The sequence below is a fragment of the Sylvia atricapilla genome, chromosome 21 (assembly GCF_009819655.1).
Source record: "Sylvia atricapilla isolate bSylAtr1 chromosome 21, bSylAtr1.pri, whole genome shotgun sequence".
Taxonomy (NCBI): Eukaryota; Metazoa; Chordata; class Aves; order Passeriformes; family Sylviidae; genus Sylvia; species Sylvia atricapilla.
Window position 1 is genome coordinate 9,087,661 of NC_089160.1, and position 144,179 is coordinate 9,231,839.

Consider the following 144,179-nt stretch of genomic DNA (forward strand, 5'->3'; position numbering starts at 1 on the left):
AGAGGAGAGCTTTGGCAGGCAGCTGATGGAAGCTGGGGGCTGATGCTGCTGCTGACCCACCACAGCTCCTCCCAGCAGAAATGGGCATTCTGCAATCATGCCAGCTAACAAACTCCTTGTCTCCCTTTCCCTGCCAGTGCTGGGAGAGGAGCAGCTCAGCAGTGACCTCACACCCCCTACCAGCCCCTGAAGTGTTCCAGGGGCTGAAAAATGCCGGGTATGTGACTGCAGACATTCTGTGGAATGCCGGGTGGGCAGAGCCAGAGCAGCTTTTGCCTCTCCTGTGGTGTAAGTGCAGCGATCAGGCTTCAAAGGCTGCTCTGTGTCAGCCTCAGCTGCATCAGGGGAGGCACCCTTAGTGCTGGGCGTGGGTGTCCTGCTGCAGCCAGCCCCCAAGGGTGCTGCAGGAAAGGTCTGCAGCAGGCTGGGCTCTGAGGAGGGCACAGAGACAGCCACCAGAAAGTGAAATCCCCTCCTCTCACCCAGCCAGTGCTGACAGACACAGTGATGGCATCACCTCCTGTTTGTTCTGTGCTGGAGGATCTTACACCTGGGCACTGCACAGGGGAAACACTGAGAGCCTTGCACATGGGCTTCTGCTGTGGGAAGTGACTTTGTGGCCCACACTTGAATTGCACAGCGTTTTCTGTGCCCCTTTGGTGAAAGCCAGAAATCCACTTTTACTTTTTTTGTAAAAGCCAGAAAGAAATCAAAGGGAGAATAACTCAAAAGAGAAGTTCTTTGGAGCTTTTTAATGAAATTCAGTAGATGCCTGTTTATTTCTAAAGAGATTTGACAGATTTGAAAGTTTTATGTAATCTTGTTGGGTGCAATAAGCGTGTGTTTAAAACATGCTGTACGTATGTTGTAGGGGAAAAAGCTCTGTAGGCATTTTGTATACACTAGGTAAAAGTATCACAGAAAATGAGGAGGTTGGGGAGGGCTCTGTGTCTGCTAAATAAACATCATTCCCTGGAGGTAACTGTGAAAAAGGCATCTCTAGGAATCGTTTGTGGTCTGCTTAGTCCAAGAGTGACTCCTGGATCTGGAGGTAATTCCACAACAGCCCTAATTGATGTAAGGAAAACTGGGATGATTTGAAGCTTGCAGGGTGGCTGGGTTTCTGCAGTTAGGAGCCGTTCAGATGAGCCCAGGAGCTGTTATTTCATATACATGTGCCCTTCTGAGGAGCCCTGAGCCGTGCCCATGGCTCAGCACAGGCTGGTGTCACCTCCCAGGGACGAGACATCCGACCTGGCAGAGCTGCTCCCTGCAGCACGGGGCTCTTCCAGGAGGAAGCTGACTGTCAAACACACTTACAGGGAGGGCTGCAGCCTGCCAGGCCTTGGCACCAGCTAGAAAAACAACAGCACTTCCCCAGGCTGAGGGCAGACAAAGGCAGGACAGGGCTGAGGTTGGTGCAGCGGGTGGTGGCATGCACAGGGTGCAGTATTGCACAGGCATGCAGCAGGGGAGAGGTGCAGCACTCCTGCAGCCCTGCCTTTGTCATCTGCAAATGCTGTCCTAGGAGATGAATAATAACAATGGGAAGAGTGGAAGAAAGCAACTCTATTATATCCAGGATTCCATGACCACTAAAAGCCTATTATTGATGTGTGCAGTTGGGTTTTGCCTCTAGTGATCTGTTTCAAGTGCTTATAGAATTCTTTGCATTAGTATAAATGAAATGTGCATTCATTAACTCTCAGTCTCATTGAACTGTGTTCCCTTTTGTTGTTAATAACTCTTTAAATAATAATAACGTGCAGAAGCTCAAGCCAGGAGCAAGAGCACTTACTCTGGAGATGTCAAGGCTGCTTTTTGTTGTACCTGGCAATGATCTGTCCCACGTTAAGAATTTCAAACTCAGACCTTAACTCCGTGTGATCTGACTGCAGGACCCTTTTCAAAGTATTATCATGGTCCCTTGATGATTTCAAGACCATGGAATGTGAAGCAATCCAAGCTTGAGATCTCACACTGACACCAGAAAGCTTAAAAGTCCACTCCTGATCCCTCTTCTGCGGAGTGGGTCTGTGCTGCCCAGTCCCCAGAGCCCAGATGTGAGGGTGAGTCAGTGCTCTGAGATGCAGTAAACCCTCACAAATACTGTCACCTCTCTGGCTCAGTAGTAATGCTCTCATTTGCGTGATTTGGATCATGTATCTGTAGCTGGGTGACCCTGGAGTGCACAGATCTGGAATTAATGACTGTAGATTGGCAGCTTTGCATTCTTGTGGTGGTTTTCCCAAGCCCTTGACAGGAATCCATACAAGGCCTGGGATTTCGCTGCATTTTTTAATTTGACTTTTCAGCATGCAAAGGAGACCTGTGACCAAACACAAGGGAGATGGACTCCAAGTTTCCTGCTTGTATTGAGATATTTTCCTTGAAGGATGTACAAGTGCAGAATAAAACCATGTTCTTTCTTAATGCAAGACCCTTTCTAGATCACACTCACTTCTCCTGGGAGTCTCTGAGGTTCCTGCATGGTTCAGGAAGAGCAAATATATTGCATTTTAAGCTCCCACTGTGGGCAGATCCTGCTCAGTGCAGATTGCTGCACGTGGCTCAAGAGCTGCTGCTGGGGCTCTGCTCTTTATGTGACAATCTCAGCTCCTCAGTGGGGCTCATCCTCAGAACCCAGATTTTAGTGGGTCCTCAGTGTCCCTGCTGAGTCACTTCCACGCTAAGGCAACCCTTCCTTGGAATAATTTGCCCTTCTCAGTAAGACCTGGGCAATGGTCTGGACTAACTGCAGGACTCACCTTACACTAAAATAAGATCCTCTGTTGCTTTCTTTCTCCTACCATCCTTCAGGGCCTCAGACCAGAAACAAAGAAGGGAAAGCAGAAAACACAAATGGCTCTGCAGGAGTGGAGCAGGCAGCCCCTGTGTATGGCAATAAAGATGGTTTATGACTGCTTAAAAGGATTATTTAGTGGTTTTCCTTGTACATACATCAATAACAGCTGTATTTCTGTTCATTTGTGCTGTAAAATAATTGCATGTGTTTTAGATGTAGAGCCAGCTTTTTATCTGCAGTGCAGTTCTAGATGAAATCTGGAGTCAATGTTTTTGCTAATGTTTAACCTGAAAAAAGGGCTTTAGAGTGCAGTGGGCACAGTTTCACTTCAGACTGGATTGGAAAGGTGAGAAGTTTTAGTTGGTGTCATTGCCTTTGTCAAGAAATTCTGAGATCTTTGACAGTCAAGACTGAGGGACAACACTGACAGAGCATTAGAATGTGTCACACAATATTGAATTTATTCAACTGTTACCCCTTTAGTTGCAAATAATTCCACTAATTGCTGCAGAAATTCATCACCCTGACCTGGCTGAGCTCCAGAAGAAAGTGTGGAAACTAATTAAACATTGAGTTTTAAGGTAAAAATGGTAAATGCTCGTTAGCCCCCTTGAAATTCTGATTTATTACCAACAGAATAAAGTAGCACTTGACTTTGCAGAAAGTGGGTCATGGCATTCTTTCACAGTCTCACCGAAGGTGCTGTAGTTGAGACATCAGTTAATTGGTTTTCATTTTTTTGCAGCAGTACACTTGTTTGGTTTAACCTGGCAACTGCAGCCTGTGGAAGGGCAGCTCTATGAAAATGGAGTTAGCAAAGGAAACAAAGGAGCAGAATCCATGGACACTACTTACTCACCAATTGGAGGAAAAGCTTCGGACAAAACAGAAAAAAAAGGTATGTGGGACTGAGAAACCAGCCAGAAGTGATGGAAAGGAGCACCTGGAAGCAGGCAGCTCCTTTCCCTGCAGCAGGACACCACAGAAAGGTGATGCTTTCCCTGTAAACCTGAAGCCTCTGATGTAATTTCACAACTGCTCTCAGGTACTGTGACCTCTCGTTCTCCCAACTCACTGCAGCAGCACAGAATATTTCCCCAGACTTCGCAGGCATATATTTTAAACTAATCTTTTAATGAAAATCCGGTTTATAAACCAGCAAGTCAGATTTCTTCATGGCTTCTGACCCACAGCTATGAGCTAACATTTCAATATGTAGTAATGTGATTAAAAAGTCAGCTATCCTATTGATGCTGGCATTTACCAGGGGAGTACAAGGAAATTGATTGTTTCGAGATCAGTAATAATAAGCATATGGGTATATTTTTGTGGAGGTAATTGGCACCACGCTGTTCAGAGTTTTGCTTTCTTGTAGCCAGGAGAAACCTGTGATTAGGAATCTATCTTCTGTTTTAGACTTCTGAGGAAACTGTACTTAGAAAGCATAGGAGAGAATTAATACCCTAGTTGGCAAGATTGGGAGCTGTATAAGGAATTGAATATAGATAATTAAATGACACTTTGTCGTAAAAGTTATTTTCTTTTACAACCAGAGCAGAACTGTATTGCAGCACTGTAATTTTAAAAGCTTATTTTGGACTTTTTCAAGAAAGAGTAAGGAAGTTCACAGGGACAGTCCGTGAGAAATGTGATTTCAGGTGCCTTTTTTGTACAGCCAAATACCTGCTCAGTTCAACTACACACAGAAACAAAGGTAAACTTTTTCTGTAAAGAGAGTGGCTTAGTGAATATGAAAAGGTGTTTCAGACGTGACTCCAGCATTTCCATGCTCTGTGCTTGTCTGAAAAATCAGCATTTGAAAGGCAGAGATTCTGTGGCTGCATCCTATCAGCAGGGCTGGGTGGGATGTGTGCTCTCCTGTTGGCACTGTGAACAGCAGCCTGCACTTCTTTCCCAAGGGAGGAGATGGATGTCCATCTAAGTGCATCTGGGTTCTCTTAAGCTTTTATTAATTTATTGCTAAAGCAAAGGGGTTTTTAGCCAAATGGGGGAAAACTCCCGCAGGTTACGTCACAACACTAATGTGATATTCAGCATAATTTCATAATATCAATTAGTGAGAATTCACCCAGATTGAAGACATAACACTTTTCAACAAGGAAGCAGACCTTCTCACTACAAAATGCAAGTTGAAAGACCTTCAACACTGACCAATAATGCCTTTAACTCCAAAAATGATACTGTAGCCTTGACTTTTTACTTAGTGCTCTCGTGTCTTGTAATTGACTCATATTAATTACCATGTGTCAATATCATGGAAAAGCACCATAGTGTTTTACTTAACCCAGAGTAATTGCTTGCAAAGAATCATTAAGATTTAATATCTCTAGAGCATTGGAAATAGAGGGAGACGCTTTTAAATTTACATCAGCCAAGTAGGATCTTTTATGGCTTGGGGTGGAAAGGGATCCACTTTCATTGTACAACAGAGAAAGTTGAATTCTCTTTTCAAAACTCTATATTCAAGATTTTTTTTCCATGAAACAAATTGGGCAGAAGTAGTCTCACCTTGAACGTTGTTAAAGTAGCAATTTGGAAATTTTTTAACTCACAGACTAAGTAAGTGGTGTATTTTTAGGGTAGTAGATTACAAATTTCTACTCTAAAAATAGATGTATTTATGTGGTGAGGAATTATAAGTTAGCCCCTCGTTCTTGCTGTGGGTTTGGTGACACAAAGCAGCTGTAAAGCTGGAAGATCTGGTACCCTGAGAATTGCTCCTGCCTTGTAAATTAAATCTCTATTCATTAAGAATGCTAAGTACTTCCTGGGCTGGTTAAAGCCCGTGTAAGGTCCCACTGAGGGTCTTTGTCATTAACACACTCAGGCAAAAGCTGGGCCTGGCTTTGCTGCTGCTGTTTGCACTTCCAGGGGTGGTTTGTAAAATTTTACTACATGATGTTGGATTAGATATTTATATGTATTTATTGTAAAAGATGGGACTCCAGTCTCTTTGCTGCTCATTATTTTTCATTCTGGTTCTGGAATGAAATGGAACATAAATGGTATGGCTGCTGGATTCCGTCTTCTCTGGACTCATCCTCTGATGCCACACAGTGTCCTGTTTTCACTCCAGTTCAGAGTATGGAAATGTCAATATTGAGTTTTCCAAACCTTTCAGTGGATTTAGCTGTTAGCAGGACTGGGGCTGTGATTTGCAGCATGTCACAGTGCTGATCAGACAGGCAGCAAAAAACATAAAGGTGGTGATACAAGCCAGCAGAGCAAGCCAGCTCCAGTTTGGTTTGGCCAAGTCTCCCTCATTCATCCCAGTTCCCTTTCTGTTTCAGTGCTCTCACACCCACGTGTGAGGTCACATACTGTAGATGTCTGCACATTTATTGTTTGGCATTCTGAAATTGTGCCAGTTCTGCCTTCAGAGGGCCTCTCCCTGTCCTCATGCCCCTGTTACACTTCCATGAGGAAAGACCAAGCCAGAACAGATGTTCTTTATTTCTCCAGGACTAGATTAACACCACCATAACAAAACCATTAGCAATGGTGATTAATGGAAATCCAGGCTTTGCACAGGGGCTCTGAACTGGCAGGTTTGATGGATTTGCTGTCCTCACTGGGGTCCATTTGTGTGGCTTCTGCAATGCCCCTTCAGCAGCAGAATGAAATACGTGCCAGAGGAAGGATTTCCCTCCGTCCTCCCTCTGTATTCACAGTGAATGTGTTTTGTTTGCAGAGTTGATGGGCAGAGACCATGGTTTACACAGCAGCACTTCCACCTTTTCATAATCAGCAAAGTGTTATAAGATTTCCAGCAAAAATCATGACAAAATACCCCGTGACGCCTGTTGTTGGGAATGCTGCTCATGGTCGTTTGTGCTTTCCAACTTGTTGAATGAAGAATGCAGTTATCAGTGTTAGAAGTTGAATATTGAATATTTTGAATATTCCAATCTATCTAAGGCACGTTTATACCCTGTAATGAAGTTTATACCTTGTAACCTTTCTCTCTTCACCCACTGTAAACACTCAAGTGACTTTGTTTCTTTCTGGAAAACCAGTGTTCCAGAAGGGCCGGGCCATAGACACGGGGGAAGTGGAGATTGGAGCCCAGGTGATGCAAACCATCCCCCCTGGGTTATTCTGGCGCTTCCAGATCACCATCCACCACCCTGTGTACCTGAAATTCAACATTTCCCTGGCAAAGGACTCTCTGCTGGGCATTTATGGCAGAAGAAACATCCCACCCACTCACACTCAGGTAACTGGAAATGATCCTGATTCTATCACATTTGAATATATATATATGCCACATTTCTGACCTACAGTAATGCTTTTTTTATGTAAATTGAAGCTAAATTGGCTAGGTTATGCAATTGCTGTCCACTCTGTGAAAACTTAGGCAATTCCTCTGAAGATTTCAGCTGTTTATTCATGTTTAGAGGAGACATGCAGAATAGATTTATGAATATTTGCTAGGCGGTTAATTTTTGCTCATTACTGTTTCAGTTTGATTTTGTAAAGCTGATGGATGGAAAGCAGTTAATTAAACAGGAACCAAAAAGCTCAGAGGAGCCTCAGCAAGCCCCCAGGAACCTGATCTTGACTTCCCTGCAAGAGACAGGTTTCATTGAGTACATGGACCAAGGAGCCTGGCACATGGCATTCTACAACGATGGAAAGAAAGTGGAGCAGGTGTTTGTACTGACTACAGCTATTGGTAAGAGCAATCACAATCTAATCGTCACTCTGATTACTTTACAAAGATGTTTTTGATGTTTTCCTGCTCCTCTTAAGTATTCTCTGAAATGTGTTTTATTTCAGCTTGGTTTAATTAACCTCAGTGGAGCAACATTGTGTTTAAGCCAATATTAGACAAAGAGCAACATTTGTGTATTAAAAATGGATGCTCTCAGATAAATTAAGTGCAAAGTTTTCATGTGTTAAGATTTTTATATGATGGTTCAAATGCTTGAATGATTTCTGGTGTTATCTTTTTCCAAGTAAAAGAGATTATATCTGCCTCTCTCCTTACATGGGCCATAAATCCTACAGAAATTATCCAGGCTTTAAGTTTGTTATTTCCAGTATTTTAGTCAGTTGAAAGTTGGAAAATCTTTTGTAGATTTGTTTGTGAGTGTTGTTTGATGGGTGGATGCTGTTGTTTTATGCAGTTATTCAAATGCACTGGGTTTTTTGGAACCCAGAGGACATATAAAAACACAAAAACAAATACAGGAGGAAATGTCCTGGTGGCACAAGACACCTCCTGCCTTTTTAACACCTCTAGGTGGGCAGGTGTTTGCAGATGTGGGTGTTGGGAGTGAGCAGTGCTCACACACAGGGCTTTTTTGGAATTTCAGTGGAGGTAAATGTTGTACTTGTGACAGTCTGGGTTTGCTGCAGGACTTGAGCCACTGCACCCTTTAGTTAACCTGCTCTGCCATATGTTCAGCAAGATGTCTTTACTAGTAATGGAGGTGCCATCTGCTCCTCAGAGCAAGTGGATGCTATTTTTGCTTTGTGGTAAACACCTTGCAGAGCAGGGCAGTATGACTCAAATATCAGGATTCTGAAGGACTTGCATGAAAGGAAAAAATCAGAAATTGAGACAGTGTTGTGGGGTCTGGTTCTGGTGTAAAATTTCATATTTGCTCTGTTCAGATAAGTTGAAGTTCTGCAAGAAAACATTCCATTATTCAATTCCATCTGAGGAAATAAGATTTAAGCAATTTATGAAGCATCTTTGCAGATCCTCTACACAGACCATAAAACCTGGCCAAACTCCAGCCCAGCCCAGTATCCAAATTCCTGATCCCTTGTTTATTTTTATTGTAAAACCGCAGGGTTTATACAGGAGGGTTTAAATAATATTTTATTTAGTAGCTTCTACTGAATTATTTATTTCAGAACTTCTACTTCCCCCTTCCCTCCCAACCCCCACAATACAAAATGAAATTAATTGCCAGAGTTTAATTCACGTTACATGTGATAAAAAAGTTGCTCTCTGTCCCTTCAGTGCCAACAAGCAGAAGAGGGAAGTGTGTGAGCCCCAGTGCAGGCAGGATCTCTTGGGCTTCATCTTCAGAATGGCTGCAAAAAGATATTTTTGGGGAAAAGTCTCTTTACTCTGCTCCAAGAATATGAAAATCCTGCCAGCTGTGGTGTTTTTCGTAACCTGTGTATCTTCTTCTCGTGGTTTTCTGTGCATCATAATTTGATTGTTTCTGTGGGGATTTCCACAAAAAAAAAAAAATTAAGAAAAAGATTTTTAAAAAAATCCTTGAGGCATTCTTCTTGTTTACCCAGACTGGTCTTAGAGTCATATTTGACATCTCTGCCAGCAAAGGAATCAGCCAGAAACCCTGAGAGCAGAGCAAGAGCTTGGCTGCCTCTCTGCCAAACGCTCCTGTGAACCAGCCATGCCCCTCATCAGCATCTGTTAGATTGTATTTTGAGATGCTCCACGTTGGTTGTGTACAAAACTGATTTCTCTGACTCTCTACTGAAATTCTGAGCAGACTTTGCCGAGGAGGGTGAATTGCATGCAAAACGTCACTTCTCAAACCATCATTTCAGGTCAGCCTAGGGCTCATTGGACATGTGATTCTTGGAGAACAGAGAAGTCAGGCAGGTGCACACACAGAGCAAGAGAAGAGGTGATCATGAACAGTAAAACATTTCAGTGAAAAAAAACTTCCTCCTAAAAAGGAGCTGGTTTTCACCTTGGAAACAGACATCTGTGCACAGGTTGTGGGTACCTGATGGGCAGGTGACATCCAATGTCTGTTCTTTAGTATGAACTGCTGGCCTGAAAAGAACGTATTCAAATAACCACTGGAGTTTTCAAGAGGAACCAATCCTTACCTAAGTACCCATCATTAACATCAAATTACATGTATGTCAGTTACTTTTATTAATTGTAGGATCTACGTTTTGTTGTTGTTGTTCAATTATTTTGTGGGGAAGGTGTCAAGTTTCCCATTTTCCTGTAGCCAGAGGTGTTTCCCCATCTGTGAGTGGCCATGGACAGTCCCAGTTCCCTCTCCCCATCCAGCACTGCAGAGCCCTGGGGCTGCATGACACTGAACTGCTCCACACAGCATCATCTGAGCTGGAATTTACTTCATATTCTTTGTGGAAAACCCATGTAAAGCAGTGAATGCACTGCATTCCTCTAGGAAATCCTTGTGTAAATTGGAACCAGCTAATCCAGGTGCAGATAGGAGCCTGTCCTCAGATGTGTGAGGTTAAGTGGCTTAATATCCAAAGCTGTGTGATAAAACATGGGCAAGTTTAAGATCACAACTGAAGGTGGGAGGTTTTTTTCCCTTCAAATCTAGTTCTTTATCTCATCGAATTTCGTCAGTATACAAAAGATTATTTTTTTTGTTTATCTGATTGTATAGGAGTGGAAATCCTGCCCTTCTCTGAGGGATTCAATTCACACAGTTCAAATGAACATCATAGAAGGCAATTTACTCTATAAACAGGTTTCAAACAAATTACTTCAGCAAGAAAAGAAAGTGTTTAAGGTGGACATTTTTTCAGCAAATACTCAGGTTCCTGCAGAGCTTTTAATGGTGGTAAATTTTACATGAACACTTACTTTAAAAGCTTTTTGGTGTAATATAAATGATGCACCTGTTATCTCAAAGCTGTCAAGAAAAAAATCTAATAAATATTTGTAAGCTGCTTGAAGAGGGATTTTGTTTTATGCTCCCTATGAATGAAAATGGGCTTTTTACTGCTGCTGTATGTTGAGATGTGTCCTGCAGAGTAAGGTGAAGATGCCATTCATTTTGAATTCAACCAATTTATGTTTTTCTTTGTGCACAATTGCCTGAATAAACAGAAATCCTGGATGACTGCTCTACTAATTGCAATGGGAATGGAGAATGTATCTCAGGCCACTGCCACTGCTTCCCAGGATTCCTTGGTCCTGATTGTGCAAAAGGTAATCTCATATTAACTGACCCATGGTGCATGACAGGGATCATGGTTATGCTGTGTGACTGCTGGGCTTGCAAAGATTCAAAGTGATTAAAGGAGATTAAATTCCTTTTTCCACACAGATGGCAGATACAAGTCCAAGCCCACATGTGGAAAGTTTCTTTATGTTGTACTTGAGTTAACACAGATCAAGCACCTCTCCCTCCTTGACTTTCAGATTTAATGGGTTCCTCCATCCACCTTTGCATCCTGTCTGTGATGATAAAATCCATTTTTAATAGATGGGTTAGCATAGCATTATGTTTTCTGTTATTTAAAAGTGACACACAGTTTCACTTTGGAGAAAACGTAAGTTAATCAAATGCTTCTGTGGTCTTAACTTGAGCAGGGTGTAGATAAGGAACCTAAAGCAGCTTAGAGATGGTTTTCCAGCATCAAGGCAGAACAACCATGTTAAGTGAGCTGACTTTTTTCAGGTGTTTCTGTCAGTATTATCCCTCATCCATGACAATGGATAATGTGATAATAATTCTGCCTGTGATGTCCAGAAGTTCTCACGATTTCCCAATGTCTCCTCAAATGTAGGGTTTATTATTTTAAGACTCAGTTGGCTCGGTCATTGATACTGGATAGTAAAAGTAAGCTTCCACATTGCTGGTTTACATGTAGATCAGTAATGGCTACAATTTCAATGATATTATGTCTTCTTAGAAGAAAAAAGAAAAAGGCAGGATCTTTCTTCAGTTCACAGGAAAGAAATATTAATCTTGCTGAAATTCAGGATTCTGTGCAAGTTTTCTGCAGAGGCCAGTCAAGGGGAGAGTTGTTTTTATCTTTTAAGATATCCCATTTGTGGTCAGAATTAAGGTATATGAGGAGACAAGGCCACTGTATTACTGCTGCACTGCCTGGCTCAAAGATCTCAGTCTGTTACAACCCTCAAACCAGATGAGGAATTGAGGAGCTGGAGTGGAGAAGCGATTTTAGAGGAGGATAAAGGTTAATCCGTGGCAGTATGTAAATACACTAAAAGGTCCATCTGCCCTGTCCAGATTCCTGCCCAGTGCTGTGCAGTGGGAACGGGGAGTACGAGAAGGGTCACTGTGTGTGCCGGGGAGGCTGGAAGGGAGCGGAGTGTGACGTCCCGGAGGAGCAGTGCACCGACCCCACCTGCTCCGGCCACGGCACCTGCATCCTGGGCGTCTGCATCTGCGTGCCAGGCTACAAGGGGGACATCTGTGAGCAAGGTGGGTCGGCTTCCCTTCTCTCTGCTCCCCGGGCTGGCTTCTTGTCTTCAATTTCTGCTTGTTTCAAGTAGTTAAAAGCTCACAGAGACGTGATCACCTGTCTTTGATACGGTGCTGTTTTCCTCAGAACGACCTTTGCTGTCTCACAGAAAGTAATGTTAAGAGAGAAGATTTTCAAAGGTATTCAGGTGGCACTGTTAGGGACACGAAAGAACAAAGCAGGCAGTAGAAAGGTCAGTGGGAAAACTCTCCACTTCATTTTTCTGACTCCATCTTACATACGCTTTGACAGGCAGGCCAAAGATTGGCTGCACAGGTTGCCACCTCTTCAGCCTCGTTGGTGAACATCACCATCAGTCACCTTTCTCCTCCCAGAGGAGAAATATGGTGATAAAATAGACGAATTTTAAAATATACATCATTTTCTTGAAGCTGCCTGAGAACAAAATGCAAACAGTGAAAAGCAGGCAAACCTGGGGTGACATTCAGGTCTTGGTGACAGGTCACAAAAATTCACATTATTAGAAAAGATAAAATTATTCATTTTTGTTTGGCCAAAAGCTCAGGGTGGGGCAGCCAGAACACCATTTAACCAAAACATGATATGGTACCTCTCCAAAGCAATCAGACCATTGTAATCAGCTTTTCTCTTTTTCATTCTGTTACGTCTTAGGTTTTTCTGACAATATAAAGCTAAAGGTTACTTTACCAGAGCATATTGTTTAATTCTGTTTTCATATGTCATTTTTACTGGGAGCCTTTGCTCACAACGCTAAATTGGCAACCTTTAAGGCTAAACTGGCATCCTTTAAGGTTTAACAAAAAGTGGGAAATTCTGAGAGAAGCAGCTATTGTGTTTTTGCTGGTCATGGTGCTGATGTGTCTCTGCCCTCATCTATAAAGAGAAGCAGTTGTTTCCCTCATCAGCTTTGACTTCCTTCCCTTGTGCATAGCCCCAGAAAGCAGAGCTCTTCCTCGTGCCTTGCCTGATTTGATGATTTTTCACCAGTCCCCTTAGCCTGGAGCTACTGACAGCAGACTTTGTGCTTCCTGCTGTCGAGATTTTCAGTGATTCTTTGGAGTAGCACACACAGGAGGCTTTTTATGTTGCTTGAATTCTCTAGTCAGAAAAATGTCCAGGATGGATTTGATAGATTTGACATACCTGGGATTTTTTTTTAAAGGGAGGATCAAGAGAAAGCTTCTGACACAGTCAATTGTTGGTAGTTTGAGAAACCAAGAAAACCCAAATGGGAAAAAGCAAGTGCTGCACAGATTTCCTCAGTGAGGCCATGATGCTGAACAAGGCTGGAGATGGGGAGAGGCTGACTGCTGTTTGTAGCTGCTTTGTTTCTTGCCATAATGAGATCCTGCAAAATGATTGGGGAAAAAAATGACATTAGAAAAAATGACATAAATGTACTCAGCTATCGAAACCAAGAGTGGGAAAACATTTGATTTTTATAGTGAGAAACTTAATTAATATTTTTTTAAATGGCGAAGTTATGTAGAAATACAGAAAGTGGTGCATGGAACAAACCTGTGTAACCAAGTATGGTGGGTTTTTATTGTAACAGTGTGTCCTTGACGTGACTGCTCAGTTTGTACTGTAAAACATAACTTGTGTAGCAGTTAGGGAATTGTGTCAGGAATTAAGATTATTTTATTGTATGTAAACAGGATTTGGTTTTATAGCAGTGCTGTTAACAGTCATACCAGCAGATGTACTGTCTTGGGAGCACCAGTAACTGCATGAATTCATTGTTAGGGGGGCCCTTGAATTTGTCCTGCCAGATTATCATTCCTAAAATGCAGTCACTCTCTTAATTTTAAAATATCAGCAAAATAAAGAGCTGTCTCAGGATGAGAGGAAATTGCTGTGTATTTTTGTCCTCTGCTTAGCAAGATGTGCATTGTCCAGAAACACTGATTCCCTCTCTCAGAACTGCCCTGTGCTGTGCAGAAGCCTGGGAGGCTGAAAAAGATACAAAATAAATCCTGAAATAAGATGTCGAATTGGTGGCAAAGCAGTTCAAAAGATAAAGCTTTACTTCTTTATTTTTAGGTTGAAAGGTCCTATAAACTGGAGGCCATTAATTCCTGTGTCTGAAATATTTAGCCTTCCTTTCCTGAAGCAGAAAACATCTCTTCATTCGCACAGCACAGGCTACTGTTTGTTAAGTTTACAGTTTAATTATTAACACAGTGCTTGTGCTGATACTTGATAAACACACAGCAGGACTTCCACAGTGCCTCTTGAACATCATGATAAATTGTTCAAGCCATGGATGAGCTGCTGGCTCATTGTTTCCCATCCTCACCCCACAGATCCTTCAGTCCTCCTGCAGCCTCCAAGGAAGGCTGGCTGCTTCTGCTTAAAACCTGTCTTGTTAAAGCAGTGCAAGAATGTGCTGCTCATACAGCACTAACCAGCTGATTTAAATTCCTCTTCTGAGCTCCTGAATTTTTCACTAGCAATAGTTTAATCCAAATTGAGAAGAAATTTTGTTCTTTGTTTGCAAATTGTTCATCAGTACATTATGACTTTTATGAAGCTGTTCATTACCTGCAATTGCCCAGCACATATTTTTTTATGTGTATGGGATTTTTTTTTTTTTTTTTTTTTTACAGCAAGCATTAAGTCAGAGATTCACTGCTCAATCTTAGTGGACAACCTTTTTTTTTCATAGAAGATTTTCAGCTATAGAGAGAGCTTTTCACAGGAAGGTTAAAGAATAAATCTTTCTTTTCTCAGATGTAGACAAAACACAGAGCACAAATACCCAAATGGAAATGCAAAGCACAATTACAGAAGTAACAATTATTTGCTCCATCTGTTTCCCAGCCCTACTACTGAAGCACAGAGTTGGACCAAGAGATCTGTCCTGGGAATCTGTGTTTTAAAAATAAGACAGAATCCCTGACAAGAGATTCATATGGCCTCTAACAGTCTTTTTGGTTTGTTTTCGACTTATCCTTTTGCACAGAATTTAGGAGCCTGTTTTTCCCTTGTGTTTGCTAACATTGTTTCAGTTGGGTATTCACCTAAAAAAATGCATCAAATGAACCTGAATTTCACGGGGAAGGAGTGGGTCTGTGCCCTGAGCTGTGTGTTCTGCCTTGCAGAGGACTGCCTGGACCCCACGTGCTCCGGCCACGGCGTGTGCGTGCAGGGGGAATGTCACTGCTCCCCGGGCTGGGGAGGGCTGGGCTGTGACACTGCCCTGCCCCTGTGCCAGGAGCAGTGCTCAGGACACGGCTCCTTCCTGCTGGACACGGGGCTCTGCAGCTGTGAGCCGCACTGGACTGGCCCGGACTGCTCCACAGGTAGGATGGACACTCCCTTTACCAGCGCTGCCCACGTACCAAAGGCTCCAGAATGGATTTGAGTGTATTGTTCCAGGTATATTCCAGGTACACACACAGTATTGCCCAGCCTGGAAACCACCTCTGTGATCCCTTCCCCTACCTGCCCTTCTCTAGCTCTGCAAATGATATAAACTAACGTTTTGAAGTGCAAGGGTGTCGTTGTAGGACACAGAAAGAAAGATGAGAGACTACAAATATTTCAGAAGGCAAAGAGCACAGAAAAAAGCCTTTATTGTCTAATTCTCACTGCCTTTGATAAGGTGTTCCCACACAGACTGAACATGGGTGTGAATAGGAACGACACCTCTCTGATCCCTTTGGTTAAACCAGAGAAACAGCAAAACCCCACCTGGAGAAAGGTTGGTTGGAGAAAGGAGAGTTGTTTGCCAGGATTGTTTTGAGAAGGAGATTTCTTGAGAAATTTTTCCTTGGGAAAAAGTGAGCAGGTGCCAGCAGGCTGAAATCCCTCAGATCCAGAAATATCAGGCCCACAGCAGGGTGGGGAAAGACAAGAATTGGTATGGGAGGAAGAAGAGAGATGAAGGGTGACTGTGTCCTGTGCATATCCTTAGGAATTGCCAATGTTTGAGGCCCAGCCTGAGCTCTGGAATCATTCATGGATTTTTTTGAGGCTGGAAAAGACTGTGTTGTTCATGTTATTTGATTTTCTGTGGAACATAACCAAAAAATAACAATCATTCTTCAGGTTTTGCTTGACGCTTGTAGTTTCTGTTTGGTTTTTTGAAAGTGAAGCTTCACACAGAGGCTGAAAATGAAGGGTAGTCTTCCATTTCCTAGATAAATTGTTTCAATTATGTCTGGTCCTCTCTGCTAAAAGCCTGCTCCTTCCACTCCTGGTTTGAATAGGTGCAAAGTCTTGCAATCATGTTTTTTCCTCTGAGGTGAAAGATTGGCAAATTATTTGAAGTCCTTTGCAGTGTCCAGCCTAATCCCTGCTCTGACCCCTGGACTGGCACAACCCAATATCACTGCAGCACCTCCAGATACTCCTTCTATTCCCAAAGTTATTGCTGGACAATTGCCATCCCTTCAGGGCCAGAAAATCCTCCTGCAGAGCCCCAGAGCAGCTGTCAGGATATGTTTTCATTGTGTTTAAATTGGTTCTCAATAAAAGCAGCTCAATATGGCTTGAAAGTTGTTCAGCCACTCAGTATTGCTAATCCTATACCACTTGTAGGACACAACTTAGGCTGCCTTTTGTTCAGCTCTGTTCAGATCCATCCTTTCAATATCCTTAGCTGGATATCTGTTTCAGATATATTTGGCCTCTTTCTACCCTACAATATTGAACTTCCATGAAAAGTCCCTTTCCTTTGTTAGCTCAGATTTCAATTTACCTCTCCCAGAGATGACATGGTTTTCCTTTAAGCTTTGCCTCACTGCTTATGAGCATCTTTGTAAAGGCTCTTCCTATCAGCCAACTACAAACACACAGAGATAATAATACCCCTCTGATTCTTCTGCCTCCTTTAGGCAGCATCAGCTGAATTTCATCCTGGGAAGTCTCTGGCAGATTTTTAGCTACACCAATCAAAACAACATTGTTATGTCTTTTCTACAGCCATATGTGATCAGGAGAAGAAATTTAAAATGTACTTTTTATCTAACTTCAGTTTCTTATATGGACAAGATCAAGGTGCTGTAACTGTTCTGTGTGGTTACAGACTGACACGTATTTACCATGAGGGAGACGGATTAGCCTGGGAACTCATTGCTATCTTGTTCATCACTTTGCCCATTTAATTTTATTTTTTTCCCACTTTGGTCATCCGTTGGCAAGTCCCACCAAGGTGCTCAAAGACATTTAGCCATTACCAGTTTATCCATCTGACAGGAGATGTGCCCAAGAGAACTGCACAAGGCCCCTGAGTTGCATTTCTCGTTCAGTCTTCTCCTGCCCCTAGGAGATGTGGAGAACAGAAGTTTCATGCTTTGTTCCAAGTCAGACTGACTATTTAATATGTTTTTTGAAAACCACCTGTACTGCAAAAGGTCATCCCTGGAGTATTTCAGAGTCTCAGCATCTTTACACCGTGCTGAACCCTGTTATGGCAATATGTGAAATCCATTATCAGCCTGACCTTCAGCACAGATCTCAGCTGACCTGTGCAGCAGGGGTGTGATCTACAGGATGTGGCACAGTCAGGAGGATGGGAGACTGATGACACACTATTTGAATGTCACCAGGACTTCAGTATAATCATCTTTCTGCTCACTGTCTGTGGGTCTTTGTTGCTTTATTTATATGCTGTCACCCAAAATGCCTTGATGTTAATGAGTCATCTCCCCTTGAGGTGTCTGGGCTGTGCTTTTCAGAAAGAGAAAATCAAACTCCTGACTGCTCCTGTCAGGTAGAAGGGAAGCTCTGCCTAATTGAAGGTGCAGCATCAGCTGAACAAAAGAACTCGTTTTCTGTTCTCAGATTGACACCTTTAACGTGGAGCCTTGAGATTAAGGGAGAGAAATATCAAGAGAAAATGGACACAGAGTTATTCAGGGGGACAGAGCTTTGCATGAATTAGTGTGACTGCAGTGATACCAGCAGTGCAGTCCCAGTGTGGTTCAGGTGAGAATCCAGCCCTGAGTCACTAATTAATTGCAGCAGTGTGCCTAAAATATTACAGACTGAGAGATCTGTGACAGAGCTGATGGCTCTGACATCCTGTCCTGCATTCAGTTCTTTAGACTCTGTTCAGACAAAGTAGGCCAGTCTCTGTCCCCTTACTCCAGGACATTTGTCATAATTCCACTGAATCCATTTATATCACTGAAGCAACCTAATTATGATTGGGAAAAGAATACTGGCAGTTCTTAGTCACAAAAAACATTCATCCTAAAATGATTATATGGAGATGGTATATATTTAGCATATCTATTTTTGGTGAAGCTCTCCTAGCAAGATTGGTGGTAATTTAACAAAGGGCAAAAATGAATCAGCAGCCTCTTCCTTCGATATCTTGGTGAAGCAAAAAACCTCTTTAAAACTGAAGTGCTTTGAAAAATGCAAAATGTTGTAATTGTTGTAAATTGATATGTGCAGAGTGGAGTAATTTAAAAATCATTAGAAGTCTGCATTTTTTACAGTAAAGTACTTCAAAAAGAAATGAAGGCATAATGCAGTATATTAATACAGTTCAAGACATCTCAAATAGGTTTCAAAATTAAACATCAAAAACTGCAGCTTGAAAAAATAATTAGGTGAACCCATTTCCTGGTAATCAGAAACTCTTCAGGTTTAGGGAATTGCAGTGTAGGGGTGTCAGTCACTCTCATTTGCCAAGGACAAGGATGTTCACTACAAAGAGCTTGCAGTGGTGAAAATAGCCTTGAAATTTCCTCAGTACATGATGGAACGTCGTGCATTTTCTGTGGATTGCTCAGCTGGTGCTTCCACCCTGCTCCCTATTTTAGACAAACCTCAAGAACTTTTTAATTACACGAGAAACGTCCTTCGCTGTTTTGTTCTTTAGAAATGATGGAATTGCTTAATTTCATCTGACTGTCCTCTTTCTGTAATTTGTGAGGAGCTTTGCCTATTGCTGCTCTGCTAATTAAAAGGATGATTGAAGTTCCCCTGCTGTACATTGTCTGGCATTGTAGAAAGGCTCTTCCCTACTACTGTATATTTCATTGGAAAGAAAAAAAAACACCAATGTGTGAGTAGTTTGATTTTTGTATCTCCTGTAGAGTTGCAGGAGTTTGCAAAAATGTATCTGGTGAGTAAGGTTTCCATTAAAAACGTACTACTTAAAGATTGGAACACTTAATATGTGCTGCTGCAGAATTTAAAACAGGAGAAATTTAAGGCAGTGAAGAAGCACGCCAATAAAAAATAATTATCCTACATGTTTAAATCAGTCCACAGGGAACCAAAAATACCTGATGTAGTAATGTATTGATTTAAGAAATGGGGTAAGTCAAGGCTATGAGATATACAGTGAGGAAACATGGGGTGTTTTTCAACTGATTGCTGCTTATTTTGCAGATATGCCAAAAATAATGGCCCTTTCCTTTCCTTTTTCTTCCTGAAAATTAAGATTCTTAATCTATTGCTGTCTGCACCTCGTTCAGCAATTAATGGAAATATTCCTCATTCCAGCAAAAATGCAATTTAGTTAAGTCAGCTTTTGTAAATCCTGGTCTAACCCAGAGCAAGGTGTTCCTTTTTCCACAGGGTGGAATCCTGGTTTTGGAGCTTCTATCTCAGCAACTCTTGGCTTGCCCAGGAGGGAAATACCTAAATTGTTCTGATTGCCCTGGGCAGCTGAGAGAGCCTTTCCTGTCTCATGGCATGGTGCCTCTGCAGGGTTCCCATCCTGCAGGGATGTTCCCTCCTGTCCTGGGTGTGCCCAAGGTCCTGCAGGCTGAAACACCACAGCTCTTCAGATAAAGCTGCTGGCATTATCCTGTAGCAAACCCTGGTGAGTAAGTGGGGTTTTAGTAGCACCTCAGGTGCCAGAGGGGTTCAAGGATCTTTGAGTCAGGTAAGCAAAGGCTTTGAGGGTGAATATTTGTAGTGAAATGCCTCTTTTACAAGCACACAGGAGTCAGTGTGCTGGGCAGGGATTAAGATCCATGCTCAAACAAGGACAGGATCAAGGATGGAAAGGTCTGTGAGGAATCCAGGAGGAGAGGAACAGTCTGTGTTCAAGGAAATGCCAGGAGGGAATTGTGACTGTGGAAGGCTTTTACTCCACAATCACCCTTTGTAGAAGAGGGCTCTGAAGTCCAGAGGCTCTGGGAAGGTTCTGCTGGTGGGTGCTGCAGGGGAGGGGGAAAAGCAGCCTGGATGAGCACCAGAGCAGGAATGACAGGAAATCTTCCACTTTCCATTTGCTAAGCTGAATCTAGAGAGGAAACTCTGACAAATTATCCATAGCACTGTCTTTTAAAGGAGGGTTCTGTATTAGAGTGAGCTTCTGTTTCTTCCCAGCTGGGAAAGCACAATTGGTGTTGCTAGAGCAAGGGTACACTAGAACAACTAGAGGTTTTGTCCTTCAGTGATTTTCAGAACATCTGTTGTGTAAAATGTGCTGCATCATTCCCTAAAAAGCAGGTATTTATAATATTTGTTGTTGTCATGGTAAGTGTTGCCCAAAAATAGCCATCATTTCAACATATTTATGCAGCAGAGTCTGTGAATTTTAACTTCATCTGAAAATAGGCAATTGCTGTTGGTAAAAGTCAAACCCATGAGAACTTCTCTCCATACTGCATTTCTAAGGGTTTTGGATGTGTGTATTGTTGCCAGGGTAATAATCTCTGTAGACATGGAAGGATTTCCCAGTCTCTGCCCTCCTTAAGGACATTTGCTTAAATGTTTTGGCTCGAGTAATACGTTTTAAATAAAACTAAATTTACAATAATTATCCAAGGTATTTTAATGGCGATGAGGCAATGACTCCTCGTGTCTGTCTGCATTTGGGGGTGTCACTCTTCAGTCCAGGGAGCCTTGGCCATTTTATAAACAGATTGGTAAAACAGTGTCTGTCACCTGGGCTCCAGGATCATTTTGTGAGGGAGTGCAGGAGCTGATTGTTCCCATGACTCGTGCTTGTTGCCCTGTCCTGTGCTGAGTTCAGAAGTGCCCTGAGGAGGGCTGGCAGCCTGCTGGTGCCCTGCCAGCTCCCAGGACTCATCCCAGGCTCCCCATGGGAGCAATGCAAGGCACGATTTGCACCTTTGCCCTGGCAGCAGCTGCCTGCTGCTATTTCTGGTGATGCTGCTGACACAGAGGAAGGTCTGCTCTGTTTCCTGGGAGCTGTTGGTGCCTGCTCTCCCCTGCCCAGCCGAGAGCACAGGGACGTTCTCTCCCTGCCTGTGGATGGGCACAGAGCTCCCAGGCAGGTGCTGGGCGCGGTGGAATTTGTGTTCATTGAGGCTGCATTCCTTGGTTTTGTGCAAGAGCTGCTTCTGCCCCACTGCTGAGCTTGTCCAAGGAGCTGTTGATTTGTGCTAGAACAGGAGGGAGCAAGGCCAGCTTCTTCACCTGCTTTGGCTTTTGCCCGGGAACCTGAGATGTTACTTAGAAGCTGGTGATGACTTTTGATTCCTCACAATAGTTTTTCCTGTAATACAGATGGATTGTTGGGAACACACAGAGCAAAGCCTTGTTTTAGTTGATTCACTCTTTCATTGAATCACAGAATGATTTGGATTTAAGGGCACCCTCCAACTTCCCTGCTGGGAACAGGAACATCTTCCACTAGGTCAGGTTGCTCAGAGCCTCTTCCAGCCTGGCTTGAACACACCCACACTTCTCTGGACAGCCTGTGTCTGTGACTGAGCACCCTCAGAGCTAAGAATTACTTCTTAATACCTGATCTAAACCCACCCACTTTCAGTTTAAAGCCATTTCCCTGTCTCCTGTCACTGCATGTCCACTGTTCCTTCCTTGCTCCCTTCATTTCCTGGGAGGCCACAGTTAGGTCACCCTGCAGCTTCTCTTCTCCAGGTGTAACAGATTTCCCTCTGTCCGTGTAGAGTGGCTCCTCAGTGAAAAAAATAAGGTAAAAATCAGATTCTTTTAAAAGCATCCAGTCCCAGGGCATAGATGTACATTTTTTCCCCTTCCCTTCTGAGTGCCAGCTCGGTGTCTGATTTGGGCACCAAGGGCATCTCTGGCACTTGTGGGCTGCCACTGCTTTTACTCAGATGAATCTGAAGAGCTGTTCTGTGCACCACAGAAGATTTCGTGCCTATAGGGACATATCCTGTTCCCCTCAGACATCCTGGTGAAGTTTTGCTGAAAAGGGGTGTCTCAAAACCGTTATTTTCTTTGGATGCTGAATTAGTTCAGGCTGTACCTGAGAGTCAGCTGCACTGAATGAACCTGCTGAGCCATCTCTTTGCCTAGTTGCCTTTTCCCCACAAAGCCAGGGTTGTTCTCTGTGCTTCTCATCGTTAGCACCTCAAGCCTTCCCTGATTCTTGTGGTCAGAAGGTTTCCCATTTCTCCTGCACAAGTGGCTTTTCAGTCCAAGGAGTGTGAATTGCATTTTCCCCTCTGAGGGAGCACAAAGGCTTTGCTTTCATCTCACTCGTTAGGGCTCACAGCAGATGGTGCAGGACTGCTTTCATTCCAGTCTCCTGCTCAAACAAAGGATCCAACAAGGATATTTTGCACAGCAAAAATTGCACAGCACTTCTATTTGTGGTTCTTGGGGTGCTGCAGAGGGTCTCAGAGCTTGTTAGTCAGGGTGTAATTCTCCAGTGATGGCTGACATCTCACTGCTTTGCTACAAGTACAACTTGAAATTAAACAGTGAAGACAAATTGTAGAACAGGACCAGATTTGACAGGGAAGCTCCACATTTAATTGGGCAACTATCACTCTGTTTTACACCACAACGACACAGACTCTGACTTCAGAAGGCTGAAAATGACGCCTCTATTTTTGGGATGTGTCTCCCTTTTATACTATTTCACACAGACCAATCTGAATGGTGACACAAAGACAAACCTCTTCACTCCCATTGGTCAGAGCACAGGGACATCAAGAAAAGTCCCTCCCAGGGAAAAAATGTGAACAGATTTGCAGTTACAAGAACGTGTCATTTGTTTACAGAAAGTTCCCTGAGAAAGGAATTTCAGAAACCAAAACATCTTAGGCATGAACCAGGGCTACACAATAATATTTAAAAAATATCCTGGTCGGATTTCTGTGTGCTTCTTCTTGCCCTTGTGTCAGTCCAGTGTTCCTTGCTGTTGGGTTACACTTCTGCTCATTTATTTTAAATGCTGCCCATCCTGGCCTTGTCCAAGCTGCCAACTGTATGATCTCTAAGGAAGACACAAGTTCTGCAGCTGAGTTGTATTCTCCTTTACACCAGTGCTATGGCTGGGTGAACAGAGATGTTCCCAGTGCCAAATGAGAGTTCCTTTCAGTGGTATCAGTTTTCAGTGCTTTGGCTGCCTGAAATGAAATATCTGTTAGCATGTTTACCATTACCAGTCCAGCTTCTTCGGGCTGTATTGATTAAATTTTTGTACTGTAAAAATACCATTTTAAACCACAGCAAAATCGATATAGAGTGAGGGGGTTTTATATATATAAATTGGATTTGGATCAGGAAGAAAATCTTCATCAGATGAAAAATAAAGCTGGGTGAAAAAAAGTGTGATAAAAGATCTCAGAAGGGGAAAAAGTTGCTCTGTCATTTCCCCAGCCTCTGTTGTATTTGCCCTCTAGACCTTTCTCTCTGTCCACTGATTACTTTTCTACACAAATAAATTTTCAAGCAAATTGAGGCCTCCAGTTCCGAAAAGATACTTGTAAATAGATGTAGCATTGTCAGAAACTGCCTTACAGGGCTTTTTATATGCAATTGCACTCATATATCTTGTGATACACAGTAGTGCTAGTGGCAACCTTCCTACTGGAGGCATTATATTAATAATATAAAATTAGGCACTGGAGTACCTAATGCATTAAGAATAAGTTCAATGGGATGATGGTAGGATTATTTCCAGAAAGCAATTAAAACCAGCACTGCATGGATAGTGAAACATTCTGAGTTTCAAAACAAACAGTGAGGATATGGCATTTTAGGTCCAGTGGGTTTATTTTATTTTATATGCTGTGGCCTGTGGTAAGAAGATAAGAAAGGTAGTTAAGTAACTGCAAGGCAAGACACCAGACAGGTTTTCTACATAGAGCTTACAGCACGAAGGTTTAAAATGAAGTCATGTTTGGGGAATGAAGACGTTTTGGGGAAGTTTTGCCTTTGGTAGATGTAGCCTATAGTTGTGCAGTAATTGTGTCTGAATTATCCCAAATAATGATCAGGGCTGGGTGTGGTTTAGATCCCCCCATTTATTTTCTGAGGTTACAGGCAACTCAGGAATTCTTTTCTGCAACTCTTGTCTCTCTGAGGAAGCCCAAACCTCCTGAAGTGCCTCTTTGCCTGCTGGTAGAACAGCTCCTGAGATGATACTGAGCAAAACATGGCCAGTCCTTTACTCAGACTTCAGTTGTCCCGGGTTTTTTTACATGCTAGCAAACCACACAGAAGCTTGTTTTCTGGAGTCACTTACTCATTTCGTAACAAAACCCAGAGGTCTACTGAAGAGGAAACAGAAACAGGTTATCAGTCATGTAATCATGCAGGAAAGGGGGTACTGAATATGAATTAAATATTAGAAGATATCAAGAAGACACATGAAAAAGGGGTATTTGAGGGGGCTAAGGCATGTCCATGTTTCTGTAATTCATGGAAAGCTGTAAATAGTTGGAATAAGTTATGAGCCTCTCTAACATCATTCAGAGCCAGAAATTAGGGCAGATACAATTTAAAGTTGAACTTACTTTCTCCTTAAGATTTTTTCCAAATAATTTTTCTTGGGCTTAACATAGCTTTATATGCATGCTACAGTCTTGCTTTGTGACAGTGTCAGAAAGGGTAATATCAATAGCTGAATAAATTTCAGCATTCTGGTCTGATGACAGACTGTAAAAGAAAAGTATTTCAGACAAATGTCTCAGTTCAGCTGAGATGAATCTCACTCTTTCAGTCTTTTGTTGGATGGGCTACCCTATTCCACTTTGGGCAAGGCCAGAATCTTTGGAAATGACCGTGAAAATTATTTTGGAGAGATATGTGATGGTAGTAAATGCAGTGCAATAGTTGTGCAGAAAGAGTTGCTTTGAATTTATTCACCCAACTATAGCTCATTGTTGTGGTGTTGTGAGGTGACCTTTAATATATTTCAGTGTCAGATATTGGCATGCCACGCATGAAGAGAAGGTTCAGGAATGTTGCAGCAACAGAAGTTTAGATTGAGATAATATTTGTCTGTGAAGATGGTCTGATAGGGGTATGAATTGCCTGTCACAGTGCAGTCCTGTTCTCTGTTGCTGGGAGCTTTTCAGGGATGCCAGGCATGATTTAATTTGAAACAATAATAGATGATCCTGGGAAGTCCTTTGCAGCTCTATTCTTTATAAATTTATGTTAAAACAGATCAGTCATTTGGTGACGATCTAGCACGTTGATTTATTTCTGACTGTAGTACATTCCACAGGAGGTTCTGTGGCAGGTTCCCATCCCAGGTTCCTCAGGGCTGTGGAGGGAACAGACAGGCAGTGCACCATTGCTGCCTCTCCACAGGAACCTGAGTTTTCCAAAGGGAACACGATCACAAAACCTGACAGAGAAGGAGTTCAGCATTAAAGCTTTGGGGACATTCGCAATTCCCTTTGATTCCATCTCAAGCCTGAGGAGCAGGTGGCACTGGTAGGACCCCTGGGGTCTTGCTTTGTTGCCCCAAAAAGAGCTGTCCCTTGCTTGGCCGTGGAGCACAGGATGGTTTGGGTTGGAAAGGGTCTTAAAAACCATCCTAAAGGCACCTTCTGCAGCAGCAGGAGGCTCCAAGCCCTGTCCAGCCTGGCCTTGGACTCTTCTGCATGAAACCTCTACAGTGCCCTCCTAGGTGACCTTCTTTAAGGGGAACAAGTTTCCATTAGATTTTACAGGAGGATAAAAAAATCTCAGGTGCTTTTGAAACTCCTAAAACTTTACATTTTTGATCTTTTTTGTGGTGTAAGAAATTACATTAATAAAGTCAGTTGCTGGAAATGAAAGCTAGAACAGTATTGTCTCCAGGACACAGCAGGAAGGTAATTTAAAAAGCTCAGGAACATTGTTGAAATTATCATGCAAACTTATTAAATGCAATGTATATTTAAATTGAGAAAACTTCTTTATTAGGTCTAGATAGGTGATTTTGCTGCCTCTGGCAGTTAAGGTTATTGGGTGAAAGTCAGGGTAGATTAATTTCTAATCTTTATGGAAAACCACTTATTAAAAAATGGATAGCAAAATTATTAATATAATGCTGAAAGTTTAGACTCTCTGTAGAACAAGACTCACCACTGAACAAAAGTATAATGAATGTTTCCTGGTATTTGGCCACTTTTGTTTACATATAGTTTTGTATTCTTAGCATGATTTTCCAGGAGTTATTTCTGACACATGTTGAATTAACATTAAAATCTTCCCTTATCATTACAAATTATAAAATATTTAGCTTTAATTTCCCTTTTCATAACACATAAGTAGGAACTTATTATAAAACACATTTGAAAGAACTCATTGTTGACTTAGGTAATTAAAATGAAGAGTGTGGAGTGCATTTTTAATGCATTTTAGATTAGCTCAGGAATGATCAACTATTTGTCTCCTTCTCAAGAATATGTACAAATAGTGGTTCACAGCTCACATTTGCCTTTTTCCAAGAAATTAATGAGCATTCGGAATTGAGGACGTGTCAGTAAAAATTCTAGACTGAGCTGAACATCTTTGAAGTCTCTTCTTCATTAACTGCTGTGAGTGTAAGGACTCAGAATCTGAGATTTGATGCAGGCTGTGTTTGATGAGGGTCTGGGGGAAGCTGCAGGGGTTGGCTGAGGTCAGCCCCGTGCTCACAGTGACTCTGCATGGCTGGCCTTTGTTCAAAAACAACATTCACTTTTAGCAAAATGAGCTGACACGGGCACGAATGACTGTGAATTTGGGTGGCTGGGTTCCCTGGGGGCCCTGTGAATTCCCACGTGCTGAGGAGCTGCCTCAGGTGTGCCCAGAGCTCAGGCAGGCAGCTCTGGATCCCTGGGGCACACAGGAGTGGCAGGGCAGAGGGGGCTTGGTGTAAACCCCCGAGCCTGAAATCCAGCGTGGTGAAGGAACTTCGGGAATTGTGAGACACTGTGAGAATGGGTGGCGGTAATGGCACAGCACAAGGAAAGGCTGGAGCTGGGACATCCCTGAGTCACCTAACCCAAACTGTGCCTCTTTGTCACCTGACAGAAGTCATCTCTCTGCTCCTGTCCTTTGCAGTCAGTGCTGGCACAGCTTGTGGCTCCTCAGCAGGACAGTCTCTGTCCAGGGGTTTGCATCTCCTCCCCTGTGCTGCCTGTGGGGCTGCTTTGATCTCTCCTTGGGCTGATGCAGCTCAGCTACTGTCAGGTATTAACCCAGGAAAAGAACCTGAATAATTGTCTGCCAGTTCCAGGACCTGAATCGTCTCAGCAGTTTCACGTGTAAGCACCAGGCAGGGACCAGAGAGCCAGGAGATCGATGGAGAGGAGGAGAGGAAAAGCTGTTTCAGTCAGAGGAGGCATTTTTGGCTGTCTCAGCTGCTGCACTGGCCCACAGCTCAAAGCCCTTCCCCACTGCTGGCTCTGCTGCACAGGTGCTCCTGTGTCCTGCGGTGCTGCTTTGGCAGGAGGAAGATGCTCCAGTGAACTGAGCAGTTGCATCACATCTGACTTGGTGTCCAGCTTCACTTCTGTGTGGATTTTGCCACATCACCTTTATCTGGCGCTGTTTACCCTGTGAAAGTCCCTGCAGGATCTGCCATTGCAGCTGCGCCCTGGGCACTCGCTGGGGTATCTCATCTGTCCAGTCTGGCACAAACCCTCAGTGCGAACACAAATGCTCCTGTGCCCTCTGCTACATGGAGGTTCCTGGGCTTGTTTATCTGCAGGAGGAGTTAGGAGATAGTTTTCCATTTGAAAACAGGATAACCTGAACTGATAATCCTGTTTTTGATCTTAGTTGTTTGAATTAGCCGTGGATTAAAGCTGCATGTTCTACCGCAGCATTAAAAGGATGATGTTAGGCTTGATTTCCCTTGCTTTGCATGAGAAGTCTGTGGAGAATCTTGGATTTGCTTGGCAGAAGAATACATTATCATGGTAAACAGCGTTTCTGAAGCCTTGTGAAATCACCAAAAGGAGTGTAAGTGTCTCAGGGTGGCCTCAGTGACAAGGACGAGTGAATTGGCTGAAGTGCGGGTCAGCTGGGGTAGCTGGGGAAGGGGCAGTGCCCCAGACTCAGCACAGTTTTTCATTGGAATATAACAGAGCAGGCTCTTTCCTTGTTTTGCGTATTGTTTTTCAGGAATATCATAGAATTGTATCATCAGATAATTATTTTAGTCTTGTACTCCAGTATAACACAACTCCCTGTCTGAGTAGTAAATTCTGTTATTTTTTTATCTAGCTGATTTTGACTTCCTAAGGACAGCACTTTGCTTTTTTTGAATTTTGTGTAATGTTCTTTACCATGCCTTCTGCTTCTGACTTGGAGTTGGACAAGGCTCCTGCAGTTTGTCACTCACTCTTCCTTTTGATTGTGCACTGTGCTGTCACCCTGGCTATTAACACAAAGAAGGGCTAAGCTCTCACTCCAGACAGAGCCCAGCACGTCTTTGATGTCACTGTGCTGTTCTAGTTCTGTGCTGCTTTTTAACTTTGTGTTAAAATGATTGGAAGATAAGATTTCAATTTAAACTTTAAAAACTTTTCTTGGTCTGTAAGTGACAGCATTTGTCACTACAAATGCTTTTAAGGGTGTTTATATACAATAGTTCCAAGATCTAAATGATCATTGTTTAAAATCTGTCAAGGGAAAAAATCCTGCCACAACTAAATATGTAGCACTGACATTTGAAATCAGAGCAGACATGAGTGTTTGGCTTATGCTTTAGTGCTATCAGCTGCTTTCCAAGAGGAAGAAGACGACATTTCTGTAGCAGGTTAATTGCAAGATAACAAGCAAATCCTGTGTCTTTACAATAATTACTCTAAATAAATTCAAACTGTATGGAACCTTTCTCTAATGAAACCATTCTTTTCATTTAGTACACATGGAACAACTGTAGTATACATGGAGGCAGAATTGCAATTAGCATATGGTGATGTACTGAAACAATTCCGGACTTTCCTGCCACTTGAGGATCAGGGCTCTTCTGCAGTGCCCAGGTAGAGAAACCCTTCTGAGGGCAGTGAAGGAGGAATTACTTGAGAGAGCTCTCCTGGTTTCTTAGCAGTTGGCTCATGTAGGTAAGGAAGGAAAAACAAAGTCTGAATCCTCGAAAGCCGTTTTAGAACCAGGGGGACGAGAATGGCCTGTACAGGTAATATTGCTGTCAGGGAGAGGGGCTTGCCTCGTCTCCTGCTGCCTTTCTGGTGCCTCTCTGTGCTGCAAGGGAAGGCCATTCTGTCAGCACTACAAACACTGGAATAGCTGAAAGGTTGGTTTGCTTATATGTATTTTATGTGCCACTCTGTCCTTCAATTCAGCTCACAGCATCTGAGTTTGTAAGAGAGTTTAGAATTGAGTCTCAGAAGAATTAGTGGAAAGATGTCCAATGTCATTGTCTGGTTTTGTTTTCATGTTGTTTTTCTGTTCAGACCTGTTACTGTGCCCTCCAAAGCCATCGTTTGCAGTCCCCTCCCCAAGTAAATAAAGAAAGGACCTTACAAGGGACTGCTAAAGAAGGAGGCAGCCAGATTGCAGAAGGTCCGTGCTGGCTGATAAAATCCCAGTTTGATCCAGTGATGAGAGATACTGGTGCAGAAGCGGGTCGGTGTGTCCGCAGCGTGTCCGCAGCGTGTCCGCAGTGTGCAGGGCTGTCCCACACGGTGTGTTTGTGTTCTCTTGTGTTACAGAGCTGTGCACCCTGGACTGTGGCAGCCACGGCGTGTGCTCCAGAGGGATCTGCCAGTGCCAGGAGGGCTGGGTGGGCCCCACCTGCGAGGAGAGGAGCTGCCACTCGCACTGCGCCCAGCACGGCCACTGCAAGGACGGCAGGTGTGAGTGCAGCCCCGGCTGGGAGGGGGACCACTGCACCATTGGTAAGGGCCTGCTGTACCCCAGGAGCTGTATGGAACAGTCCTAACCCTGTCCTGCCCTGATCACCATCATTCTGATTGGGGAAACACAGACACAGTGCAGACAGGTGTGAAAAAGGTGCCTCTGTTTGTCCCATGGAATTGCATTGGGGCAGATTTCTGTGTAGGGGAAATACAGATGCATTAATTAAAAAAAAAAAAAAAAAAAAAAAAAAAGAAAAACACAGAAAGGAAAGAGAGCTCAGTGCTAACATATCTCATATCTTTGGGATGTGTCCATATGTGAATTGTGTAGGCAGGAAGGAGAAAAATGTTTAAAAAATAGAAGGTGTGAGGAGACAAAGCTGTTATTTACTGTACTATAATTCTCCCATTAAATTTCTTTCCTTTCTGTCTGAGGATTTACATATTTTACTTACTGCTAATGGTGTTTTTCCTAGAGCTGATTTCTAACAATATTCCTAATAAGGTAAAGCTTTCAGATCTTTTTAGGAGTCATTAGTCTACTATAAAATTGTAATAGTTATATTTTTAATGAAATCCAATAGTTTTTTTTTTTTTAAATCTAAGAGAGTTTCTCCCTAAAATGTCCCAATGTGAGATTATTATCTAATTTTCAGAGATGAACAGCATAAGGTCTCACCTTTGTTTCTTGAAAAAAAAGTCTAGAATGTGTTAACTTTATCTTGGGCATTTTAAGATAATTCATTCCCTGGCTCTAGAATTCACTGGATCAGATTTGCTTAACCAAGAATTAGGTTTGTGATGGAGGAACAGCCTAATTTGCAGATTGTTTAGAGCAGATCCAGAGAAGGACCAAAATGCTTAAAAAGATCAAAAGAGCTGCTGTTCATGTTGCAGGCAGTGCCAGGGGTGGCCCCAGCACACTTGTCATCAAATGGAGAACGATCACAAACACAAAGTTCTGGTCACAGCAGCAGGAGCAGAGCTGCCTGCAGGAGGAGGGAGACATTTTAAATCTACCCCCCAGGTGGCAAGCCATAAATGTATTTTCATTTGGTACAGAAGTTTGATCCATCTCAGTTTTGTTCTTTTCTTTTTTAAGCTCACTACTTAGATGCTGTTCAAGGTAAGTTTTTCATATCAGCATTCCAAACAAAAAAAAATAACGAAAATATAAAAAAAATATTGGGAAAGGAGTGTTTTCTGTTACTCATTTTGTTTGAGCTCCTGTACTGCCAGGTTCCCAGAATAGATGACACTTTTGTTTGTGGAGATACATATAAATGTATGTGCACACACAGAGACAGAGATTTCCAGCAGAAAATGCAGTTTTTAATGAGTAAGGTGCCCGGCTCATTTGCAAAGTTGTAGCAATGTAAGCATGTTTTACAGGGCCAGCTGATGTGCTGTGTTAGGCAAATCCATTTTTTCCTCTTGTTTACCATCCAAAGTAATGCCAGAGCTGAGGACTTGCTAAAAAGCTTGTGTTGATACTGTCTCCCATGAGAAGTAAAAAGAAAAAAAAATTGCTTTGTCATTCATGCTTGAAGTAAGTTTCTTTTGGTAGAGAAGTGCTCTTGTTTTCTGAAGCTGTCTGTGCCAGATGTGATCCAGTTCTCTTCAAACCATTTGATACAAGAGCCGAGTTGGATGTGGCTTTGTGTGTGGTGCTGTTCCTTTGCTTGCTGTGCCTTGCTGCGGGTCCTGCTCATCCACGTCAGTGCCAGAACCTTCCCCCAGAGAGACAGTCCCTGTGCCTGTCCCGCAGTGAGCAGAGCAGGGGTGCACTGCCCCTCCCAAAAATGCTGCTCCCTGAAATACCAAACTAACCAGCAGTGCAGAAAGCTCTCAGGGCTTATTTTCTGTTTCTCATTTTATTTCTTGGGAATTAGATAATGATAAAAGCATGTAAGCATTCATTTTATTGCATTTATTGACTTAGAGGGTAACCACACACAGGAGCAAAATACAGTCATGTGCAAGAAATTAATTAACTCAGCGGGACAGTGGTTCAAAGTGGAGAAACATCCACATTACCCAAAAGAGCTCCCACGTCCTGCCCTTTCCCCAGCTCCCTGCAAGAGGCTTTTATAGTGCATTTGGTGGTTGTTTTGGAGGAGCATCTTCCAGAACTCAGTGTCAGAAAATGGGGCCACCCATCTCCAGGTTTTCTGAGCAGGAGTCCCAGACCCCGTGACCCCTGCGTTGGCAGATGTGATTGATGAACTGTGCTGGGGTGAGAAGGGAGATCCTGTGTCCCATGTGAAGTTACCAGAAATGTGGGGCTGTGAATCACAGCCTGACAGAGCCCATTCGGAGCCTCTTGGAGCTGTCAGGCTCTGATTTTTCTTTCCTCCCTAAAAAACCCCTCTCTCTGATAACACCTAGGTGTTGGTGATCAGTGGCAGGTGCACAGAAGCTTTCAGATGTCCATGCTGGCAAAAAGAAGTGATGCCACTCACACTGTCACACTTAGTGCCAAGCTTTACCCACTGTCCCTTGGCTCCATGGGTGACATGGTGAGGATGTGACAAATGTCTGAGCTGGCACTGCACTGTGCAAGCAGATGGACGTGAGTGTACACATTCCTCTCACTCTTACAGGCAAGAAATCGAGGTGTGAATGTCCAAATTCCTCTTGATTCAGAGACTGCAGGTACATAATTGAAGGGATGCTGCAGCCCTTGGTCCAGTTTAGATCTGGAAACCAGCACTACCCAAGGCAGGTGCTGGTCCTGTTGGAATCAGCTGTCAGGGAAGGAGGTGAACAGGCAGGCAGTGCTCCCTCAGTTCCCTTCTGTGGAAAGAGGGTGTTATAGCATAAATCAGACTGGCTTTTTCTCAGTCAGATGAGTATTTATGAACAGAATAAAAAGGTCAGTTCCACTCCCTGCAGTGTGTAGGATTATGCCCACAGGTGCCAGTTTGTCATTTAGACAATATTTTCCATGTGTGTCTTTGATATAAATCTTGATTATGTGTGTGATATTGTTAGTGAACCACGGTTTATTTTTCAATAGAGAAAGAGATGGACATGACTTTAGAACTTCATAGCATGATTTTACTCACTTTTTTTCCTATGCACAAAATATTAAATACTAAAAAAACTTCATTCCTCACTGAGAAACTACTTTTGGGCAAGCAAAGGGAAGGACCAAGTTGGGGATTTTTCCACATTCAGCTAGAAATATAAGTGGCTTCCAAGCTGTGATCATTTGAAGGCAGCAAGTGCTAGAAGTAGGAATGTTTATGAATAATTGCAACTGCAAAATAAGAGAAAATATCCCCTCATGAAGGCTTTTTTCCCCCACTCTCTATTTTAGATGGCTGCCCAGGCCTCTGCTATGGAAATGGGAGGTGCACTCTCGATCAGAATGGGTGGCACTGTGTTTGTCAGGTGGGCTGGAGTGGCTCGGGATGTAACGTTGTCATGGAGATGGTGTGTGCAGATAACCTGGACAATGATGGAGGTAGGATACATAATTCATGTCTCTGTTTGTCTGTCACATCCTTGCCTGCCATTTAAATCCACAGTTTCGGTGTGTGCTTTCCTTTTTATCAGCCTGTGTCAATGTCTGTTAGCTCGGGACAGTTGTTCCACTGACTTCACTGGGAGCAGCCCCTTGTGCTGGGTGCTGCTGAAGGCAAAAAGTGTCTGTGGCCATATCTACCATCCCATGCTTTTTTCTCATCAAAACCATACCAAACCAAAAGTGTAATGAGTAATTGCCTGTGTCTGCTTTCCACTCTTCCTCATGATTCTGTCAGTCTTCCAGAAAAAACAGCCAAGAGATACCCAAATGGAAAAAAACCCCTCTGTGCCTGTCAAAATGCATCCAGTTACTCTTCTATTATTATTAATTTAATATATTTGCAAGCATAAAGTGCACATTTACAGTTGCTTTTAGCATTAGTCTCTCTCTCTTAATATTCCTACTGAGACACAGCACAGTTCTTGCAATTTTCTGGACCTACTTTTGGAGGACTGGTGGAGGAAACTGGTGTAGGAGGTGTGCACAAGAGATTTGGGAGAGTACCTAACCAGAGCCCTGTTCTGAAAGGATCATTTGCTCCTTTCTAGCAGTTGAACAAGGGCATTTGGCACTAGGTGCTCCCCACCTCAGTCCTCTGATTTCATTCTAAGGCTGCATGAGGTTTAGGTTTGCTGGGGAAAACACAGTTCTTGCAGACACTGGCCTCTGCTTCCTTTCCAGTAGTTTATTCTAATACATGACTTGGGGGATTTTTTTTAAAGGAAAAAACATCCAGCTCTATTTCCAACTTGCCAGTGGGAGAGAAGCCACAGCATTCCTGACTGGTTGCTCTCAGAATTAATTCTTTTTCCTGTCTGTTTTAGGAATACTCGTTTACTGAACAGTCAAGGACTAGTGCTTTTCTCTCATTTATTGTGTGCTTGTCCCACCCTCTGGGCTGGGACATTCAGGGCCTGGATTCAAGGCCAGGTTGGATGAGGCTTTGAGGAACCTGTGCAAGATGTCCCTCCCCATGCTGGGGCTTGGACCAAGGTGATCTTTAAGGTCCCTTCCAACCCATGCAGTTCTGTGATTTTATGTTCAGCCCCAAACATGGTTAAAGGTTTTTTTCCTTAGATTGTACCCTGAGATACATTAAAATACACATTCTCCTCCTGTGTCACACCTAGAGCCTGTGTCAGTGTCCTGGAGGAGATCTTGTACTCCACTGTCGGGGCAAACCTTGCTGTGATGGTTGTCTCTTTCCTTCTAGGTCATTGATAAATTAAGCTTGATGTAGGTCCAAGAACTGAGGTCACTGTGGGACCTCAATAGAAACATTCTGACTCAGTGATGAGTCCTCATTTACAGATATATTTTGATACCTCCTGATTTTGCATCCTGTGGGCTCTAAGACCCTGCTGTCCTTTGGCAAAGGCTTCCTCATTTCTGAACCCTGTTCAAAACCACCTTATTCCTCTCACATCCTTCCTTTCCCACCTTATTCCAAGAGGCCCAAGAGCCCTGTCAGTGCCCTCCTGCTCTGTGTGTGTCCCTGTCACACGAGGTCCCACAGCTGCCCCCCCTGCCCCCTGTGCTGTCCCATCTGTGGCTGTGTCCCTGTTGTCCCTGCCCCTGGCTCAGCCCCCTGAGCTCCTAAACCTGCCCATAAACCCTGCTCAGCCTGGGGTGGATGGAAAACATGTTCTGATCCACCCTGGGAGCTGCCCCTGCATGGACCGCCCTGTGCTGGGAGCTGGGGTGCTTTATATTCTGCAATAGCAGTCAGTTACTGCAAGAGTTGGCACTTTTAACTCTAAATCTGCTTGAATTTGTCAGTTTAAGGCAGACACTTCACATCATTTCACTGCAGGTTTTAAAAGCAATTTTCTTTTCCCATTTTAATGGGAACATAACATGAACTAGGACAGCTCTGTTGACATTAAAATTAGAGATAAGTGCAGAGAGAAATATTTAATTATTCTGACTACTACAGATGGGCTAAATGTAATTAAGTTTTCTTCACAATCAATTTTGTATAAGAAAAGAAAATTATATCTACATATTATAACCACTTCTCTTTATAAGTATATATGAAGTTCATAGGACCTGATTTGGCAAAAGGATAAATTAGAAAAATTCCCCTGAAGTCACTGAAGTTGTACCAGTGTTAGATGAGTGTTTCAGGGTTTGTATACCAACACAACAGGAGAATCAGGAACTGGGAAGGAGGTGAGACATTACCTCTAAAGTCCTGTTTGCTGGGAGGTTGAGCCTGAGGCTATGGGAATATGATGGTGGCATGGCAAGTTTCCATCCAGCACATCTGGGTGGGTTTGGCAGGATGGGAGGTGTTGGCATTTCCACCTGAGCTCAGGTAAGAGCCTGCACTCAGCTTAAAGTTTAAGTTAAAGAAGCAGCTGACAGGTGGTGACTTCCTGAGGCCTTAGGGTGTGATCACAGTCAGTGACACAGCCCAAAAGAAAATGCAGTGCCCTTGCAGAGGCCAAATCATGGAATCCTCACCTAGAAAGGGTCTTAAACATTTATATCTCAGTCCTGTTGTGCTTCAAGTTCATGAGGAGGAGGTCACCACCAAAGAACAAAGCTGCAGTAAAGATGAGCAACTGTAATTTCAAACAAACTCTAATTTTAGGACTTAGACAAAGGGATAATTTTGTGTAGTTTTAAGGGTTTTTTTTATTTTTAGTTTGTCACATGGTAATTTCAGGGATGGAAAACCTGACATTTTTATCATTAAAACATTCAGAGACTCAGTAGATAATAATAAAAAAAAAGGTTAGTCCCAACCAAAAGGATTCAACAATGTCATTTAATTGGCACAGGGAGGTGTCAGTGTTGTTGTTTGCCCTGTATTAAAAGCACAAAAGCTCTGGGAGGGGGAAAGTTTTGAATCCATTTTTAAGGGCTGATATAATGATATAAAGACAAGCCATAAGCACATTCACAGATGTCCTGGTCCTGCAGCCACTGCAGCCCCACGATCTTTTCAGTGCTGGTGGTGGGATAAAATATGTGTGGAGCTGTTCTCAGGGGCAGGGAAATTACAATTTCCTTTGGAGCCCCATCAGGATTCTCTGCACTTTCCCCTGGCTGAACCAGAGCTGCCTTTCCCCTTCCAGCTCATAACTCTCTGTTAGCTTTCCCCTGCTCACAGACTTAAGGGCATATTTACCTGTTCAAATATCACTACAAATACCAGTGGAAAGGTCTCAGCCTTGGAACAGGTGCCCCATGGCATGGTTTGCTCCCAGGGAGTCCTCTGCAGTCTGTTAGCAGTGTGATGGCCATTAAAGAATGCCAGGAGTCAGGCGGGTGTCCTCTGCAGAGGGGCATTTCCCTCACTGTGATTCCCCAAGCTTTGTTCTCCTTTCACTGTCACATGATGGGATTTCTGTTTATGAAATGGCCATTAGCTCATCTGAATAAACATTTCCTCTTGCCCTGACGCTGATTTAGTCCCACTGGCAGCTCCAGGAGATGCCCAGGAAGCTCTGCTGAGCTCTCTGCAGGCAGAGTGCCCGTGCCTTGGGCAGAGGCAGAGCACACTGCTGGGCTGTGGGTCACTCGTGGGTCACACCCCACTCAGCTTAGCCAGGTTACACTTCTCCTGGGTTTTGGACATACATTTACCCAGCTGCTGCACAAACAGGTCTTTGTCTCAAGCTGAAAGTTGCAGCCTGTCACTCCCATTAGTTTCTTTGATACAGATCTCTTTTAAATTTGCCTGCATCTCCTTTTATCGTTTTCCTTTCATGAATCAATCTTGCCCGTTTGTTTTTAAGGAAAATGCTGTTTACTACAAGCTTTGAATCCTTTCCCAAATATGCCTTCAGTCACTCCAGACAGTTATTGTAGCTTTCTCCAGGCTTTTCCAAGCACCAGGAAATATATGACTCAGCATAGCCTTGGGTTGATAACCAGTGCTGCTTAAATATTGATGTATTTCTGACCCGTCCATTGGTGTTTTAATAACCTATCCATCACAGAGATATTGAGTCCATCTATAAGTAATATGCTGTTATTACCCAATATAAATAACACTGATGGGAATGGTTTTCATTGTTGCTGAGCAGCGAGGGCTCCCTGGGGATACTCAGAGGTTCTGAAAACCCTGATAAATATTTGTATTGTCCCGAGTGTGGAAGGCCAAACACTGCTGCTGCTCCCTGGGTAAAACACTCCCAGCTTTCCTCACAGAAGCACCAGTGCTCCCAGCTCACAGCCTCCTCTGTGCTGCGTGCCGTGTGTTAGGGATAAAATGTGGGCACTTGGAATTAATGCATATGAATGAGCATTAGAGACTCTCTGACAGTTGCTGCTGCTGCTTAGTCTCCTCTGAAGTTACTCTTTGATTCCTTTTGCTTGGATTCCTGGCAACACTAATTAGACTGAACTGGGCCTGTGGTGAATAAAGTCAGCACAGGCAATATTTAAGGAGACTCTTGAATCCCATTTTTTACTTTCTGTGAATGTGTTCTGGGTGTGATCTCCCAGCTCCATCCCTGGCTTGCCCTCCCTGAGGTCAGTAGAGGCAGAGCAGGAGGGCACTGACACCCTCACACACCTCTGGTGGCTCTGCAGCACTGAAATGAAAAGCATTGGTACGTAGAGAATTATAGAATAATTCTATATCCTGTCCTGAGCTGAACAGGAGTCACCAGAATCATCAAAGTGTGACTCCTGACCCTGCACAGAGCAGCCCCAGAAGTTACACCCTGTACCTGAGAGTGTTACCCAAACACTTCCTGGGCTCTGTCAGGTTTTGTACTGTGATGTTCCCATTTTTGTGCCCATGAATTGCAAGTACTACAAGGGTGGATGAGAATAGAGATGCTGAGATTTGAAAAGTAGCTGACACAGAGGTATTCATATCAGGCACAAAATATATGACTTGTCCAATGTTCCTGCCATTAACTTAGAGCTGACAATACCCCTTTTCCCTTCCAACTGTTATTTTATTTTACTTTATTTTATTTTATTTTCATGAGAACTTAACACTTTCTGCAGCACGTGGAAAGCTCAAATACAAGACACAGGGAATGCACTCACTGTGCAGCATTTTCCCAGACACAGAAAGAGAGATCTCTGTTTCTGGAAAGCAGCCAGTGCAGAGGCAGGTCCATGGCCACAGGTCCAGTGCCAATTTTGCTGGCTGCTGAAGGTGATCATGCCTGTAGAAGAGAGATTGCTGCCCCGTGTGTACATCACAAAATGTGCTGTACCAAGCACAACATGAGCCTTCTATGGCTGCAGCATAGCTGAGGAAGTAATTTCACAACACTTGTGACATCCCTTCCATCATATGGAATGTATATATAAATGTATAAGCAAGGAAATGTGTTTTGTTTGATGGAGAGCTTTGTGTGATTCCATTGACACACACTCCTGACCCAATAAATATTAATAGCCTTCCTTATAGAAGGCTTCCTGAAAAAATCCATTCCCCAGCAAAGGAGTGGGGAAATCTTGTCCCAGTTCTGTGATCTATTGCAATGCAGATAGGAGTGCTGTGACTGAGAACACAGCAACTTGTTTTGGCATGCTCTGCCTTCTCTTTGAGGTTGTTTAAATTATTGAAGAGTGCTATGAAGTGCTTTCTGTGCTGAGGTCGATCTTTGTGAATTCTGTTTTAGCAGTAGTATTAAACCATATTTTAATTTTCTAATTCCCTTTCAAAACAAAAATCCCAGCTCATCATTATCCTTGCATACAAAAGAAGGCACCTGGAGGATGGGAGGCTATAATCTCAGACTAATCAAAATGTAAATCACTTTATTAGATAATCTGCAGTGCACTGTGAATGTGCCTGACTGTCTTTCATATAAAATAAATTTTAAAATGTGAATAACAAACTAAAACCATTTACACATCTGTAATACATTTTAGTCTGCACCTAGGCTGTGATGCACTCTGGGGTAATTGACAGTAAAAACTCCAGTGTACAGGATCCCCTGCTGTAGGAATTACAGTGTTTGCTGTTTGTAGTAGTTTGTTCATGCTCCTGCCTGTTGTCTCCTGAGATTTAAAAGAAACCCCGTTGATTTGCTAACACAGGGAGCTTTTTAATAGTTGGTTCCTGATATGAAAACTTAACTAAAACTGTGACCACTGCTGGAGAACAGACTAATGTATTGGTAGAGTTTTCAAGTGAATGAATTTGACAATATAATTTATAAACAAGATTTATTTGGCTTTTTTTTTTTCTGAGTTATTCTCCTGGATTAAAAGTCTCAATTCAAATAGGATTGGTTTGTTGAAAATGTTATCCTCACATGCACTAACTCATATGATTTGCATTATCACAACCTGCCTCCATTTGTAGCTTGTGGTCCTGTACCAGCTTGGCTTATCTGGCATTTTGATGGATGTTGCGCTGAATTAGAGGAGTTTTCTTTTGAGGTCTTAGATTTCGACTTTCTTCCTTTTTTTTTCCTTTTAAATTGTTTAATTTAAAAACAATGTCTTGAATGAGCCTGAAGTGGAACAAAGATTTAATTTTGGCTTAAGTGTTTCCTTCTTGCCCCAGAACAGATGGGTTTTTTGATTTTACTTCTTCACAAAATGAGAGAAGTATTTTTCAGTTCTATGCAAGTCAGTTTCTCTTCTAAATTTTGCTTGATTGTTTGGGGAAAAGCTGGAAGTTGCATTATTCAGACAACTGTAGTTAATTATCCTAAATTAACACAGAATTCTGAGCCAAATACCTGATTTCAAGAGTCCACAGAGAAGCTGGTGCTCCTGCACCTCCTGCCTCATGCCCATGGAGCATCTTCTGTGAGCCTGACACGTGTCTCCTCGTTCATTCTGTGTGGCTGTGAGCGGAGATTGAAATAAATTCCCATCTGATCAATCAAACCATTTTTTAAATACAACACCATGAGAGAGAAAAGAGAACCCATGATAGTCTGTGACCTAGAGCACTGCTCCTTTGCATTAATTCTGATATTTTGGGCAGCAGTTTCTCTCTCTGATGGCTTTGTAGCCTTTGTTCCTGCTGGATGCAGCACATTTGTGGTGTTGTCAGGACTCAGAATGTTCACGTTTGCTCCTGGGACTTCACACCCTTCTGATGGGAAACCTCCCCCTTGTTCCCCCGGGAGGCTGAAGAGGAAAATGAAACCAGGTGCAAGTAATTCCAACCAAAATAACTCCATTAGCAGGACCTGGAAGAGTTTATAAGGCAGTCATGTAAGCTGCAAAGAAAAGAGGAAAATTGAGTGTGACTGGAAGATGGAAAATTGCTTTTCCTTTCCTTTCTGTGTACAGCCTGACTGTTCTGTGTTGGGCAGCAGGTATGGAAGCTCTTGACTGAAGCAGGGGAAAATGAGGACTCTATTAGAAAAAAGCAAAATAGCTAAGTGTTATTTTTGTAGCTCTTTATTTCCTAAGCAGATCTTCATATTCTAGTATTGCTGTGACCTTTCACTTTTATTTCTTCCATAAATGAGAGAATCAGGTCAGCTCAGTTCCCACATCTAATGGTTTGTTGACAAGGGAAAAATTAATCAGAATTTCTAGTGTGGAATAAATTACTCCAAAATAGCTTCCCCATGGATGCTGTTGTTCTGCAATGAGTGCTCCTTTTTTCTCATTAGCACATAATCTGCTGGACCGAGGTTTGTCAGGTTTCTCAGGTGGTGGTGAGCTTGTAGAAATTGATGTCTCCCAGAAAATCCCTTGACTCCTGGAACAAGACTTGTCCCTGGCAGAGCCCTCTGCAGCCACTGCCAGCATGAGCCCCACAGCAAGAGGTTGCAATGTCTTCATGACATTTTCAAACCTTTAATTCTTTAACGTTTGTAGTCTTGGGTGATCTGCTGAAAAGCCTCTTGATGCTTTTCAGTTCACTTAGGAAGGATATAGAGAGCTTCATTCCTTGGACAAAAAAGAGATGAAACAATTTTTTTTTTCCCTTGCAGTTCCAAGCATGCTCTTCAAGTTTCAACCCAAAACATTGTTTTTTTTATTTTTCAGATGAAAACTTTTTCAGATGAAAACTTTTTCAGATGATTTTTTTTTTCACACTGAAAACAGTGCTGGTTTGAGTTGTGAGCTCCTCCATCCCTTCCCATGTGCTTCTGTTTAGACTGGAGGCCCCTGATTGTTGGAGTTTCTGACTTCCCAGCAGATTTCTGTGGCTTCCTTGGCTTTCCTGAATAGAAAGTGACTGCAGCACTCAAAGCCAATAAACTCAACAGAGCCCTGTGAAGTTCTAATGCCACTGCTGGCAGATGCCTGTTGTCTCCAGGATCTGGGGAACGTGGGGAGGACTTTGAAGCCCACAGTGACCTGTGGCCATGGCAGCTCTGCTGGAGCCCAGGGTCCTGGGTGATTGTTGCCCTTGGCTCGCTGTCACAAACTTGCCTGCCCTCTCTCATTTCCCAGCTGCAGAGGAGAGATTTGTTGATATTTTTTGCTTAGCCAAGCAATTATCTTTGCTCAAGGTCAGGCGAGGATTTTCAGATGCCAGGAAAGCCCATTTCATTTTATGTGTTTGTTCTGTAGAAAGGCTTTTGCTTTCTTTTCAAGGGGAATGTTTCATGCTGCTGTTTACTGAGCATTCACACAGAGCTCTGCCTGGGGATTGGTCTGGCACCCATTAAAGTCAATGACAAAACTCCAGGAGCTCCCTGCTGGTGCAGTGGGCCCTGAGGAGCTGCACTTTGATAAACCTCAAAGTGTTGGTACAAACACAACATGGAAAGTCAAAAGCATGAAGTGAAAATATCTGACAGCGTGTTGATCCTACAGCATTCCAATTGAAACGCCGGGGAGATCCATGCAGTGATATGGTGACTCTGCATTTATTCAGACCAACCTGGCTAGAAATACAAGGAGGTGTCTTTGTTGAAGGATAAAACACCTTTATCTTACTTTAAATGCAAGTAACACAGCTGCTAAGCCATAAAGTGGATGTTGAAGAAGATTGTTGGATATTTTACTATCTCCTATTAAATCTGTTTCTGATTGAGTATGTAATTTAGGCAATTTGGACATCTAAGCTCCTGATAGAAGCAATTAAATGCCAATAGCCCAATTTTAAGTTTTATTTAGGTGCTTAATTTAGATGCACTTCACTGCTTCAATTTTCATCATAAGCTTTAGATTTTTAAGTAAATTAATTTCGTCCACAAATGTTGCTGCAAGTTTGTCCGTGAAGAAATGTAGATTTCCAAAAAAAAAAATCTATTATTTCTTCTATTTTTCATACTTGAAATGGACAGAGGAGTAATATATTCTTTTTTCACTTTCCAAATTTGCTTTTGTGGGGCAAACATTTATAGAGAAGACTGTAACTGGTCACTGGGACAGAGCCTGAATCAAGGTGTGTGTATTCATGTGGTGTAGTTATGATTATGCCCTTTCTGGATCATTCTGGTATTGCAATCAATGAATGAAAAGTAACTATCCTAAACCACTTGTAAACCTATTGTAGGGCTTAAAACAGAAGTCAGACAACTGTAACCGGTACATTATTGTACTACTGCAGTGGGGACACTTCGGAGAGCTGGGGAGATTTCAGACCTGATTTCTGGGGACTGCTCAGTGAGTGTGACTTACCTGGGGTGATGTGTCCCACCTGGGGTGATGTGTGTCACCTGTGTGAGTGTGTGACTTACCTGGGGTGATGTGTGTCACTTGAGGTGAGTGTGTGACTTACCTGGGGTGATGAGTGTCCGCTGGGGTGAGTGTGTGCCACCTGAGGGGTGTGTCGCCCGGGGTGAGCAGGCAGTGACAGCACAGGGCTCTCAGAGAGCAGCTGCACAGTGGGGATGGATCACGTTGCACTGACAAGTGAAGTGTAGTGACTTCCTTCTGCCTCTTCTGCAGGGAGCTCTGCTCTCCCCCGTTCCCTTGGTTTGTAGGTTCTGTTTTCTGAGGGAGACTTGGTGAGGTGATGCAGTGTTAATGACTGAGACAAATGCCCCTCCTGGACCAAGCGTGTACATTAATGCTGTATTGAATTAGACTGTGTCATAATCAGCATGCCTTCACATTGATTCCATCCCTCCTGTGCTCTCTGCTCATAAATGTGGTGCTTTATTCTCAGAACAGCTCAATTTCCTCAAGTTGCCATTCTTTCCATTTCAGATGGCCTGACAGACTGTGTAGACCCTGACTGCTGTCAGCAAAGCAATTGTTTCTCAAGTCCTCTGTGCCAGGGCTCGCCTGATCCCCTTGACCTCATTCAGCACAGCCAACCCCCCTTCTCTCAGCATCCTCCCAGGCTCTTCTATGACCGGATCAGGTTCCTCATTGGGAAGGAAAGCACTCATGTAATCCCAGGAGATGTCTCTTTTGAGAGCAGGTGAGTCTTCTTTTCGATGAAAGACTTCTCTGGGTACTGAGAACTGCAGTTAAATTATTTAACCAGGGAAAATAGGGATACCTGGAGAGCTGAGGGTTCTCCACCAGTACTCATAAAATGCTCAAGAGGATGGCAAACTTTAAAGTCCCAAGAGCTGAGGGTCTTGGTTATCAGGTTGTTGTTGTTGCCACCTGTCTGATTGGTGGAAATGTCCCAGCAGCAAACTGCTGCTGCTAACAACACTGACTGTTGTGGAAGATAAGTTGTCTCATACTTGTAAAATCAGCAGGGAAGTTCAGCCCTCCACGCTGTTCCTACATCATGGCAGGATGCAGAGGGATTCACATCTGCTGTCCTCAGTCACCATTCTGCCCAATACAGTTGGATTGGTATTTGCAGTGTAATAAATAAAATATGTGTCACTTACATATAATCTAGACATATAATTTAAAACCTTCCTTGGTTTTGCTGCACCTTGATAAAGCAGTGTGGAGTTTCCTGGTTTGTGCTGGAGGTCGTCATGCAAAGAGCAGAATGATCCCAAAGTCTGTGAGATTGGCTTTGCCCTTTAACAGGAAGGAACTGTGAAGTACAAAAAGGGCACTTACTTGCTCAGAAAACCTGGCAACACGTATTTTCTTGCACATTTGAAATAGAGAGGCACATAAGTTTTTATGCTGCAGTTCACTTGGGAAGCTATAACTTACATGCTGACAAAGAGATCCACAAATCATCCACATCACCTGACTATTACCCTGTCAACTTGGTCTGTGCATTAGATAAACCATGTTCCAGTAATAAGCACATAAGAATTTTTTTATTTTCACAGTACACAGCACTCAGATTACAACCTCAGCACAATCCTGCACACAAATTCAGTGCACTTTTTTTTCCTCCAGCATGAATTTTTGATGAAGTAAGTTTGTAAACAGTCATTATTGATCTGAAATACCTAAACGTTTAATCACTATTAATAATGTAGCAGGATGTTATAAATATGTAGAACAATTGGCCATGAAGATGAGCTCCATGGGAAGCACCTGCTGGGTCTCTTGTGAATGAGGCCACTGTAGTTGGGGCAGGCTCCTTGGCTGGCCCTGTGTGCAATTGAAACCAAAAGCCACCACTGAAAGATGTTCCTGGTCCAAATGGCTGGCAGGGAGGGGTTTGCAGGGAGGAGGTGAGTGAGTGCTCAAGGTGCCTGTACAGTGCTCTGTGACACTGCAAATGTTAGCAGCCAGATTGCACATAATCCCATCAGCGTGCTTTTATAGATAGAAGGAATTGATCTTTTAAAGCTATCATGGATGGGATTTAACTTGGATTTAAAAGCTTTTTCTGAGTATTTCGTTCCTTTACCCTGCTGCCTGCCATGCCTTTGAAGAGTGAAGGGTGTGGGAGCAGCAGCCCACGCTCACCATGGTTCCTGAAGTCCTTCCAGTGAGGAGCAGGGCTTTCCTGGCATTGTGGTGTCACTGACACCCCAGACAGCCTTGCCTCCCACTGCAGAATAGCTCCTAGTTAGGTTGGAGATAAGATCTCTGGGGTTCAGATGAGGGTGGCAGCATCTTTGGGGTCAGGGCAGTGCCTGGAGACTCGTGCCATGCTGTCCCCTGGGGTTTGTCAGCAGCAATCTGCACTCTGCTGGGCACCCCAAAGGCTTCCTCAGCCCACACTTTGCTTCATCCTCGAGTCTTCCAGGCTGTTCATCCAGAAGTCAAATATTATTAAAAACTGCCAGAATTTTATTCAAGGATGAGAGATAAGCAGGGTCTCTGAAGGAGGCAGCAGCTACACTGTGCTGCCTCTGTTCAGAAATCTTCCTCTGACAGTGCCAATCTGTCATCTTGTGTCGGTTCTTCTCCTGGGGATTAAGATTACTGAAAAAAATACAGAAAGACAACTGCTGCTACAGTAAAAAACATCAGAAATCTGTGATCCAGCCTATCTGGTAAAGACCAAAGAATGCTTAGGGGGTTTTAATCTCCTTTGGGCAATTGCTGAAAAGTTTCTGTCTAGGCAGATGATGTTAACTCGTGGCTGCCTGCACTGATTTTATAGCACTGGTGGTTCAGTGTGAAATGTCAGAAGGATTGGATGTAATAGTGGCATGCATTTATTTCAGAGCACTGCCATCCATTCCCACTGGTGCTCCAGTTTTGCAAAGCCCTATCTGTCTTTGGGTTTTTTTTTCATTTCCCTTTACAAGACATCACTGAGACCGTTAAGAGGATTAAGGAGGAGGCTTCTATCCAATGTTTTCAGTCTTCTGATTCAAATGACATTGTGCAGTGTTTTATTGTCCCACAGGTCAGTGGAACTCTAGTATGGATGATGCTGTTTGCATGAATCTCACTGGAGACAAAATGATGTTGATTAGATTTTGGAAAGCTATCAAAAATGGTGAAGATTATCTCTGTCCTTCAGACTGGAACTGTTTGGTCTCTGCCATATCCTGGAATTTTCCAAATAATCTGAAGTACTAAAGCTAGTTGTTCTGACAGCTGCTGAAATGCCTATCCCTCTGCATTTGCATCTTGGACTTCAGCTTAGGTCTAATATTTAAATAATTGGCTTACACAGTGCAGTCAGGATATTGCATGAGCCATGACTAAATACTACACCAAAAATAATGTTAAGGGGCTACATGTTTGCAAACCATTTTACTTTCTGTTGTGTCAAAGCCATGTTGTGTGCACTGGGCTTTTCCAAACTCCCACTTGGACTGTGCCATGCTGAAAGGCAGATTTGAGACATTGTGGATAAAGGGAAATGTGCTTGCTCACATCAGGCATGGATTTAACCTGCTGCATGTAGCAGGGTGCAGCAGATTAAAATGGTTTTGTCAACTCCTGTTCTCAGGAAGGGTTTTAACTTGTTTCTTTGCTGAGGTTTTTTTTTTTTTTTCCATGCATGCTGCTGGCAAGTTATTTGACTCACTGCAAATTGCCCAGGAAAAGGGTCCAGTGTATGGTACTGAATTAATTACCCTTCAAATGCTGCTTACAGCAACAGTGTCAGCAGGAAGAAACAAATGTACCTCACTAGCCTTCAGCTTAATTTCTCTCACTGAAGATTTTAATCAGAAATGTAATACAGTAAATGGCATCTTCTGGTAATGTGACACTTGCAAATTGACAAGCTGCTTGACAGAGTTCCGTATCTGAGGCTAATGTCTCAGCCTGAGGTGCTTATGGATTCTTAACATGCAAAACAAAAGCAAAGCAAGAGCAGGTGAGCAGCAGCAGAGCAAGGCAGGATGGAGGTAAAATAATAAAATGCTTTCCAAGTACTGAAAGAATACATCTAAAATTTAAACTTCTGTTCATATTTTAAATTAGAGATGTCAGACAAACTGCCTGACAGCAGAGACCTGAGATCCAGAGTGGTGAGTTCCTCAGTTACTCGTGGATTGATCCAGGAAGCATTGACAGAGGAATCCTACTTCTTTTAGGCCCCTGTAACCCCTGGGAATCTCAGCTTTCTCTCAAAAAGCCAACTGCTCCCTCTGGAGTTGCAGATTTAGCACAGCTTGCCAGGGGACTGGGAGCATTTTTTATGCATTTGAAAACACTAAGGCAGCTTATCAGGGGCATGTTGCTGCCCAGCATCACCAAATTAGAAAAGACATTTTTGCACTTAGTTTCGAGTTAAAACCACTCGGAAAGCCTTAGGTCTGGGATTACACAGTCACCACAGAGAGGTGTCCAGATTGTCCCCGTGAGGAGGCAGAGCAGAGTGGGGAATGGGTCTGGGAGGCAGAAAGTGCAGTGCACTGAGGAGACCTCAGCGTCCTCAGAGGCATCTCTGCCCAGATGAACAGGGGCAGGCAGTGGCAGCAGGGCCTGCAGCCCATCTGGGCAGGGATGGATGTGGAGGCAGAGGAGCTGCAGGGAACACGCTCTGAGAGTTCCAGGAGCTCTGCTGGGGGGAGCAATGGAGTGAGAAGTTCTCTGAGCTGCAGGGAACCCTCGTGCTGGGGACATGGGGCTGCTCTGTGAGCTGCCAGGGCTCTGAGAACAGGGCAGAGCAGACTGGGGCTCCTGGTTATCATCTCCTGGGGCTTCTGGTTACCTTCTGGGGCTTCTGGTTATCTCCTGAACCTTGGAGACTCGTGCTGGTCTTAAAGTAACTGAAAAATGTTTTCATAGCTGGAGTCAATGCCAGAATTAAAGCCAGTTCTGATCAAGTGCTTAGTCCAAGATTTAGTAGGTTCTGGTAATTCAAAAAGAGGCTGGAGAAGACTCTTCAGTTTGGAGTAGGTCATAAAGAGACATTAAATAATGAGGACAAATGTAGGAACACAGAGGCAGGCTTAGGGCATTTAAAATGTAAGAGATTACAGAGAAAATTCAGTGCAGATAAATGTAGAATAATGAGGTTTATGTGTCTTTATCGCATACCGTAAATATGTGTGGCTTGTAAAATATGATGAATAAAAAAGGGGAATGTTGAAAGATAAGTCTCTTAATATTATTTATGAATAATGGGAAGTGAGGTGAACGAACAAAGCATAGAAAGACCATGGATGAAATAATGGAGATTTTGATGAGCTGTTATCATACAAATCTGTGTGCTTGATAAAATACGAGGACAGAGTAGTGTCAGAAGACAGGTCTGTGTGGAATGAGTAAACAGGAGTGCAAGATTAATGCACTGAGTAATGATTACTCCCAGGGCTCTCACTCTCACACCAGTGTGTGTTGTAAATATACAGAGTGCACTCATAAAGGTATTAGAAAAGAAAATGCCCATCTGTTGATGTTAGAAATACGGGGAAATAATCAAAACAGGTATTTTCTGCTCTGACAAATCAAAGAGTATTTGGACCTGGCTGTTCTGTTGAGTGAGTCTTGTGAGTCTGTTGAGACAAACAGGAGCTCAGTTGCCTTCAGTAGAGCAGCCGATTTTTGGGCCACAAATAGGGCCACAACCAATTTACTTCATGTAGAAAATGAGGTGATAAATCAGAGCTCTTGCTTTGCACACTGGCAGTAGTGCAGCATCTCCCATTCCTCTGGGATTTATCAGCATCTTTCCATGGCCTGGGAGCATGGAATAGCAGCTGTGGTGAATGGTGAACTCACAAAGAAGTTCATTTTTTTATCAGTTGCATTTTCTCAGGTCGTAGTCAGACGGGTTTGATGATATCATGGTGATAAATCAGTGTCCTGTTAGTGGCTTGGGAGAATGGGATCTTAAGAAGCATATCAAAATTTTCAGAAATTTATGTTCTCCAATTTCTGCATATGATTTCATTGGATCATGGTCAATTAATCTCTCTAGGGATATTTTTTAAATTCATATGTAGACTCCTAAATAATTTCTGTCTGAGGAACTATTAAGTTATTTTCCTTTAGATCACATATTCACTGTGCAGTGGGTGTGTCTGTTGAGGTTTGCCACAAATTTTCCGATTGAGAAAGAAACATAACAATGCCTAAACTTATGCTTGTCATTTATACTGAGTAATTAATGCTAGTTCACTTTATAAGTATTCTATTGGTTTTGACCCAAAATGTCTTGATGTTGCCAGAAGACCTCTGCATCCATTGTTCCCTCCCTTACCTCAAACAGCCGTTCCAGGAAATGGGTGCAGCAGGATCAGGAGTTCCCAGGACCTGGGTCGGTTCAGCCTCTGGAGGTGTGGTGATGTGATGTAGCTGACAGCCCAGGGCAAAAATACTGGGAGGAACTTCAGAGGAATGTGTCTGTGTAAACCCTTAGAAAATCCCACTAGGTCCTAATCTGCACCATGAGGATATTTTATATCTTATTCCTCATCCTTTGGAGACCTGATTCCTTTATGTTTTGTTATTCAGATAGGTAAAAGGTTAAATCTAAGACAGAATAATGTCTTCACCATTTCTGTGACTGAGGTGAAAGCAGTGGTCTGAAAGGACAAAGGTGGAGGCTCCAACTGGACATAGGAAGAACTTGCCATGAGTAGAGCACTCTCACAGAGGCACTGGAATGGGTTACTGGGTGAGCTTATAGAGTTAGACAAGCATCTGTCTGGGCTGATGGAGGCATGGGTGATGTAACCCGAGGCAAAGGAATGGACAAGATAAAGTCTTGTATTTCCTTTCAGCTCTCATTTTCTATGACTCTGTGATCCTGTTAGCCTCTGATTAGACACACTTTGTAATGAGTTCACTTTCCTGCCCACTGACTCTGATGTGTTCTGCTGTGCTGCCACATCCCAGCCCCTGCGCTGGATGTGAGGGCAAAGTGGGTGCAAGTCCAGCACATCCCAGAGGGGATTTGGAAGGGCATCACGTGTGGTGGGAGATGGAGAGAAATGTATGTTACACTTGATTAGGCCCCCTGTGAGTTTAACTGTGTAACTTTCTGAAGTTGGGTGAAGCCCGTGGACCTCACTGCTGCCTTATCACATTAGTTCAGCTTTTTTCTAACAGACAGCAGTGCCCTATACCTAGCAGCAGGGAATGAGGTTCCATTCTCTCCTTTCACAAGCCATAACTCCCTGGAGCTGCAGCAAGCTAAATCACACCATCAGTGAAACCTCTGTAGTGCCATTCAGTGCCAGAACAAATAGTACCCCAAAATATGTCAGCAAATGAGAATATATCCTCCCAATCCCAACAGTTCGTGGGGGGGTCTGTGTTGCCCTTGTGACAGAATGCTTTTTCAAATCAGGCTTTGGGGCTTGTATGACTTTTCTTCCACAAATCAACAGTCACTGACTGCAGAGTCTGTCTGGGACCAAGGCACAGCCCAGTTTGTGACATCAAAAGATGTTTGTAGCTGTTGTTTGTAACTGTTTGTCCTGATGTTTGTCACTGTTGCCTTCTGCTGCTGTGTTGCAGACGGGCGTGTGTCATCCGGGGCCAGGTGGTGGCCGTCGATGGGACGCCCCTGGTTGGAGTGAACGTCAGCTTCCTGCACCACAGCGAGTATGGGTACACCATCAGCCGCCAGGATGGAAGGTCAGCCTTGCATGTGTGAGCCTCCTCTGGCTCAGGGCTGTGTAGGCAAGGCCTTCTGCAAGGTTTTGTACAGAACTGTCATAGACATCACAGCTCTCAGTGTGCCTGCAGGATGGCATCTGCCTCCCGCTCTGGGAGCACTGTTGGTTGGAGCTCTCTGTAGTGAAGGGGCCAAGGAAGAAAGAGAAGGAAAAAAAACCCTGAACTGCAACAAAATTATGGTGAAATTCAAATTCCTGGAGTCGAAATGTGCCAGGTCTGCTGTAACAGTGTCTTCTTGACATTGGAGTATTTTCACAAGTCAGGTTTTCCAGGAAATACCCTGTCTTCCCACATGTTGTTGTTGTTGAGTGTAAATCATCCAGATAGTTTATTGAGGTGCAGTCAAATTCTTTAGTTGATCACCTGAGACACACAGGGAAAAGTGGGAACAGACTCTTTCCGAAGACAGATGGTTTAATTGCTGTTCCATAAGCAGCCCTGCACCAGCCTCACAGGTCTGGGTTCATTTCTCAGAGAAGGTGAGGTTTTAATATGTTCTATATTGCACTCCAGGGCTGACCATCCATTTGCAATAGGGTCATGACTTGTTCCTGAACTTCAGTGAAGCTGTTAAGGGCAGTTTAAGCCTTCACCTCCCTTGGCTGGGTTGTGAATTACAAGAAATCTGAAGCTGTTTTCCAGCAGGGAAAAAATGCTGCCATTTGTCACTGTTTCCACAATTTTTTTTTTTTTTTGTTTGGCTTTGCCAATTTATAGAAGTAAGGAGCATGCATATTTATTTCACCTCAGTTTATTGACTTTCAAATGGCACCACTGAAAGTTAGTAATTAGCATCTCCTCCTTACGCTAGCCTGGATGAAGTTGTTGCATTAAAATATGCTACCTGTATTTTGCTGTGAATGTAATCGGTGTCATTTGGGAAATGTGATGAGATATGCATAATTAGGTCTGACTTCTTATCACAGTTTGTTACCATCAAAATCCTCCATAATAGATGCATTCAGTGATACAGAGAGTGAAGTAGCTATTTACATATTACCTTGTGTTGCCTGTGGGTGTCAGAAACTCTGGAAATGGAGACTGAGCCTGATGCCTTCTGTGCCCCACTGTTCTGCAGCCCAGATGTGCCAAAGGTCCTTCACAGCAGCTCCCAGAGGATCAGCCTCCTTGTGTTCAAGAGCTGACTCAGTTCTCAGTGCAATTAATCACCATCTTTCCCAAAAATTCCGTACCCTGTGCAGGGAGGTCATGTGCTCAGTGTACTCAACCTTTTCCTCCTGCTGCTTGTAGAAAAAGGGAAAGGCTTATGTTAATAGACCCAAGGCCTAACAGGCTTTAAACCTTCTTATTCTGCATGCTCTTCCTGCATAGATGATGAGTGGCATCCTTTTTCTGGGATGGGAATTTCTTTTCCTATGAACCAAAGCAATTGGGTTCACACTTGTGTTACAGGTGGCTCGTTAGTTTGATGTTAATTGATAAATAGAGGGGGCAGAGGGCAAGTAGCAGTGAAATTCTGTGCCTTGGTGTTGGTGCATGCAGGGAGAAAGCACACAGAGGGAAAGCTGCTTTGTGGATACCAAGGTGATGCGAGGAATGTACACTTGAATGATTTCTCATAATAAATTAAGAGCTGTAATAGCAAACACAAGGTTTTTCTTTGTGATGTGATGAAAGATGTGGTAATGTGATAAAAAAAAAAAAGAAAAAACTATTTGTTTTCTCTTTTCCAGTTTTGACCTTGTGGCTGTTGGAGGAATCTCTGTCACTCTGGTTTTTGACAGATCTCCTTTCATATCTGAAAAAAGAACACTTTGGTTGCCTTGGAATAGATTTGTCATTGTAGACAAAGTTGTAATGCAGAGAACAGAGTCAGAGAAACCATCTTGTGACATCAGTGGCTTTATCAGTCCAAATCCCATTGTACTCCCTTCTCCCTTGACAGCATTTGGAGGGTCCTGTCCTGAGAGAGGAACTGTTATTCCAGAGCTACAGGTAATCAAAAGACTTTTCAATTAACAGTTTGTTCTGTTAGAAGCAGGTTTAGACAGTCTTCAAAGACAGTGAGCAAATAACTGCTGTAATGTCATTCACTTGACACAGTAGCACCAAAGAATATCTATTTAGTGCTGATTAACAAAATTCTGTTGTCTTTATTCTTTCTTTACTTTTTAATATTTAAAGGTGCTTCATTTCTCACCTTCAAGCAGAGGAAGGTGGGGAATACTGACATGAATTATTATGGAAACCCTGGTTTGTTGGTAATGAGGCCCAAACCCATTCCTGGTTACAGATGAACAGTACAACTTCCCAAACATCAGTGTGAGGCATGATACCTTGAACATTCCTAGGGGTGTTTCATCCATTCACAGCTTTATGTCACATTCTTGGGGTTTATTACTTTCTTTCCAAGTCAGAGCAATTTTAACATGATCTTCAGGACTTCTTTTTTAATTTTTTTTTCTTGATACTCCCTTAAGTGTACTCCCTTAAGTGCTTAAAGTAATTTCTAATTAATCTAATAATTAACTGTTGTTTTGCTTGGGACTTAAAGGAGGTTTCTTATAATGTTGAATTTCATTGTATGGTTCTGGGAATTGAGCGAAAATTAACTGAGAATAATAGGAGACAGAGATATATTAGCATGTATTAATGCATGAATATTTCTTCCTGCTTTTCTGTTACAAAATGGAAAGGAATGTCAGATGTATGACAGAGAGGGCAGCTGGGATGTCAGCAGGAAAGAAGGGGAACACTGCAAATCAGGAACAATAAAGGGAGCAGGATTTCCCTGGCAACACCACATTTCATATGTCCAAAGGACAAGTGCTGGCAGGCCTCCAGCTGTACTGCAGCAATGCTGTGACAGTGATACTGTTGCAGTGTGTAAATAAAATTGGTTGAAAGTGAAGTAATCTATTGTTAAATAAGGGAATTTTAAAAAACTAGAAAACGTAAACGGAGCGGTTTGTCTTTTTCCAAGCATGATGAATTTAACATTGTGACGGGTTTTGATTCATCAGTAAAGGAAAGCACTAACATCATTAACCTTGTTAAACACAGTCTAGTTTTCAGGTGGCTTTTGAGTGACTGTGGTAGCACCCTCCAAGAAGCCATTCTCATCTCTTGCCTGCTCCTCCTCACAGTGTCCCAGAGCAGCTCTTTTCTCCAAGCTCAATCCCTTTTTGTAGCTCCAAGGCCCACATCATTCTAAAGGTCAAGGCAGGTTTCTTTGTGCCCTGACCAGCTCAGAGCCTTTGCAGGGCTGGTTGCTGGGGCCCCTCTCCATTGCAGTGGGAATTGATCCCACCCACAGTGGGCACATCCAAGCTTGCCTGGGGATGTAGCTGTGGGCCAGGTGCCTCTGCTGCTCAGTGTCATCCTCACTGCTCTGTGTCCCCACTCAGGTTCCTGCTGCTGCCCCTTCCTCTGCAGCTTGGCCTGACTGCACAGATGGTTTAGCAGGAAGGGTTTTTTTCTTCCTTGACACTCCCCAAGTTAAACTTACTGTCTCCAAAGCAGGATAGTATCTTAACATCACAATGCATATGATGTTAATGTTAGGTGTGTGTGTATTTAAAAATTTTAATTGTATTCCAGTTAAGTAAACGGAGTAATAAAGCCAAGATAAAGCTGCACAGCTTGTTTGTATGAGTATGTGCACGGCTGCAGTATTCATTCCCCAGCAGATAAGAGAAAAGCATCAGAGGAAGAGGCCCTTTATCAAACAGCCAGCCTGCCATCCAGTCAGTTGACAAACAGTGTCTGGTGCTGGACATTTTGTCATGTGCCTGACACTGCTGAAATAAACCCAGTTGTTTCAGTGGCGCTGTGTTCACATCACATTTGTGGAACCTAAAGTCATCACCTGCTCTCTTCCTGTTACAGTCCTGCGTTTCTCTTGGCTGCAGATACAACAATGTGTTTGTTTTTTCCAAGGTGGTCCAGGAGGAAATTGCAATTCCTTCGAGCTTTGTGAAGCTCAGTTACCTGAGCAGCCGGACCCCGGGATACAAGACTTTGCTGCGCATTATTCTGACGCACACCACCATCCCTCCTGGAATGGCCAAAGTCCACCTCATCGTGGCTGTGGAGGGTCGTCTGCTTCAGAAATGGTTTCCTGCTGCAGCCAATCTGGTGTACACGTTTGCCTGGAATAAGACAGATATCTATGGACAGAAGGTTTCTGGTCTGGCTGAGGCCATGGGTATGTAGAATCACCTTGGTGTAAGTAGAAGCACTCGCACGCATCAAGCCAGGAAAATATGGCAAATAAATTTTGTTGCTGCTCCCACATTCTTTTAAATCAAATGTCTCTTTGGCTGAAGTCACTGAAGTGACTTGTATGATTTCCCAAGAACATTTATTTTCTTGTTCTTCCAATGTCATCTTTCTAATTTAATCAATTTGAAAATTCCCTTTTCCCTCAGAGAATGGTTATGTACTAACGGCATTATATTCAGCTGTCTCTGGTTTTGAATGTTACTTTGAATATGACCTTTGGTGTGTCATTGTTTCTGTCATTTTTTGGCTGTGACATTTAAAATGTCATTTCCGCTTAGGGTTTGCAAAATTCTAACTTTTGGGCATCCTTTCTTACTACATTTCATGTCCCCAAGAGTTAAAACTAATGGATTTGTTGTTTAAAGATGTTTATCCAAAACCCATCATGTTTCATAGGCTCTGTTCAGCAAGCAGCACAGACTATTCTGAGAATTGCTACAGAAGTGCTGTCTGTGCAAACACATTTTATTTAGCCAGCATTTTTCTTTCATTAATTTCATGATTTGTTTTTTTAAAGGCTTTCTATTTTTTAATTTAATTTGATGTTATGTTGGTTAATGGGCTAATAGAGGCTTTGTATTAGAATTACTTACTTTACAAGCAAAGCTTAGTGCTGTGGATGGACCCCACTGGGCTCTGCAGCAGTTCTCTTTGCTCTGTATGACCAGGAGCACTGGCAGGTTGGGGTGACAAGGAATATTCCACACCTCATTCCATGTCTGCGTGTGCTGTTCTGAGGGGCAGGCAGGAGCTTCCCTTGAATCTGGGGTGAGCTCCCTGCAGGCAGAGTGCAGAAGGAGCCAGGCAGGCTCTGCAGTGTGACAGGGACTGTGTGCTGCCACTGCTGGGCTGTGGGGAGGCACTGGGGGGAAGAGCATTACAGCATTTTCCTTGTCATTAGAGCGTTTTCCTTGTCATTTATTGTCATTAGAGCATTTTCTTTGTCATTTCTTCTCTGGGAATGATGCATAGACAGACAGAGATGTCCATGATGGTCAAGAGACCAAACTGTGGAGTGTGATTCCATAATGCAGTAGGCAAATGAAAGGGTCAGCTGAAGGTTTTCCCAGAAAAGGGAAAAGCTTGTCCCACTGTCTCCCTGAGCACACACAGCATGGGCTGCTGCCTGCAGGGACATTCCCACCTTCTCTCCTTACCCATAGCCACCACTCACATTCACTGGATCATGAAATGAGCCAGATCAGGAACAAATTCAGCTGAAAACTGAAGCAACCAGAGAATAAGTGATACATTTTTGGCTTCATTAGTTTCCTGATCTGCTATGAATGCTCATGCAGAAGCTCAGGTCTTCTCATTCCAACTGTAGCTCACACATGGCATTGGCCTGGAGGAGTCCAGACTCCACCCTTGGGTGCCAGGTCTGCAGAACTGATGCATCATCTCCCCTATCAAGCTGATCCTGCACTCCTGGTTCACATCTGCACAGGGGGAGGGCAGCTTTGGGTCAGTCAGGTGCTGGCACTGCCAGCAAGGCTCTGAACTTCCCAGTGTGGTGTGAGGCAGGGAGCAGCAGGGACCTGTGTGCTGGTACCAGTCCCTGTTTGCCAGTGCCAGTCCTGTTTGCTGGTACCAGTTCTGTGTGCTGGTATCAGTTCTGTGTGCTGGTACCAGTTCTGTGTGCTGGTACCAGTCCCTGTGTGCTGGTACCAGTTCTGTGTGCTGGTACCAGTTCTGTGTGCTGGTACCAGTCCCTGTTTGCCAGTGCCAGTCCTGTTTGCTGGTACCAGTCCCTGTTTGTTGGTACCAATCCTGTTTGTTTTTGCAGAGAGGGAAGGTAACAGGTGAGCTGTAGCTGTTGGCACGTATTTGTGCAAATCCAGAAATCAGGAAGTATTCTACTGTTTCTAATATTCTGATATTTCTAATATAGAAAACATCTAATGACTGTGAAGTCTGGACTGACTTTAAAACATTTTAATTCAATTACACAGCATCTCATCAAATGGGATTGTAGTCAGCTTCCTAAATTAGGAGTAGATGAGCTTTGTGTGTTTAAATATAAATAAAGCTTATACAATAGTGCTGGATAGTAACTTTTAAATTATTTAATTGGTTCTTAATTTTGTTTCTTTTCCTTAAAGTTTAGGTTAATTATGCTTCTTTCCAAATAGGAGGAAAATCTTGGTATTTTATGTGCATTACTAGCATGCTTTGTTAGATTCCAATAAAGCTTTATTTAATTTGGCACACTGCAGTTACTCAGGGACCTTTATCTGCATCCATTATATGAATTTTTGTCAAAAATAATTTCTTCTGCTGGTATATTAGCAATATTTAATAATGCATTCTGTTTCAGTTTTCATTTTAATTAAATTAAATTGGAGCAGGTTGAAGTCCTGGAAGTCAGGATTATAACCATCTGCTTTTAGTTTTCTAAATATTATAAACATCTATATTTTTCTTGGGGGTTATTGACAGCAGTGATCACATAACCAGTTACAGAAAACAAGACTTTCTGAGCATATTTCCACATGAAAATGGTTCTGTTTAAACTCGTTGGAGAAATGTTTGCTGGCATCTTTCCAGTCTCCCAGCTCCTCACAAGAGGCCATTTTCTCACAGTCACAACTGAGATGACAAAGCAGCATTTTTTTGTTCTGAATAAATAAGCATCCTGTTAGAGCTGGTCAAAATATTTTGATCGTTTACCATAATGGAATTTAGGTGGTATTAAAATTATGTATGTTAAGTAAGATATACCTAATGCTGTTCCATAGAAAAAGTGAAAAGAAACAATTTTTAAAAACATTTTTATTTTGGAAAGGTTTGAAGTATTTCAGTATTTCCTGGGTAGAGCTATGGAATTTGGAGTCAAAAAATATTCTTGCCTTAAGAATGAGTTTCACTGAAATCCAGTAAAGTTAGAGATAAATAATTCTTTTTGAAAGGTTGGTGCATTACAGTTGTCAAAAATTATGAAGTTTTGTTTTTGTTTTATGGAAGTACTAAAGGAAAAGGGTTTTAATCAATTTGAGTTCCCAAGTCCCACCATCCTTGGGGAAATTCAAGATTTTTCATCAGGTATTTTGGGAATGTGCAAGGCTGTTAAGATAAATGTGTAATTCTAGAAATGTTCAGCTTGTCAATCCATTTCCACCTAACTATAATTTTTACAGTCAGCAAACAAATTAAAACCAATTTGCTCTAGCATGTATTCTTTTCTATTTAAGCTGTTATTCAGGTAATTAGCAGAAATGCAATAAACAATCAAGTCAGGAGTCATTGGAGGAGATTTGTAATCTTATGAAATCCATAACTGATACCACAGACAGTTTTCTGCTTTGAAGCAGCAGTGACTATAGCTGTAATAACATACTAATCTCTTTAAACCCTTTTTTCAAAAAATACCATACAACAATAGCAATCAGGCAGAGGGAAATTAGTGGCATCATTACTTGAGAGATGAATATCAAAACCTGGAATGAGAAACTGCCCAGCAGTTCACAGAGAGAAAGGTGGGCTGAGAGATCTTTAATTATTTGTTCGCAGTGTCGGTGGGATATGAATATGAAACATGTCCTGATTTCATTCTGTGGGAGAAGAGAACAGTAATCCTGCAAGGCTTTGAAATGGATGCTTCAAATCTGGGTGGCTGGTCTATAAACAAACACCATGTACTAAATCCACAAAGTGGTAAGTCCCTCCTTTATTAACTGCCCACGCAGAAGGAGAATACAAATTTTAAAGGAATTAATTGTTCAGATTTTAAGTGTTACACTTCCTAATGCATAATCCTCTCTGAATGCGCACCCTCATTTGTTGAGAGCTGAACTGCAAATGCCACGTGAAAGGATATTTTGACTGTTGTGGCTCCGAGGGTTTAGCCATTAATATCACTGACTCACTGACACGTTGTGGTCGTTCCCAGGGGAAAAGGGCAGAGTGATCTGGGTTCATTCTCACCCAGCTGCTACAAGTGCCACCTTTTGGGTCAGCCTGTGGTGTGGGATATTCCCAGTGAAGGGAATTCACCCTGTGGCTGCCCCAGTTTGTCCAGCCCCAGGCAGGCACAGCCTGTGTGCTCACAGCCCTCCAAACCCTCCCCGCCACTCCAGTGGGGTGCCCACTCTGGGGGCACAGGGACAGGCCATCCTACACCTCCTCAGGACAGGACAGGCCATCCTACACCTCCTCAGGCAATCCTACACGCTGCTGAGCATTACTCAAAAACCTGTCAATGCTTTTGGTGTCATGTCAGCCCTGCAGAGATATTCTCCAAGCATGGAGGCTTGAGTATTTTTCCCATTGCTTTTATTTTACACCTGGGGAGGTTTCTTTTCTTCCATGAACATCCCTGATGGGGAACTAGTGGGACTAAATTATTAAAACAGTCCTTGTAGATAAATTTTGGTAGCTATATATGGTTTTGCCAATAAACAGATATCTCATTGTCCGGGAGAAGAGAAGCTTGAGGTCAGATATTAGCACTTGTAAGTCAACAGAGTATTGGATTCAGTAAAGTTTTCTCAATTTGCTCCAGCTGAGAGTCAGTCCAATAAAATCTATTTCCATCTGCAAACTTCTGCTGATGAAGATTCATGCACAGATGTCTGGCTCTCAAGTTTTACAAGTTCTGTTGCTGAATGCACAGCCACAGTATAAATATTCCAAATACAAAAGGTCAGATTTAGTTTGTAAATTATCTGGAATTGTGTTTTGATTTAAAATAGTTTGACATTTTAAACAGCAGTTCTTTCATTCCCTGTCTTACTGGTTTGTATAGATTGTCTCTTCTAAATGCCAGCTATTGACATTTAACAAAGAGAAATCTGACCTCAGTCAGCTGAGCCCCCAACTGTGAGCCCCATAGTCGGCTCCTTGGTGCCAATTTACCACTTGCATAGTTTAATTTCAAGACTAAATTGCTGGCAGTAACTCCAATTTATATGACTGTCTGCTAACTGCAGTGGGTACTACTGCAGTTCCCCCGGAGGCACTCACATGTTCCGAGGTTTTGTAAAGCACACAGTCACAATCCGGGATTGCTCTCCTGAGCACGGGGTGACAATCCTGTCCCCATCCCGGCTGTGTGGCTGGGAATGCCAGAGGGCACTGCCCTGTCAGCCCCAGCCACCTCCTCTGGATAAACTGGGCTGTGCCCAGTGCCTGGGAGGGGATTGCAGCTCCTCACCTGTCCCTGCTCTGCTGGACACCACTGAGGCTGAACTCAGGGGAGGCTGCCAGACATCCCAGCCCATCACTTGCAGACACAGGAGGCAAGGAGAGGGCACAAGCACCGCTGCCGTGGGATGCAGGGTCTCTCCTGCCTGCAGTTTGCATTTCAGAGCATCCCCAGCGAGGGGACACGGGTCAGGGATTGTCACAGGTTCCTCAGGACTGTCACAGCCTCTGAGCACCCACTCCTGCCCCAGCCAGAAAAGCAGCCAAGGGCACAACAATTACTGCAACAGAGCCGGTGCACACCTACCAGAGCAGCCTGTGAGTTCATATTAAAGCAACAAAAAGGAGTAATGAACTGTGGTAACCAAAAGGATAAAAATAACAAGTGTGCTTCTGGTCTTACCCAGAAACAAGTGAACTGCACTTCCATTTCAGATATGTAAAATGGGCTTTAAATAAGGACTAGAATATGATTCAAACTAGAATTATGTATTTCAGGCTTATCTCCATGCCACCATGACTGATACGAAAAGCATTGAGTAGCCTTCTTGAGTATGAATACATTAAGATTTTTCACTTTTTAATTAAAGCATCTCCTCTGAATGTATGAAGAACTGCTCTTTTTAGAATGATGAAACTTTTATGATTTTGAAACACTGCCACTGGATTAACTACAGAAACATCATTGGAATATAATATTCTCTGCTGCAAATTGCAATTTTATTTTCAAACTCAGACTAGAAGCACTTTGCTTGATTTACTAGTCCTGAAGAGCTTATATCTGACTTCAGCCATTAAATGTGGTCGCCCTGCAGGGCTGCTACTGTGCCCAACATTCCTGCTCAGAGCCAGGGGAGATCTTCTTTCCCTCCCCATGAAGGCTGCTCATTTTAGAGAAGGTACAAATTCTTGAGTAACAAGAAATAGATGCAATTTTACAGGCTTGCAATTCATAGTAATGTGGGGGCGCATGTATTGACATGCAGAAACCTTAGCAAGTGAAAACTCTGTTCTACTGCCTGATTGGCTACTGTAAGGATTTACAAAAATAAATAAAAAATGATGCCTGATTCCAGCAGGACTCATGTGAAATAACAAATATTGTTCCAGTGTGGCTGTCACTGGAAACTGAGGTTTTTTAAGGATAGTTTTGCATCAGTCTGACTGGGGGGGTTAACAAAGGATCACATCCTGTTCTCAGTTACACTCCACTGCTCTTTTCCCACTTTTTTCCCTCACCAGTTTGATCACTTCTAATTTGTGACATGATTAGAGTTTTATGGGTTTTGGTACAAGGTTTTTTGTCAGTCTGGAAGATCATCAGGGCATTTCTCATAATCAAGAAGAGAACAGATACCATAAATATTAGTTCCTACACTGAGGTCCTTTAAAGACACCTGTATCTCATGAATACCAATGAATATGTTATTAACTGATTTTTCAGGGTGTTATTTGAATTATTTTTTTCTGATGGGCAAGTGCACTGATTCCATTTTTATTTATCTGGGGCAAGGAGGAGTAGTTTTAGAGGGACTTTATGCTTTAAGGTAATTTCAACCCCAGTGCAACAGAGCATTAATCAACTAAATTTAAAGCAGCAGCTCAAAGGCCTGATTTAAGCACACACTTACATTTATTGACAGCAAAAGATATTCTCCAGAGCCCTAATTATTTACTGGCATTTGTAAGAGGGTGTTGAAAGATTACCTTAACATTGTCATTTCAGACAAAGGGCAGCATCTTCATTTCATAGTGTTTTTATCCACTGCATAAGAGAGAATATTACCATTTATGTTACAGGCATATTTCCAGGATGCTTTTTTTAAAGCCATCATTCAAACAAATCTATGCATTCTGTCCTCTATTGTTCATAAATAATCTTTTAAAAATATAATTTCCCTCAAAATAGCTGTGGTAACATTTACTAATTTTCAAGGTGAATTTTATCTTCAGATTTACCTGAAAGTCACTAAAAATAGTTTAAACAAAAGTTGGTAGAGACAATACATAAATACATCTGCTGTAGTTTGGGAAAACTCAGACATGTCTCAACATGTGCTTTCTGCAGTGTCTAGAATATTCTCATTTCCCAGCATGAGTCTTCCAGAAAGTCAATTCCCTTGTGTTTGTTCCTATAATAGTGCCAGTTTTCTGATGAAGGACTGGGCCTTTCAAAGGAAATGAGAAATTTGGACTAGGATCTAAAAGAGTACCTATCTTCTGTTTGCAGTAGCCAAATTCTTGCAGTAAACCATCATTTCAAAGATACTTCTTAAATATATTACTGCATTGTTACTTAAAATACTTAAAAAATTAAATCTTTGTACTAGTGCTGGTATCATCAGCCTAGGGGAGGCTTTGAATAGTGTAAGAAGTGCTAGAATACACTGGTTTAGCCTTTGTGGCAGAAGGTGGGATATTATTGCTGGGGAGACACTCACTGGAGCCTCACAATTGCTCCTTGACTCTTAACTTGGCTTTGCTGCACTTGGCACCATTTTCATTTACCATGAAGGACTCACAGCTGAATCTGAATATTGATTTTGTACTGCCACTCGGTGCCCCTTTGTGAAAAATGCATAGTGGTCCTGCTATTAATCTCCTTTAATTAAATATTCAAGCTGCCTAAGAAATTCCTCTGCTACCTAATAAAAATTTATGAATAAAATGAATATTAAAGCAGTAATCCCCAAGAAATCAGATAGCACTGCAATTAGCAGTCAATTTGTTAGAGCATTAACCAACCATGAGTTCTCCTCCGGATGCTGGCTTTAGAATAGCCACTAGCCACTGCTGAACAAAATGGTGACAGTGGAGCTTGGGATGCACAAAACTGGGAAAGATTTGTGGAAGTCTTTAAAATAGCAGCTGTTTGTTGATAGATCTGGTTTTCTAGAGGGTGTTGTAATCCAGACCCACAGAGCAGTTTAAATGCCACATTTGGGTATTTCTGTCTCCGATTTCTCCCTGTAGGAATTGTACACAAAGGGAACGGGGAGAACATGTTCATTTCTCAGCAGCCTCCAGTGATCTCCACGGTGATGGGCACTGGGCACCAGAGGAGTGTCTCCTGCTCCAGCTGCAATGGGCTTGCCCTCAGCAGCAAACTGTTTGCCCCTGTGGCCCTGGCTGCTGGCCCTGATGGCAGTGTCTACATCGGGGACTTCAACTACGTGCGCCGCATCTTCCCCTCGGGAAATTCCATTGGCATCTTGGAGTTGAGGTAAAAACCATTGACTTTCTCGGGTATGCCTAATCCTGACTGTGACGTGCCTCTGAAAACCAGGGTGGGCTTTTATCCCTCGGGGCTTGATGCAGGAGCCACTTGTACTTGGTTTGTGGCCATGTGTGCCACCAGCTATCAAACGAGAAAACTTAACTTACTTCTAGTCATCAGTTAAATAGGATCTCTTAAGTGGCCTTTAGAACAGGTCTTGCATAATGAATTCCTGCAAATTGCAGGATTTATTTATTAATAAAGCTGATTTTTCTTCCTGTGAGGTTTTCCATACATTCTCTCCAGAATTGAAAACACACCATGATGCGTATTTTTGCAGAAAGCTGCATAATTGCACAGCAGATGTGCAGAGTATCATGTCAAGTCACAGCACTGGGCCTGTAGACTTGCCATGTAATTAGTTAATTAATTATTGCAGTTCCAGTGCTCCTCATGCAGCAGAGGCTGTGGCTCAGTTTGAGCAGACAGGAGCATTCCTGGCATCACAGAGTGCCAGGCTGAGCCTGGGCTGCCCTTAATGACCTCCCTGTAATTATCACCCCAGGTTCCCATTCCCTTTGAGGGACACAGGGGAAGGCAGGAACGATTTTGGACATTAATACATGAGATTTCTCTTATTTAGCATCTGCCTAGCTAACGTTGCTGGGAGTGATTCTGTGTGCTGATTGTTCAGAATTAATTGGCAATGAGTGGGCAGTGCAAGGGATACAGTTTGAGAGAAAGAAACACCAAGTAAGAGGATAAACAATGTTTTCTTAGTGGGATACAGGTCTGTGAGCAGTCAGGCAAAGAGCACAGTTCTGTCAAGGACTAACATTTCTTGTCTTTTTCTTTCCTTTTAAACCTGACCCAATCTGCCTTTCCAGGAACAGAGACACAAGACACAGGTAAGTAAAACGTAATAACTGGTATGTGAACCATGTTTGAGGAGACAGTCTTACAAAAGTCCTTTTAGAAGTCTGGGTATAGAGAAACACTCTGAATTTAATAAATATAAACGGCAATAAATACAAATGTTTATCAAATGCACTTTTGTTTATAGTACAAAAAGTTTGACTTGTTCCCATTGAAGAAGCAAACTCCCTCTAAAAATCAGTTTGCTGATCACCAAGAGGAGATGGAGTCTGAGAGTACATTTCATAGCTGTCATACCCATTTCACATGGTGTCTGACTGATCACAGATGCAGGATCCAGGGAAACAGGACTTCCAGCTACAAAAAAATAGTTCAAAAGACGACAGAACCCCACTGTACTTCAGTGAACTGTTCCAGCGTACCACGAGCTTTCAAACCTGCCAGGTACAGCGTGCAGAGCCCAGAGCTGAGGTGCTGTGTCAAAGCCCAGTTTGCTGCTCCAGCTACACACAGAGCAGTGGCTTTCCCCCTTTCCAGCTGGCGTTTCAGCACTGCAGTTTAGGGCTTTCTGCAGGGAGGGAACGTCGCACGTTCAGCTCCTGCGACAGACGGCGAGGGAAGGAGCTGGTCCAGCAGCAGCAGTGATGCTGCGTGCTAGAAAGGGACAGCAAGGCACTCTGTCTCCTTAGAAATAAACTCCTGAACCTTCCAGTGCTTAAATGAGATAAATAAACCAGCACTAGCACAATAGGAGACAGACTTCACGGCATGGTGGGGAGCAGAGTGTGGACTGGGCTGTGTTTACAGCACGAGAGGATTGGCTGGAACACTTCAGCCACAGGACTGCTGTTGAGCGCTAGAAATTATTTACCAGATTATGTCACATCTCATATATTTTACAGTCAAAACTTAAAAAGGAAGAATAATTCCTAAGTGCAAGGTTCTGTTGTTTAACTGAAGAGTTGTTTCCACTTCTTTCAAACTGACCACTAAATTTCTCTATAATGTATTCAAAACATAAATCAGCTTTTACATTTAGAGATTTCTTTCATAAAGTAGATTTTTTTTCTTTTTAATACCTGTTCACTAGTACTAGTTTCTTGAGATGAGCTTCAAGCTTAATTAATTATGGTAATATTCAAGTACCCCAGCCCTAATAATTGCAATAATAATGTCTCTGTCACTATTCTGTCCAAATGAGTTTTGTAGAAAATTGGAGGAAATCACTAAATGTAGTCTTTGGGGTGATAGGGGAGGACTGGACAGTCTCACTATGTGCCATTCTCTTGAGACTGTAAAGGTCACAGTCCTGGTGGAAATCTATGGAATGCTCAAGGAAACATGTGGAAGGAGCAGGTAAAAGATGGCTCCTGACAGTCCAGGCAGGAAAATCAAAATCCAGCTCCTCTACACAGCTTTTAGCCTCCAAAAGAGTTCTTTTTACCACCTAAAAAGACAATACTGTGTGAAAAGGGAGAGTTTGGCAACCAGGAAACAGGAAACGGCGCTGATTTTATTTCTGACTGTTTACAAACACCTTCTCCCATTTGTTTTTCTTGTCATCCTGTTTTTAAAAGCAATAGTAAAGCTGTTTAACTGGTAAAAATAGAAACTAAACTTGGAGAAAAATATATAGAAAAAATTTAGTACAGAATAGTACTGAAAAGATGAATTTTAAATCCTAGTCTATTTCATGTGGTTTTCTAAAGGCTAGTTGAAATCAACTCAGATTTATATCTGATTTCAATCATCTGCAAAAATAGCAAGTTTTTTAAATTGTGTTCCATTTTTTTTCCATACTCTTTCAGCATTTTAGTATGCAAGGCTTTAAGCATAAACATGAAGAGTTTTCTAACAGCTGGTCTATTAAATGTAACGACAAGGATGACAGAAAATGTGTCTACAAGGGGAATGTAGAGTGACCCCTGGTTCTCTGCACTTTCTGCATACTGAACAAGATGTTTGTTTAAAATCTAGAATTCTCTTTGCAACTTTCTTCATAGAAATGTTTTATTTCAAAGTCATCATTTGTCTGGCCAGTCACTCCTGACCTCCATCCCAAGAGCAAAAATGATTCTTGATATTTTCCACAAACAAATTTTATAGTGGTGATACTTTGGCATTAATTGCTTTTAGCTCATCCTCTTACTCATCCTCCATCAGATCTCTGCCCTCTCCTTCCCTGTGGCTCCTAGGACTGGGTTTCACGTCTGCTGCCAGCTCTGAGAATGTCACTGTCACTGTCAAACCCAGCACAAACAGAGCTGGCCCAGCTGAGAGGAGCAGCTCACTTCACAACTTTGCTGCAGCAATCTTAAGTGTTAGTTAATTGTACCAATGTTAATGAAATATCTCCTTAAAAAAAATAAAAAGAGAAGTGGGGGTGTTTTTACAGTCTTTTTAATCTAAGTGGGCATACAGAACCCAGCCTGTTGTCAGAAATCTCCTCCTCCCCCTTAGAGGAACATGGTAGTTGTTAAAATATTGTCTGAGCACCTAAACCCTCAGCCTGTGCCTCTCTCCCACCATTTCAGTAACCAACACTGCGACTGAAAGGATGTCTGTAGGCTCAGGACATTGAGCATGGTGTTCCATGTGCCTAAAAAATTTCTTCAGATTGGAAATTAACTTTGCACTGAAAAAGAACCTAAGAGTCTTACTGGATAATAAGATGCAGCCCAGTTTTCAGCTTAGAATTTATGATCCCCACCATTTAATTAACATATGTAAATATTTTTTAAATAACATTTTATAATCTCAATAAGGCAGTGACAGTGCATGAATTATGGTGCATTAATTCATGCCTAGTTGCACTGACAGTACTTGGCCTTCTGCCTTGCTCCTGACAATGGAGTCGGCATGAATTAAGGCACCATATTTCACACCTTCATATTTCCTAAGGTTTAGAAACAGATAAAAATAACCAGGAGTGGGTATTTGTGCCCATCCACAAGAGCCTGTGACTCACTTTGCTGCAACTCATAGATTTGTTTTGAGTGCCAGGAGTACTAGGAGGTATCACATACAGAAAAATGATCTTGCTTTTGATAGTAATGATTACAACTAATCTGAAGCCACTCCAGTTGGCTTTATCCTGAGTGGTTTGGTACTGGGGGGCAGACACCAGCTCCCTGACCCGTAACTCACTGGGCAGGCTCTGTAGCAGGACTCTGCTGGTGTTCTGAGCTGCTCTCACTTCTCTGTCCTCTTCAGATCACCGAGCTGACATCTGCAGATAGGTGGAGTACAATTGTCACGCTCTCACAGAGACAAAAAAGAAAAAAACAATTGACTTTGCTGCTCTTCTCTTCCATTTCAGTACAAGTCCTGCACATAAATATTACTTGGCTGTTGATCCTGTGTCAGAATCCCTATACTTATCAGACACCAACACCAGAAAAGTCTACAGAGCCAAGTCCCTCACGGAAACCAAGGATCTGGCCAAGAATGCAGAGGTGGTGGCAGGGACGGGAGATCAGTGCCTTCCTTTTGACCAGAGTCACTGTGGGGATGGAGGAAAAGCCTCTGAGGCCTCCCTCAACAGCCCAAGAGGTAAGGAAAGGCAAAATCTGGGTACTTGGAGTACAGAAATGTGTCTGTGGCCATGATTTAACCAACTGCTAAGGCAGATCTCCTCATGAGGCTCACTCCTGTCTGCAGTACAGCCAGTCCCTGATGGGCAGCAGGCTCCAGCCTGAATTCTCTGATTACCCTTCCCTGTGTGACAACACTCCTCTTTCATTACCTTCCAATTGCAAGGTGGCAACATTTAATTATAGATAACTCTGAAGCAAATTATATGGTTTCAAAGGCCATTTTTTCAGATTTTATGCGTCAGGTGAGCGTTGCAATGACAACAGAGCTTACTCATACACAGTAAATCAGAGCTGTTCAAATCAGCCAGCAAAATCGAGTGTATTCAGAACTCTAGTTTGTCCTTTCTCATTAACACACTTAGCAGAAGATGAGCATCTCCCCTGCTGCACGTGAAATGAGCATTTTACCGCAGCCTGAGTTCACCCAGTACTGGCCCAGGCAAAAGGCAGGTGAAGCCTGGAGTCCTCACCATCAATCCTGTGCACTGGAGCTGGGCTGAAGCTCAGGATGTGGGGCTGTGGAGCAGGTGCCCAGGCTGAGCTCCCAGGAAATCCCTGGGGCACAGGGAGCTGAGCCTGGGCTGTGCCGCCTCCCCAGGGAAGGGTTTGGTTCCCTCTCCCCAGCTAATAAGGGCAGGCTGCACATCAGCAGGAAATTAGAATCTATATCCAGGCCGAAATGCCTCTAAGACAAGCAAATGATCCTGGCTGAAGGTTTAGCAGGAGACACGTTGTAATTACAGAGCGACTTTAGCGGGTCTTTAATGATAGGCGGTAAGTGTGAGGTAAGTACAAAGAAATGCTGATCTTCAGGCAGCTAATTAATGTAATGAATCACGGCTAAAAATAGTAGAAAACAAAAGGTTTTCAGATCCTTTATCAGGAAAGTGTGGTTCTGTGAAAGTGATCGATGTTTTATTTCTCATTACAATTGATTATATCCAATTACAATACAATCAGCTGTTCCGTCTTATTTGCTTAGTGGGCAAATACGTTGATGAAAATGTTGTGATAAACTGTTTACTTTAAAGATTCTCATACTTACTTCTTTAGTAGAAGATTCCAGTCCTTAAGGAATGAGGAAGACTAAAAACCCCAGTCAGGAGTTCTCGGGCAGCCAGCAATTATTAAACAGAAATTGTCAGCACACAATGACTCTTGTATTGGCAAATTCAGGCGATGACTCCCAGGTGCTTTAGATTCATGCATCTCCTCTAAATAACATCAGCTTGAAAAGATGCACTTTATGAGGTTTTTTTATGCTAATCTCCAGGCAGTCTGGAGTGCCACGTGCCCTTTCTGTACAGGGCCTGACAAAATGCAGCATCAGCTGCTGGTCCCCAGCAGGGTGAGCATTAAGAAACAGAGAGATGTCTACCATACTTTAATACACTTTCAGAGATCCTTTTGGATCACTTTATTTTGTTTGTTCTTCAAATACTTGTCAAGTCAGAAGATGTCATATCTCTATTGAAATAACATTCAAACACTATAAAGAAAACTATTTTCTGTAGGCAGCAGGAAGTTTTGACAAAAACTTCTTAAGCACGATTAAAAATCCTTGGACACACAGACACACAGTGTTATATGGCATTTGACACAGAAATAAATGAATTGTTTCAATAATAATGATAATAATCATAATAATGATATAATAATTTCTATGATAAATGAATTATTTCATACCTCTGAGATTTTTACAGTGCAACAATAGCTCCCAGACAAAGAGTAATTGCCAAGTTATGATTAAATATAATCACTTGCATTATTCAGTGAACAATTTGTATTTTTTTAAGCTGATATAGGAATATTATTAGCTTTTTTACTTTGCTTGCCTATTTGTTTTTGTCCTGACCATTCCTTTTTCCCACTATAAATGGAAAGTAAACTTCCCCCTTACTTGATGGAAAGCTAGTGTGTGAAAAAGGATTCCATTTGTCTGATCTTGGTTAGTTCTTAAAAGTTGGACTCTTAATTTTGGCTGCTAGCTGCTTGTAACTGAATAAGGGCTTATCTAGAAGACTCTGTTTATCCATTTGCAAAATTGATAAGAAATACCTACTGTGTAACACGTGTGAAAGTTAATCCTGTTTGGTAAGGTCCTCAAAGCTGTGTGAATAGGTGGAAATTCAAATTCTCTTTCTTTCTTACTTTTCTGGATGAAAGTTGCTTTGAATAGTTGCTTTAACTTTTCTGAACTCACACCCATTTTTCTACTTCCTTGAACATGCAGGGAGGTTTGAGGAGAGTCCTACATTGTTATTTCATTAAGTCTTTCCTCAGTGTTCATTTCTCATTATCTTTATTTGCCTAGTGACTAGGAATTAAATGCCAGACAGGAAAATATCATGAAGTGACACTAATCAATCCTGATTTCATCTTTCCATAACTTTGAATTTACAGGTAGCAAACACATGTAGCTTTGTTGAGCCTGTTCCCAGCTCTCTGTGAAGGACTAGAGATGGGGCTCAGTGAATATTAATCTTGCACTATTGTATGTCGAGCTGACTTTGAAAGATGCTTTTAAACATGCATGGCTGATGTAGTTGAAATTTGAACTTCAATATATTATTTTTACTGCAACTTTCTTTAATTCTGTAGAGATCTCAGACTAATGAGTCATGTAATAGATGACCAAGTACTTAAGCAGAATGTGAAATGATACAAGGTGGGGACATAAAATAAGATCTGTGACAAGCTGAACACATTTATTACACGAGAAGATATTGAAAATGAAGAAGTAACTACACAAGATATTAATCATTGACCGAATTCCAATCACTTGAACTTTACCAAGTGACAGATTTTAATTTTGGGGTGGGAAATTCTGTTTGGTGGGTTTGGAGAAAATTTTTTTATGAAAATTATTTATGGCACATCTAGTTGCCAGCACTATCTTTTAAATAATCTGATTAGTATTTATAATAAGGTACTTGAGGATCATGTTCTGATTTTAACTAGATCAGACACTGAGTATTGGAGCAGCAAGAAGCACTAACATGAGTGGAAATACTTGGGACTTGTACTTAGCCCTGCAAAGCCAATGCTTGAATCAACACCATTAAACACTTACCTACCCTGCCCTGCTGAAATCCGGGGGCTTTAGACCTGTAAATAGCTTTGACTTTGCAGGCATAATTGACAGAGGCAGGGAGAGTTTGAGACAATCAAGTTACCAGAGTTTGCTGAGCTGCAGCGTCTCCCAGGCAGCAGGGAAAGAAAAGTGCCCAATTAACATCCAATTTCCATTAGCTGGTGTCTGTGAGCTCCCACAGGACAGCTCTGCTGGAACTGCAAGCGCTGTAATTTCTGTAGAACAGTAGGTGCCTCCAGTGATGCCACCCTAAACATTAGGATTTACACGTTCGGGAAGACTAGATGTAAAAATACAAACATTTAAGGTCCTGCAGTGTCTGCTTTTTGACTGCCGGGTCCAGACCAGCATCCAGGGCTGGATGCACACTCAGTCTGTGCAAGCCCTGTCAGTGCCTGGGGAAATCTGAGTGCACACAGAGTACGGAGTGCCTGGGTGGAGTGCACTGACCTCTGCACTCACCTCAGAGAAAGCTCCAGGGAAATGGAGAAGGTTGGAGGAAGTTCTAAACCCCCATGCACAAAAATTCCTTCTCCACAGCAGTAGCAAAGAACTTTTTCAGTCAGAACCGACGGCCATGAGATAGAAACACAAATGAAAGCATAATTTAAGAGTCAGTTCTGCAGTGCAGTTTTATCTATTTTGCTTGCAATTACTTTCCTGAGAAGATTTTACTTTAAAAGATCATGGGTTTGAAGGTGTGTTCATCCTAGTAGCTTGTGTCCTGAAATAATCAGTCTTGTTGCTCCTCATCCTCAGCAATACATTCTGAAGTGAATAAAGTTGTACCAGCTGCTCAGACTAAACCTTTACACTTGTTAAATGGCAGTAGCCCGTTCAGGACTGCTCCTGTTCAGCTGGAAGATTCCTTTTCCTTTCAGCAGGATCAACCAAATTCCTATTACAGCCTTTAGTGACAACAGACACACTTGGCAACGGTAAGGATAAATGCCATTTTTTCAGAATCTTTGCTATTCTATAAATTCCTAAGACTTTTCTAATCTTTCCAAAGAATTCAAAAAGGAAAGTAGAATGGGGTGAGATTTTTCACTAGCAATATATAAAGTTAGAAATAGGCAAGCCAAAGTAATTTACAGCCTCAAGTCATTATCAGATACACATCATAAAATCAGCAAAAAAAAAAAAATCCTGCCATTTTTCATTCATTTAAATTTACTCCTTTTTTTTCTCTTCAGTAGCCTTAGCTATGATTTCCAAAGTATGGGAACCTTGTAGAACACTGTAAACTTTCTGGATAGCAGGCTTTTCCTAACTTTCATCCAGCATTCATCGGAATTCATAAATCATTCACTTCTCTATTCACCCATGTCAGCAGGATGACCCCAGTGATCATGTCTCAGGCTGGAAGCTGAACATGTTCATTCCCAGTCAGGAGTTAAAAATGCTGTTTGCTCCAAGTCTACTGATGTGCCTCTAAAGAGAACAACACTCAAGTGCAGAGACTGAAGTCGTGCTCCAACTGACAAAGAACTCCTGAATATTTTGCAGCTAGTGCTGAGACAATGAGGAAGTGAAGATGACAAAGATCACAAGGCAGGAGACTGCAAATCACTTGAATCATATTTTGAGTGGTGTATTATGGTAACCTATAAATAACTAATTGCATAAAATTGCTTTAGTTCCTAGATGGCAGCTTTAATTAAAAGCACCAAAGACATTTAGAAGTTTAGAAATGGATGGCATGTAATTTGCCCTTTTAGCACCATAAAATGGTAATTAACCAATTTGATTCACTTCTTCCTATTAAAAGTTTTATGAGAATCACAAGTTCCTTCTAAATACAGTTGTTCTTTAGCAGAAGGTGGCATTCTCTTTTATCCATCCTCACCAGTAGTTGCAGATGTTGTTTTAAAAATTCTTCAGAAATTTAATTAGAAGTTTTCAATGTAGAATGCTCATTTGTAAGTTGTTAGGCATCAGTTGGGCATAGAATTTTGTGCTACAGTTCCTTAAAAAAAGAAAAACAGAATCAGACTGAGAGCCTAATACAAACTGGATCTCCTTCTCTAAAAAAAAAAAAATTGACCTTTCTTACTCACTGCTGGGGTGAGCAGTGCTCCCACTTGCACTCAAGTGCAATTCATTACCCTCAGCATGTGCCTGTTTCCTCCCCCAGTTCCTTGGTGATTAAAGCACAATTGCTGTGCTGTGTGTGATTTGATTTTGTATTACACTGTACGTCAGAAAAGGATTAAAAATAAGCTTTTGGAGTACAGATTATGTGTAGCATCATGTAAGATGTGACAGGAGCATTAATGAGTCCAGCTCTAATGAATAAATAGGGACAGTTCAGCCACAAATCTGTATTGTTTTCCAGTGGATGCTTTGTGTAGGGTATTTGTCAACAAGACTTCAATGCACAAGTAATTCTTTCAAGCAGGTAAAGTCATGTTGCTTTACTGTAGAGCCATAAGCTGTGGGAGCAGTAGGTGGGTGCTGAACATCCATACACTCAGTGGTACTTGAGGAAAGTGGCTTCTTAGGAAGTACCAGGAGCTCAGTGCAAATACTGAAGGCATGGGCTGATTTATGCCTTTGCAGTGGCACAGGTCCTTCCCTTGCAGACAGGTTGCTTTCCTGCAGTGGCTGGAGAGAAACATGAGCACTAGAAACATTAAAAGATCCTGGGTTTTCTTATCTAGTCAGTGTTTGAAATCCATTCAACAACACAGCCGAGTAGCTTCATTTCACTGCAGCATCATTTTTGATTTTTATATAATGGGTGGTTTGCAGCCAGCTCAGCCATCTGCTCTCGGGGAAATTGCGCAAAACAGAAGATGCACTTGCCCTGGTGACAGATCCTGGCCCGGTGCTGTGTGTGCTGTGGCTCTGCTCCAGCTGAGAGGCAAAGCTCCTCACCTCCCAGTGCCAGGCAGGCTCAGGCACAGCCCCTGCCCTGCCCACCCACAGCAGAGGCTCACTGCAGCTCTGAGCCACAATGGAACAAAAAGCAAAACCAGAGCAGGTCCCACCTGATACCCCTGCAGGACAGAGTGTCAGTGAGACAGAGCAAGGGACCATCCCTGCCCAAACCAGAGCACACACGTCACCCCAACACCAAAACAAACCTCTCCGCTTCTCAGACTCCCTCTTCACCTCAGCTCACCTTCAGCCTTTTGGCTTTGGGCTTCTCAGGAGCAGATGACAGCCAGGAGCTTGCCAGTCGTTCTGGAGTTTCCGAAGGCACTGTTACTTTCTAATTAAAGACTGAAGATCCTCTAAGGAAGCCAGGACTAGGCAGTCACGATTTATGAGCTCGCAGGCTGGCAGGGAGTCAGGCTCTGACACTGTCTGCTCCTCCTTTAGCCTTTTATAACCTCCTGGTTTTCCCCAGCTGACCCATCCAGCCCCCAGCAGATGACTTCAGTTCCCCAGGTGACATCTGTCCTGCAGAACCTTCAGCCATCTCCCACAGTGAGGAGATGGAGGACAGCCCTTGGGCTCTTAGCAGTCCATGGGCACTTCTGTCCTGGCTGGAGGAGGTGACAGGATGGTGAATGTGCTCCTGTGAGGGCAGATCACAGCCAGGTACAGGGTACATTGCACTGGCAATTGAAAGAATTAATTTCAACTCCCAGCACTGTGCTGATAACCTGGGAGCTGGATGCAGTAGGGAGTGTTGCACACTGAAGTTGACTGCTGTGGTTTTGGGATTTTCTATGTGATGATACCCTCAGACCTCTGCTGGGTGCCTGAGGATCACCTGTGGTGTGGAGGCACCTCAGCAGCAGTCCTGGGCAGTTTGTTTTGGGAGCCTGCCCCTGGCTGTTAACACTGCAGGAGAAAGCAGATTACCCTCAGCTATGTGTGCAACTCAAACTCAATCTCCAGGCATTCCCAGTTGCCAGGTAAATATGTTTAGGGGCTTGAGGAGGTCATCCTCCCTCTCCCCAGCCCCATGGGAGATGCATGTTCTGTATCAGGGGTCCCTGGTCCTGCATCTGCCTCCCAAACTGCTTCATCTCCCTTTCCTCCAGCTGTAACTGCTCCTATATATTAAACAAAAACCCCTTAAATACAAGGAGTTGGGGTTGGAAGGTGAGTAAATTCAGTTTGAGACTACTTTTCTTTTTAATGGTATTTGGAATTGCTGTGTGGGAACTTAAACTGGCCTGCAGACAAGTGTTTTGTAAATTTAGAGTACATACAGCCTTCAGCTGTGCTAAATGCAGGGGACAAAAATCAAGAACCATGTAAGCCACTGTCCAGACCATCTGTTCAAGTCCTCTGCCTTTCATTTCTGTGTAGCAGAACATAAATTCATTATTAAAATAGCTTGGCTGTGCACAGCAGCTGCTATAATTGCAAAGTTATGCAACTTTAAATGGGAAATTATTAAGTAGCTTAAAGCAAGAAATCGAGTGGTTTTGGTAGAAAGGATTTCACAAGTCTAACATGAATAGCAGTGCTCTTCTGGTTACATTTTCAATATTTGAGGGAAATAAGATCTTTCTTACAGTTCAAATGCAGGAAGAGCTGCAGGGGGGCTGTTAGACCAGGGCAGAACAAGGCTGGGCATGAGCTCCAGACCAGGAGCTGTCCTGTGCAGAGCCCTGCCACTGGAATTCCTGCAGGGCAGGAGCTGCTGCAGGTCCAGCAGTGGGAGAACCGCCCCAGCTCCTGCTGGTGACCACAGCTGTCATCAGCCTGGCCATCATTTTGGGCAGCCCTGCCCTGAGATCCATCCTGCATCACCTGCGCTGCTCGTGCTGGGCACAGCCTGGTCTGCACCTACAGCCCCTGTCACAACAGGTCCCTTTGGCCCTCTGGGGATGCTTCTTCCTGTGCTCAGAGAGTACAACAATTAAAAATTTGTCTCTGCATAAGAGTGAAGCAAGTGAAATGAAAATGAAGCAAAATCAACTGTAAGGTAAGTTTTTAGAACAGCCAGCATTGCCCACTTCATGATAGACGTGAAGTTATTGAAGAGCCTTGTCCTATGTGTGTCAAATTACATTAACAGCAAAGTCTCTGCTGTTTTGTTTTGTTTCATCTTCCCTCCTTCTCTTTAAGTCAAGGTGAATCTGATAGATGGGTGTGAACTTCCCATATACAGTTTGTATAAGCCTCAAATAGTAATGGGCAGGGGGAAAATGGTCATGCTTTTTTAAATCAGCATTTCAGAATCAGAAAATTTTCGTGGTCTAAGAAGAGAGGAAACATTTTAAGTTCATGCTTTTTTGATCAAGATAATGCCAGTACTGACGTTCTTTTTACCCTTCCCCTTGATGCAGGTATCACTGTAGATAAGCACGGATTTATTTACTTTGTTGATGGCACAATGATCCGGAAGATTGATGAGAACGGTGTGATCACAACAATCATAGGTTCAAACGGCCTCACATCAACCCAGCCACTGAGCTGTGACTCTGGGATGGACATCACTCAGGTAGACACCTGGTTTTTATGTGTTGTCACTTGGGAGCACATTGGAGAGACAGATCACTCACTTTGTTGTACCAGGACTGTGTATGGAATATGCTGCATGAGGCAGAGAATTCTGAAAGGCACAGGATGGAGTGGTTCTTCCACTCACATGGTTATTTTAAGGTGTATAAATGTAAAACCACACTTGATTTTTCTCCCAGGAGATGGCCTGTGAATGTATAGAGGGTCTTACATAAAGAATACAAACTCTGACAAACCTCTTTATTGAATTTTTTCCCAAAATCCACACCTTTGAGGCATTCCACATACACAGTAAATCATAGACATGAAATAAATACTCACAATGCATGTTCTGAAAAGTAACTGTATCAAATTTGCTCAGTCATTGCTTCCAGAATTGTTGCTGATAACCAGAAAAACCTATGAAATTATCACATCCTCTTGAAGTCAAGCATGTTAATCTGGAATTACATCAATGAAAATAGTGGGATGATATTTTCACTTAGAAACAAGTGTATATCCTTGCAAGACTGCTGAGTTTATTCCAGAATGACATAAACATAAATGAAAAATGAGTTTGGCCCATCTCCACTTAAATTAGTTTTTGGCTAAGTTACAAATGGCATTTAAATCAAGAGAATATGGGTTGCTCACAAATTGTGTATTTAAAGAGACTTACAAAATAGGTTAATACAGTCATTTCTCAAAGCCGAATCTGTTCTGACAGTAAAATCAACAACTTGCCCAAAATCAGTATTTCTTAATTTACTGAAGTACAAAAATGTACTCTTGGAGTAAATATGTAGAGTAACTGTCCATTGCAAACACCACCATAAATGACAAGCTTTGGATTTAAGGCATTCACTTTAATAAATGAGTTGATTATGAAAGGGTTTAATCATTTGTTCCAATATCAGTTTTCATGGTATTGTTCTTGGTAATCGTTATGTATTTGTTATTTACCACCTTCTCCTTCTTCAGCATAATATTCTCTATTCATAATATTCTCTATTCAGGGGAGGAAGGGACAGATGGGGCTGAAAAGATTTTATGTTGTGGCGAGTAAATGACCAAGCTCTGACTAATGACTTTGATCTCATACTTCACTGGGGGAATTTTAATCTGAATTTAGAAGGAAAGGGAAGCTCAGGTGAAGTGTTGATAAGGTACCCCAGCACTGTCAGGACTGTTTCAGCCTGTTCAGAACTGGGATGACTTTTCTTCTCTGCACAGATCGTTTCGGTGTTCTTCAATTAATTAGTAGAGAGAGAGAAATCAAAAGAAAATGTCTCTGCAGAGGAGTGTGTGTGAATACCTGTGTGTGTGCTCAGCACTCCCCGTGGATGCCAGGACCTCAGCAGACACCTGCAGGCTCATGAGCCACAACAGGAGTGCCAGGGGAAGGGACTTGGGTGGAGAGAGAGGAGAGAGGAGATCATCATTCTGTTTCCCTGCCTGGTGCCTTTGGGCTGGATCCTCCCTTAGACCAAGGGCCTCTCCAGGCTGCTTTTTATCTCACAAGTGCACCCCCTCTTTGTGTTTGCACACCCCTAGGGTACACTGACATTTTTAGCTTGGTTACTGATAGCAGATGAGAGCTTGTGTGGGTATATGTCTGTCTGTCTGTCCGTCTGTCAGGATTCTTCTCCTCACAGTAAATTAAAAGCTTGGGCCAATTTCAAACAAATTTGTGGAGAAACATCCACCTTCACAGCAATTAAATTCCTACATGTTCCATAAAAAATATTAATCCAGTTGGAGGACAGAAACCTAAAGTGCCCTTTCAAAAGGAAATATTGCAGTATAAGCTTTCTTTTATTAAACTCCAGAGATTCCACTGAGGATGTAATAAATGCCCCATTCAGAGGAAAACTTCATTTTGTGCTCGGATCTTATTAAACTCCCCAGTCAGTCAGCCATGCGACAGGAGTCCTTAGGAAACCAGACTTCATCACATCCACTGTTCTTGGAAGTTATATTGACGTTGTGGGAGTTTTTGTGTGAAAGTAAAAACACTACAGCTCATCTTGAGTGATAAGCTTTGCTGCTCAGCCTCCATTGCTACAGTGAAAGCCGAGCAGAGAATTAGCAGATATTTCTGCCATCTTGCAATTTCATCCTGTGTCTTTCCTCCCGTGAGAAATATGTGGGCTGAATTTCCACTGCTCCGAGCCACAAGTCGCTTATATCTGGGTAAGTGGCTGCAGGTATTATTTGGGAGCTGTTTAAACCAATCTCAAGCACAGTGACTGCAAATACAGAGACCGAACATTTGCAAGTCAACAGAGAATGGATCCCAAGAGCTTTTTCTTCTCCTGTAACCGTGGCCTCGTTCTCGTGCTGGTGTCAGTCCCACCAGGCATGAGTGTGTGCCAGAGCAATAGCTGCAGCCTGATCCATGCTGTTAATAACTGTCACCCCCCTCTCCAGAATGAAAGGTTTGCTTTGAAGACTTTTCCTTGACGTTTGCACTTCATCAGCCTTCGTTCAGCAGTTCCCCATGTGAGGGACCCATCTATATTGTGTTGCCTCACATCAGCTTGGGTGACTCTGCAAAATGTTCTGCTCCTGGATAGAGATGTGACAGTGTTACTTACATAGGCTATTTGCCTGCGCAGGTCAAAGTAAAAGGCAGATTGTTTCTAGGGCAGAGTTTAAAGGAGACCCAGGCATGGCAGGCATGTTGTGTCCTGCACAGCCTGCTCTGAGTGATGGGGAAGAGGGGAGAGGGTCATAAATAATGCTGTTGATGACCTAGTTGAAGGAGTGAAGTGAGAGACACTGCTGGGAGCAGGAGTGAAGAGGAGCAGAATTGCTGGGAAATGTGTTCCACATCTCAGAACTGCAAAGGCTGACATTGCTCCTGCAGTCACAAGGGCTGCAGGCGCTCCCCAGCAGCAGCTGCACAGGCACAATATGCTCCAGTGGCATTGTGGAAGCCTTTTGAGCAGAACAAAAAGCTCACAGGACATGGTGACCTCGCTTGAAAGCAGCAATGAGGGTCTGCTCATCAGAGCAGGCACAGCCCGAGCAGAACTTTCACTGGGTGCATTTGGAGGAAGGAAAGAAAAATGTGAGAGACAAAAATATGATCTGATGACCGGGTGAGAACAGGGGGAGTGAGCTGCCAGCACAAAACCAAATTGATTGTAGGCTCAAGTACCTCTAAGCCAGGCTGAGAGTGGAATATTGCAGAGCAACTGCAAGATTACATGTGATTAATCAATTAATTAGTATTGTAGGTCTGAACACACACTTCAGCTGTTTCTCTACATACCCGACATTATAAACTGCATTCTTGTAAAAGCAGAAAGGAGAGAAGGCATTTTTTAACACTAGATGCACAATATTCTAATCGTGCCATCAGAAAGGGACAGCTTAGTTTTCACTGTAGCAAAGTATTGCAGAACTGCTCCTGCTCTTCCTTTCCTTTTAGCCCTCTACCTGTCTTTTGATACATTCTTCTAGCTGTGAGCAATTAATGCAGCATAAATATTCCAATTGCTGGGAAAAAGCACACAAAGAGATAACAGTTTATAGAGCCTTTTATTTTATTTGTGCTGTTCCCTTATAGAAGACTTTCAGAGCTTTTTCTTCTTTTATGAAAAGACCTTTATTATTTTTTCTGGGTCTTGCTGGATGAAGGAGCCCACAAAAGCTGTTATATTTTTTCCAAAATGAAGTCATCTTGTTCTCTGGTTCTTTTTACTCCGCTGTTTAATTTCATGTTCTTTCTTCTCTGGCTTTGCTGGAGTACCAGAAAAGATAACTAGAGTGGAAGTCGTGGCCCCAGCAAAGTCAGCAACTGTTTCGCCACTGACTTCAGTGGAACCAAGACTTGGCCAAGCTTAATTGAAAGGGACTGAGAGGTGAGTGTGTAAGGAGCTGCTGCATCTCACAGGGAAGTTTGTGCTTCTGAGAAACAGCCCAGAACAGGTCTTCACTGGGGCATTTTCAAACCTTTTCAGAAATGAGGCGTCCCTCCAATTTTTAAAGTGTTACTATTTGGAAACTCTAAGTCTGTACAAAATCATGCCAGCCACAGTAGCATGTGCAGGAACAAGCAGTCACTGGCATCCACACTTGAGAGCAAAACCAAGCTGAATTGTTCTATCACTGAATTTGAAATATTAGTCACAGACACGAGATAGCATCCAATGAAGTCACACTGCAATTTCTCCCTTAAAGCCCAAATATTCTGTTTGTATTGGGCACCTGCAAAACAGCAATTTATTTCAATTATCTGCCATAAATAATCTATTACAGCTGAGTAAGAGACTGTGTACATTTTAATGAACTCTTCCAGTGATTGCATCCTTTCCTTTGATTGTTGAGGCAGTGTCAGACCCTTGATGGGCAAGTGAAGGAGAACCATGCTCATGACTTCCCTCTTACCTCCTGCTACATAGAGACAGGTCTTAATTCTTCTTTCAAAATTTTGTTTCTAATAAGCAACGGCAAGAAGGAAAAATCTTCTGTGAGAATTGGATGGCAAATTGAATTGCAAATGTCCAGAGAGGAATGGGTTCTGCCCATTTGCAGGGTGCCACTCAGAGGGTGGGCTAAAGCTGTGCATGGTGGGGTTCAGGTCACTGAGAGCTGCAAGCAGTGATAGGGAGCACTGCTTCATGCAGTGTGTTTCCCTGACAATAGCACATTTACAAACAAATTAGTTAAAAATGTCTGAAGGACATTCAGCTTGCACAAACTGGGCCTCATCTCCTGCTGATAGCTTCCTTTGGGATGAGTCTGGCATGCAAAATGATACAGTGCCTTGGAGAATAGATCTACAAAGTTTAGCAATGTAGGTCACATTATAGGAAATCATAAATGTCTGAACATCACTCAGTAGCCATTCAATCACCTGCTCCAAGCACAATGGGAAACTGAACAGCATGCAGTTGTCTCCAGTGGGAACCAGAGAAAGTCACGAGGTGGTGTAAAAGCCTTTAGGTCCTCCAGCCATAGGTTTTTCTTTCTTTAATTCCTTTTTTCTTGCCACTTCAGAATTAAAATTCTTTGTCCATATCAGCAGTGACTGTAAAACCAATGTGATTTTTGCTATTGCTGCCATGAGCTGTAAGTCTGTTGAGTGGCTCATGAAAGGTGTGCCAAAAATTCAGGGAATCAAAAGAGTTCAAGTGGTTGAAACTTGTATAAGTAGTCTAGTCCTAAGGAACTAATTTCATTGTGAAATTATTTTTATGTTATTTTTGTATGCTTTCAGCCAGCCAGAAGGATTTATGCTATTTGCTGCTGCTTCTTCTTTTTTATTTTTGTTTGTTTGTTTGTTTGAAGGAATATGGAAGAGATTTTTAAAGGACATTTCTAGACCTAGTACTTGCTAGGGATTCCTTTTGCTCTCTGGGTCTGGAAGCTATAAGAGACTGTAGGAATTTGCCCTAGAAGATTCCCTGCCATAAGGATGAGTTGCAGTTTAGTTGTTTTTCCCATCCTGTTTTCTTCCCCTTGCAGAAGTTGTATTTGCAAGTTTAACTCTTAAGGGAAAGCTTCAACCACTGAAGTGAATCTGTATTTTCTTGTGAAAGCTGTGGAGTTGGCACTTGCTCTGATCCTTGTGGGATGTGTTTCACAGCCCTGAGCTGGCTGAGGAGCAGTGTTGGCTCCCACATCTCAGCTGGAAACCCCCCAGCAGCAGCTCCTCATCCCTCCCTTCCCCCAGAGCCACTTTCTGCCCATCCCTGGGGCTGAAGCAGCTCTGCCCTGAGGAGCAGAGCTGTTGGCAGAGGTCAGGATCCTGCAGGGGCAGGCAGTTCCCTGGGCACAAATCTGCAGGAAGTTTTCATTTCAAGAATTTATTTTAAATTTTCATTTGGAGTTTGACTCAGAACTGAGGGAAGAGTCTGAGCATTTGGGTGATATATTCACAGTGGCTCGTGTTGCTGAAATGCAGGGGGGTTGCCTTCTTCAGTTTTGGAAATTTCATTTTATGGAAATTTCATTTTTCCTTCCATCCTCTCAGTTTTCAGGCCAGATGCTTTTATAGGACACAATAACGTGCTAGCTCCAGCCCCTCACTGTTCTCCAGCAGCTCTTAATTACTGTCTCAATTAAAGCTTTTCCAGATACTCCTTTCACCTTATCTGCATTGGCAGCACGCTGGCTTTCTGTATCCAGAATTTCTGAGCCCAGAACAGAGAGATGAAGCCAAAACTCAGGATTTATGCAACCCCACTTTGTGCCATCTTGTCTGACAAGCCCCAGGACCTGGGAGTTACAAAGTGAGGCAGAATGGAGCCAGTGCTGTTAATAGCTGGGTTCCCACCTGGTGCCAGTCCCTCCTTTTGGCTGTGCGGATTACCTGCAGCAGCATGGTTGGAGGACATCTATTCCCACTGCAGACATGTTTGGGTTACATTCCAATTCGTGCTCTATTTTGAGATATTTTAATTGAAGAGTCTAAGATGCCTCCTCTCAGAGGTACCAGTCTGTTCTAAATACTTTATAAATTCCTTCTGGGCATTTAACAAAGTGTTTCTTTCACAGCCTGTGTAAACCATGGGTACCATGTTTAAACAGACTTAAATGGCTCGGCAATCTGAGTCCCATTGATTTTCATAGCCAGTGTGCTTGTGTGACGCTGGAAAATATTCCCTCTATTGTTAAATAAAGATGATTTGAAACTGTCCCCACAGAAATCAACTTTTCCTATCGATTTATGAGACCCCAGATACAGTCCTTGAAGTTGTGAAGCAGTAAAAAATAACAAGAAATTATGAAGCAAGAGGAGAGCTGGGAAATGAGAGTGCAGCAAAGACAAGCAGTGAAAACTGTTGAAGTGGTGCCTTTCCTTCCCTGCTGCTCCTGCAGCAGTTCCCTCATCAGCTGGAAATCAGTGACAGCAAAAGCAGGTTGGCAGGGAGACTCTCAGAGCCCAGATCCTGGAGAAGGGGTGGCCTCACACCTCTGAGCTGCATCTGTAAATGTGCCACAGCTGCTTCCCCAGCCCAGGGTAGAAACCAGCAGCCATCAGGCTGTAAGACTCATTTATTTGGGTTTTTCACTGGGGGCCAGCGAGTGCAGAGAGAACATCTGTGAACTTTAGGGCAGGGACTGCTGCAGCTGAACTGTAAAATCCTGGATTTTATACTGTGCAGCATCAGAAGCAGGAGACAAAAAGGCTCCTCCAGCGTGGGCTGAGGCTGTAATCCCACCCCAGGGAAGGGTTCCCAGTGTCAAACCTGAATTGTGTCACTGTGTGCCATTAAGAGAGGAGCAAAGCTGATGAGGGCAGCTGACAGTGTCAGTGTCAACAAAAGAAAGAGCCCAGAGCGAGAGCAGACTGACAGAAAATGATGAGAAAATATCCATGATTGTCAAGGGGAGAAAACCAGAGAGAAATGTATGTAGTGAGACATCCTGTGAAGAGTTCAGGGAAGCAGAAGCAGTCTCCTTCAGCCTTGTAACCCCCCTGCTCACTCCTGATGGCCTGCCTGGGTGAGTCCTTCCTTGGAGCCACTCCTGTCCCGGGAGGAGAGAGAAGGAAGGGTTTGGGCAGGAAGAGAGAAATGCTGTTTAGAAGGACGTTGTGGTGAGTAAAAACATCTGTTGGAAACAGCATCTGAAGTGAGTATAAACAGGATCCGTGGGAATGGCCTGGAGCTGTGTCAGGGGAGGTTCAGGTTGGATAGTGGGAAAAGGTCCAGGTTGGATTTTGGGAAAAGGCTCTTCCCCCAGAGGTGGTCAGGCCCTGGAACAGGGGAGGGTTTGTAGCACCAAGCCTGGCGGAGTCCAAGGAGCATTTGGATAATGTCCTCAGGCACAGGGTGTGATTTTTGGGGCTGTGCTGTGCAAGATCAGGAGCTGGACTCGATACATACGGGTCCTTCCCTCTCAGGATATTCTGTGACTCTTCAGATAAATAAAAGACTAAGAAAAGGAAGGTAGCAGCAAAGGAGAAATGCTGAAGAGGCCATGAGCAGGTCTGCAAGTTCCTATCCTAGAGGTGAAGAAAGGCAGAGGTAGCAGAAACAGAAGTGCTTGAAGCTGAGCAGCACAGATAGGAAGGAATCCATCAGTCAGGACTATCAGGGAAATTTTGGCATGAATTTCATGCTACTACGTGAAATTGAATCAAAATAAACAAGCAATGCATGGCAAGAAATCAAAGCAATGGTGAAGCCTTTCTAGGGATTTATGCAGCTTCTTTTAATCCATGATAAATGAAACTTAAACCAGGGAAATTTACCCCCACAACCAAACAGTTAAGTTCTTGAAACCAACATTTGCAGACGAGGATAAATTTTTCCCTCTTTGCTTGTCTTACTTTGATTTGAAGGGTATAAATTGTTTGATCTGATTTGTTTAGAACAGTACCAAAAATGGCTCAGCCATCAAATGTCATACAAAATGTGCTGAAAGTTTTATCCATATGTTCAGGCCCAAAAGTGAAGCCGTGTTCTTCCCAAACTTCACAAACCCATGGATGTGTGTGCATCTTCAGGCACGTCTGCTTCAGTGTCTGTGGACTCTCCCAGCAGTGCCATTGACCAAAACCCACTGTTAATTTAGTTGTTCACCTTGCTGAGGGAAGGTGGAGTGGGATTGTGTGGTAAAGGCTTGCCTTGGCTCAGCAGGGGCTGTGAGAAGTCCAGTGGGTCCAGGGGCAGCTGGCCCCAGAAGGGACCCGATGCTGGTGCATTAACAGCAGTGTAACACCTCTGGGATGATGTGTCTGAGGAGAAGAAACCTCCTCAAGAGAGAGGAGTGAGAATATGTGAGAGGAACAGCTCTGCAGATGGCCAGGGTGGTGAAGAAGGAGGGGAGATGCTGGAGCAGAAATTCCTTTGCAGCCCGTGGTGAGATCTCCTGGTGAAAATCCATTTAAACTAAAGCCCCCTTAGTGCACTTTGCGTTTTCCAGAACACTGGACATGAAAAATGTGTTAGAAAGCCAGAGCAGTGGGTGTTAATTTTGCACTTCTCAAAGCAGAGATGGATTGTTAGCTATAGCTGGAGTCTTTATGTTGACAGTTAAATGCTGAATTCCCAAAGAACCTGACATGGTAATACTTACATGCAAAAAGTCTCATTGCTCAAGGGTTCACTTTTTTTGTCAGTGATTTCCATTGCATGTGCTCAGTCTCCTGTGAACCAGAACTGTCACCTGAAAATTTCAGTCCGTGAAGAGTAAACAAACCCTGGCTGGTTGTTTGTAATGGGATAATCAGCAATGCCATTTCTGGTCACTGCTCAAAAAAAAAAAAAAAAAAAAAAAAAAGTCCCGTTGAATATAAGAAAAATGCTTGGAATTGGCCTGATTTTGAGTTAACAAAAACAGGTATATGTGGAAAAGGACTTTTTTACATGGACTTGTGAAGTGCTGCTTCAAATTTAAAGGTATATTAAGTGATTCAATATTCTAACTCTCGCTGAGGTTTTGTCTGGAAAAGCTTTGCAGTAGGCACAGTGGTATCAGATGGAAATGGAGGTGCTTCTCTGTAATGTGTTTATTGCCTTTGAATGAAGCACAACTGATGGTTTGGTCACAGAAGCTGCCAGAGGGCAGCTTGCTTTAACGAGAAGTAAACAACCAGTGACTTTTCAAGGTAACAGTGAACCTGAGGGTGCACTTACACTGCAGCTTAAGCTGATTTAGGTGATTAGGTTTTTTCCCAGCAAACTGTCCTGAGCCTGCTCTCAGTAGGAGCACACAAACTGGCCTTGGCTGCTCTGGGAGAGGGGATGGAGTGGGACAGCAGCAGGCCCATCTTACACCAGTTTCAGATGTCAGGAAGGCCAATCCTGACAAGAACAGTGCAGATTTTTTTCTAGATCTGTGAATTTCTTGTTCAGATTAGGAATGCTCAGTGATTTGTGTTATTGTGTATGTTTAATTTTAACTGGGCTATTTCAGGGGGTTTTTTCCCCCCTCCAATTTCAGCAGCAGAAGCTTGCAGTGTGCAGCAGCTGGTTTTTCTGCTGCAATCTCCAGACAGGTGTGTGCCACCTTTCATATTTCAGATGAGATGTAACCACAGATGCATCCATGACCGTTTTAAATGACAGAAGGGAAGCTGTAGGAATAGCCTTCAGTTGGCTTTGCCAGAGCAGAGAGCTAGGCAGCAGTTCTGGTGTAGGAACAAAAGTTGTTTGGATGTTTCCAGCTAAAATTTTATTTATTTTTACCTCACTGCAGCTAGTTTTACAGATATGGGCAGTATGAAAGCAAATATGCTTGCAGTTAACAGCTGTTAAGCTTTAGGCAAAGTGAAATGTGCAGCTGCATAAGAGTTTCTTCTATCTCAGTAAACCAAATCAGCCTCAAATAAACCAGAGAAAAAGTTGTTTAGGCCCAAACCAGACCCTATTTATCTGCAGGACACCAGACATACCTTCACAGTGAGAGGAATTCACATTATATTTGCTGGGCAAGGGCTGGTCCACAAAAGAAAACCAGCTATCAAAACATTGCAGGTGCTAGGCAAGGTCATTATGGTAAAATAGATGGGTTTGTCCCAGATTTTTAATTGTGAATAATCTAGTTACAGTTAATCAAAGATTATTTTTACAGCAGTGCCATCTGTGGAGGCCCTTAAAGTTTGAAGGTGTCTGTTTTCCATTGAAACTAATCCATCTACTTCGGTAGAAAAAGCAGTTTTTCTGCATTAAAAGGTGCATTGCAAATGTGGGTTTTTTCCAAGCCTCCTGGAGAAAGCCATGTAGAGATTTTGCTGTTAGGTGAAGAGCTTTATTTGGTGTCCCAGTGGTCTGTCAGCTGAAGCAGGAGCTGACAGCGGTGTGCAGAGCAGAGGGTGGAGCCCAGGCAGTCACAGTGCACAGGAATTAGCACTGGCACGGGAGGAATCTGTTCCCAACTGCTTCACCACATTTAGATCATTTGGAAGGACTCGACCACCTGGTTCAGGAGGAATCTTGAGCCCAGCAGCATCAGTTTAAATGCCAGTTCTGACGATGTCTGCTCCAAAGGACTGGGCACAAGGAGGAGCTGGATTGCTCCTGGACCCTGGGAATTGTGTGGTGAGCACACAGCGGGGGACACAGCAGCCACAGTGCCCTCACAGTATTAAACATCAGGTACCAAACAGCAGCGCACCTCTGGAAATGAGATTATTCAGGAAATGCTGGAGAAAGGGAGAGACTTGGATTGCAGCCTGGCTGCCCAGCTGACCCCAGGCAAGCAGGTGGCTGGTGATGGGCACACTCTGCACCATATGGTGCTGCTCAGTGCTCAGCAGTGTGGCAGCATCAGCAGCTCTGCATTCGTCGTGCTTTTCATTAGCACAGTGCAAAAATCAGCAAAACTAGCATCAAATAGCTAAGTGAAGTGGTGAAAGCTTCTGTAGCATATAAAGCATATAAAAGTTACAGGTTAGGCTGATAATTATTGTCTTCTGATGATTTATATTCCGAAATATTTAGACCAGAAAAATTCCACTTAGATAAAATTCCACTCAGCATCCTGAGACAGACAAAAGCACGGCTCATTGTTTTCTCACCTTTCCAGAGACAACCTGGAGTCCAAATGCTGCACTGGCCATGAGCTGGAGAGAGGGACCAGCCCTGCTGTGGGGCTGTTTCCCAGCTCAGCAATCCTTTCTCAGCAGAAGGAGTTGGAAGCTCTGGCCAGCACGTGCTGTCACCAGCAGCCTGTGTATTCATTGTCTTTCAGGTTGACAGGCAGCTCCACTTTTCATTTGATTCATGTTTAATTCCTCCAGATCACAATGCAGAAGGTGTCAGATGAGTGAGGTCATTCTTCAGCTTTTTCCTCCAGCTTGGTTTGAAACTTCCTTTGGTTGGCATTCTCACCTGCACAAAGGCAAAAAGCTCCCCTTAAGTATGACAAATTTACTTAATCCATGACTGAAATAATGAATTCACAAAGCAAAATCATTATAAATAATTAGGCTTGGCTACATTATCCTGCAAAGTATGATATATTGGTGTATTATTTTGTTACAGAGTATTAAGCTTATATTTCTCGTGGCATATAAGTCTTGTTAACATTTCTTGCTTAGTAAATAAATAGTGGAAATGTGTCCTACCCTTCTAGTATGTCATTTTCCTTTTGTGCTAACAGGCAATTAAAGTGTTACGACATTGACAACCTCTCACTGTTTTCCACTCTGCCAGCATTGACTGCAACCTTGAAACAATAACATTCAGACCTAGAAAATTTTCTGGCTGATGTTGCGTGACGTGAAGTGTGTGGTTTTATTTGCATGACTGCATAGGTATAATAAAGTTCCCGCTTTAATGGACTTGTGCAAATACCTCTCAGAGGGTGCTAAATTACTTTTCAAATCAAATTTTGTTCCACACTGGAGTGACACCTCAGAAAAGAGTGTGCTTGTTGAAATTTGTTCCAAACCTAATTAAAGGTACTGGAGAAGCAACACTGAGATGTTGCTGTTGTATTGGAGGTGGCTGAATGAGCAACACAGACTCTCAGTCTTCTTAGAATCCATCCATATATCACAGTTTAGAAATTAGAAATTAGAAATTGCATCTTTTTATGGACTGTTCTGATACAACTGGACATGATTGGTCCTTTAATTAACACCCTTCACCATAATTGGCTAATTAAAAACTACACCCCTTCGTAAACATCTCGCAAATCAACAACAAGGACAAACACCAGGTACAAGGATTGTTTTAAGTTCTTTTACTGAGCTTTCTCACAGCTCCCTAGACCAGTGTATAGGAAAGTTATTTGACTTTCTCTCTCACAGGCCTTTTTGCTGTCCAGTGCTTGAAAATTTCTCTCTGACCAAGCTGTCAGCATCCACACTGAGACAATCTGCCAGGTGTTGTCATAATAGGACACAAAATAAAGATGCTTGACCCCAGTCAGGAGACAGCAGAAATCAGAAGGTTTATTTACAATTCATTCAGCCCTTTTATAACACTCTGGGCTAAGAGGCACGTTATTGGTCCATAGGGCTGACACCTCTGCCATTGGCTCAGTGACACAAATAGCAAACAACTCCTGGTGTCATGGGAAAGGAATATTGTTTACACAGGGTTGTTTGGGAAAAACAAAACTGCTGAAAAGTTTCCCTTGGGAAGAGCTCAGCAGTTCTCAGGCGCAGAAAATATTGGGTCCACGAGGTGTCTTGATGATGTGACCAGAGATGAATAAAACTGCCATACTGCCCTAACCATTCTTTTTCCCCTTTTTTCCCCTGGCTGTTTCTCCCAGGTGCGTTTGGAGTGGCCGACAGACCTGACAGTGAACCCCCTGGACAACTCCCTGTATGTGCTGGACAACAACATCGTGCTGCAGATCTCGGAGCGCGGGCGCGTGCGCATCGTGGCGGGGCGGCCCATCCACTGCCAGGTGCCGGGCATGGACCACTTCCTGCTCACCAGGGTGGCCACACACTCCACGCTGGAGTCGGCCCGGGCCATCGCCGTGTCCCACAGCGGCGTGCTCTACATCGCCGAGACCGACGAGAGGAAGATCAACCGCATCCAGCAGGTCACCACCAACGGGGAGATCTCCCTCGTGGCCGGGGCGCCCTCGGACTGCGACTGCAAGATCGACCCCAACTGCGACTGCTTCTCGGGTGAGGGGAGGATGCCGCTGTGTCCTGGCTGGCAGCTGTTGGATTTAGCGCTGCTAACGCCGCAGGGCAGCAGAGCAGCAAGGGGAATTGAGGTGGTGGAGTCACCACCCCTGGACGTGTTTAAAGACTGGATGTGGCACTCGGTGCCGTGGTCTAGTTGAGGTGTTTGGGCTGGGTTGGGATCAGTGATCTTGAAGGTCTCTTCCAACCTACACAGTCTATGATTCTGTGAGAGAATAGCAGGGATTCAGTTTCCTTGGAAAGCCCAAAGCCTTATCAGCAGAGCTTTGTGGATTTAATCCATTGGCTTCTGAGATGTGAGTCTTCCATTGCCACTGGAGGAACTTCAGGATACTCCTAGCTTTTTCTCCTTTGATACAGTGATTACACCCTGTTCAGAATTAGTCTTGCCATGTCAGCTGCATTTGCCCCTGTCAAAGATGGTACCAAATTGTACCTAAATGCTCCTGGAACAGGCAGCCCTGCCCAGCAGGAAGAGTGCCAAGGGGTTTCATATCAAGTGCAATACATCAGCTTATGCCTTCTTATCACTCATGTCATGCTGCACCACCAGCCAAATGGTGCAAACATACACTGTGCAGCATTTTTCTTTGTGTGTTTTAAACTGGAGCAGCCAGTGCCAGGTCTGCAGTGCACTGCTGGACATTGTCACCAGGACAGCCACTGCCCTGCATGCACCAAAACAAAGTGTGGCTCTTTTTATTTCATAAAAACAGACTGGGGCAGACAGCAGCATTCCCATACAGAGGTGTGCAGTTTGTTGCCATCCTGACATCTGTAAGAACCGCTGTCTTCAGCTCCATAATAATGTCATCATCATTCTTAAGCCTCTCATTTCAAGTAAAAGGTTAATTGCTGACAAGAAAACATTAAGTATGTCGAGAACAGAGAGGAAAAAATGCAAATGGTCTTCCAGAAAAGGTGGGTTGCTGACCCAGCATTGTAATGATAATCAAAGCCTCCTGTGCATTGCCAAGTGCTGCCAGCTTTATGGTGGCTGCAGGAGACCAGTGAGGAACAGAACCCTGGACAGGATTCCTGGTGAGGAAAATTACTCCCAGTGCTGAAAAATGAAAAAAAGCTGTGGCAAATCTAATGATTGGTCGAGCCTGGTTTGGTGAAAGGCAGGGTCAGCTTGGCAAAAAGATCCATTGATTTTTCTATTTCCAAGGAAGCATGGGGTGTGCTCAGACACTCCAGCAATTTCATGCCTCAGTCAGGAGAAGGAGAGCAATACACACAGTAATGTGGTTTTCCCTAAGAGTGAGGTCTAATATGCTTTCTTGCTAGTTACAGGAAATCCTGCTCATGTAAACTCATTTTGATAGACACATACAGCCCAGGATAATGCAAAAATCCTTTTGAAACCTTAAATGACACAAACCAAATAAATTGTCAAGAGATATTGAAAGGAGTTGTTTCTCAAGGCACTTTTTGGCTAGTGTTCTGATTTTGTTTTCCTGTAGTGTTGAGTTTTTAATAAGTATAAACTAATCTTTCTTTCAGTGTCATTTTAGCTGAATTACTGGGGTTTATTTTCTTTTTGTTCACAACACAGTTCTACTTTAAAGACATGCCAACAGACAGTAAGTAGGGAATGAAACCTGAGGTGTCATGATTGTTTGTTTGGTTTTTTGTGGTTTTTTTTTTTTCCTCCACAATTCTGCATTAAAGCTTTTCTGAACAGCAGGGTCTGGGACTCAGCAAAAATGCTGTGAATCAGATAATTTATATTCCTGTTTGTCTTCACCAAGACTAATTTAGAATTGCACCTACCTTAGATAACAGGGATTTAATTAGTTGGAAGAGGATATTGTTTTATTGACCAGTAAATGATATTGAGGTGTTGCAATAGGACACAAAATAAAGATGTTTGACTGCAGTCAGGAGAGAAGAAATCAGAAGGTTTATTTACAGTTCATTCAGCCCTTTTATAACACACTGGGCTAAGAGGCACGTTATTGGTCCATAGGGCTGACACCTCTGCCATTGGCTCAGTGACAGAAATAGCAAACAACTCCTGGTGTCATGGGAAAGGAATATTGTTTACACAGGGTTGTTTGGGAAAAGGAAAACGGCTGAAAAGTTTCCCTTGGGAAGAGCCCCGGCTCAGAAGATATCAGGTCCACGCTGAGGAGAAGCAGCGTGTCAGGCTCTGGGGGTCAGCTGAAACGGGGACATCAGAGATCACTAAAACAGCCATTTCTCCTCCAGGTGATGGTGGCTACGCCAAAGATGCCAAGCTGAAGGCCCCTTCCTCCCTGGCAGTGTCCCCTGATGACACGCTGCTGGTGGCCGACCTGGGCAACGTGCGCATCCGCGCCGTGCGCCGCAACAGCGCGCACCTGAGCGACGGCCACCTGTACGAGATCGCCTCCCCCGCCGACCAGGAGCTCTACCAGTTCACCATCAACGGCACCCACCTGCACACCCTCAACCTCATCACCAGGGACTACATCTACAACTTCTCCTACGGCGCCGACGGCGAGCTGGGCACCGTCAGCAGCAGCAGCGGCGGCGCGGTTCACATCCGCAGGGACACGGGTGGGCTGCCCCTCTGGGTGGTGGTGCCCGGGGGACAGGTCTACTGGCTCACCATCAGCAGCAACGGGGTCCTCAAAAGGGTCTATGCCCAGGGCTACAACCTGGCCCTGATGACGTACCCGGGCAACACGGGGCTTCTGGCCACCAAGAGTGATGAGAACGGATGGACGACCGTGTATGAGTAAGTCCAGACATTAAACTCTTATTTTAAGTGAGCGCTGAAACTTTCTTAGACAGCTCTAATCGTTTAAACATTTAGTCACCTAGTCATTTTAAACACTGATACTTTTTTAGACAGCTCTAGTCACCCTGCTACTAACACTGTGTGAGACAGGACAAGCAGTGCTGTTGCACAGGCACTGACATTTCTTAGGTGCCTAAACCTGTCATATGTAAATGCTCTGTGCACAGTGCCTGTTAAGTGCAGCAGAAATTGCCTGAAATTACACTTCATTTGCACTTTCTTGTTGAGAATCTGTTTCTCTAAATGAAGAGATTTTTTTTTTTTTTTTTGTCACTTAAGGGGTACAGGAAAGTTGTGGTATGAATCAGGAATTTGAAAAATTCCTGAGGAGGGCAGAAAGGGAGAAATTAGCATACTCATCAGAGAAGGGAGTGTTGCAAAGGAAATTGAGGATCTCAGTGGAATTCAAAGACAAGAGTGAGCTTGTCTCTATCAGCAGGGGAGGAAGATATATAATAATAGCAAAAGGATATGTAATAGCAAAAGGCTGTATGTAAGGGGGGTAGGAAAGGCTTCATAAACAGGATATTGAGACAAGACAGTTAAAGATGGAGTCAGAACATCCCAGTCTGGTCCCAGAGAAAGAACAACCCAAGAGAAAGTTCATTTTTGATTTATAAAGAGGTGTGTTGTATCAGGATTTCTCATTATTGGTAATTAATTGTCATAATCCCTGTTTGAGGATGCAACAAGTGCAGGATGGAAATCACATCCCTAATTCAGAGTCCTTAGGGAGGATAATAGTGGAGCATAGGAGTTCATGGTCAAAATCTGAAATGAAAACCATCCAGGTGAGGCTGGGACAAAAAGCACATTGGTAAGAAGTGAGTTACTTACTGCCTGAGTCACCTGGAAAGGTAGTAGAGTCCCTGTCATTACAGGATTTTAGAATTGTAATTTCTTCAAATGGAAGTAGGATAAAGGCAGAGAAAATGCTGCCCAGTATGTGGGTTTTTTATTCAACAGGATGTTTCTTCATCCTGTTCTCTATTATTCTGCCAAAGACTAAATTAATAGGGTGGGCATATAAGCCATTAGAGAGGGCCTTTCTTACAATACATGGGAAAACAAAAGCATACAGGATCTTCCTGTTCAGTTATCATTATCAAACATCTATTGGTGGAAATCTAAACTGTCTCTGCACCAGCACAAAGCTCACTGTTACCCTGGTGCTCTTCAAACGGTGATCAGAGTCACCTTTTATAAACAGAGCTGACTGTAAATGTATGTATGCTTCTTTTTAATAATTTCAGTGCTGAGAGTTGGCCATTTATATCCCCACTTGATGCTGGTGTCAGTCCAGGCCACGGGCCAATGGCACTTTCAAAGGGCCTTTAGAGCAGCTCCAAGTCATGTCCATTAAAATGCTGATCAGCAGGCCTTGTAGCAGGGCTTCATTGTTAGAGCAGGGGAGAGCAGATTATTTTTAGTCATGTGCCTTTCAGTGCTGGCATTCTGTCCCACTGACATTGAGCATAAACCATTTCACACAACCATTGCTTGTTCCTCTTTTTAAAGTACGGCTCAAATGTTGAAAGATCTTTTAAAAGGACTTTACCTGCTTGCAGGTGCCTCCCACTGTATGTAGTGTAGATTTATTCATGAGGAAGTACCTATGCCTTGGGAGGATTTATATGATGTATGTGATTAACACAGAGAGGTTTTGCTAAATTAAGTAGCTTTAACTACAGGCTGGGTAACACTGTCCTCACCCAGGCTTTGAGTTGTCCAGGCTTTGCATGACCACACACTCCGGCCAGCCTTCAATCAGTCATGGAAAATTAACAGAATTACAACTTCAGCACGACAGAAACAGCAACAGAATTAAATAATGTTCATTAAATAAAATCGTGTCATTAGTGTTTATGTTCAATCCAGTATCTTAAGTCATTTTCACGATACATTACAAATTCCTCAGTGACTGGAACACAGAATGTGTTGGTTCATGAGCCCAGGATGTGTTCAGAGTCTGACCTGCTGCAGTCAGAGGGGCAGTGGGCTGTCAGCAGCTCTGTGCTCGAATTGGTGCTTTCAGGAGGTGCTGCTCACCTGCTGCCATGAATGGCTCATGGGCTGTGATGGCCTTAGTTGTATTCTACCCAGATACTGTTTTCCAGGGAGGTCACATTCTGTACTGACAGCCCATTTCAGGTTGAAAATTAGAACTGTTTGAAAGGTTTACCTATATATATATATATGAATTGCTTGTAAGCACTGTGAGAATGTAGCATTGGAACTAAGAGCAACTTTCAAATTGCTTGAAATCATCTTCTGTGCTTAAGCCAGATTTGCATTCACATCCAAAAGTTCGACCCATGGCACTGCCAAGCTGAAATAGGGATGAGATTGTTTAACAACACATATCACACATACTTGGGAATATGAGCAAAGATAATGACCTGTTCAGAACATCTACCTCTGTGTCAGATTCACTTGCAGAGGGAAATTATTAAGTGGTAGAAAACCACCTACAAAAGTACTTGTCATCCATCTACTCTAATCTGATGGAATTGAAGTGCTGAAAGGGCTCTTGCATACAATTATAGCTAATGTACAATTTTAAGTCATCTAGATTTCTTTTAATATTGTGTCATTAAAGCTGTAAAAGGGGAGAGGAAGCACTGGGCCTCTATTAAATCAAGGACAAGAAAACACGTGCAAGAAACAACTCTCTGAAAAAATTGATTAGACTGCTTTCCCTTCGAAATGATATAACTCTTAACTGTGCTACACATAGAAATGCAAATGTATTGTGAAGCAATATCCCCATGTGTGCCTTTCAAATACTGGTGAGCACTTCCTCATGTGAGCACTGAAATCATTGCAATTATTTGCATGATTAAATGGTCACTGACATGATTAACAGTGGCATTACGGAGCCTCAAATTAACATGAAGAAATATGTCATGATTCCACCCCTATTAGTATGGGTAGGACACTGCAGGAGCTGAGCCCCAGCGTGGTGTTATTCATCATGTGGAAGGTGACAGAACCTGGCCTCAGAGGGCTGAGTTTCTTGGAGCAATGTGGAAGGAAAAAAAAACCAACCCTTTAGATGCTCACGCTGTGGAATCAATACTGAGCCTTTTCTGCATGTCCTCCTTGGGGTCAGTGGGGCCATCTGCAGGAGTGAGAGCCCTCTGCTGTGGGCTGCCCTTCCTGGCCAGCCAGGAGTTCTCCATCCCTTTCTCAGCTGCACTGCTGAAAATGATTTTTTTTGTACTCAGCAGCAGCACCATCCGCAGCAAAGCTGGATCCTTAGTGAGGGTGGATCCTGTGCCTTGAGCACAAGTACATTGCAATGAACCAGTTATATTTTTTGGACCTTAAAAATGCAGTTTTGTGGGATTTTCTGTGGTAAAGTAGCAAATCTAAATAACCTACCAAGCTGTCATACCTGTTTGATCAAGCAGTAAATGAAATATAACTGCCTGGTGTTCGTGGAGTTTTCTGATGATGAGAAGTAGTGATCTGAGTCAGTTTTATTCTCTGCCTGTGGCACCCAGTCCACGTGCACAGAACCAGCAGAAGGGGAGAATGTAAATAAGCCACACAATATATATAAGGGCAGTGAGAGGTGAAAAGGAGAGAGATTATTTTGAATTTAATGTTTGATTAATTTTAACTTAGTCGTCAGAATACCACAAGATGGTCACTACTTCCTTCTTTAGTGTTTAATTGGAAAAGGACAGCTGCTCTGTTTTTCTTTTTTTTATATTGGAGGGAAGACAAAAAAATCCTGATTTTTTTTTTACCAGTATTTCTTGTGACATATAGATTTTGTCTGACTAATTAGGGGCAAATAAAGATCCTAAAGGAATTATGCCAATAGCTTAAAGGGAAGGACAAAGCCATACCATGTGCTGATGTGAATTGGAAGGGCTTCATTGGCAGTGCAGTTCTGCCAGCTGATAGAACAGTTTGGTCTGGGAGAGGAGACAGCTCATAATACATGAAAACTTAATTATGCTTTCATACCTGCACAATAAGTTTCTGTTTTATGAACATGAGTTGGTTTTGCTCATGCAAATACTCTGCAATATCAGTGAGTTGTCTGAGGTGAATAAAAACATGTCAGCGTCAATAAGATTTTAAGATGTGAGGCATTATTGTGAAACAATATCAAGCACCAAGCAATGCTCTGTGCTGGTTTCCATGTGAACCATCAAAAAGAAGAAATATGTTGGTAGAACTGAAAAGACCTGTTAGAATTGCTGCTCCAGAGCTCTGGAATTAATTATTGACTTTTTGGTAACATGGCCTGATTGATAATCAAGTACCTTGAGCTACAAGAATTTCTTTAGCACTGATGAAGTTCAGGTGAACTGAAATGTGGTGCTCCAGATTCTAGGTGAGAAGTTCCTGCTGATTTAAGTAGACCCATGGGAAATGAAACACAAGAGCAAAACCCATGTAGGCAACTTATTTCCTGCAGATTTCTGTGTAATTTTATCACTGTGGTTACGCTTTAGGGCCCTTTTTACATTCACCACTCACATTATGTGCCTCACACATCTGTGACAGAAGGCAGCTTTTAAGGGTCGTGGAGGGTAAGAACTGGTTTTATTCAGTCTGGTGGGTACAAAACTGCCGGGTTTGGGGTGGGTGGATGTCTGAGCACCGAGTGACCTCCAGTGGCCTTGTTCCTGCCTGGCAGCCCACTGGGAGCCCCAGGCAGCCCTGAGTCCTGTGCCAGAGCCCGGGTGCTGCAGCTGGCATCCCACACTGTTCCCAGTTGTACTTGATGCAGCACCACTGAAAAAGACTCCAAGCAGGAATTCAGACCAGGTACTGAATGCATTTTTGAGTGACTAAGTGGAGCAATTCTTACCTTTTTACTTACTGCACAGTGGTGACAATGCCTCCTGCTCTTTTTGCACTATTTTTTCAGCTTTTAGGAGTGCCTGTAGGACAGTGGTGGTGTGTTTTCATGGCTCTTTAACATCATTCTGCAGGTATGACTCCGATGGGCACCTGACCAATGCAACCTTCCCCACAGGGGAAGTCAGCAGCTTCCACAGTGATGTGGAAAAACTGACACGAGTGGAACTTGATACTTCAAACAGGGAGAACGTGATCACAGCCACAAACTTCTCAGCTACCTCTACAATATATACTTTAAAACAAGGTAATAGAAGCATTTCTGTTATTTCTTCCCTAACCATTGTGTTAGAACCCTAGACATTACTGCATTTGCAACTGTTGGCCAAAAATAAAAAGGCATTAGAATTAGTTCCTTTGTTTCTTCCTTGCTTCAGCACACACAGCTACAAATCTCCTGGGCTGCCAGTTAGAAACAAGCCACAAGTGAATAATTCTTCTCCTAGAAGGATCCCATGGATAAAATCTAATTATTGAAGTCTCTGATGTCTCCAGGCTTTACATGCTGCTTTCTGCTTCAGCATTTGGAGGACGTGGACTAAACTGTAACACACTGAGCTTTGTTATTCTAAGAAATACTTGCCAGGAGAATGACAGGTTCCACTGCCATTTTTTGTTTGGCCAATGCTGTGTATTCTTTCTGGTAGTTCTGTGACCTGGTGACAGGGGGAGAATGTAGCCCACCTCTGCTAGTGGCTGCCTTGGGGATTAGATTTGGATTCAACCCCTGCAGACACCACAGTGTTTTCCTGGTAATACCATTTATCTCAAAAGAACCCTCTGCTTTCTGCCTAATGGAGGTGCCCCAGTGTCCTCCTCCAGAACCTGCAGATTTATCACCAGAGTTCTGGGTTTACATGGTTTAATCAATCTGAGCTCTTTGTCCTTGTTTGGGTTTCTTAATGGAGAAGAGGACAGGCTTTTTGTGACACAGGAACAGAATGGGAGACTGGCTGTCATCCTGGATATCTGAAAAACAGCTCTCTTGTTTGACCTCAGATACTCTTGAGTTGTTCAAGCATTACATTTTCCTGTTGGGATCTGCAATGTGCAAAGGCCATCACAATATCAGTGCTCAATATTCAGCTTGTGGCTTTACATACTTTTTAAGCTGAAAGCAAAAGTTCTTTATTCCTGCTGCAGGAAACCTTCACAATGGAAATCATCAGGCCAAATGTAATAAAAAGCTGTTCAGACCTGGGAGGGCTGGAGGTTACAGCTTGCAGAGCTCCCACTGCAGTTGGTATTCAGCTGTCTGCAACCTCCCCGGGTCACAAACTCAGCCCTGCTGTGCCTCACATTTGGGCTGTAAACCTGGAGATCTGAGCTCCTCTCTGAGCCCTGGTTTTTGTTGTTTTCTGACAGATAACACCCAGAACATCTACAGGGTGAGCCCAGACGGGTCTCTGAGGGTCACCTTTGCCAGCGGGATGGAAATCACCCTCAACACAGAACCTCACATCCTGGCAGGGGTGGTCAGCCCCACCTTGGGGAAGTGCAATATCTCCCTGCCTGGAGAGCACAACTCAAATCTCATTGAATGGAGGCAGAGGAGGGAGCAGACCAAAGGCAACATCTCTACATTTGAGAGAAGGCTGAGGGTAAGGCTTCCTCTTACACTTCTTAAGTGCAGTGTTCCCTTTGAAAGTCATTGAACTAAAATCATGTTGAAACGTTATACTTTGTAAGAGTGAAAATTTTGGATCAGTGGTGGGCCCCAGCCATGAATTTCAAAACCAGACTCCACCAACACTCTCAGGGATGTTTGATCTCTGTTTGATTTTGATAGTAAGATTTGACCTCAAGACAGAATTACTTCTTTTCTTCCTCTTCTTTTTCAACTAAGGACTTAATTACCGCTTTGGAGTAAGCTGTGAGCAAAGGGCAGTGTGAAGTTACTCTGCACAGCCGCAAAGTTGGAGCCACATTTTGCCTGTGTCAGATGTATCAGATACCCTCCTGTCCTGGGGGAGCCAAGGGGAGCCAGGGGCTGCCCAGGGCTCCTGCAGGACACACTTGGGCTGTGACTTTGGCTGTGACATTGGCTGTCCTGGCCAGCTCCTTTGCTGTGACCCAGAGGCATGGAGAGCCTCACTCCCTGTGCATCCACACAGGCTGTGTGTTAATTCTGCCCCTGCCACATGCTCCAAAAGCTCCCTCTGGCTGGGCTCCACCAGGGCTCCAAGAAAGATTTGCTTTAACATTGCATCGTTGGTTTATTTTTACCTGTGAGCACAATGACAGATGGTCAACATTCAGCATTTAATTACATAACATCATGGCTGAAAGAGATTGCTACTTTGCTAAACAGGTTTTTTATTAAACCAGTTCTGATTTTCACATGAATACCACTTAAATTGCCTGTACCAATAGTACAACTGGGAATTTTGGCCTTAAAAATACTGTGCTATTGACTACAACCTTTCTGGATAGGAATTATGTCTGAAGGTACACCTGTTAGCTCTGAAAATATAGAGGTGGTTATTAAAATCTCTGCATTGTCAAAACCACCAAAATCAAAACCATCTCATTTTGATTATGAGATACTATAGATTTTTTTGTAAGTGTACCATCTGTTTGCCTTTCAACTGCTCAGTCAAAAATGCAAGGCTTGGAAGATCTGGCCAGGCTGGGCACTGTATGTAAAACACCACTTTGAAAGGGCACTGTTCAGATTTGTTCAGATTTGACAGCCACAGTTACCTTTTAGGATCTTGCAAGTGGGCAAAAGCTTCTTTTAGTTCTTCTTGCCCACCTTCTGCCTCCTCCCTCTCTGAATTAGTGTGATAGCCCTGTCTGGGGAGGTAGCAGTGACAAACATGTTAAGATGGCAGGATCCAAACTCTGCCTTCCTTGGCTCACGTTGCCTCCTCAGTTGGAGGCTTTCTGTGTGACTTTGTGCTTCAATAACAGGGTGGCACATTTTTCTATAAGAATCTTATGTGAAAAGATCATAAACAGAAAGGTTGCAGTCAGTCATCTATTCTGCTTGCATTGCCAGGGACTAGTTGTTCATCACAATTCTGCTTAATGCAACTACTTCATCTTGCAGACTTTCTCCATTGTGCAGTTTGTGTTTTCTGTTGTTGAAATTGCAGTTTCTTTTGTATTTTCACTTGTTTTTATGTGATCTTTAACACTGCCTGGCAAAAAAAAATGAAATGGATTCTGGCAGGAGGGATAGGATGGTCATGGAAATATTGCAGCACTGAAGGTATGCAGAGGTAACTGAGGGACCTACCTCTGGAATAGGCTGTTAGTGTAGAAAACCACTCATGTATTCCTCTTTCTCCCTCTTCACCTTCATCCAGAGAGAGGATGGAAGGTGAAAGACCAGCATAAGAATAATTTTGGTATGCTGATGTCTTTTACCCTTTGCCCTTCTGAAAGTGTGTACCAGCAGCACAGCTCTTGACCATTGCATTCCTATTTCTGTAAGCTGTGTCCTTTTCCACCTATCCAAGACCCAGAGGACAGGGATTGTCCCTGCCTGCCCAGAAGGACAGGCCAGCTGCCTGTGCTGACTCCCTTGGCTGTCCTGAGCTCTAGGACTCTTGCTCTGGCAGGGGAGACTGAAGAGAGCCTGGTGATAGCACAGGCTCCTCTGAAAGGAGGATTTCAGAGCGGAAAGGAGGAGAAATGTTAGAATCACAGAATCATTTATATTTGATCTCTTAAGATCATCAGGTCCAATTGTGTTCTGCACAAAGGAGCCACCATGTAAATAGGCACAAGAGAAAGGGACAGGTGGACTTCTGAGGCTGGCAACAGCATGAAGAAGGACTTTGGAGAAGAGCAGAAATATCTGGATCCTGGAGCTCATCTTTAGCACTGAGATGCTGCTGGAATGGAGAGTCAGTGGAGATGGAAGGAGCTGGAACAGTGCAGCAAAGGAGTCTGCCCAGAGACAGCTCTCTTTTCTTGGGGATTATAGGAAATGGAGCACAGCAGGGACAAAAGCACCATCCTATAGTGTGTTTGAAGCAGTATACCCAATAATGAAATGGATTTAGGACTTACTGTGCACAGCTCCTTGAGTGCTGCTGGGAAAAAAAAAAGGCATCATTGAAAGTCATTATGCTGGATGAGATTCTGGACAGACCTTCTGAAAACTTTTAGAGAGTTATATTTTTAAAAGAAAGTATTTAAACACTTAATATGCCATGCCTGGCACAATAGGAAGTGTGTTAGAAAGCTTGCAATGTAGGGCAGAAAGAACTGTGCTGAACTTTGAAAATACATGTAGAGAAAAGCTCTGGGGATTGGAGCAGTTCTCAGTGGAAATGAACAGACTTGCAGGAGCCCTCAGTTAAAGAAAAAAAAAACCAGCACAATGGAAGAGTTTTCTGAGAAAGGAAAAAAAAAAACAGCATAGAAATGAGGTATAAAGATGTTAGTTAGAAATCAGTCCTGATACCATCAGTGAAACAAACGGCTTTGACTGCTAAAAGGTATAAATTGGAAGGCAGGTAGCTGGGGACGAGATAAAGGATGACCTACTTGAAGAGAAGAAAGAGAATAAAGCTTTTCCTTCTCTGCCTGGTCCTAACTTTTTTAATTCTAATAGCAATTAGCAAGCATCATGAGAGCATGTCACTCTATCAGTGTTATTCCCAGTTTTGGAAAGGAGCCCCTGTTACATGTTCTGAATAATGCTGGGAACACTGGGCTTTAAAAAGTTGGGTTTCTGCATGGTGTGAATTCTGCTCTAGAGATGGCACAGAAGTGAGTAAGTTAACTGAAACGCTGGAACAGTCATCTAGCTTTATCTCAGGCTCTGAATCAATGTGGGAAGCAGAAATTAACCACAGGTTTCCTTTAAGTGAAGAACTGCTTGCCCCAGCGCTTCCTGAACGTACATAAAACAGTCTGTGGGCATGTATGCATTTTATATTAATAATAAATCTACGTACAATCAGGCATTTTAACATCAATCTTAATCTAGCAAGACTTCTTTTTTATCAATTGAACTGCTATTTTAATTGACTTCTGAAAATGAAGCAAAGGCTGCTGTTAAATCTGATGAGCATGATGCATAGTAATGCACTGATTAGAATGCAGCTCTGCTCCCTCCTGACTTTTGCATAACTTGAGGAACGTGGCATTGGATGCAGTCCAGGTTTTATAACTGAATGTCTGCAAAATTGAAAATTGAATGCTTGGCCAGCCTTACTTATTTTTTGCCTCTTTTTTTAAATCTATTTTTTTAATAACAAACAACAGAAGTAACTCACTGGCCTCGGTTCAAAAGTCCTGCAGACCCAGGCTTTGCCAGCCATGTTCATTACTGCACTTAGCAAATGATCTCCCTTTATTTAGCAGTCTTACAGCAAATTCTAGATGGGACCAAGTCCTCTGCCAGAGTGTGTGAGTTTGCATTGGCTCAGATCAAAACACAGACAAAGAAAGGATGCAATTATCTGCTCTGACTTACACATCAGGCAGAGTGGACAGGGAAATGAAAGCAGGAGAAGTGCACGTTTATTTGCTACTTACACTGCAGAATTTCTAGCTAAAAAACTAATGGAAGTAGAGTCAACAAATGTTTAAAAATATATCTTTTTATGCACTTCTGACAATTATTGAAGTCAGCTGAATTTTCTCCCTGTTTTCCTGAGCTGGTCCTCCAGCCTGACACTGGGAGCACTTTTTCCCTGGCTCACAGCAGCCTCACAAGTTCAGCCACTCTCGGGGGGCTCCTCGCTGTGCTTTATGTGTCTTGGAGGAGTCGTTTCATGAAGCCACTGGAATTTGAAATCAGCTTGTCAATGGGACGTTGAGATGAGTCCTCCTACCCATTTATGAGCCTGTGTTGCCTTGAGAAGGCTGTTAAACTTAACTTTAATATAAGAAAGTAAACAAATGAGACATAAAATGTGCAGTATAAGGGAAGTATTTTAACCTTATTTTAACTCTGTGAGTTTTCAATTACTGCTGCTTTCCACTTGGCTGCTAATTCTGCCTCTATTTGGTTTTCATTCTTATTTGTTGTATAGTCTCTGGAATTCAGCTTGCAAGCAATCTGTATTCGAGGCTCTTCTTTCTCCTAACTGCATTCTACCAAGATAATAATAGCAATAAGAACATTAAACATGTACATAGAACCTAAATGAATATGACTTAGGGTATACCCCCTGCTTGCTTTTCAGTTATTTTGCCACCAAGAGGATTTTTTTTCAGAAATTTTAAGAAGTTTGCTAAAAAATATATTATATTAAACTTAAACCATCAGTCTGTATACAAGTAAATGTAGTTGAACTGAGCATGACATTTTGCTTGGGCTCCTTAACTATCATTAAAGCATAAATTGTGAGAGTTCCAGCAGTCTATAGGGGTATATAGGTATTTTACAGCTATTGTAAATGAACACTATTAAAGTTAGACTTGTGTGTATATAAAACTCCAGAAATGCTGGTTGAAGGAAGAACACCTGCTTCTTCTAGATCCTCAGATTATTTTGTATCTAAAAACGGAAAGAGGAAGGAGAAAGAAATGTTCATTGTAATCACATCCTGAATTATTAACCAGAGTTAATTAACCATTTCCTTGGTGGCTGTGCCTCCAGGTCTGAGGGAGGAGGAAGAGGCTCTGTGCTGACACCTGCCTTGCACTGTCTGTGCTGTGGGAAGTTATTCATGGAACAGAGTGAGCAGATAAAATGTGGGAGATTAATGCAACAAGCACATGGGGCATTGATCTGAAAAAGACATGTCAATGAACAATACTTTATGGTTCCCTAAATTATATTTCTGATTGAAATGGTGTTTAATAGAGATTTCCCAGTGACCGAATGATCTCAGGAGGCAGATGATGATAGCACTGGATAAATGTATTTTGTCTTCATGGATCTGGCTCAGGTTTGAACTTGATTTCAAATTGAGCACTGGGCTGTGTTGTCTGTGTCAGGCACAGCGAGCTGCTGCCCCCAGGTGTGGGGAGAGCTACCACAGGGAACGTGGCCAGTGCCAGGCACAGCTGCTGGCTGCCGGGAGTGTGGGAGTGACACACTGGTGTCACTGGGACAAGGACCTGTGGTGAGCAGGGCGTGCAGGGGCTGCAGGCACAGCTCTGCCCTCTGCAGCACCAGGGTGTCACCTGGGCTGGGAGGGCTGTCCCTGACCTGTCACTGTTCACAGAGCTCAGCACAGGATGGGAGGTGGTAGATCTTTCTTAGTTTGTGGGCTTAACTACACGTCCCTGGCTGGAGTCAACAATGTCATCCACAGCTGAGAAAAGCTCAGGAAAAGGTGAGAGCAGAGGTGAGGATTTAGCACGTACAAACATCCTGTAATGCCAAATATAATAACACTGAATGCAAGGAACAGGGGTTTTTTTTGTCCTTCTGTTTCTCATCTGAATCTTCTCAATTTTCTTGTCTTCAGCAAGGGCCAGGTCACAGTGTGAGAGCATTGCTGACTCTGATTAGGGCTGACACCGACGTGTCTGTGCTGCCTGTGCACTGTGCTCTTACCCTGCTGCTCCTTTGTGTTCAGACCCACAACAGGAACCTGCTCTCCATTGACTTTGACCACGTCACCAGGACGGGGAAGATTTACGACGACCATCGGAAGTTCACCCTGCGCATCATGTACGACCAGAGCGGGCGGCCCGTGCTCTGGTCCCCCCTCAGCAAGTACAACGAGGTCAACATCACCTACTCACACTCTGGCCTGGTCACCTTCATCCAGAGAGGGCCCTGGACTGAGAAAATGGAGTATGATCCCAGTGGGAACATCGTTTCCAGAACGTGGGCAGATGGTAAAATATGGAGTTACACGTATCTAGAAAAGGTAAATTAATTTTACATTTGGGGGTTGTGCCAAGGAAAAAGAAAATATTTGGGTTTATTATATTTTATTTATTTGTTTGTTTTGTTTTATTGTGTTTAATTTTATATTGTATTTAATTTTTATATTCTATTTATTTTTTATATTTTGTTTTGAACTATATTGTGATGCTGCCTCTTGCCAAGAGTAGTTAAGACTTTTAAAAGAGAAAATGCATAGAATGACCTAACTAGATAAAAGTGTCTCTGGGTATGCTCAGACCTACATGTCACCTGCTCAAACCTGACACAGTTTAGTTCTGAAGAAAGTTTTCAGCAGCTCAGGTTTGTTTAATTGGTGGGTCAAAACAATTTTCTGCTTTCAGTCTGACTTCAGGTGACCAAAGGACACCCATGCTGAAAACCATGTTGCTACTCTGGATAACAGAAAGATCACAGTCCTGAAAGAGAACTTTTTTCTCCCCACAAACAGAGTTCTTTTAAGCCAAAATTAGAAACCCATAAGCACAAGCTTCCCTATTCAATGCTGTATTTTAAACAAGGGATTGATCCTGTGAGGAGAAAGCTTACTGCAGTATTCATGGGGGCCATTTGTTTGGGAAATATTAATGTGAAATGAGTTATTGCTCTGCTTTTATGGTGACTTCACATCTAAATTCCCTGACTGTTGTAAGTTCCATGCATGTCTAGAGGCAATGGTCACAAAATATGGAGATAAATATTGTACAAGCCAAGGAGGAACATCTTCCTCTGAAGTAGCATTTTGTTTGGTCTTGTCTCTCAAAACCAGAAAGCCAGTCTGTATTCTTAAAGCTTTCAGAACTCAGTGCGAGCTCATATTCCAGGTTTTTTAACTAGCAGCACCTTGGACCATCCGCTGCACCCTGAGCTAGCAGAACATTTTCTCTGAACCTGTAAACCACAGGACAAGGCCCTGGAGGCTGAGGGGCAGAAGAGGTAACATTGACAGGAGGAAATCCACCCAGGAAATCCAGTGACTTTGAAGTTACTTCCATATGAAAGAGTTCCAAATGTGTACTTTTAAGATAAACTGTGCTGTGTTTATTTTCAGTGTATTTAAGCTTGATCCTCAAAAAACTTAAACCTAACCCAGTGGAAAAAAAAGATCAAGACTGGAAAAGGCATAAAAATGTGATTCCTCCTTGTCTGCATGCAGTGTGGTTCTTGCATGTGTTAACAAGATTGGCGAACCCCAGGAGCTTCAGAAGTTTGTCTCAGATAAATTTGTCAGGGCTTTTTTTGTCTGAATGCTCTTCTGCAAATTACAAGTAAACAGGCATTTCATACAGCTTTCAAATATTTGAGCAGTGTACCTTTTGGAGGAATCTCTTCTTTTTTTCTTTGGACCTGTTTTGGAAAGATTTATGCTTCTTATCTTTCCAAACCATTTTGTCTGTTTTTAGTTTATGATGAGCTCATAAATAAAGTCATATAATTTATGTTATTCTAGAATTCTACACAAAAGGCCAAATCCTGATCTGGTAGAAGCAAGTGGCAAAAGCTTCATGGTTCAGGTAGCAGCTGGGGTAATGCTGTAACTTGTCATTAAAATTATGGAAAGCCATTCACACCATGGACAATAATCTCCCAGTTATTTAATGTATTTCCATGACTGTTGTTCCTTGTGCCAAAGAAAGATGAATTCCCTGTCAAAATTAGACATTGAAATATAACTTTGTGGCTCCATTAAAGTCAATAACTCATTGTGTTAATTATGTAATGATTGGTAAAGGTTGTCTGAAGACTTGTAGGACCCAATAATTCCCTACATAAAAAAAATCAATTATACAGCTCTCTTCCAATTCTTAGTTATTTAATTCTTCATTTTTATCACTTGATGAGCTAATTGTACATCTTCAGAAATCTCTGCCCCTTACAAAATTAGCTCAGATAATTAAGGTTTTAAAAAGCACTACAACATCAGCATTGTAAATAATTCTTACTGATGAGATTCAGTTCCTCTTGTTTGGTCACTTTCCTCAATTAGTTAATGCTGTTATAAAATCCCCTGAATACTCCAAGCTGGCTTCCAAAATCTGGCAGACAGAACAGATGAGTGTCTGCGTGTGTGTGTTGGACAGAAATGACATCTAGTGGTGGTGCTCAGCATTTGTCTGTTCCCAGCAGAGCTCCCAGTAATTGGCCACTGGCTGTTTATCTTACACCACACATCAATCATTTTGTGGTTGACCAGGCTCTGGCTGCTTTAATGAAATGACCCATTTTGGGGTGTTTTATGAGCTACCTTCTGAAATCCTTTAAAACAATTAGAACCCAATTTGTGCAGAGTTGAAAAATCTATTGTAATATTATTAGGATGAATTGGGAATTTATTTTTTTTTCTCTTTATGGTATCCTCTAAAAGGCTTGAGAGGATTCTCAGTCTGCAGCCCTTGTACTGTCTATCTTTTTACTATCCTGGACAAAAGTGAAAAAGCCACAAAGTGCTGTAAAGATGGTACACAGGGGCACTAAAGTTATATTGGAGGTGTTTCTGATCTTGTTATTCATACCCTGTCAAAGGCAGACAGCTTAAAAGCAGGCCCGGGAGCAGTATACAGAGAGAGGTGTCAGAGCAGTGCTAGGAGAGAGCTCACCAGTGGTTTAGTGCAGGCTGGAGACTCCTGACTTTAGGAAACACAACAAAACCAACGCGGTGCATGTTGGAGATGGCTGCCAGAGCAGCAGTGAAGTGATCAGACAGTGCTGGGGGAAGGTCTGTGGTCACCAGCGGGCACAGGGCAGCAGTGGCATGTGCTGATGCTCTCTGGCTGCTGGACAGGTGACAGGGGTCTTCTGCCAAGAGCAAGGAGGGGGGCAGGCAGGGGCTGGGGCTGCAGAGAGGATGGCCAGGGCTGAGCCTGTCTCTGGCCCTGTGAATTGGGCAGTTGGTTTGTCAGAGCAAAGTGGCTCAGGGCCAGGGTTACTGAACACCCTGCAGGGCTGATCTTACCGTGTTTTCTTCCTAGAAATTTTTGAGCTTAGAGGGGGAAAGATCTCCTGTTTGTCTGACTTCTTTCCCCAATACTCCATGACAAAGCAGTGATGCTGTTCCATGTAGACTTTGTTTTGTAGCATGTCTCAGTCCTGCAGAAGCCTGACAGGTTTGCTTAGTGCCTGGTAGGTCTGAGCTGTGGGCTAGGAGCTGGGCAGTGTCAGTCCTTCAGCACAACTCAGATGAGGCAAGGAATAAATGGGCAGTGCTCTGGTCCACTTGTAGAGCTGGGGGAAGGCTACAGAGTTCCCCCTTATATTTTCATTGTGTGTTTTCATTATCTTTGTTTCAGCAGTGACTGCTCACCAGGCAGCTCGTGCTCTGTGACACTGTGACTTTACACAGTGGGTAAGAAGGGGTACAGAACCCCAACTTTAATTATCAATAGGAAAAGTCTGCTGTGCTTGCACATTCATCTGCCAGATAAGCAAATTAAATTTCATTAGCCAGCCACAATTAACCAACACAGGGCAAATACCAAGTACCTGCATAGAAATCAGATTCTTTGTAAACATTAAAAATAAGCAATAGAAGCAGTCACACCAAAGAGTCTGCAGAGTTCTTCCATCCATCTGTAAGCATGGAGATATCAGGAACTCTGGGGCGATGTGTATTTAAAAGAAGATACACAGGAAAAGGGCTAGGTCTGTGCTGGGGATAAGCAGATTGCCAATAAAAGCTGAACACCTTGTACATGCAGTTTCTCCTTTCCAGCTGCTCTAGACACATCTGCTGGTGCAGATGCTCTGCCTGTGTGTGAGGAAGAGGTTCCCTCTGTTTTTGCTTCCTGAGAGGACGCCTTAAATATTCCAAAGCAACGTAGCCAGTCAGTATGAGGCTAAAAGGCTACTGAGAGCCACATCTGCCTTCCAGTCTGGAGACCTTTACCTCCAGACTTAATGTGATTCTCCTCCTGTTTTATACCACCTTGGTGGCCAGGTCTCCTGGAGCAGAAAGCTTCATTGGAATTGTACAGTCAGTCAGCGCAAACTGTGACCATGGGTGGGTGTGTCAGCATTCCCACTTTGGGCACTCCCTGGCTGTCTTTGTAGGACACAAGACAAAGATGAGAGTCTCTACATGTTTTAGGAGGCAAAGAGTATAGAAAAAGCTTTATTGTCTAATTCTTGATGCTTTTTATAAGCTGTTTTGATACAGACTGAACATCGTTGGTGAATAGGAACAACACCCCTCTGATCCCATTGGTTAAACCAGAGAAACAGCAAAACCCCACCTGGAGAAAGATTGGTTGGAGAAAGGAGAGTTGTTTGCTGAGATTGTTTCGAGAAGAAGCTTTCTTGAGAAATTTTTCCTTAGGAAAAGTTAGCAGCTGCCAGCAGGCTAAAATCTGTCAGACCCAGAATATCAGGCCCACACCTATTGCAATAGGACACAAAATAAAGATGTTTGACCCCGGTCAGGGGGCAGCAGAAATCAGAAGGTTTATTTACAGTTCATTCAGCCCTTTTATAACACTCTGGGCTAAGAGGCACGTTATTGGTCCATAGGGCTGACACCTCTCCCATTGGCTCAGTGACAGAAATAGCAAACAACTCCTGGTGTCATGGGAAAGGAATATTGTTTACACAGGGTTGTTTGGGAAAAAGAAAACCGCTAAAAAGTTTCCCTTGGGAAGAGCCCCGGCTCAGAAAGCACGGGGTGCACACAGCCCTTTGGGCAGCCCCTGTCTGGAGCCTGACTGTGCCACTGCTGTCTGTTGCAGTCGGTGATGCTGCTGCTGCACAGCCAGCGCCGCTACATCTTCGAGTACGACCAGTCCCTGGCGCTGCAGTCGGTGACGATGCCCAGCATGGTGCGGCACGCCCTGCAGACCGTGCTCTCCGTGGGCTACTACCGCAACATCTACACGCCCCCGGACAGCGGCGCCGCGTGGCTGCAGGACCGCGCCCGCGACGGCCGCCTGCTGCAGACCCTCTACCCCGGCACCGGCCGCAGGGTCCTCTACAGGTACACCCGGCAGGCACGGCTCTCCGAGATCCTCTACGACACCACACAGGTCACCTTCACCTACGAGGAGTCCTCCGGCGTCATCAAGACCATCCATCTGATGCACGACGGGTTCATCTGCACCATCAGATACAGGCAGACAGGTTGGTCCCACCGTGGGTGCTTTGCTGAAGTTTTTTTGCTCCTTAGAAGGTGATGCTCATTCCTCACTCACAACACCCCGATCTTGTACTTACATCTAATGCCCAACAGGTTTATGTGCACCATCAGATACAGGCAGGCAGGTTGGTCTCACTGTGGCTACTTGGCTAAAGCTTTTGGCTCCTTAAGATGTTGCACTTTTTCCTCACTCGCAACACCCTGATCTTACCTGGCACAAAACTCCATTATATTTTTATGTCTACAGCTTCTTGTATTTTATGTTTCACTAGAAAAATATATGTGTATATCTCTCCGTCTGTGTCCATAGGTGAATATAGCTGTCCCGCTTGAAATACAGTTTTCTTTTTATTGCTTGGTATGGAATAGCTCTTAGAATGTTTTGTTGGTTTTATTCCTCTGTGTGGATATTTGCTAAATACTAAATCAAGTTGGTTTATTGTTTGTATTTTCAAGTTTCCCTGTTTGCACCGTAATATAACATAAATTCAAAAGGACTGCTTATATGAGGAAGGAAATCACCACGTGAAATAAATTTGGTTTAGAATTATCTTGTAAGTAAATAGAAATCATAATTATAATAAAGCCGCATTCATTTGAACAAATATTAATAAAATATAAATAGTTTGTGGAGCAAGCATTAATAAATGTTTGTGAGAGAAGAGTCTAACATATCCTTAGTTAATGGTATTTTCTGAGACAGCTAAGGAGTAGTAAGGCTAAAGGCCATGCCTGGGGTCATGTCCTGTCTGTCCTAGATCTGTAGGGTAAGTAAACCAGGGGCATAATTCATTATTCTTCCTGTTTTTCCTCTTTCTCGCATTTGTTTTGGACAGGGCCCCTTATTGGTCGCCAGATCTTCAGGTTTAGTGAGGAAGGGCTGGTGAACGCCAGGTTTGACTACAGCTACAACAACTTCCGTGTCACCAGCATGCAGGCCATGATCAACGAGACGCCCCTGCCCATCGACCTCTACCGCTACGTCGACGTTTCCGGCAGGACCGAGCAGTTCGGGAAGTTCAGTGTCATCAACTATGATCTGAACCAGGTTATAACCACCACTGTGATGAAGCACACCAAAATCTTCAGTGCCAACGGGCAGGTGATTGAGGTGCAGTATGAAATCCTCAAGTCCATTGCTTACTGGATGACCATCCAGTACGACAGCATGGGCCGCATGGTGATCTGCGACATCCGTGTGGGCGTGGACGCCAACATTACCAGGTATTTCTATGAGTATGACCCCGACGGGCAGCTGCAGACCGTGTCTGTCAATGACAAAACCCAGTGGCGCTACAGCTACGACCTCAATGGCAACATCAACCTGCTGAGCCACGGGAACAGCGCGCGCCTCACCCCGCTGAGGTACGACCTCCGCGACCGCATCACCAGGCTCGGGGAGATCCAGTACAAAATGGACGAGGATGGGTTCCTCAGGCAAAGGGGCAATGAGATCTTTGAGTACAACTCTAATGGTTTGCTGAACAAAGCCTATAACAAAGTGTCTGGCTGGACTGTGCAGTACTGTTATGATGGGCTGGGAAGACGAGTTGCAAGCAAATCAAGCCTAGGACAACACTTACAGTTCTTTTATGCTGATCTCTCCAACCCAATAAGAGTTACTCACTTGTACAATCACACTAGCTCAGAAATAACATCCCTCTATTATGATCTGCAAGGCCATCTCATTGCAATGGAATTAAGCAGCGGAGAAGAATATTATGTTGCTTGTGATAACACTGGGACACCTCTAGCTGTGTTTAGCAGTCGAGGCCAAGTCATAAAAGAGATTTTGTACACCCCATACGGAGAGATCTACCAGGACACTAACCCAGATTTTGAGGTCATCATTGGTTTTCATGGAGGGCTCTATGATCCTCTCACTAAATTGGTTCACCTGGGGCAGAGGGACTACGATGTCATTGCTGGGCGCTGGACAACCCCAAATCACCGAATATGGAAGCACCTGAATGCTGTCCCACAACCCTTTAACCTCTACTCCTTTGAGAATAATTACCCCGTTGGCAAAATCCAAGACGTTGCCAAGTACACCACAGGTAAAAGCAACCTGTCTCTCATGAAAACGTGTGTAACAAAAATAAAACTTTTTCTCCAGTTGTGGTATGGAGTCAACAGTCTGGAAATCTTCTGCATACAAAAAGTCGCTAATCTAAAATCCATTGAAGCAATTTCCTTAATAGATTGCATCTTACTGAGCTTGATCTGTTTTCTTTAACATTTATGGTAACCAAGAAAATAATTAATAGCTGCTTCTGTTGCTTTTCTCTCAGTGCTAAAATTAGGGGAAGAATGGAAGCAGCTTAATTTGAATTTTTTCTATTATAAATAGATAGAGGGAACACTATTGATTTGAGTATAGCTATGCTTTGTAACCAAATAATTTCTTTGCTACAATAAAAGCTGTAGCTGGTGCAGGAAACATAAATTGATGTGAAATCATTATTTCTGCATAGCTGGAATTTCTGCAGACTGCTCTCACTTTTTCTAGGATTTATGAGCCTTTTTGCCAGCATCCTTTTCTTGTTTTGTAGACATCGGAAGTTGGCTGGAGCTGTTTGGTTTCCAGTTGCACAATGTGCTGCCTGGATTCCCAAAACCAGAGATAGAAGCTTTGGGGACAACATACGAACTTCTGCAGCTCCAAACAAAAACCCAGGAGTGGGATCCTGGAAAGGTTAGCAAACATTCTCTTCAGCAGCTTTTAATACTAAATTAAGGAGTTTTAGTAGAAAATACTGGATACCAAGGAAAAAAATGTGACTGTATCTTTTGACATAATAGGCAAAGTAAACTGTTTAAGAATGCTAGAAACTTGAATGTTGTTAATTATGTACTGGCATCAGAGGGGAGGAGAGGTTCAAGGAGAAGCTTTTAACAACATGGTGAAGAAAATTTGCAGCTATTTATAGAGAAAATAACCAAACTTGAGGCGCAGGAGAGGCAAAAGGGTGGAAGTGTTTCAATATTGAAAAAAAAAACCACAGAAAATCTTGTGGAATTAACAAACTAAACCAGCAGATTTTCATCTTCGTTAGCAAAGATGCCACAGGCACTGGAAAATCACTGAGGGTATAAACAGCTTCACAAGCCAGTACCTCTGCATAATTATTGCAGGAAGCAGAAATGCTGCTGTGGATTTGTAAGGGGTCTGTAAATCTTAGCCTTTCTCCAGGGCTTGTTTTCAGTAACAGCCAGATAGCAGCTACCAGAGTCCAGCAATCAACGTGACTACTGATTCTTTGAGCAGGCATTCACATTTGGCATATGAGCATCTGTTAACAAAGACATAGGATTTTGTAAAGATGCCTTTCCTCTATTGTAGTCAGGAAAGAGAAGGACAGAGCATTTGAGAGTTCACATTCATGTTCCTAGCATTTAGGACAGTTACCATCCACCAAGTGCAGAAGGCTGGAGGGTCAGAGCTCATGCCAGATGTCAGAGCATGTCCATGGAAAATTATCACTGAGACATTAAGCTTTTCCAAGGCACAGAAAAGATGTAGTGATAAGGTGTAGTGTTAAAATATAAAGAGAGGGTTGGAGTGAATTTTCTTCTAGCCTTAATGGGGAGCAAGATCTACAGATGTGATATACTTGCTTATTATTCTAGTGTCTCCAGACCTTCCCAACCTGCTTTCCCTAAAGAATGGGCTATAAAATTCATTACCACTGTTCTGCAGAAGATGTAATTAAACACACAGTGACTAAGCAGAACCATGTGAAAAGGGCATGGCTTTGAATTCAGATTTCCCTGAACAGCTAAGAGCTGAAAAACCAGCCATTGGAGTAACAGTTCAGGGGGGAGGAAAAAATAAAAAGAGCAAATACAAAAAGAGCATTTGTGATAAACAGTAGATATTTCCTAGAAATGAAGGAGCCCAAGAGATAGAAGGCACTACCATAAGCAATTAAAAAGCCTGTGCATGTGCCCAGGTTCTGTAGGTGTGCACGATACTTTCCAAACAAATTGAAGATCCGTTCTAAGCAATTAAGAGATGAGTAGGGTGAGATACTATAATGAACTTCAGGGTACCTTGCCTGCAATCTTGATTGGTATTTTCCTTTCCAGACTATCCTTGGCATTCAATGTGAGCTACAAAAGCAACTCCGAAACTTTATATCCTTGGACCAGCTTCCCATGACACCCCGGTACAGCGACGGCAAGTGCTCCGAAGGAGCAAAGCAGCTGAGATTCGCAGCCGTCCCCTCAGTGTTCGGGAAAGGCATCAAGTTTGCCATCAAGGACGGAATCGTGACGGCCGACGTCATCGGGGTGGCCAACGAGGACAGCCGGCGCATCGCCGCCATCCTCAACAACGCCCACTACCTGGAGAACCTGCACTTCACCATCGAGGGCAGGGACACGCACTACTTCATCAAGCTGGGCTCGCTGGAGGAGGACCTGGCGCTGATGGGCAGCACGGGCGGGCGGCGCATCCTGGAGAACGGCGTCAACGTGACGGTGTCGCAGATGACGGCGGCGCTGGGCGGGCGCAGCCGCCGCGTGGCCGACATCCAGCTGCAGCACGGCGCGCTCTGCTTCAACGTGCGCTACGGCTCCACGCTGGAGGAGGAGAGGAACCACGTGCTGGAGAGCGCCAGGCAGAGGGCCGTGGCCCAGGCCTGGACTAAGGAGCAGAGGCGGCTGCAGGACGGGGAGGAAGGAATCCGGGCGTGGACAGACGGAGAGAAGCAGCAGCTTCTGAGCACCGGGCGGGTGCAAGGCTACGATGGATATTTTGTTTTATCTGTGGAGCAGTATCTCGAACTTTCTGACAGTGCCAATAATATTCACTTCATGAGACAGAGTGAAATAGGCAGAAGGTAACAAAGAAAATCTCTGCCTTTGCGTCACCAAAGACTGCCTGTTTTTAAACGTAAAATGGTTTATTGTATTGGTTTTTCTAGATCAGAACTCTGTATATATAAACATAGAGGAAAAAAACATATCCAACTGCCTTTAAATGTGACAGAAGATGGTATTTTAATATCGTTTGTTTAACTCTTTGAGAGATGACAGTGACAATTTTTAGTTCTTGTGTGGCAGTATTCAAAACTTTCAGAAGCAGAGCCCTGGGGCACGACCTGCGTGCAAGAGGCCGGGGCCACCGCACAGCCCTGCGGGGTGGAGGGGAGCACCTCTGCTCTGCCTTCCCCTAAAGAAACACCAGGTTTTTGTTGTTGTTGATTTCATAATTCACCAGGTATTTAAATGGTTACAGAGCCTGATTCTGCAACCCGTGTTTACTGGGTGTCTTTTACCCCAGTGAGATGTCCCATAAGTTCAAGGGATTGCATACAGAAACCAGACTGTATGGAAACGTCACAGCTGCTCACTGACCCCATATGTTCCTCACAGTTAAAAGCTGAGGGATTTTCTGGCCTGGGAAGTGTGACTTGGGTTGAACTCAGTACGTCCAAGGATGTCCCCTCTGCTGGGCCTTGGCCACCCCTCACTGCTCCCTGCTGACCATCACCTTGTGCCCACTGGTGCCTGCCAGGCCTTTCTCCCAGGGTTTTCCTGGGACACCCCAGGCTCCAGCAGCACTCAGCTGCCAGGCTGCTGGGTGGCACCGTGCTGGCCAGGCTGCAGCCAGGGATGGGGTGGCTAAAGCAGGCTTAGAGGGCACTGGGGGCTCTCCATGGCATGAGTGCTCCAGGCTGGGCTTTAGCCCAGTGCTTGGGGACACCCCAGTGGGAGCCCCCACAGAGCAGGATCAGGCTGTGCATCATCAGTCCTGCCTGTGGTCACTGGGCCAGGACTTGCCTTCACACAGATCATTTGGAAGATGCAGTGTTGTTGGGTTTAGGCATCATGGTTTTTTCATCTCAAATCAATAATCCTGTTCTAGTACTCATTTTTTCGAGTCTGAAGATTGGTGGGTTGGGAGTTGATGAACCTAAGTGTGGATAGTAAATATGTTGATAAACATAGAACATTTCGGGGATGACTCTTCACTTTTCAGCTCAATATCTAGAGCACATAGGAAAGCATTATATTGCATGGACAGAAACTTTTATTTCCCAAGGTAACATGCACTACTGGCACAGTTACTTCATAGCAGCATAGGTGATCCTTCCTCCAGCTTGTCATTTCTGAAAACCTGATTATCAGGGGGTGGGTCGGGCACACAGGGAGGGGGGAATGGGCAAGCAGTTTTCCAGGGGGATCTGGAAGTCTTTTTATAGAGCCTGTGTATCCATAACAGTGAAGTTATTGCACATTTCTTTCAGAACAGACATAATAAATATATTGAAACAATTTCTGCTCGTATGTACAGAAGCCAAGAAAGTGTATTCTTTATCTCTCTGCCTTTTTTTTCCCCCAGGTTTGGGTTTGTTGGTTTTGGTTTTTTTTTTCTCCTTTGTTTTTGGGCAAGTGGAGCAGACTGTACCCAAGTTAGAGATGAGCCTGACTGGACCCCTGAGATCTGAGCCCCTCGCTGGGGGCTGAGCTCAGGTCTCAGCCTCAGCCCATTTCTGTCTCTGCCCAGATTCCTTCTGCTCCCCTGGGAGCCAGCACAGCTTTGGGGGTGCAGGGTCAGGCTGAGGGAGCCTGGCCCCCAAATCCTCCTCTGTCCCCAGCCAGGGGGACCCGTGGACCAAAACCTGCACCTACTCCTTGTGATCAGGCTCATCATTAACTAATGTACAGGACAGGGAGCTGGCAGCTTCCAGGTTTGACAGCTCAGATTTCTGTAATTTTCCATCAGATCACAGAGAATTTGAATACCTCCACACCAGCCTAAAAATGGACCTTAAAATCCTCAAGCCTCTAATCCTTTTAATCAATGGAAGAATAATTTATGAATTGTATATAGAGAGTGCATTCATAAATGTGATGATGTATTTTATCACTGATCCAAGATGTCAATATTAGAGTCTATTTTACTTATATTTTAAGCAATTATACTTTTTTGCAATTCACTAATGAGGATCATTTTCAAACTGCTTTAATATCCATTATAAACGAATATTTGGAGCTATTAGAGTTACCTTGAACTGTGCATTTCTAGTATGTAATACATATTTAGTTAGCTTGTGCCTTTAGTTTCTTAAAGTTATATTTGTATTATATGCAGGAAATGCACTTTGTATTACCTACAGTTGTGGTTTTTAATACTGCCTTGATTACTGTTGTTCTCATGTTATGCCAAAAGGTCAAAGAGTTAAATGTGCTACAAGTTTGTCTTTGAAAGTAGATTTGGCATTTTCCCATTTCCTGGTGCAGTCTAAGGTACATTTTGAACAATATTTCTTATGAGAAAACAGTTTCATTAAGACTCATGTGGCATTACATGGCCCAGTTACAAAAGCAAAAAAAAAAATGCCTTCATCATACCAGTTTCTTAAATTTAGGGAACTAAATATAAATGTCGTGTTGAGATGACAGTGCTCAAGAAACAAGTTATTGCTGAAAGAAGCAAGCAGGGGAGATTGAAGTCATATCACATCTGGGCCAGCCAGCAGTGATTTGTGAGAACTACATGAACAAATAGCTTTGGACTGTCTTGTTCATGAACAACCTCAGATGGAGGCCAGGAATATGTCAGTCTCCATTTTTTTTCCCTGAATAGTTAGAGCAGTTTCTCATTGGGTTTTTGGTGGGTTTGGGTTTTTTAATATAGTTTTTTTCTTTTTTTTTCTTTTTTTTTTTTTTAATTTTGTATTTTGCACAATAACCTAGAGACCCAGTTGAGAAAAAAAGAAAAACAATAGCATGGAAAATTTTACTGTTATTTAGATCAGATAATTTGATGCTAGCATTCTGCACTGCAAACAAAGGTTCTGAAAGAGGGGGAAATAAAAATAATTAAGCTATAAAATAAATTTAAATAAAAATAAATAAAATCCACTATTGCACACTATCTTGTAGCAAAGTACCTACCATGAGAAATACGTGCTATATTTTTTACGACAGCCAAACAAATAGTGTGTGACAATAAACATTTCCTTTGCTTTCATATTTATTTAGTAAATCTAGAACATTTCAAAGTTATAAATATATATATATAGATATCTATGTAGAACATAGCCAAATAAAATATATATGAAAACTGGTCAATGTGCCACTGGGTCTGCACACCTTGGCTCTTTGTTGTGAGCCCTCTGCTGTCCCTCAGCCGGGCACTGGGCAGGGGTGGCCCTGTGCCCTGGGTCCCCTGCAGCCCCTGCCCTGGGGACAGCCAGGACAGCTCCTCTGGGGACAGCCAGGACAGCTCCTGCCCTGGGGACAGCCAGGACAGCTCCTCTGGGGACAGCCAGGACAGCTCCTGCCCTGGGGACAGCCAGGACAGCTCCTGCCCTGGGGACAGCCAGGACAGCTCCTCTGGGGACAGCCAGGGTGCTGCTCCAGGAGGCAAAGGGCTTCGGGCAGAGGAGCTCGTGCTGTAGCTGAGCCCAAGGAGACGGGCAGGGCCTGGGGTGTCCATGGCTCCGGGGTGGTGACACCGCAGGGACACCCTGGGGACACTTCGGTGTGCCATTCTGGGGACAGCCCAGTGCCATCTCGGTGCCCTGATGTCACCCTGGGGACACCCCCCGGTGCCAGCCGGCTCAGGCTGCCCGGCAGCCCCGAGGGTTTCCCTTCCAGGGCTGTTGTTTGAAGCTCTCCTTGACCCAAAGCACGACCAGGGGGAAGGACCAGGGGATCCCTGCCAGGCAGGGCTGGGAGGGCTGGAGTTGGACTCGCTGTGGATTCGTCTGGGCATTTGTCACCTGCCATTGTTTGTCTAAGGAAACGTGTTTGACAATTTCCAGTTTTTCCTTAGATCTCGTGGTGGACTTTAGCCTTTTAATAAATGTTAGTATATCAGATCGTGTCCTTGACAGTATTTTACTTGTATGAACCATGATAAAACATTAAAATCTTCATACTTTTCTGGCAGAAGTGTCAATAAACAAGAAGGAGAAGCATAGCATACGATATATGTCAAAGTAATGTTCCTTTTTAGCTTTCTCATCAACAGTAAAAAATGTTTACAATGTATGCCGAGATCTTCACTTTCTGTCTAACACCGGTTAGAGGTTCTGATCTTACAGAAATTGTGTTATAATGGCCTCAGCCTCGTTGCTAGGAAACAATAGATCCCAATTTTTTTATTCCTGCTCTAACTCCTGTGCTGAATAGTGACTGGATACTGTACAGGTTTATGTTATATGGCTGCAGTTAAATGGTCTGATGCATTTTGCTCTGGGTTTCAGACCAGAAGCATGCATTTTCTACAAGAACATCCCAGCAACACACTGTAAATATTGAAAAGTTAATATATTATGTGTCGATATTTGAAAAAGAAAGTACTTTGACTATTTCATTTTTAAAAAATAAAGGTGCAAACTTATGGCATGTGACGTTGTCTTTATTCACATCAGTGTTTGATATATTCTGGTCATGTCAGTAAAAGGTGCTTCCATAGAGCTAAATGAGGACTTCAGCCAATATTGACTGACTCAAAAGTTGGGGGCAGGATGTTGCTTAGCAAGATTTAATTTTACTTCTGACTTGCCAAAGTTCATGCTTATAACTCTGCAGGTTTCACTGCAGGTGAAATCCCAGCCAGTTCCTGTGTAAAGGTTATTATATTTCATCAAAGCAAATGCAAGAGAAAAAATATTCTGTTAAATGCCTTTGCTCTCCTGGTAACAGAGTGGGGGAAGTCAATGTTGCTGGCAGTGCGAGTAGCAAAGTTTAAATATCTGCATATTAAATATGTTCCTTAGATCTGCCTCAAATAGATGATGATGAATGATTCTGTGTTATCAAACAGGAAAACAAACCATTAAAAGCCCAGTGCCTGCAGCAGAGAAGGAGCACATGAATGCAAGGGCACAAGGAGGGTTCTGACGCATCTGTTGCAAGCCCCGGGACTTCTCCAACTTCTCAGGTCAGGTCAGGTCTGGAGCCGGTTCAAACCTTGGGGGGGGAGAAAGGAAGGAGGGGAAAAAAACAAACAGAAGCAGCGGGGGGAAGAAAAACAGCGGCAGGGGCAGCTGGAGAGCAGAGCAAAGCAAAGAAAAGCGAAGAAGGCAAAAGCAGCCGAGCCAGCTGAAGCAAGAGCTGAAACAGCCAAGCAAGAAAAAAGAGAGAAGGAACTGCAGGCTCCCGCCCAAGAGGGCGAGGTTCAACTGGGAGACATAACAACATATCCAAGATATGGGATGGATATATGGGATAGGAGACAGCTCAACCTAGAACATTCCACCCCTTATCCCATATATCCATCCAATTAAAACTTTCATCTCACTTACTCAGACCTTCAACACTTACACATTTCCGTCCGTCTTACTTGCTCAGACCTTCGACACTTACACATTTCCTTCTGTTTCATGTCTAACTGATCTAACACGCAGACAATGGTAGTAACATTCAGCAAAGTACAAGTACCCCATATTCAGATCTCCCTGAGGTACACATCGCATTGTTCCATCTTTCTGCATTATCCACCACGTACAACCCGGTCCTCGAGCAGAGACAACTCCACGGATGGGTTTGCCTGTATTTGAGTCAGGGTTGATCCATACTGTCTTTCCCAACAAACCTCTAACATGGGCCACTGGGACTTTATCTCCATCTACTACATTAAGGTGCTGGGACTGAGCAGGACCTGCTCGGTTGGTGGAACCTCGGGTGTTAACTAACCAGGTGGCTTTTGCTAAATGCTGCTCCCAGTTTTTTAAGGACCCTCCACCCAACGCCTTCAGGGTGGTTTTTAACAGCCCATTGTACCTCTCCACTTTACCCGAGGCTGGTGCACGGTAGGGGATATGATATACCCATTCAATGCCATGTTCCCTAGCCCAGGTTTTAATAAGATTATTTTTGAAATGAGTCCCATTGTCTGACTCAATTCTCTCGGGAGTGCCGTGCCTCCAAAGGACCTGCTTTTCAAGGCCCAGAATGGTGTTGCAGGCTGTAGCATGAGACACAGGGTAGGTTTCCAACCATCCTGTGGTGGCTTCTACCATGGTCAGCACATGACGCTTGCCTTGGCGGGTTTGAGGCAGTGTGATGTAATCAATCTGCCAGGCCTCCCCATACTTGTATTTAGACCACCGTCCTCCATACCAGAGAGGCTTCATCCGCTTGGCTTGCTTAATGGCAGCACATATTTCACAGTCACTGATAACTTGAGAAATGCTGTCCATGGTTAAATCCACCCCTCGGTCTCGTGCCCTCTTATAGGTGGCATCTCTACCTTGGTTAAAGGAAAGGTTACGTGGTGAAAAACCATGAACAGCTGGGCTGGGCAAGAACCAAGTAGGAGGGCTGAGGTGAGGAGGAAGCAATTCCAAAGGGGTGGGTGCTGCTGTAGAAAAGGGAATAAAACCAGCCTGGGGTATTTGTAGGGCAGATTATTGAGTGCTGCAGCGGGGCAGCTCCGGGGAGCAGGGGAGGGCTCGGTGCAGGCAAGGCTGGAGCTGAGGGAGCTCAGAGCTGCAGAGGAGCACCACTGCCTTCACTGGGGACAGAGCAGGGGACACGGGGAGCTACAGAGCCACCTGCCAGAGCAGGGGACACGGTGCAGCGGGGGGACAGGGCAGCAGCGAGGGGCTGAGCCCAGTGGAGCTGCAGCCTGGAGGAGATGGTGGGAAGGAAGCAGGTGATGCTGACATCATGTGGGAACTCATACCCACAAAATGCAGCTGCTGCCCTCTAGAAGGGTCTGTACTGTAGCTCTTCACACCTAAGTCATTGAGGGAAATCAATATCATTTCCATATTCCTGTTCCCATTACCAAGCATCTACTTCTTGTCTCACAGGCACCATCAGCTTCTCTCTGTTTCCACCTTGTCTAAGCCTACAGCAATTCCAGACCCTTGGGTACCCAAATGAAACAATACAAGCCTGTGTCTTAATAATTTACACCAGAAACTGAAATGACATTCCCAGCTTTAAACAGAAATGGCATCTTCTGGCCTATTTTATGTATTTTTCAGAAGAACAATGCACTTCTGGAGCCAAGCACAGTCACAGCAGTTATCCCCAGCTCACTGCACCGCAAACCTGCTGCTGCTGCCTGTGTGCTGCAGGTTTTCCACATGCAGCCCCAGCCTCCAGGCAACAGGACAGACAGTTCTAGAGGAAACAGCAAAGTTCTCTCCACTGCAGGCAGCCCTGCCACTGTGCAGTCACCTGCCAGGGCTGATTTCCAGGCACACCTGGGTCCCGTTCCTGCCCCAGGAGGGGCCAGGTGAAGGGGGTTAGACCCCACCCTTGGCAAGCAGAAGAGCTCCCTGGGGGCTGCACACACACACTGCCAGCAGCCAGCAGCTCAGGAGCCTTTGGGGAAGCCTTTTGGGTTTGCAAAGCTGCAGAGGAACTGCCAGGAACCAGGTGCAGCAGGCTCACAGCAGGCTGGGAAACCTTTAATGCAGGGAGGAGAAGGGGAAGCTCAAGTGACAGCAAACCAGCAGCCAGTGCATTTGCTGTGTTATGTAACGAGAAAAAAAGCCTTTAAATATTTTATGGAAGAGGAAATGGTGCTGGATCTGCCACTGTATGCACTGTATGAAGGTAAGACTAATCTCAACCAACATGCACATGTACAAAGAAGGCACAGAGCACATGGATGGTGTAAAATGCGATGGGACAGTTCACTGCAGATGAAATTTGGCTTTCAGTTAGACAGAAACTGAGTAATGGACTGAAAATGCCTCAACCACAGCTCTGTAACTATTTCCCACTAGGCCCTGTTAAGATGGGGCTGTTCATTTATTCACTTACTCCTATTGCTGCTTTATAAGAATCTTGTGCTTCACAGAAGATCTTTCATTGCTTCCACTGTCTCACACACTCAGAGGGGGTGAAAAGATAAGGCCGAAAGGTTTATCAGTTGCTGCTTGGAGCATCCCCACCTTGCTGAATCCTGGACTTGCAGCTCACTTGGCTCTGTCATTGGTCACATCCAACTTGCCTCCAGTGACAGGTGAAAACGAGGCAGGTGTGGGGCTGTTACCAGGCAGGTGAAATTCAGCCACTTTTGTTCTCCCTGAATCTATGGCCTTTCAACTTGGGTTAGAAAACAAGTGCATGTGTGTGAGCAGTAAGATCTGTCCCATGAGAACCCAGAAAGAGAACATGTAAAGAACCTGAATCTTAGCACAAATCACTTTCTGATAGAAATGAATAAATAAATTAAGTCAACAGGTGCAGCACACGAGGCCTGTGAACACTGTAAAAAAGAAGTGATGTGAATAAAGAATTGGCTTTTCCCGCATGAAGAAAATGGAGTCTCGCCTGCCTTATAACAAGATCTGATGACCCGAGGGGATCGCAGGAGGGGGAAAAGGAAAGGAGGCGGGGCCCAACCGAACCGGCACCGGGAATACACAAAGTCGGGAACAAGGAGCCCACAAACGAAATTCAAGCGGCGAGTGCACAAAGCAGAGAAAAGGCTGCGGGGACAAACAGCCACGGGACGGCCCAAAATACACAAAATAGAGACAGGAACGGGACGGGGAGAGCGCGGGAAGCAAACACAGGAACAAACAGGGAAACAAATATACAAACAAACACAGAAATAAACACAGAAACAAGCCCAGTGTCTGGGTCCGCAAACATATGCAGGGGACCTGATGGTTTGTTTTAAGGATTTCAGAGCGCAAAAGACACCGCGGGGGACAACTCAGTTACTCAATGAAAAATGCACCTTTATTTAGTGCCACCAAAATGCGATAGTGGGGAGAGAAATAAAGAATAATAAGAAAAGATAGAGGAGAAGGGGATTATAGCTACCAACGTGGAGGGACGAGTCCTCGAGGCCGAGATGCCCATAGACACGATCTTCTCCAGTGGGGTGTACACGAAGGTGAGCAGGGGTCTCCAGGGTTTTATAGGTTGGTCAAGGTGGGGACCAAAGCAAGTGGCACAAAGCCAAAGCAGGAGCCACCTGTGCTGAAGCAAAATGTGGGGCCCAGAGCCAGAGCAGGAACTTCCCGTGCTGAGGTTGGGTGCTCAGGGACAAGCTGCACACCGTACGAGCAGTACTCTGGTATGGACAGACCAGTTTGGGCAAGCAGCCTTGCCTCAGTCCACTGTGACCAGTTCCATTGTTTTTGCACTCCGTTCTCATGGAGATGCAGACCAGTCCTCTGAGACTTGGCAAACATTCCACCTCAGCGAGGCCAGGGCTCCTTTCGGAGTCTGGGGTCTCAGTCCTCTGTCACTGGAGACATATCAATATATGTCAGACATATCAAATGATATCAGTGACAATACTGTGTCACTGGAGAGGCATATCACATCCTGGGACAGACTCTGACACCAGAAACAAGCCAGCTCCCGGGGGTGAGCACGGGCTGAAATCGCACTGCGGGCACTGAGCCGAGGGAGGACAAAAACCCCCGGGAGGGTCCCAAAACCCGCGGAAGGCACGGGCACACACGGGAGCTGGTGAGACACGAGCCCGAATCGCTGGAGGGCACGGCCGAGAGCAGGTAAATGGCTCGTGTCAGTGGAGAACGGGCTGGGGACCGCGGAACAGCACGGAGCCGAGCCGCGGAGTCCGCCAGTGACATCGGGGGAGGGCTGCGGGCTGGAGCCGGGGACACAGGGGACACCAAGAGCCCCTCAAATAGACACCGTGCGAGCTACGCGCCGAGGATGATCCGCGCCGGGAAGCGTCACACCCGGGACTACGGACATCTCCACGGAGTAAAAATCACCGATTTTGAGATCAAGACTTCGCACCGAAAATTCGCTCCGTGGAGCGCAACAGCCACGTAACTACGCGCAAACTGCACGGCGTAACCACGAATTTTGAGATCAAGGACATCGCATTGGAAAATTCGCGCCGCGCATAGACCGCAGAGTAACGGGCTGAGTGAGAGTTTAAAAATAGAGGCAACAGCAGGAAATCTTAGCTCATGCATTTCAGCCGATAAAAAAGCGCTAAAACGTGTGTAGGCACTTAAATTGCACAAACGGGATAAACCAGGGTCAAAGGGAATCGCGGACTTTATTGCTGTGGTGTCAAAAAAAATCTGAGAGTAGATGTACAAATTGTCCTTTCTATAGAAAGATGGGACGAGTTGGGGCAGATTTTGTTGGCAACGACCACAGGCGAAGATATGGTGGCCACAAAGTCGTTAGCTACATATTTATTAGAAACTCGTTTAAAAAATTACACTCAGCTGTGAAGGGACCGCAGCTGCTGCGGCTACCGCCCCCCCGCGGCCTCCAGAGACCTCTCTGTCAGTACCTCCTGTGTCTCTAGATCCGTCTCTGTTCCCTAGATGGAAAAGCTACCTTCTATTTCCGGTTTTCATGTTGAAAAGACTATTAAAAAGGTTGAATCCACTTCGAAAAAGTTTTCAGCGTAAGCCACGCGCGGACGCCGCGTGGAAACCCGAACAAAAATCCCGGAAGCGGAAACGGTGTGGGTGGGCCTCAGTAACATAGTTCCGACGGAAACAGTGTCCCAGTGCGTGGGGTTCCGGCTTCCGCTGCCGGGACCGCGGCGGCTCGCGGTGAGTTTGATACAGAAAATGCTCGAGTCCCGGTCGGTTCTCAGCTCCATGCGGAACGCGCGAGCTCTGCAGGCGGCAGGAACCGGCCACATTTTCTGGGCACAGCGCCTCCCACAAGCTGAGGGCTCCGAGGCCGTTCCTTCCCGAGCCTACAAGCCCTTTGTGTGTTTTTTTTAACTTTTCTGTGTTTGTTTTCGGTGTTTCCCCCCCTTTTTGGTACATACGGCCTTTAGAGGGCGTTTTGTGTTGCTTTTTTCCCCTCTGGGTTTCCCCCGCGGGTGTCCGGGGCTGTGCCGGTCCGCTCGGCTCCCTTGTCCCTGTCCCCCGCCTCGGCGCAGAGGTGGCTTCTGACTAACTCTGTTTAATAAAGCTTACGTACTGTGTTTGTGTGCCTTGAAAACGTGTTAATATAGGCTTTTAAAGTTTATTTGTTTTCTGACTGAACTCTAATTTTTACAGTATTGTGGTTGCTGGAGAGATAGAAGCCGTAAATGCAGTTCTTTATTAACTAGCAAAGATTTCAACACAGGCTGATTTCTTTCATAAGAATGTTAACAGATTTGCCAGATGAAATTACACAAAGTACAGTCACAAGAATCTACTCAGCTGTTCAGCATACTTCATCCCTTCCTATTCATAACAAAAAGACATGCAAGCAAAAAGCTTTACAGCCCGAAAAAGCAAATCCTTCATGCCTCACATCAGAGCAGTTGGTTTGATGAGCAGTGAGTTAGTGGGGAGCCTCGTGGTGACACTTCTGGAGATCTTCAGGAACTGCTGGAATGACAAACAGCTCACCCAAGGCAAGGACACTTGAATGTAAACAATTCTCCTAAGGTAGGAAAGAGGACTTGCCCAATTCTACAGAAACGCCAATCGGAACAAAAGCAAAGCAGGATTCAAAGTTAAGCAATGTAAAATTAACAACTAATTATTGATTAAGAACTGATCTTGAAAAATATTTTTACTTGACAGTACAAAGAGAGAGGAAAAAAAGACATAAAGGATTTAGCAGTTCATGGTTTTTTATCCTCTCTTGGGAAAAACCAAAACAAAACCAAAAAATATCCTACCCTAAGTTCAAAGTATTCTGAAACTTCTACATCTTGAGCAATAAATTCTAAGAAATACACATTTCTGCAAATATTACAAGAAAACTCACAGAGTTGTATTTACTATGATATAAATCATTCTGTTCTGGAGCACAGGTAAGAGGAGATGCTGGAAGATGTGGTTATGTCACCCTTGGGGAGTCATCCTCATGATGGCTGCAGGTGGAAGTCATAGCCTTCATTCCTCCCTAGGAGAAATCATCACAAATACATGAACAGATGAGCACTGTAAGAAAATGGACAGTCCAGAGGGCTCCATGGGCAAGGGTGGTGCTGAGGGCAGGCAGCCATTGCTGCCATAGCACTCAGCAATATATATTCTATGTATACTATATAACACTATATAAATACTTATTCATAGTCCCCTTTTCTTACCACACTGAGACGCCCTGTCAGTGATGTCTGTAATTAGCATCTGAGTGACAGTATTTCAAATCAAACAGCAAAGTTAGGGCACGGTTTTTGGCAATGTCCACTCTGCTGGCCAGTTGGGGTCAGGTTTTTGGCAATGTCACTCTGCTGGCCAGTTCAGGTCAGGTATATAAATAAGTCTGAGCTATCCCGGGCAGTGTGGAGGGCTGTGCTCAGCCACAGCCCAGGTTGCCTCCCCCGGCAGTACCTGGGGAGGCGCTGGGTTTCACCTGGCTCACCACGGGGTTCTGCAGCGGTGTCACGATGCCTTGGTTGGGTTTCTGGAAGGCCGAGATGAGGTTGTGCACTTTGCGAAGAGCCTGCGGTGGACGCCGGGCGCTGTCTGCAAGGCAGGGGACAGGTGACAGGGGCTGTGGTGGCACTCAGGCCGTGTCCTCAGGGGTGCACACAGCTCCGGGCAGGGGCCAGCCTGGATGTGAGCCCTGCTGTGCCAGTTCAAGGGGAGTCAGTGAACTGCGCTGCTCTGCGCTTCCCCCGCCGCGTCCCAGCCTCCTACACTGAGCAGTTTGCAGCAGCACGGCCACAGAAAGTTGGTAAATTGCCACGAGAGAAACCCACGCTAATTACCCACGCTCACCTGTCACAATAATTAGGCAGCATTACAGTGACCCTTTGCTATTTCAGACTGTGACTACTGCAGCCAGTGATTTAACATCCTTACCAATAATTCCCTAGCCTGGATCAGGAAGAGAGTTCCATCCTAGAAACACCAGTGAGAAAACTTGGAGGAGCAACCTGGGCTTACCACAGAGAGAGAGTCCTCACACCACTAAATTCCAGCAAGGACACAGCCCCTTTGCAAGCCCTTCTTGGATCATTCAATGCTGGCCTATGTGTTCATTGAGTATCCCAGTCTACTTCTTGTACAAAGACAGCAGCCAAATGTTACCTATTTATTAAAGTGAGAGTCTTTCTTTCTCTCTACGTTAACAACTTTTCAAACAGTATGGAATGAAACTGTGTGTGCTTTTAATCAAAATGCAGTGTTTGGGTTAAATCCTTCGGGGCATTCTCATAGTAACTTCACCAAAGTCAAGGGAGGACAAGCATGGGTGCTGCCAGCACAGCCCCACTCAAGGGACATTGCTGTCACCCAGCAGCTGGGAGCTAAATCCAGCCTCCCTGGCACCAGCTGGGCTCCTCACACTGCCTGGGATCTCACCAGCCCTGGTTTAAATTCCTGGACTCTTCTTAAAAGATAGTTGTGACCTGATCTTGCTCAGAGCCTGACCAGCCACAGGGAATGAGGCAAAAGCAGGAAAGAACTATCTGCATCTGGTCTGGTTTGGCCTTGGAGGGGGTCCCCCCTCTGTGGGGATGAGCTGGGCCTGGACCAGCTGAGGCCAGCATGGTCTTTGCAACATTTATTTAAAGGTTCCTGTTCCTTAAGGGAAGGGTTGGTACCATGGCTCTGTAGCTCTGCAGAGCGTGTACAGAGAAGCCTGGGCCTCCAGCACACCTCTGCTCTGAAACTCAGGTAAGGCTGGCCTAAAATACAGCTAAGGAAAAGCCCAAAAGCCATGCAGAGCAGCAGTGGAGGCCACAGGCCAGACACGTAGCAGGTCTGTAACACCAGAAACACCTCACTGCAGATGCTGCTGCCACCTGGGGCTAAAGGAGGCTGCAGCCTCAGTCAGGAATGTCCCTCCCCAGGTGGAGGTCCCTGGTGTCCTGGAATCCTTTCAGAGCTGCCAGTGCTTGCCCTGGCATGATGGGTGCAGTCACCCTCCTCCTGTCCTGAAAAGCTCCTGTCCTGGCACCACAATCCAACCCTTACATCAGCCTCCTGATGCCTTCTAGAAAGGATTGCTGGGCACTGTTCCCAAGGGTCACATGGATAACTGTCCACTCCACAGTAATGTCAGTCACTTCCACCCCTGATCTCTTCAGGGTAACCCCAAGAATCAGTTTGGTCTTCCAGAATACTTCTAATATAGTAATGGCCAAGGAATTATGCCTGTCTAGAAATTACATAATATTTGAAGTAAGTGTTCATTAACATACATACAGAAAGCTAATTATGAATTCATACACAGAGTACACCCAAAAGAAAAAAAAACCTAAAATAAATAGAGATTAACATCCCAATTTCATCAGCCTAAGTGTTGTCTGTATTACAAGTGATGTTTTTCTGCACCCAAATTACCAGTTTCTTGTCAGATGGGGAAAAATATATTTTGTATCAAGTTTTGGCTACCCTATATATTTTGCACTAATGATGAATTAATCTGGTTAATGAATTAAAACACTGTACTTGAAAATTATTTTTTAATATTCTGACATTGATGGTACATAGGATAGAAGGAAACAGATTGTGCTTGTCAAATTACAAAACCACAATATTTTTGCCATTTAAAATGATGCAAATGATGCACTATTGCATTATGCAACAGCTGAAATGAAACAGGGAATTAATTTATGAGTTCTAGACTGTCAGAAGTGGCACCAAGACATCTTACTGATGGATGCACTCGTGATCGATTACCATCAATGAAATCAGACTAGGCAGAAACATGAATAATTTGAATATATTCATTAAATCTATAATCTATATCAAACAGGATGCAGAAATTTTCAGAAGAGAAAGGAGAAATACACCACCTCAGCACTCCAGGATCCAGCTTCTGTCTTGGACACTCTGTAGGTATAAACATAACCCTGATGCCTGTGGGAGAAAAAAAAAAAGAGGTATTATTATTCATTTCTCCTGACAGTTTTCACAAGAACTACACTGACCTTTTACAACCCAGCCTCACCTTGGTATTTCAGTTTACAATATAGTTGAAGAACCAGACCATGGTGTATATGTGATATTTGCAACAGCAACATTGGATTGAGGGGCTTCTTCTTTTGTTTCAATTACATTTTAAATGGTTATGATTATTATGTGCAGTATTATGAAAAATGCAATTTTTTCTGCCATTTCTATCAAAAATAATACATAGGAAAGGAAATGCCAAGCTGAGGCTGCCTTGTGATGCTGTGTTACACCTTGGTGCTGTACAGCTGATGTATCTGCCACATCAGAAAGTTTCTGCACGTTGCCTTGAACTTGTGCACCGTGCTTACAGTGACAGAAAAAATAGCACACGTAAAATCTGATAGGACTGCAGCCTATCCCTGTTGCCATTACTGTTGCTTCCTCGAGCTCTAAAACCGCTTTCAATTCCAGCTTTTGATTATTCTCCACAAATTTACTGCAGCACAGTACACGAGCGGCTGGTCCCGAACAAATCATCTGAACACACAGTTTGACAAGCACGTCGTGTTTGTCTTACTTAAAGCTCTGAAACAACTACTAACATTCTCAGTATTTTCAAGTATATGAATTTTAAAACCCAAACTACAAATGCTTTATCTTTGCCATTCAGGCATGAGCTGTTTGTTTCTGCCTGTGTGCTCATAGATCTGTAAAGGAACGAGGGGGCTTGTGGCACTCTCAGGCGTTTTATTTATCCATTTCTCAGGCAGGGTTTAAGAGGCTGCTCCTCACAGTAGTCACCATTAGTGTGTCCCGTGTCCCCTCTTGACTTCATTAGGAGCTGTGAGCACAGGGGATTTCTGAGTGCGCTAAAAATGTCAAACGGGGCATGAGCAAAGAGGAAATCAGACCAGTAAAGAAAGCTCCTTGGAACAATCAGGTTTGATATTAAACCCCTGGTGTACTGTGTGTGGTGTCTAACTTGTTTATGGGTAAAACGTGTCTCTTTTATAAAGCATATGCATTTCTGCTAGGCCAGTTTTCAGGAACAGCAAAAACCTTGCTTTTCAGTGCAACTCCAGAAATTTCCATGAGAATATCGTGTACCTCTGTTGACACATTAACAACGTCCTTAAAGAATATATTATCAATCCCATAATGATATTCATACGATGAAGACGTGGGAACATCTGGTATTAAATCTTCACCAAATCCAAAAGCAGCACCTCTGTTTGTAAGAGCCCCAGAGCACACAACTGCAAATCAAAACCTTCCTACTCTTCCAGGCATAGTTTAATTGTGGTCTTAAAATATTTTTGAAAGTGGGTCCTTTGTGCTTTGCCACAGTCACACCAAGAAAATATTCATTGTCTCTTTGAAGGCTTTCAGGCACACCACACGCACATCCCAGCTTCAGAAAGAGGAGAGTGGCATTCAAGGGCGATAAATCAGTAGCTCAGGAGAAACAAAGAATAGAGAAAGCAGAGTTTTCTAGATGAATGCTCCAACAGGGTCCTGCCTGCTGCAGTTACCCACCTCTATAGGTCAGGTTTATGCTACTACCTTTCTTTTATGCCTGCCCTGTAAAACCAGCATCAGTCACAAGGGATTCATGAAGTCTTTGACTCTTCTCCTTTTTAAAGGTCAGGGCTCCACTTTTTAATTGGAAAAGCAAAAGGTGAATGAGCCTGACCATGAACACTGCAGTCCTTGTTGTGTGCCTTAAGAGGCTCACAGAATGCCAAAATATGTCACGGCTTTTTGGAGGCATTCGAGGGGGAGCACCTCCAAAAATGTGGTGGTGATTGTGGCATTACAAATTTATGCAGTTTTTGGGAAAAGGAAACATTCTCTGAGAACAAGCAATGCAGTGAAAATCACAGGGCTTGGCAACTACAGTACCTGGAGCTGGAAGTGCAGAGCAGCCACTAACATGAATTCAAGCAGATGATACCACTGTCATCCAAATACATGGTTAATTGCTCTTTTGATAAATATTTGTTTTCTCTTCATGGAACTGTGCCTTCTAATTCCCCTGGGATGGAAAAAGGAACCCTTAGAAGGGTTAGAACTGGAAAGCTGCAGGGCTGTATGTTTGTTTTGGTTTGTTTTACTTCCCCAGGGAAGTGGAGGGAGAGGGGAAAGACGACAGACTGAACATGTCTTGATTTTGCAAAACTGGACTATTTTTCTCTTTTTGTTTTCTAAGGGCAATAGAAACACTACTGGGTATAAAACAGATACACTCCCAGTAGAAATTTTCATTGGAAACATGCAAAATATTGATCCTTATTGCAGTATATCTTATGCTTGACCAGCTTTACTTCCCATGCTTCAAAGATCATGTCATTACTCCTAATAAATTCATCTTTTGTCTGATCTCATATGTCTGTATATTCCTAGAGTGATCTTCAGCATGCATTCTGAACCAAAATGTAAATTGCTGGATAACTTTGTATTCTTAATAATTGCCATGATTTATTTAGAACAAAGTATTTTAAAAAGCACAGAAGTACTTATTCTTTCTTTAATTTTCTTTTTCTTAGTGTGAATCCAGCAACTGCAGATTTTGAGTTTTTAGCAGAGCTCCATGCATGTCTGTCACCTGTTCCATCTCTGCCCATGATGTTCAGACTGGAATTTGGGCAGGTTGTGTCCATTGACTTCTTTTGCCAAACCCAGGCTTCCTTTCCTGCTCCTCCAGTCTCTCCACTAAAGTGCTCTGCCTTGGCAAACTTCTCCTGTCAAAGCACTTCTCCAGTTTATAGCCCGCATTTTTTCAAACTGTCATTGCCATCTCCGTGTGGGATCCTTCCCTGGTATGAAAACTGTCCCCACAGTTATTGTGTGATATGCTGTTTGCCAGATCTGCTATTTCTCATGTAATTCTTTGACATGAATATTAAGTATTGGAACCAAGGTTTAGTTCTACCATTCTTCAGCCACCTTTCTGTATCAGTTCATACTCATCATAACATTTTCATTTAAATTTTATCTGGATTTATCCAAGATGCTATTGCAAATTTCCTTTATAAAATAAGTATTAATGATCTATATTCTGTAAGAAGCCTGCATAACATTCACCATTAATTTCTTTTTCTTTTACCCTTTTATTTATCATACGTATGTTTGAATGCAACATATCATGAAGACATGAATGTCCCATTATTTCTGGAAGCAGTTTGGTCTGTTTCTTACTAAAGTATCTTTTCCTCAAAGATTGTAAGGCTTCACAGTTAGAAATGCTTTAATTTCTTCCTATTTTCATTTTCCGTATATTATTTCACTCATGAAATATCTTTCAAAGGGCATAAATTACTACTGATATACAAAAAATCCCAACCTATTGTGTACAACTGAAAGGCCTTGCTACGTACCTACATCCTGATTTAGACTGGTGGTAAATTAATTCTAGTATTCTCTATCTTATTCAGCATTTTGACATTCTTCCTACCCTTTCTCTAATGCCTTAGTGTTTCACCTGCACTGAATGACTTCTGAGACTAAGGGTGATATATCCCCATTTCCTCTGATAGTTATTTAAGAGATTCTGCTTTTACTGCCTATTCCCATCCCAGCAATCATAGCACTCCTTACCTCTTGCTATGTCTATTCCATTTTCATTAACTCAGGATGCTTCTTATTTCCTATTTTTCAGTTCACTGTTAAGGTGTTTGTCTTGGTTCACCTGATTTCATGAGAGAAGAAAAAATACATCCTCTGCCATAAAGATTTTCCTTGAGAAGAGGATTGTGCATTTTTGGATTGTCCATAACCTTCCTGATTGTCTCCATTTACTGGTCTAGAACAGGAAGATGATGATGCTCACACAGGGCTTAATTACATATTGTAAGAAATGTATTCAAGGGATTTGGGGAAAACCTGACTTAGGACCCTTCTTCCTCTTGTGGTTTTTTTGCCAGAGGTTCCCTCTGTTAGTTAATTTCATGCTGGACCTAAAAGAGTTTTCTCTAGTGTTCCTTCTCCTACTGAAGTAGGGCAGAAGTGTCATCTTTGTTCTTCTGATGCCACAGTACACAGCCAACAGGACTTCCAAGAATTTTGCCAACAGCAGGGTAATTAAGTTTCCTCATTAAAATGAGTCTTAATATAAAGTCCCCCAGGGAAACCTTTACCCTCCTTGACAGACCATCCCATCAGATCTCTCCCTGTCTGATGAAACATTATCCGGTAGTTTGTTACCATTGATATTTCATGTGCATTACAGGTAGTTTGCTCCAAGCCTCGTGGCCTGTGGGACTGAGAGCACCCTGAACAAAGGCAGGATCTGGACGGCAGCACTGTGTTACCTTTCCCGGCGGCCGGGAAATGTAAACTAGGGATGCTGCTGAGCACACCAGAGCAGCAGAGCACAGGCAGGAAGCAAGAGCGTAATCCAGCATAAAGAGGCAGCGCACACCATCCTGAGCCTGCCATTTCTCCAAAGCATCTCGCTTACCCTTCCCATGTGCCTGTCTGCTTTCCCTTTATGGTTTTCTGCCTGTAGGAAGCCTGGGCGAGGCAGGGCAAAACCTGCTCCTCTGTGCTTTGCAAGGAACCCCACACCAGTTATTGCACGCCTCTGTCTAAAGTCATGGTGAAGGAGCCAAAAGTCTTACTCATGTAAGCAGAGGAACATAAAAACACTAACGCTGAAACTTAAGGCATCAGTAACACAGTTTGTTGAGGGGACAACCCCTATGATGGAGGGGAATGTTGGAAATCAGCTGCCACCCGAGCAGGCCTTGCCAGCCCCTCATTCCCAGCCCGTGCCATCCCTCACTCACAGCACACACACACACACACAGTACATTCCCAGCCCGTGCCATCCCTCACTCACAGCACACACACAGACAGTACACTCAATGCCCAGCCCGTGCCATCCCTCACTCAGCACACAGACAGTGCACTCCCAGCCTGTGCCATCCCTCACCCACAGCACACACACAGACAGTACACTCAGTGCCCAGCCCGTGCCATCCCTCACTCACAACACACACACAGACAGTACACTCAGTGCATTCCCAGCCCGTGCCATCCCTCACCCACAGCACACACAGACAGTACACTCAATGCCCAGCCCGTGCCATCCCTCACTCACAGCACACACACACACAGTACACTCAGTGCATTCCCAGCCCGTGCCATCCCTCACCCACAGCACACACAGACAGTACACTCAATGCCCAGCCCGTGCCATCCCTCACTCACAGCACACACACACACAGTACATTCCCAGCCCGTGCCATCCCTCACCCACAGCACACACACACACAGTACATTCCCAGCCCGTGCCATCCCTCACCCACAGCACACACACACACAGTACATTCCCAGCCCGTGCCATCCCCTCATCCCCTCACTCACAGCACACAGAGGCAGTAGACCCCCGGGATGCTCTCGCTGTCCCTCAGCAGGTAGCTGCCGTCCGTGCCCGCGGCCAGCAGCAGCCTCTCGCCCGCCTCCCGGGTGATGGCCCCGTGGTAGACGGGCACCGTGTCCATGGCCGGCTCCGGCTGCAGCTCTGTCCCTGAGCCCCGCGCTGCCGCGGCCTCCCCTGCCGCTGGGCGCCAGATGTAAACAGGATGTGTTCACACCTCAGCAGCCTCGGCACGGGTGAGACAGCTCTGAGGGAAGAGTGAGGAACGAACGCAGAGCTTTTGTGGGTTTTTTTCCCTTGGCCCCTTTGTGTTTTCCTTTGACGTCGGCACCATGACAGCCTCCGGCAGGGTGTCATCCCACAGCCCTCAGCCATGTGGCCCGCTCGGAGGGGTGTCACTGTGAGGCACACGATGGCCTGGGGGCCCGGGCGCTGCTGTGCCGGGCTCCTCTCTCTTCTCTTAACCCAAGCCGGGATTACTTTTTACCCTTGTATTAAAACTCCCCAGGGATGAGACTAGAGGAAGCCAGCTGCCCTCACTGTCACTGTCCCACCAGCACGTCAGGCTGCAGGTGCAAGCACAGCCCCTGCTCCACAGCTGCTCCAGCGCCCGCAGACACCAGCCCCGGCTGATTCGCCTCATCAGGGGCTGCTTTTAAAACCTCTGGTGGTGCCGTTTAGTCCCTGTTAATGGCGGGGGGGGTCATTGCTCCCAGCTGGAGGCAGGCAGCAGCCTTGGCACATGCAAGGAGAGCCCTCCCATCTCCCTGGATGCCATCGGTGCCACTGCTGCCTTCATGTGGGGCACGAGCTGGCCAAAATCCTAAAATCCAGAGCCACGTCTGAAGGGGCCGTTTCTGTCCCCCTGCTGTGGCTGAAGACAGTTTCTCAGCATCCTTGTCCACTGGATGCTCCCACACGCACGTGTGGGTCTGTTTGCAAACAAGCTGTCAGTGTGCTTCGTACCCCCACAGGTATTTCCACCCACCACAGATATTTCCACCCATGGAAAAACTGAGCGTGTCTCCCTGCAGTTATGGCCACCGGGCCAGCGCCGTGGGGCTGCAGCAAGCTCAGGGCTAAATTCAGCCCTGGAAGAGCCACGTTCCCACAGCTGTGTGCGTGAGTAAGCAGTCAGTAAAATACAGCAGTAAGTAGGGGTTGTGGTGATGATTGATTGCTTTTAAATTGAGTTTACCAGCAGGACAAGGCAGAATGAAATAATCTCATCCAGGTGCTCACAGGTGCTGTGTCCTTGTTGAAGTTAAGGATGTGTGGAAAAAAAAAATAGCTTTAAGGTGCACACGGTTCAGGAACAGAAATGAAATTAAAAATTACCAAAAATAATGGTAAGTTCCAGCCAATCAAAGGGTTTTCTATCAACCATTTCACAGTGCATGTCTTTACATTTTGATCTTCAATACAGATTTTCCTTGGAGATAATTTTTTCCAACTAGCTTTAGTTTTTCCTTTTGAGGGATGAGCATTTCTGACCCGAGAGTCGCAGGGCAGCTCACGCAAGGAGCACTGCACAAAGTCACTGATGGCAAAGGTTGGAGGCTGAGAGCTTCTCTACCCATAGGGAGACCCTAGCAAGTGACTGCACCCCTGGCTGGCACTGAGAGGCTGAGGAAGCTGCAGAGACCTCAGGTGAAGAGAGACTGATAACTCCCACCACCGGGTTTATGGCCTTTCTATCTCATTATACGCAGGTATTCATTACCCCCTTTACGTGAACCTGGGGACTCAGACATCCTGCTTGGTTTTTTAAACCAGTTGTTAAAGTATTTGCACATAAAGTAGCTGCTGCCTACTGCAAATCTGATTAATGTGGATGGCAACAAGCTGTAAAGCTGCTGCTGCCTATTTCTTCTCATTTTCCAAACTACCTGTGCTCTTGGGGATTTCATCCAACTTTCCCATTTCTTAACCTATTCTCAATATTAATAGCTGACTTCAGAAAAAGTATGTGTGTAATTAGCTGGAGAGGAAAACCAGCCAGAACCATTTAATTCTGCAAATTCCATTGTCCCATTTATCAGATTTCAACTAAAGAAAATCATAAAACTTTTCACTGTGAGATGCTCTCCTAATGTACAGTCACACATTTCATCCATTTCATCGTGTGCATCTAAAGCTTTGTTTGCCATCCTATCTCACACTGCTGCATCTGTGCTGTGGGGCTGAGAAGGCAAAATAGAGCAGTAGGCTCAGGAGCAAAGGGAAATGAGAGAGAACTTGAGGCTCACAGGGGTGCTGTCCCTGTTGGGATTATGTCCCCATCACCTTCCACAGAAAATGGGGATTTCTTTAAGCACCCAAGCACTGCCCTATAAGGCACTGCACGCTTGTCTTGTTTTGTTTGGAGAGTATTCAGCATATTTTTGACACTTCTGTTTTGTGCCTTCCCTAAATCAGTCCAGCTAGCAATCCCTGCAGTATGCTCTAAAAAATACATGAAGGAAAGGAAGTACTTAAAAAGTGCTCTGAAATATTTGGTCATGAAAAACAGGCTTAGACAGATAGGACTGCATAGACCTCTTGGGTCATCATGTCTACTTCTCTGCTTTCTTAGCCAAACACATCATATAATACCTTTCAGAAATTCATTTAAGTCCATCCTAAAAGTAGCTTGGGATTTGTTGTTGTTTTCACTGTTCTCACTGGAAAGCAATTGCAGAACATTGCTATTTTGTTGTTTGGAAAACTGCTTCCAATTCCTATCCTAAATTTATTCATGACCAATTTTTGCTCATTTGTTCTTGTGCCAGTGTTGTCCTTCAGTTTAAATGGATGTTTTCTCTTCCTAGAGCTTATGCCCATGTGGTATTTATAGTGGCCTCCCTCAGCATTCATTTTGCCAAATTCCTCTGCACTGCAGGCTCTCCCTTCCCATGGTCACTCTAATCATCTTTTTCCACAGTTCCCCAAAACTGTGAGTAATTTGTGAATCGTGTGCACCATCCAGGCTGATTTCGAACACTTGCCTCATGCACCATTTACAGATGTTTCATTACCCTGGTGAAAATACCCAGATTTGTGTGGTCTGTGTTTTCCATTCCTTTATGTTTTCTTGCCTATGAGCATGCAGGTATAGTAGAAACCTGATTAACAAAACCCAGATGCATGAACTAGCAGTCAAATCCTTCTGAATTTTGTCTAATTTATCCTATTCTCAAGGTCACTCAGTTCTTCCTAAAAGAGAGTGTTATTCATCTCTGCAGTGACAGTGCCTCCCTCCCTTATGCCACTGGTAAATTCCATTAGCACATGTTTATTTTTTTATAGGATCATCACTAATTAACAATGTTAAATATTACTAGGCCCAAGACTGATGTTTGAGAAGCCTTACTACCTTCCCTCAGTACTGTTCTCCTCCTACCCTCATGTTCTTATTAACTTTTGGATTTCTGTCTTTATCTCACCTTTTAGGTAATAATTTCCCACATGGCACTGTACCAAATGCTGTACTTAAGTTTAGATAATTAGCTGTAAGCGCTTCCTTTGTCTAGAAAAATCAATTATGATGATATTTCAGGTGCTGGAACTTGCAGAAGTACCTGAGAAGTGGCAGTAGGGAGAGAGAAAATGAAATTACCTGAAGTTTTTTTCACAGCTTTTGAAAGATTTGGGCTGATTTTTGTTTTCAGATGTACTGTTTCATTCATCCCTAGCAATGACATTTTCATACGTTGTTGAATTTTATAACAATTTTGAATATTATAACACTAATGCAAGAGCATCATTAAAATTCTCGGATATTGTTATTTGACTGAAAATAACAATGACCTTCAAGACCTTTATGAAATTAATTCTACAGAAGAACTGTTATAAGAAGGCCTTGTATAAAGGGCTATAAAGCAAGACAAAAAAGCAAAATACTTGCATTGGTAGTTTTGCTGATACAACAGTGTTGCCATAAATGCCATCCCTGTAGAAGTACTGAAAAAGCACCTTCAAAATCAGGAACTTTTGTAACACTCTGGACAAAATATCTAAAGGGTAAAATGCCACATTAAAACACAGGTAACTTTAAATAGGATTTTCACTGTTTCATGTCACTTTCATTTTTAATGTAATCTAAAAAATATTCGGCACAGTATAGAATAGTATATGCAGAGAGATATTTGCTGTTTGCATAAGAAAATAATGCTGAGATTCAGAAAAACGTTGGTTATTTTAGGGTATCTGCAGAGTCACCATTATCACATTTCCTTTTTGAGCTGAAATGAAAGAGGGTGAGAAAAGCAAGCTACAATTAGCAAACGTGTAATTAGCTGCAAGGTTCTGGGCATCATTGCAGAAGGAGAATAAAATGAACTTAAAATTCACAGATAAGCATGTATTTATACAGTCTCCATGCTAGTCATCATACTCTCTGTGTGTTGCTTGGGAAAAAAGAGGGCAGAAAAGGAAGCTGGCTATAATAAATAGAATTTGGATGTAGGTGTGGATTCCAGCTGTATATTCTGGGGCACACACAACATTCATATTGAGAAAGGCCAACCTGTGTTTCTCATATTGAGAAAGGCTGGAGAAAAGGAGGGGCTCTTGCTCTCCACAGCTCCCCAAAAATCAGGTGAGGTGAGGTCAGTCTCTTCTCCCAGGTAACAACTGCCAGGAGAGAGGAATGGCCTCAAGCTGCACCAGGGGAGATCTAAATTAGACATTAGGAAAAGTCTTTTTCATGGAAAGGATGGCCAAGCATTGGAACAGACTTGCCCAGGGAAGTGGTGGAGTCACCATCCTTGGAAGTGTTCAAAAAATGTGTGGACATGGCACTTGAGGATATGATTTAATGGTGAACACAGTAGTTGTGAGGGTGGCTGCAGATCCAGGATTTTGCCCCCTTTAAATTAAATTTATAGCCTAGGGAAAAACCTCATTACCTCAGGATATGCAGTCCTCAAGGTGCACATCAGCTACTGTGAGAATTTTCCTACCATTCTGAGAACTTGGAAAAATCAACTTTCTCATCACCTGGAAATGAGGTGTTTGGTGCCATCAATCAGAACTCACTGTAAAGAACTGAGAATGCAAAAGTTATGGACCTTTATGAATGAAACTCATCGACATTTTTCATCTGAGCACAGGTAAATGCCCACGATACCATAAGTGACGACATTTCACTGAACTTTAACAATATTATTTCCTCTCTGTAGTCTCACTACTTACCTGTGCAGTTGTTTTGAATGCTTTGTGAGTGAGATAACACTAAAATTGAAAGCTACGTAAAATAGGTGAAATTCATATTAAAAGTCTTCTGTGTTTTAATGCGGTTTCTTTTGCCCGTTAATATTTCTTCTATCTTCTTTCTGCAGAAGCAATGCAAGAGCGGGCTACTTTGCAGGTGCATTGCCAGGCAGAGATGCTGTTTGTGATAATATCAGCACAAGAAAATCTGCTCATAGAAGCCTGAACCTTTTTAGTTTTTGCTATTACTCTTTCGGCAACTCTTTCCCGTAAAATCTGGCAGTGCGCAGGCAACCATCAGCACCAGGCACCAGCTGCTTTTGCATCCAGGGCTGTATGATTTAGCTGAACCTACTTCAAAGGGCTAAATCACATCAGGGTCCTCTCAGGACCCTCCACGTGGATCCAGCTCCTCCTGGACTCCTGTGTGAGTAGGGCTGCAGGTGTACATTCAGCTTGAGAAACTGGATTTCCACACCGCGCACACACAGAAGTTAAGGTTGGTTTGCTGACATCGCATCTGAGCTTCTAATGGATATTTATCTGAATTACAACAGCACCATGTAATTAGGCATAAATAAGGGCCTTTGTTCTGGAGGGGAGGGAAGTTTATCAATTCTGAACCATATGCAATTGCGTGTCTAATCTCTGCCTGCAATTATTTCAAATGCAGATCCAGATGATAGCATTTATATTCATTCCAAGATTCATTGAGTTGGAGGCCAGAAGGGATCATTATACCATCTGGCCTGACCTCCTGGATGCCACAGACCATTACATTTTCCCAATTACCTCTATATCAAGCCCTGTAACATGTGTTTGACTAAAGCATAACTATTTTTGACTAAAGCTTATCTCCCAGTAAGGCACCTAGTCTCGATTTGAGGCCATCAGGAGGAGAGAATCCACCACTTTGTGAGTACTTTGTTCCAGTGGCTAAGCATACTCACCATTAAAAATGTAGGTCATGTTTCCAATTTGAATGTGTCTGGCTCCAGATTCCATCCACTGGATCTCATTACACTTCTCAGAGCTAAGTGAAACAGGTCTTTGACACTCATTATTTTTTCCCTATTTAAGTGTTTATTTCCTGGAGTCAAGTCACCTCTCAAGTATTTTGTTTTGTTTTTTTTTAATAAGCTTTGGTGAACTCTGAAAATTCACAGGGCAAAGTTGTTTTTGCAGTCCTTCTGTGTATTTGTATTTTACTTGGTATCAATTTCAGTAGTGCCCAGACATTTCTCATGGTGCCAACGATGCACACAAGGAGCACAGGGGTCTCTGCTGCCCTCGGCCTGACCTACTTTCCTGTTAGGAACTTCTAGTCTGTAATGAAGTCTCTCCTTCCCAGTACCCAGCTGTAGGGTGAGTCAAAAGACACTGTGCTGACGGTTCATAAATACAGAATGTACCAGCTGATCCCAACGGGAGCAGTTTATTGTATAATCCAGGTTTCCTTTATGACTGTCCTCATCATCCCATACTATCAATTTGTGGTGATGCACAAACAGCTTCCCCTGAAACCAAACATTGCTCGTGGCAAAATAAAAATGTGCTCTGTGCACATTTTTGTGTCCAGCTAAAACTTCTAATAATTTAAGATTCCAATCATAAGTCTACCTGTAACAGCACAAAAGGAAAATACATGGATGGGAGGTGTTAAGATTTAGGTTGTTTATTAACCCAGTGTAAACCAACAGTTTGAACAGATAGTTGAGTGCAGCCCAGCAGGTATCTCTTCACTGCACTGGGATTTTTCATTGCATGAGTTGTTCAAAAGTTATTGTGATATTCTCTTGGTCTCAGCACAGAGAAATACACACACATACTTGCACTGAGTATTTTTTGTAGATACCACAATAACTGTGGCCCTTATTGCAGGCTTGCTTCACACACCTGGCTGTCACCAAATCAGACACAATCTCAATAAGGGAAAAAAAACATGTTCTGGTTATACTAATAGTTCTTGGAAAGTTTTGCCTTAGTATTTTGGGCACAGCTTGCTCTTCCGGCCTACATCAAATACTTCAGCAATAAAAAAAATTACATCTCTGTACAAAAAACCCCAAAACCAAAAAACCCAGACCCAACATGTTCATGTATACATGTACACACACATATTTGTGGAGCTTATGCATTTTAAAATAGCTATGTGTAATAAATTTCTTTTCCTTTCCTGGTAGATCCTGAAAAATGCCCTCATTAAATGTTACCTTTTCTCACTGATGAAAGACTGCAATCGAGTTATTTTGCTTCAGCCCAAGCCAGAAATCTTGTACTGGACTCAGTGTCAGGCAATACCATCTGCTCCTAACTTACACAAAGACTGAGATGACAGTAGTTCCAGTCCTGAGATGCCCTGCTTGTAATGACAGCATGAGCCAGCTAAACTTCCCTTGACAGACAACAGGAAACGTGGGTTTTTTTGGAAAGCAGCAATCTTTAGGCAAGGACTACCCAGCATTCGAGCAGAGATTAGCAGAACACTGCAGGTCTGGCACCCCCAGGCAAGGCAGTGAAAGTCTGTGGGTGGACTAAGCCAATGTCCTTTTAATTTCACTATTGATTACAGACTCAAAATGCACTGAGAGAAAAGAGCAAAAGAAATTGAGCTGGCCAAGACAACAACATTTACATGCCACAAGAGACTCTTACTCCTTGTACCACTGTCACAGCTCTGTGCATTTCAGGCCATTCCCTGAGGCAGATGAGGGCTTTTCAAAGGTTAGAAGCTAAGCAGATGAAGTCGGGGTGATGCAGAGGGTCTGGGTCAGTGCTTTCAGTCTGTGCCAGGTGGGTCCCCTCTGAGAGCCAGCAGGCTGATGCAGGTGCCATTCCCTGGCTGACATACCCCAGTGCCCTGCTGCTTGGGAAGCCTCGTCCCAGGCAGGGCTGTCCCCTCCATGGCACAGCCAGGGTGAGCCAGAAGGGCAAGAGGAGGAAGAGGAAGATGAGATGCAAACCTGTCAGAGTTTAAGAAGCATTTGGACCACACTCCCAAACACATGGTGTGATTTTTGGGGCTGTCCCCTGCAAAGCCAGGAATTGGACTTGATGATCTTTGTGGGTCCCTTCCAACTCAGGACGTTTTATGATTCTGTGGTGGCTAACTATTGTATTTTAGGATAAATAAAACTGAGTCAGGTACAAAGATACAGAGTCTTCAATTCTGTAAGGGAAGCCTCCTTTGATATGTCTCTTGGCCTGTGGGTAACAAAATTTGAGATGGCAAAGGCCAGTGGGGAGCAGAAAAAGCTAAAAGCACCAAAAATGTCATCCTCCCTCGTGTCAAAGGGGCAGTTTTATTTGGAGCTGAAACCTGCTGCTTGACTTGGCATATCCTAGCCACGAAGGTT

At 43.6% G+C, this 144,179-nt stretch overlaps 2 protein-coding genes across 2 annotated transcripts; one reads left to right on the plus strand and one right to left on the minus strand.

Moving 5' to 3' along the window:
• Window positions 1-3,557: 3,557 nt before the first annotated feature.
• LOC136370355 (teneurin-1) lies at window positions 3,558-115,876 on the plus strand. Its single transcript, XM_066333718.1, has 26 exons — window positions 3,558-3,704; window positions 6,844-7,043; window positions 7,292-7,502; window positions 10,638-10,739; window positions 11,788-11,982; window positions 15,109-15,309; window positions 29,824-30,009; window positions 33,293-33,439; window positions 43,559-43,775; window positions 50,606-50,725; window positions 52,462-52,723; window positions 54,668-54,935; window positions 58,523-58,666; window positions 63,128-63,377; window positions 64,259-64,279; window positions 67,567-67,799; window positions 76,193-76,347; window positions 89,532-89,898; window positions 92,134-92,644; window positions 97,663-97,835; window positions 98,954-99,189; window positions 105,082-105,378; window positions 110,114-110,501; window positions 111,354-112,574; window positions 113,070-113,212; window positions 114,607-115,876. Exons 1-26 carry the CDS (start codon window positions 3,647-3,649, stop codon window positions 115,363-115,365), a joined length of 7,065 nt encoding a protein of 2,354 aa, XP_066189815.1. The 5' UTR covers window positions 3,558-3,646; the 3' UTR covers window positions 115,366-115,876.
• An 11,022-nt stretch (window positions 115,877-126,898) lies between these two features.
• On the minus strand, window positions 126,899-135,895 carry LOC136370356 (SH2 domain-containing protein 1A-like). Its single transcript, XM_066333719.1, is given in 5 exon segments — window positions 126,899-127,305; window positions 127,737-127,841; window positions 127,844-127,871; window positions 130,151-130,214; window positions 135,618-135,895. Coding segments are annotated over 5 exon segments (375 nt in total). The 5' UTR covers window positions 135,755-135,895; the 3' UTR covers window positions 126,899-127,264.
• Window positions 135,896-144,179: the final 8,284 nt, after the last annotated feature.

Bases quoted from the DNA above. Each gene is read 5' to 3' on its own strand.
- LOC136370355 (XM_066333718.1), top strand. From the start codon at position 3,647: ATGGACACTACTTACTCACCAATTGGAGGAAAAGCTTCGGACAAAACA. The intron at 52,724-54,667 runs GTAATCAAAAGA...GTTTTTTCCAAG, and splicing joins CTGTTATTCCAGAGCTACAG to GTGGTCCAGGAGGAAATTGC. The intron at 112,575-113,069 runs GTAAAAGCAACC...CTTGTTTTGTAG, and splicing joins CGTTGCCAAGTACACCACAG to ACATCGGAAGTTGGCTGGAG.